This window comes from Aotus nancymaae, unplaced genomic scaffold (assembly GCF_030222135.1).
Source record: "Aotus nancymaae isolate 86718 unplaced genomic scaffold, 86718_ANA_hifiasm-v0.15.2.pri h1tg000108l, whole genome shotgun sequence".
Taxonomy (NCBI): domain Eukaryota; kingdom Metazoa; phylum Chordata; class Mammalia; order Primates; family Aotidae; genus Aotus; species Aotus nancymaae.
In genome coordinates this window covers 37,117,789-37,260,152 of record NW_026988523.1, presented here as the reverse complement: position 1 = coordinate 37,260,152, position 142,364 = coordinate 37,117,789, and the positions used below count along the sequence as shown (strand labels likewise).

The 142,364-nt window shown below is 49.8% G+C and overlaps 2 protein-coding genes and 1 pseudogene across 6 annotated transcripts; 1 reads left to right on the top strand and 2 right to left on the bottom strand.

Moving 5' to 3' along the window:
- Nucleotides 1-22,849: 22,849 nt before the first annotated feature.
- Nucleotides 22,850-26,645, bottom strand: LOC105715509 (uncharacterized; annotated as a pseudogene).
- On the bottom strand, nt 22,850-130,212 carry KIRREL1 (kirre like nephrin family adhesion molecule 1). 5 transcript variants are annotated; one of them, XM_012449759.3, is made up of 15 exons: nt 130,072-130,212; nt 45,661-45,810; nt 43,780-43,929; nt 38,141-38,298; nt 35,978-36,128; nt 34,885-34,990; nt 34,591-34,739; nt 34,291-34,418; nt 33,422-33,596; nt 33,232-33,332; nt 31,187-31,385; nt 29,640-29,747; nt 29,325-29,464; nt 28,683-28,760; nt 22,850-28,435 (listed from the first exon to the last, which is right to left on the bottom strand). In XM_012449759.3, the coding sequence occupies exons 2-15, from the start codon at nt 45,677-45,679 to the stop codon at nt 27,959-27,961; spliced, it is 2,139 nt and encodes a 712-aa protein (XP_012305182.1). In that variant the 5' UTR covers nt 45,680-45,810; nt 130,072-130,212; the 3' UTR covers nt 22,850-27,958. The 5 variants fall into 5 exon arrangements, with proteins under 5 accessions (XP_012305182.1, XP_064226455.1, XP_064226454.1 ...); XM_064370385.1 differs by lacking the exon at nt 130,072-130,212 and adding an exon at nt 129,846-129,929 and having other exon boundaries at nt 33,422-33,548; XM_064370384.1 differs by lacking the exon at nt 130,072-130,212 and adding an exon at nt 129,846-129,922.
- A 5,123-nt stretch (nt 130,213-135,335) lies between these two features.
- Nucleotides 135,336-135,530, top strand: LOC110567559 (translation machinery-associated protein 7-like). Its single transcript, XM_064370605.1, has one exon. It carries the CDS (start codon nt 135,336-135,338, stop codon nt 135,528-135,530), a length of 195 nt encoding a protein of 64 aa, XP_064226675.1.
- The last annotated feature ends 6,834 nt before the right edge of the window (nt 135,531-142,364 follow it).

Here is a 142,364-nt window from a genome sequence, read left to right as displayed (position 1 = left end):
TCCAGTCTGGACCGGGCGCGGTGGCTCATGCCTATAATCCCAGCACTTTGGGAGGCCGAGGCGGGTAGATGACGAGGTCAAGAGATCGAGACCATCCTGGTCAACATGGTGAAACCCGTCTCTATTAAAAACACAAAAATTAGCTGGGCATGGTGGCACGTGCCTGTAATCCCAGCTACTCGGGAGGCTGAGGCAGGAGAATTCCCTGAACCCAGGAGGCGGAGGTTGCGGTGAGCCGAGATCGCACCATTGCACTCCAGCCTGGGTAACAAGAGTGAAACTCCGTCTCAAAAAAAAAAAAAAAAAAAATTTATCCAGTCTGCCAGAGGAGAACCAAGAGGGCCTCTGACCCCCACTCCCTCATCTCCAGTAAATGCCACTGTTGTTATGGTCCCAAATGAATGGTGACTCTGCCTTTCTCTTCAGCTTGAAGGGACTGCCATAGCTCCTCTGAGGCCAGGTCCCTGCCGTCACCCAGACAAATATCCCAAGCAAGATTTCCTCACAGCTGTGCCACAGTGAGCCGCACGGGAGGCACCACACAGCGTGGAGGAGCAGGGCTCTACCAAGGAGGCAGAGGAAGAGGGGGACCCGAGACACCCTGCCCAGGGAGGTGGAGGTCACAGAGGATCAGAGTCAGGGGCACTGAAGGGTTTGAGCCCTGCTTCCCAAGCTTATGCCTTAGGGCTCTTGGACAGGTCCTGGCCCGGTCCATAAAAATGGCCCAGGGTCCATAAAAATGCCTTGTATATTCCAAAAAGCTCTTTGGGGTAGAATAAAGCAAAAGCTAGGCACATATACTGTTAAATCCTCTCTGCTTGAAGAAAGGCTTTATTTGGAGCCGGGCATGGTGGCTCATGCCTGTAATCCCAGTACTTTGGGAGTCCGAGGCGGGTGGATCGCTTGAGGTCAGAAGTTCAAGACTAGCTTGGTCAACATGGTGAAACCCAGTCTCTACTAAATATACAAAAATTAGCCAGGCGTGGTGTCGGGCGCCTGTAATCCCAGCTACTCGGGAGGCTAAGGCAGGAGAATCGCTTGAACCCAGGAGGAGGAGGTTGCAGTGAGCTGAGATCGCACCATTGCACTCCAGCTTGGATGACAAGAGCGAAACTCCATCTGAAAAAAAAATTACATTAACATGGATTTCGACCAGTTACTTCTACTTTTAACCTGGGATCCATGGATATGTTTTGAGGGGTCTTAGTACTTGGATGGGAGGGTGACTAGATTTTCACCAACCTCTGAGTGAACTGAGTATGTCTTTATTACAAGCCCCAGTAGCATTAGCAATACCTGTGTCTGTCACTAATAGAAATCAAATGTTTTCATTCCCTATCAGTTGTTGTGGTCTCTTGAAATATTGTTTATACTCATCACAACTTGGAAATTATAGTAATTATTAGATTCACCACTAGATCTGGTTACTGAATGCATTATTAAAGAAGGCAGTAGATTACTATGTCACAAATTTGTTTTCTGATGCTTTCAATAACTGTATTTCAGTAAAATTGGCTTCTTTTGTAATTAATCCTGTATATTTCAGCTTCTGCATTCGGGAACACCGTAAGGAGTCCACAGGCTTCATCAGACTGCCAGAGGGGTCCTGGGCACAGAAAGGGTCAGGACCCCCTGACTCAAAATGCTCCTCTGAGTCCTCAGGGGCCTCTGTGACCAACCAAGCTCCCGGCACCAAGCTCTTCTGTGTACAGTGGGACAATGGAGGGCTGAAGGATGAGCCACCTAATTTCTTGAGCTCCAATAAGTACCAAGAGTTGCTATTTTGTTTAATTCTCACAAAGATCCAAAAAGATCTCAAGGGGAAGAAACTGAAGCTCGCAAGGAAGTGAGCAGCAGCCACCCCAGCCCACTCCCTCCCACTCTGCAGTCAAGGGCCCCGCCTCACATTCACCACCACCTTCCCCCACTCCACCGCACCCCCAATAAAGCCCCATCTGCTAATGTTGAAAAATTGGACTGAGAGTTAAGTACAACCAGCTGTGTGACTGCGGGCAAGTCATTCAACGTCTCTGAGCCTCGAAGTCCTCATCACCACAATGAGGATAAACACATCCATTCCACAGGGTATGGGTCCAAGGAGAAAGCATGCGTAAAGAGCTCAGCTTGGTGCCTGGGACTCACAGGCTGCCTCCTAAAAAGTGGCTGTCATCACCATCACTATCCTAGAGCAGGGACTCGGTACATTGCACGTGTAGCTGCATTACAGTCCATTTGAGAAATGATAGGCAATCCTAAGGCCTCTCTCCCACCTCCAACAACTCTCATCAGAAATAGAATTTGTTTTCTTTTTCTCTGGGCATTCATGACTTCTTAGAAGCCAAATGGCCTTCCCCTCCCCCGCAGCAAGGAACACGCTGAAAAGATGAAAGCTTCAGCAGCAGGGCCAGGAAGAGGCGAAGATGGGTGGCCGGCTCCAGTGCAGGTATCGGCACCCTGAGCTCGGATGAGCAGAGCTTCTTCCCCTAAGCTCGCTAGGGGCCCAGGGGAAGATGGTGCCGCCGTGTCTCTGCGTGCTCGTGTGTAATTTATTTTCCTGCATGGTTGCAGGGAGGTGGCTGAGGTTTCAGAAGCTGTACCTGACAGATAATTACACGAAGACAAATTGTGCACTGCCGTACCCTTCTCCCAGTATGGCAACCTCCAGACTGCGCGTGCTGGGGATGGGGGCGGGGATAGGGAAGGCAGCGGGTGCTGAACCGCGGGAGGGCGGGGGCTGGGCCCAGCTGGCCGCAAGCTGGGGCCGACTAAGGAGCTGGGAAGAACTGGGGCGAGCTCTCACTGAAGCACAAACACTTCTCGGGATTGAGTAGTGGCTCCCTGAAAGGATGACAGACGCATGGGGCGCTGGTGCCTGGTTCAAAGTTGTTTGCTCTGTGGGAAGCCAGAACCAGAACCAGACCAATCAGGGCCGCGCTGCTCCGGCACAGGGCTCTCTGCAGCTCCCCCTGGGGGTGAAGCCGTGCAGAGCCTGGAGGGGCCCAAGCGCGCTGCTGGTTCGATCTAGGAGCTGACAGAATTCTACTTTCTCACCGGGTTTCTCTCATTCCCTAGATTCCTGCCCAGACTCTTTCCACTCCTACTCTCTTCTCCCTGTTCCTCCCCCTTTCAATTAAAGACTTCAGTGTTGTTGCCTGGCAAGATTTAAAAAAAATGTTCCCGGGTGAAGACCTGAAAGATGTTATATATATCCTCCAAACCTCCTACCTTAAAAAAAAAAAAAAAAAAAAAGAGGGCCAGGCGCGGTGGCTCACGCCTGTAATCCCAGCACTTTGGGAGCCCGAGGCGGGTGGATCACGAGGTCGTGAGATCGAGACCATCCTGGTCAACATGGTGAAACCCCGTCTCTACTAAAAATACAAAAAATTAGCTGGGCACGGTGGCGCGTGCCTGTAATCCCAGCTACTCAGGAGGCTGAGGCAGGAGAATTGCCTGAACCCAGGAGGCTGAGGTTGCGGTAAGCCGAGATCACGCCATTGCACTCTAGCCTGGATAACAAGAGAGAAACTCCGTCTCAAAAAAAAGAAAGAAAAATTCAAATGGTAGTAATTTTCACTGGTTTTTTTTTTTGTTTGTTTTTGTTTGTTTTTGAGACAGAGTCTCACTCTCACTCAGGCTGGAGTGCAGTGGTGATCTCGGCTCACTGCAACCTCTGCCTTCTGAGCTGAAGTGATTTTCCTGCCTCAGCCTCCACAGCAGCTAGGATTACAGGTGTGTGACACCACGCCTGGCTGATTTTTGTATTTTTAGTAGAGACGAGGTTTCACCATGTTGGCCAAGCTGGCCTCAAATTCCTGACCTCAGGCAATCTGCCAAGCTCGGTCTCCCAAAGTGCTGGGATTACAGGTGTGAGCCACCACACCAGGCCTTCACTGTAATTTTTAATTTATGATTATTTCATATTGACCAACATGGAAACTAATAAAAATAAAACAAGTCTATAAGCATATTAAGCTTTTTTTTTTTTTAAAAGATGGGGTTTCACCATTATGGCCAGGCTGGTCTTGAACTTCTGACCTCAGGTGATCCACCTACCTCGGCCTCCCAAAGTGCTAGGATTACAGGCATGAGCCACCGTGCCCAGCTTTTTTTTTTTTTTTTTTTTAAGAAAAACAGACTGTTTGAGCACAGGTATGCTAAGATTTTAGTATTAAATCTTCCCAAAGCTGAAGGACAGCCTCAGCTTCCTTATCAATGAAATGGAAAAAATACCATCTTCCTTGGAGGGAGGGCTTTCCTGGGTGCAAGGCATACTACTTCATTTATTCATTTATTCATGGAGCATCTGTTAAGCACCAATGGGATGCCTGGCACTGGGCATGACATACTTTCGTCTGTATCATCAAAGAGAAGAGCTGAATATGTAAGAGTCCTCCCGGAGGAGCCACCAAGGCAGGAGTGATTGATGTCCTCCACTGAGGGGGTCAGAGAGAGCTTCAGTGAGGAGGCTTTGTGATCAATACTTATCTCTTGGGCCATTTTCTTTAGCACTGAGCTTGACCTCTTCTAGTCCCTCAAAATAGATTGCTCCCTGCCAGACTCCATCTCTCACTACATCTATATAATGCATCTCAGTTTCTTGCTCATCCTCCCCTCGGCTTTCTCTGAAACCCCAGGCAAGATTAGCGGCCATCTCTGCTCCCACAACCCCACACACTGACCTTTAGCTTATAGTGAAATTACCTGGGTTGTATGTGGTCCCCTACAGGACCTCTGGACCTAAGGGCAGGAATGGCTTCCTCCTTCCCCAGCTACAGCCGTCCCCCTCCCCCTCCACCCCAGCACAGAGCAAGTTCACAACCACAGCTGAACTGAGGAGGCCTCTCCTTGGATCAGTCTCCTCTGGCTCTGTCCTTCCTGCTCTCCCTCCCCACTCTGTCCTCCTTCTCCATTTGGCTTTTGCTGACCCTCCTTTTTCCCTCTCTGCCATGCCTCCTCCCTGCTCCTTTGTTCTTGTTGGTAAGATCTGTAACTGAGGAAAGATTCCAGCCCCTTGTCGTCGGCCCGTTCATTCTCTTCCCTCACCTGGGTGGGCTCCCTTTGAAACACTTCTTCCCCTGTGGTCCTGTGCCTTCTCTTGGCTCCTCCCTCTCTCCCCAGAGCTAAGAGCTGAGCTTTCACAGGTGCTCCCAAGTCCCACCTGGCCTCAACAGCAACCCCATTCCTGCACAGGACCCCACCCACAAATTCCCATCCAGGCACAGCTGAGTCCACACGTATGCCTAGTCCCTAACACAGATGCACACACGTGCCCCCACACAAACATACATACCGGGGGACTGCCAGCCTTTCAGTGAGGAGCCACTTTTCACTCCTGAAAAGGGGTAAGGGACAGAGATACCTTGAGAGTAAACCCACAAGTTCTTTGGAGGACAACCCCTATACTATTGAAAATTCCAGCAAATCTCAGGGAACAGGGTCCTCAGATAACAACAGACTTGGAGGAGACTCAGCACAGAAAGACCAGGTCCCGCATAATACAGCTCTTCCCTCCATTCAAAGCCACATGTCCAGGAGGCTCCTGGTCCAGTGGTCCCTGGTCAAGTCCTGGCCTGGTCACTATTTGTCAGATGTCTTTCTCCCAATCAGCACAGAACCTTCTGGTTCTACCTGACACTCCCTCCCAGCTTCTTGCTCCCCTGAGAGCCTTTCGACTTCCTCCATATTGAGGATGTCACCTCTGGGGTGTCCTGAAGCTCTGAACATCAACACCCAGCCCTGTCCCCATACTCTTCTTGTGACTCCCCTGACATTCCAGCCCAGCCCCTCTTGCCCAGAGCTGTTCAACACATACCTACCCCAATCCATGCCTGCTCCTCTTCCTTTCCTACCCCCAGCCTACTCTGCCACTCTCTTCTATAGAGAACCTTCCTAAGTCCACAAAGACACAGAGGACACTCTCTTGTTGGGATATTCTCCTTGGCCTCTAGCCCTAACATAATCATAGATGAACACAGTTTGTAGACTTCTGAGTCCATGCAATGCAACCTCCTTATTTTACAGAAGAGAGAACTGAGACTCGAGAGGTGAGGTAAGTAACCAAGGGCCCACAGCGCAGTCATCTGTATGTAAATGGCATGCTGTCACTCACTCTGTTCAGTGCTCATACATCTCTATACAGGTATCTGCACAGACACATCTTCCATGGCCTGGTGTGGTGGTGATGATTGATGGTGAGGGTGAGGGTGGGAGTGAGAGCTGGGAATAATTCTGCATGGGATCCCTGGGAGACAGGCTGAGTCTTCTCAGTTCTTTTTAATTTTTACTTATTTGTTTTTTTGAGATAGAGTCTTGCTCTGTCACCCAGGCTGGAGTGCAGTGGAGGCTCATTGCAACCTCTACCTTCTGAGTTCAAGCGATCCTCCTGCCTCAGCCTCTGAAGTAACTGGGCTTACAGGCACCTGCCACAATGCCCAGCTAATTTTTGTACTTTTAGTAGAGATGGGGTTTCACCATGTTGGCCAGGCTGGTCTCGAACTCCTGACCTCAGGTGATCTGCCAACCTCGGCCTCCCAAAGTGCTGGGATTACAGGAGTGAGCCACTGCGCCCATTCCCCACCCCTGCCTTTTAAAAAAAAAAATTAATTTTTGTGTGCACTCCTCAGCTTCTTTCTATCTCACAGCTGGGAAGATAGTCAACTGGTCAACTAGATGAATCGGTCAGTCACTGCACACTCCAAAGAACTCTCCAGGAGATTCTGGCCTGGCTTGGCTGTGTTTGAATCTCTCTCTCTCTCTCTCTCTCTCTCTCTCTCTCTCTCTCTCTCTCTCTTTCTCAGCTTCAGGGAGGGAAACATTTCTGGTGAATGAGGAGGCGATTGGCGAGACTTCAGGAGAGAAGGTTGTTCATTCTAGGAATCTGTCTCAGAGAATCTTCATCACCCGGAAACGATGGGAGAGGTGATGGGGATGTCTTTCTGTAGACATAGGGCTAAAGGCCAGGGTCAGCTGAGAAACAGACAATGAGGAGACCAGAAGGAAAAAGAGAGAGGGCCTGGGACAGGCAGGGAGCCAGCTGAGTTTCCGCCAGGCTGAGTTCCGTGAAGGGAGAGATGCCTATTTAAGTCATCCCTGTATCCCTCCTGCCTCCTTCCTCAGCCCCAGGTCCTCAGCACTAAGGAGAGAGTGATGGGGAGAAAGGGATGGGGGCACCCAACGAATATGAAGCAGGAAGACAGGGGAAATGGCAGAAACAAAGGACAACCGTTAAGTAGCAAGCGGCGGGGGGGCAGAAAGGAAGAGGAGAGACGTGGAGGCGGCAGAAAGGAAGGGGCCACGGCTCGGGAGCTACAGAGGAGCAGAGGAGGGCAGGGGAGGGCTGGGCCCGCGGAGTCAGTGCTCCTCCCGCGCCGACCTCGGGCTCCGGGCGGCCGCCGGGGGGCGCCGGGTGCATCCTGCGCTGCTCGCGCCTGGGCCCCGCCACACTCCAGCAGAAGCCATTACAGAGAACAAACTACCTTCTTGTCTCCGAGATGGGTCCCCCGGGAGGAAGGCAAATTGCCTGCCTCGTGCATAATAAACCAGGCGTGGAGAGCAGCGCGGAGGAGGCCGCGGCCGCCACCGAGCGGGCAGAGCCCCCCGCCCGCCGCCGCCGCCGCGCCCCTGCCGAGCCCCTGCCGAGCGGGAGGCGCAGCAGCTACGGAGAATCCCGAAAAGCTTTGAACACTGAGCTGCTTCCCGGTACCCTCATTCCTGCACAAGTCTGTGACTGTGGGCTCATCCCAGGAGAACCACACCGAGCGCTCGGCGGCTTTGCCCGGGATGCCTTTCTTCATGAGAAAAAGCTCGCTGCCCCTCTCATCCTTCTCGGAGGTTTCAGTCTCCTCACTTTGAACTCGGCAGTCAGAAGTAATAGCTTCCTCTCCCTTGCTAAGGTAGCACTTTGTTCAGACTCCTAGTATTTAGCGATGACATCACGTTTAGCGTTATTTGCATGCAGGTAGCTCTCTGCTATTGGACAACACATTCTTTTTTTTTTGTTTTGAGACGGAGTTTCGCTCTTGTTACCCAGGCTGGAGTGCAATGGCGCGATCTCAGCTCACCGCAACCTCCGCCTCCTGGTGGGTTCAGGCAATTCTCCTGCCTCAGCCTCCCGAGTAGCTGGGATTACAGGCGTGCGCCACCATGCCCAGCTGATTTTCGTATTTTTAGTAGAGACGGGATTTCACCATGTTGACGAGGATGGTCTCAATCTCTTGACCTCGTGATCCACCCGCCTCGGCCTCCCAAAGTGCTGGGATTATAAGCGTGAGCCACCGTGCCCAGCCTTTGGACTACACATTCTTAAAGGACGGAAACCGTAATTTACTTCTCTCCATACCCCCAGAGACAGCACGGTGTCCTGTACCGAATGCATGAATGAATGAGTTTTAAAAGAAGAACCTAGAGGCTCGGAATCACCAACCCATCCTAGGTTGGTGTGTGACTTGGGTGCAAGGATGGGGCTAGCACCTAGGACAAGCCCGCAATCTAGACAGGAGCAGGAGAGGAGGAAATCTAGGAGGAGGTGAAGCCCATAGGTCTCCTCCACCTACCATTGTATCCTTCTTGCAATTCCTGTTCTCCTCTAAGATGCTATGTAAAATTAAAGGTCTTTGGGTGAAGCCTCCTCAGGGGATTTAGACATTCTTAGGAATTGTGTAGAAGGAGGACATTGAAGAGGGCAGAGGGGGGTATATATTGAGCCTAGTGCCTGTCTTCAAGGGGCTCCTAGTCTCATAAGGAAGCCAGACAAGTAGACAGTGACAACGTATTATGCTAAGTGCATAGAAAGGGAAAAGTAAGGGGCCGGTCGCAATGGCTCATGCCTGTAATCCCAGCACTTTGGGAGTCCGAGGCAGGCGGATCACCTGAAGTCAGGAGTTCTCGACCAGCCTGACCAACGTGGAGAAACCCTGTCTCTACTAAAACTACAAAATTAGCCAGGCGTGGTGGCGCATGACTGTAATCCCAGCTACTTGGGAGGCTGAGGCAGGAGAATTGCTTGAACCCAGCAGGCGGAGGTTGTGGTGAGCCAAAATCATGCTATTACACTCCAGCCTGGGCAACAAGAGGGAAACTCTCAAAAAAAAAAAAAAAAAAAAAGAGAGAGAGAGAAAGAAAAGCAAGAGACCACAGCTGATAAGCCAACAGTCACAAACTTGTGTGTGACTCGGGTGCAAGGATGGGGGTATTACCTAGGACAAGCCCACAATCCAGACAGCAGCAGGCGAGGAAGAAATCTAGGAGGAAGTGAAGCCCAATATAGTTTTGAAGGATGACCATAAGTCAGCAAGAGATAAATGGGGGTGGGCAAAAGTGATGGGGACCCTCTCAAGGAGAGGATCCATTCCAAAAAGCTGAGAAAGGCAAGAAATGGCATGGCCCACATCATGGAGAATTGTAAGTAGACTCAGGTGGCCTTCTAAAACCCTATGAAGGGATTCAACAAGAGGTGAGGCCGCAGAAAGGAGGACTGAGGTCAGTTTAAGGAGGCCTTCAACCAACTTGTTAATGAGCTTAATTTTATCCTGACCTTGACAGAGAGCCATGGAATGATTTCAGAGATGAGAGTATCATATCAGATTTGCATTTTAGAAGGATCATTTCAGAAGTAGCAGAGTCAAGTATGGATTAGATGGGGTCAGGCTGGAGACAGAAAGATCAGATAGCAGGTTCTGGTATTAATCCAGACTAGTTAAGAAAGCCTGAACCAAGGCAGGCATAAAAGAAATGGAGAGAGGCAGCCAGGCTGAAGTGTTAGTGAGGAGACAGAATTGGCAGGTACCAGCGGGTGACTGATTGCACATGAGGGGTGAGGAAAGAGATAAGCTTGGCTGCGAAGAGTTTAGACTAAGGACATGGGACTATAGTGGGCCTGTAATCCCAGCACTTTGGGAAGCTGAAGTGGGAGAATCATTTGAGCCCAGGAGTTTGACACCAGCCTGGGAAATATGGCAAGACCCTGTCTCTCCAAAAAAAAAAAAAAATTAGCCAGGCGTGGTGGTTCATGCCTGTAGTCCTGGCTACCTCGGGAGGCTGAGGTTGGAGGATCACATGAGGCTGCCATGAGCTATAATGGCCACTGCACTCCAGCTTACTTCAGTGACAGAACAAGAAACCCTGTCTCAAAAAAAAAAAAGGACCAGGATGAAAGGGCATACCATCCCAGGAAAGAAAAAGCAAGTGTGTTTTTGTAGGTAAGGCATGTTGTTCTGAGGTGCTGCAGGAATGTAAAAAAATTAAGCTTGGTTCTGAGCTCAGAAGGAAACTGTGCCAGAGATAGAGGTTTAAGAGTTATCAGCATGATTTTGGTGTTTTGAAGACAACAAAATAGACGAGATTAGCCTCAGAAGTGTGAATACAAGGAGAGAGAGCCCAGGAGAAAACACTGGAGAATATATTTAAGAGATAGACTGGCTGGGTGCGGTGGCTTATGCCTGTAATCCCAGCACTTTGGGAGGTGGATCACCTGAGGTCAGGTGATCCTTGTTTCACCTTGTTCAACATGGTGAAACCTTGTTTCTACTAAAAATACAAAAATTAGCCAGGCGTGGTGGCACATGCCTGTAATCCCAGCTACTCAGGAGGCTGAGGCAGAAGAATCTCTTGAACCTGGAAGGTGTAGGTTGCAGGAAGCCAAGACCGTGCCATTGCACTCCAGCCTAGGCAACAAGAGTGAAAATCCATCTCAAAAAAAAACAAAAAAAAAGAGAGAGAGAGAGAGACAGACAGACAGAAAAATAGGAGTCCACTTCTGCTAAGGATGGTGAGGAGAGGTGAGGGGAGAATCTGAGGTGACGTCGCAGAGCAAAAGAGGAGTTTCAAGGAGTGGTCATTAGTATGAAATGCTGAAGATAGGTTGAGGAAGTGTCAGGAGAAATTGTCAGGAAAGACTAAAATTGACCAAAAAACATTATTGAGTGTCCTGTCTAATTTACCCATCAGGGTTATCTCTGCCTTATGTTGATTATGAGCTATTCTACAACTCTGTAAGTTGTAGAAACTGATAATAATGCAGATGATTTTTGCACAAAGAAATGCAAATTAGTTGTGTCTAGTGACATGCAATTGATTAATGCCCTGTGGATAAACCAGTTTTATGACTATTTGTAAATTCATTTCAGAATTCCTGGTTGACCTATATAAGTGGGGTACTTTGAATTTTACTTTGAATCAGTTGAAATATGTTACTGGGACCCTCATTAATTAATGGATCAAATGCAGTTTTTGACATGTATTCATTTTATATCTGTCTGAAAGTTGTGATTTAAAATATGTTTAAAAAATTCTGGGTCGGGCATGGTGGCTCAAGCCTGTAATCCTAGCACTTTGGGAGGCTGCGGCTGGTGGATCACCTGAGGTCAGGAGTTCGAGACCAGACTGGCCAACATAGTGAAACCCCATCTCTACTAAAAATACCAAAATTAACTGGGCGTGGTGGCAGGCACTTGTAATGCCAGCTATTTGGCAGGCTGAGACAGGAGAATCACTTGAACCGGAGGTTGTAGTGAGCTGAGATCATGCACTGCACTTTTTTGCCTCAAAGAACGAAACTCCATCTCAAAAAAAAAAAAAAAATTCTGTAATAGAAAAAAATAACTGAAAAGTGACCATTGGATTTGACCACTGGAACAATATCTGTTTGAGAGGCTTGGCATGAGCAGAAGACAGATTGCACTGTGTTGAGAAGGAGGAGAGTGAAATGACCAAGTAAAGACAATGGCTTTCAAAAGCTTAGGTGTGGAGGGAAGGAGAAAGATTGGGCCTTAGCTGTAGAGCATTTTCTTCTTTCTTTTATACAGGAAATTTTTTTGTGTGTGAGACAAAGTTTCACTCTGTCACCCAGGCTGTAGTGCAGTGGCACCATTTCAGGTCATTGCAACCTCCTCCTCCTGGTTTCAAGTAATTCTCCTGCCTCAGCCTCCCAAGTAGCTGGGATTACAGGCATGACACTACACTGGGCTAATTTTTGTATTTTTAGTAGAGACAGGATTTCACCATGTTGGCCGGGCTGGTCCGGAACTCCTGACCTCAAGTGATCTGCCCACCTTGGCCTCCCAAAGTGCTTGGATTACAGGCATGAGCCACTGCACCCAACCAAGATATTTTTTTAAAATGAGCAAGGCTTCACGATGTAGACGACAGCTGGCACTACAATTCCTCTTTAAACTGTCAATAACTTAGTAAGCTGTGCTGGGTATAAAAACAATAACAGAGGCACATGAGGCCATAGGGAGGGGGCACTCTGAGGTGAAAAAGGTGGGGCACTTAATTTGGCATGGTGGGGCGCAGACCATCTGTGAGGAGATTACGACTGATTTGAGTATTTAAATAAGAATGAGCCGCCAGGCGCGGTGGCTCACGCCTATAATCCCAGCACTTTGGGAGGCTGAGGCAGGTGGATGATGAGGTAAAGAGATCGAGACCATCCTGGTCAACAAGGTGAAACCCCGTCTCTACTAAAAATACAAAAAATTAGCTGAGCATGGTGGTGCGTGCCTATAATCCCAGCTACTCAGGAGGCTGAGGCAGGAGAATTGGCTGAACCCAGGAGGCGGAGGTTGCAGTGAGCCGAGATAGCACCATTGCACTCCAGCCTGGGTAACAAGAGCGAAACTCCGTCTCAAAAAAAAAAAAAAAAAAAAAAAGAATGAGCCAAGCCAGGCGTGGTGGCATACACCTGTAGTCCCATCTACTCAGGAAGCTAACGTGGGAGGATCACCTGAGCCCAGGAGGCCGAGCCTGCAGTGAGCCATGATCGTGCCACAGCACTCCAGCCTGGGTAACAGACCAAAACTGTGTCTCAAAAAAAGAAAGAAAGAAAAAAGAATGAGCCAAAGTGTCTTTTTAAAAGACAATTATGGAGGCTCAAAAAGATTCAGAGATACTGCACAAAGTCAATACCAAACTGTACGGTCTGGGTCTGTGTGGTCGCCCAGATCTGAGGTCGAATTGTAATCCCCAGTGTTGGAGGTGTGACCTGGTGGGAGGTGATTGGATCATGTGGGCGGATTTCCCCCTGGGGGCTGTTCTCATGAGGGTGAGTTCTCACGAGATCTGGTGATTTAAAAGTGTGTGGCACTTTCCCCTCTCTTGCTTCCTCCTGCTGCAGCCATGTAAGACATGCCTGCTTCCCCTTTACCTTCTGCCACGATTGTAAGTTTCCTGAGGCCTCCTGAGAAGCAGAGCAGAAGCTAGTCTGCAGAACCATGAGCCAATTAAATCTCTTTTCTTTATAAATTACCCAGGCTCAGGTATTTCTTTATGGCAGTGTGAGAACAGACTTATGAGTGTTATGACAAAGGCAAGCTGTGGAAGGAAAGCCTTAGAGCCAAAAGATCTCGAGCCTTGCTCTTGCCACTGATTTGTGATGAACACTGTAGATACAGAAACCATGAGTTCTGAATAGAAAATTGGTGCAGCACATTTGGAATTGTACTTTCCTGAAAATTCAGATGGTTTAGTTGCCACCACTTTGACATCCCTAAAAGAGATCAGATTCATTGAATCCTACATGTTAGTGCATAGAAACTCAGAAATCACTGATCCAATTCCCTCTTAAAAATTCAATTCTAGGGCCAGGCGCAGTGGATCATACCTGTAATCCCAGAACTTTGGGAGGCCGAAGTGGGCGGATCGTGAGGCCAAGAGATTGAGACCATCCTGGCTAACACGGTGAAACCCCATCTCTACTAAAAATATAAAAAATTAGCTGGGCGTAGTGGCATGCGCCTGTAGTCCCAGCTACTCGGAGGCTGAGGCAGGAGAATCGCTTGAGCCAGGGAGGTGGAAGTTGCAGTGAGCTGAGATCGTGCCACTGCACTCCAGCCTGATGACAGAGCAAGACTCTGTCTCAAAAAAAAAAAAAAAAAATGCAATTCTAGCCAGGTGCAGTAGTTCACGCCTGTAATCTCAACAGTTTGGGAGGCCGAGGAGGGCAGATCAAAAGGTCAAGATATCGAGACTATCTTGGTTAACATGGTGAAACCCTGTCTCTACTAAAGATACAAAAATTAGCTGGGCATGGTGGCGCATGCCTGTAGTCTCAGCTACTTGGGAGGCTGAGGCAGGAGAATCACTTGAACCCAGGAGGCAGAGGTTGCAGTGAGCCAAGATGGCACCATTGCACTCCAGCCTCGGCAAAAGTGTGAGATTCTATCTCAAAAAAAAATGCAATTCTAGGCCGGGTGCAGTGGCTCACACCCATAATCCCAGCACTTTGGGAGGCTGAGGTGGGGGCAGATCATGAGGTCAGGAGATCGAGACCAGCCTGGCCAACATGGTAAAACCCTGTCTCGACTACCTGTCTCAACTAAAAATACAAAAATTAGCTGGGTATAGTGGCATGTGCCTGTAATCCCAGCTACTCTGGAGGCTCAGGCAGGAGAACTGCTTGAACCAGGAAGTCGGAGGTTGCAGTGAGCTGAGATTGCACCACTGAACTCCAGCCTGGTGACAGAGCAAGACTCTATCTCAAAAAACAAAAACAAACAAAAAAAAAAATGCAATTCTAGTCCTTTACTTTAAATTTCAGACCCCCAATTTTTTAAAGATAAAAAGACATGCAGGTGTTTCCCTGCCCTGAGAGCGCTTCAGTGTTATTGATGGACCCCAGATACCTGAATTAGACATGCTTAATCAGCCCATTGGCCTAAACATGAATCCTAGCTTTTGTTTTTTCTCTTTAATCTACCAAAATCCTAGTGGTTCTACACTTGCCTTTAAGGTCGTTTACCCCCCTGAAGATTTTAAATGCCAGAGAAACCTGTACCCAGAGGTGGGGGTCTGTGTCCTCCCATCAGAAAGAGACTGATTCTTGAGCAATGAGGTCCGTTTTTCCTTTCACACCCTGAAGAGGGACTGTCCTTTTAAAAGGAGGATCTGGGGTTTCAGGCTTTTTGTGTGTGTGGCATGTAGCCAACACGTAAGGGACAGGCTGCAAAAAAAAAATTGTTTTAATAAGTGAAGAAGCTGTTCATAGCCCTTTAGGTTATTAGGAGGAGAAAGCTGGAGCTTCAGGGGCCCTGAGGCCGGAAGCCTCTCAGGTTTATTTGCTGAGCTTTTCTTCTAGGTGGCTCCTGGGTACTGGGATGAAGGATAGGGGAATTCCCTGTAAGGTCTAACTTCAGAGGCCCATTATTCTGAAAACTGCATGTAATCACATATATGAAAATGCCTGGCTCACTTACTAAATATTAACTCCTTCTCTATTGCAAGCTCCCATCCTGAGCATCTCCATAAGAGAGTTTGGAATTTTATCCCATGATAGAATGTCACAGACAGCCAGGTCAGTGAAGCTAGAGTGTCAAGTGACAAAGTAAGAATGGAGAGAGGGTGGGCAGGGGACAGCTAAGGTAGGGCTTGTCGGGCATGAAAGAAGCATGGATTTTATTCTGAGTGGGATAGGAAGCCATAAGGGCTAAAGCAGAAGAGTGATGTGATGTGATTTACATTTTAAAAGGATTACTCTGTTGTCATACAAAAAGGCTGTATTTTATTGTTTTTAAAGTCTTCTATGGTTTGAATGCTAGTGTCCCCCCAAAGTTTCTTTGTTGAAGTCCTAACCCAAAAGGTGATGGTATTAGGAGACGCCTTTTGGGAGGTGATAAGGTCATGAGGTTGGAGCCCTCATGGGTAGGATTAGTGCTCTTATAAGAGGCCCTAATATAGCACTGCATGTCCCTTCTACCATGTGAGAACACAGCCAGAAGGCGCCATCTATGAACTAGGAAATGGGCCCTCAGCAGACACTGATGCAGCCATCAGTGTCTTGGACTTTGCAGCCTCCAGAACTGTGAGAAATAATTTGTATTGTTTATAAGACACCCAGCTTCTGGTATTTTGTTATAGCAGGATCAAACAGACTAAGACAAAATCTAATGATTTTTAGTATTGATAATGAAACTAGGAATAGGTAGGGGATTGCTACCAATGCCCCGCTGTAGAAGCAGAGACCACTTAGCCACTGCAGGAGTCAAGGAAAAGCTGAGGGACCCCTGGACTTGGGGATAGCAATGGAGGCCTTGTACAATGGTAGCTTTGGGATACATGCTCAGTACCCAACTGTGCCAGCTCCTCTTTCTGCTAGTGTGGTAGTGTCATTATTCTCATTTTATGGATAAGAAAGCGAAGACTCAGAAAGTTCCAGTAACTTGTCCAAAGTCAAATGGCTAATAAGTGGAGTTTAGACTAGAACTCATGTTTTAATTCAAAAACCAAAAAGAAAACAGATCTAGATTCTGAAAGCAGAAAGGATCTGGGTTATTGTGATGCTACCCATGTTGTTAAAGTTATAAGTAGCTGGGCGCGGTGGCTCACGCCTATAATCCCAGCACTTTGGGAGGCCGAGGTGGGCGGATCATGAGATCAAGAGATCGAGACCATCCTGGCTAACATGGTGAAACCCTGTCTCTACTAAAAATACAAAAATTAGCTGGGCGTGGTGGCGTGCACCTGTAGTCTCAGCTACTTGGGAGCCTGAGGCAGGAGAATTGCTTGAACCTGGGAGGCGGAGGTTGCAGTGAGCTGAGATCGCGCTATTGCACTCTAGCCTGGCGCCTGGTGAAAGAGCGAGACTCTGTCTCAAAAAAATTTTTTTTTAAATTATAGGTAGGCCCACTGCATAGAACACGTTAAGTTTCAGGACATCTCCAGAGAATGTAGGTTGTGTGTCTGGCATGGCCGTAGCTGAGCTGCTGGATCTGGGAACCCCTCTTATTTCATCTCCCTGGGATTTCTGCCTGAGAATCTGGTACCATTTCCAACTTCAGTGGAGGGGATGGGTATCAGGATCTTTGGGTGGTGAAGGGAACACCACTCTTTCCTGGGCAAAAGCCAGAATTCAGTGTCTATATTGACCGAAGAATAGGAGGCGAAGGAACATAGAGGATCTTAATGGGTTCAGATGGAGAACTCTCCCTCCGACTAGTACAGTGAAGTGGAAGATGCTGAATTTCTTAACCTGTGTTCAGAACTCACCCAGAAGAAAGGGTTAACACAACGGGAAGAATCCGAAAACGTATCCTAAGCGAAAGGTTTTGAAGAATCGGAAATATTTAACTGAGAAAAGGAACGTCTTAGAAGAGACATGACATCATGACAACTACATTTCAATATCAAACGAACGGCTTGGAGAAGGAAGGGGAGGTGGCAGACTCCCCAGACAGCACCGTCCTGAAGGCAGAGCTACAGCCATCGGGTTAAAATAATACAGAGGTCCGCTTAGCCTCAGTAGGAGGAAGACATGCCTTTCAATTAATCCCGCCAACATAATAGAGAGGCTTGCGTTTTAAAGGTGGTAATAATAAATCAACAGTGCTGTTCACCCATTTTTGACCTACAGAAACAGTTCAGATGGCTTGGGATTTACTATGTCCTCTCATCTCACAGTAATTTCCAAAGCCCTCTCAACGGCCTGCCGTCCTCACAGGCTCTGCTCCATCTCACCCTTCTCGGGATTTCTCACCGCCCTCCCCTGCTCATGCTGCTGCCTCAGCCACACTCGTTGCTGGCCCTTGACTCTCTAACTCATTTCTGCCTCAGGGTCTTTGCAGGTGCTGTTCCCTCAGACTGGTATATTCTTTCCCAGGATATAAGCCCAGCCTACCTGTCCTTTTTCCTGGACACTCTCTTTGACCATCCAACATAAATAGCACATCTCTCTTCCCAGTAACCCACTCTACCCAGCCCTGTGTCCCTCCTGACTCCTCTCTGACATCCATTTGTTTGTTCATTGTCTATCTCCCACCATTGCAGTGTAAGTTCTGAGAAAAGAAAATAACTTTCATTTGAGGAATGCAAGTCCTTTTAATTATCAGACCCAGAGAGAAATTAAGAGAGATCACAATCACGCCTCACTCCTCCCTCTGAACTATGAATTCATCTCTTTAAACTGCTTACTTTTGCCGTAAGTGGCTATAAATTAACCTAATAATGCCACACAGGATACTGTAACCCACACCCTATAGTTTAACAATGTATAGCCAATGTTATTTCTGTAAACCAGGAAGAATTCCTGACAACTTTGTAGCAGTCCACTCCCTGTCCCACCACCCCCTGCCTTTTATTTTTTATTTTTATTTTTTGCCTTTAAAAATCCACTTGCGCCGGGGCGCGGTGGCTCATGCCTATAATCTCAGCACTTTGGGAGGCCGAGGCGGGTGGATCACGAGGTCAAGAGATCGAGACCATCCTGGTTAACAAGGTGAAACCCCGTCTCTACTAAAAAACACAAAAAATTAGCTGGGCATGGTGGCACATGCCTGTAGTCCCAGCTACTCGGGAGGCTGAGGCAGGAGAATTGCTTGAACCCAGGAGGAGGAGGTTGTGGTGAGCCGAGATCTCACCATTGCCCTCCAGCCTGGGTAACGAGTGAAACTCCGTCTCAAAAAAAAAAAAAAAAAAATCCACTTGTAAGTGCTGCTAACTGGAGTGTGTATTCAGGACAACTTAGGTCTATGCTCCCGGGTTGCCATCCTCACACTTGGCCCAGATAAATTCTCCATGTGTATTAATTTTGCCTCAGCTTCTTCCTTTTAGGTGCAGAGTTCCATGAAAGCAGGGACATTGTTTTGTTTCCTGCTGTATCCTGCAGGTTTTGGTATAGTTTCAGACACATGGAAAATGTTCATTAAATATCTTTTGCATGAATGAAAGATTTTTATGGATGAGAAAACCGAGGCCCAGAGAAGGCAAATGATTTCCCCGAAGGCACAGAGTTGGTGGCTGCAGAAGCTTGGGGGAATCAGACATTCAGATCCCAAAGTTCAGACCCCATAAAGAGTCACCTGGCTTTCTGGTCCCCTGATGGTCTTGATGCCAAGCCCGTTTGTCTCTGAAGCTGAATTGGGGCTTCTCCTTTGGATCCGTAATAGGGCCAGATGACCCCAGAGGTGCCTTCAATTTTTGAGATTCTATTATCCACTGTGAAGCATTTATTTTAGTGAGGAGATCATAGAGGCTCTGAGAAAAGCAAGGTTTTGGTCAGCCCTCAGGTGGTCATGTGACTCTGGGAGCCAGACCCTTTGCTAGGAGTGCTGACAGGATACTGTTCGAATAGAAGTCCCAACCAGTGTCCCTTTTGGGGAGGTAGAACATTAATCTGATCCTCAAAATATGAAATATTTCCCAGTTTGCAAATGAATGCAGGATGTGTTTGCATAGCGACCACCAAGAGAGCAGTATTATGTGGAGAGGAGCAGAAAGACAAAGCTCCCTGGTTCCATTCTGGGAGCTGATGGCTCTGCTCTCCCCGGGAGGTTGCCTCTGTGTAGCTAATTACAATGAGTAAAGGAAATGGGAAAGTGAGTGCGAACGAAGTGATCTTTCTCCTCCCCCAGTTTCCTGCTTTACAAAGAGCTGGTTTTTTGGGTTTAGAACCCTGGGGGCTGCCAAGATGGGCTCTATCACGCCCAGCTGGATGGCACATTCTCCTAATATCAGGTCACTGCTAGAGCAGCGTTATGTTGTGTTTGTGACATCGAGGTGTGTGGCATAGGATGCTACAGAGTGGGACAGGGGTGGGGGTAAGATGCTTCAGAGTTAATAGACCAAAGTAATCAACTCACATTTGAATAGCATTTAGCAATTTACAAAAGGGTTTTGTCTATGTCATCTCATTGAGTGTTTACAACATTTTAAAGATAAAGAAATGGTAGCTCAAAAAGGTGTGCTGACCTGCCATGCATTGCAGTTACCAGAGGCTTTGCTGGGATTTTAAGCTAAATCTTCTCATTCCAAAGTCCTTGCTGTTTCCATAAGCTTGGGCAAATGTAGACATCTTTCCTGGTGCCTCTAAGGAAGAGGCAAAGGAGGGAAAGGGACAGATGCCCACTGCTCCCCTTTCTCTAGGCTAATAAAAGCTAACCTTTACTGGGTATTCACTTGCTAGGAACTCTGCTAAGCATTTTCTGTGGGATAGTATCTATTACTAGTCTGCTTCACAGAGGAGAAAAGAGAGGTGCAGAGAGGTAAAGTAACTTACCCAAGGAGCAAATGGTGAAGGCAGGATTTTAGCACCGTCTCTACTAATCAGGATAGGATATACTGTGTTGCAGTAACAAACAACCACAAAATTTCAGTATCTTAACAAAGATTCATTTCTCCCTCAAACTACATACTCACCATGGGTTGGCTAAAGGGCTCTGCTTTACGTAGTCACTCCGGGACACAGGCAGACAGGTTCCACTATTACAAAGCCATACCATTTGGAATAAATGGGCTCCTGTCACTTGGGCAGAGGAAGACAAGGCTGGAGGGTCTCACACTAGCAATTAAATGCTTTGGTCTGGAAGTGACATGCCACTTCTGTTTATAGTCAGCTTGGCCTTGTCTAACAGCCAGGGAACTCAGAAAGGGAGAATTTAATAAGAGTAAGTACTGGCCATGTCTGTTGGCTTGGTAGACTGATGTGAACGTCCGTGCTTTTAATCACCATGCTGTATTACTTCATCAAGCATGAACTCCTCTAGGTTAAATTCCTTTTATGCATTGTGTTTATGGGTTTGCTTCTCCTCCCTCTTTTCTTCCCTCCAAACCTGCATTCCTCCAGCACATGCTGAGAAACTGCGTGCACTCTGCTGGATGATGGATACTGAAATAAATGATACATGCTCTCTGCCTCTAAGTGACCTTCTTTGAGGAGGAAAGTGCTAATGTGTCATACACAAAACCCTGTTATCAAAGCAGAAGGCTATAAATGAGATGAGATCAGCGAGATAATAGATAACCCATGGGACTTCCCAGGAGGAAGAGAAGGTGAGTAATGAGTCAGGCAAGGCTTCCTGGAGGAGACAGCTTTTGGGGCTGGGCCCTGAAGATAAGTAAAACTTAGAAACGGGAAAGTGAAGGGACATGGGAACTCCAGGCAGAGAAAAGGGCTTGGACCAAAGCACAGAGGGAGGAAAGGGCAGGGGCATATCACACACAAGGCATAATTCCATTTAACTGTGTTGAGATGTAGAGTAAGTGGAAGGGAGGGTTGAACCATGTGGGGTCATCTCAAGGAGAAATTTGAACTCACATCTTGGTGTGGAAGGCAGACAGGAGCATGTTTATGTCTAGGCCAATAGCTCCTGTGGTGAAGCAAAAGCCTCCAAAGGAGAGGGTGGCATTTAAAACTTTGCAGAGCCAAATGATAAAGGGGTTGTGTCATTATTTCTTATCCTCAGGCTGGAAGTGACTTAGAGGGGCTGGGGCTCTCATTGCAGGAAGCGGCCTAATACACAGGGACAAGGTCCTGTGGCCTTTCTTGTGGCTGAGAGTAAGTGTAGGTCTTTGGAGCCTTATGTAGTGCCCTATACAGACTTGTCCCAAAGAACCTGCTGGCCCTGTGCTGGGCTCTGGGGATGCAGAGATGAAGAAATGTATCCCAGGTGGACACATAACACAGGAAGCGCCCCACCCAACACCACTTGGCCTAATAGTATTCACCTGTGCCTCCACATTTGCACAGCTTTGCTTCCTTTCCTGGCTTTTTTTTTTTTTTGAGACGGAGTTTCGCTCTTGTTACCCAGGCTGGAGTGCAATGGCTTGATCTCGGCTCACCACAACCTCCGCCTCCTGGGTTCAGGCAATTCTCCTGCCTCAGCCTCCTGAGTAGCTGGTGTTACAGGCACGCGCCACCATGCCCAGCTAATTTTTGTGTTTTTAGTAGGACAGGGGTTTCACCATGTTGGCCAGGGTGGTCTCGATCTCTTGACCTCTTGATCCACCCGCCTCGGCTTCCCAAAGTGTTGGGATTACAGGTGTGAGCCACCGCGCCCGGCTGCAGCCTCCAAATTTACCCTGCACCTTGGCCTCTCATTCCCATCCAGGTTGGATTCACCTGGGGCTACCTATAGGTTCTTAGTCCTGGCTACAGCTACATGCCTGCAAACCCCAGGCCCCATGGCACCTTGCGCCCTCCCTCAGCTGCAGCTCCAGTGCTGTGAGTGCTACCCCTCTGAAGTGGGTTGCAATATTTCTAAAGTATTTTTCAGCTCTTACATCCTATCTTCCTACATTGAGTGCCCCTTGTATACAAAAAAGGCTACTGTAAACTGTCTTGAGTTTGCTTGGTTGGTAACTGGATGAAGAAAACAATAAACCCTATTTCTCTAATGATTTATAGCTTAAAAAACATTATCTGGGCCAAGCGCAGTGGATCACTCCTGTAATCCCAGTGACTCCAGAGGCCGAGGTGGGTGGATGACTTGAGCCCAGGAGTTCCAGACCAGCGTGGGCAACACAGTGAGACCCTGTCTCTACAATAAAACAAAACTCCAAAACAAAACATTACCTGGAAGCAATTTCAGGTATCTGCAAACACTCCTGAGAAACGAGCAAAGTGAAACCCTTCGGAACTCAACTCAGGGAATTTAGGATTTCTCGGCAGGGTGGCCTCTGTGTGTGTGCTTTGCTGCAGCATCTGTTTTTCTCATTCTGCTTCACTACAGGTTCAAAAGGTTGGAGACCTGGTAACTCTGCTTTTTACCCAAACCATAGCATTTTAAATAAACAAAACCAGCCATTCTCACACACCTGCCTGTCCCAATTCCTTTGGGATCTGCGTCTCAGATTCGAAAGTCTCCCCGTTTCCCATTCCCATAATGGGATCCGGCACAGAACGTTTGGATGCTGTGTTCCAAACGCAGGAGCCTCCAGCTGTTTGTCCCTGAACTGCCGTAACTGGCCTCAGGGTTCTGCACAAGTGGCAAACTAGAGAACGCGCCCCACAGCCTGGAGGTGACACAAACATTGTTTCTGCAATCTCAATCCAAACCTGTTTTTTACCCCAAACCAGGACTATCACCCAAAGCCAGGCAGGCTTTTAAGTCACTACCTGTTAATGCATTAAATAACACAAAACATGAAACTTTTTAAAACATTTATATTTATATATATAAAAAAATTAAATATATATAATATATAGTGTGTTTGAGACTAAAAATATAGTACATAATATTTTAAAAAAAAGAAAAAAAAAGGCAGAATAGGAAAAGGTGTGAGGGACACACAGATACACATTGCTAAAAATCTACGATGGTTTGTCCTAACAAAAATAATATCTTTTTTCTCTTCTCTTAATTATCATCATGGATCCATTTATTTCTGGGGTGTGGGTGGAGAAAATTCAACTGGAGCTAGAAATGGAGGTTGTAATCCCAAGAATGGCTGGGCAGAAAATGTGACCACAGGGAGTCCTGGGCCTCTTCTGGTGAAACTGGACGCAGCACAATTTTCTGGGTCACTGTTGCTAACAAGATTGTGTGAACTTCTATCGGATTGGGAATTTGGCTGCTCCCTCCCCAGAGTTAGAGTATTCTCAGGGAGCAGCGTCTGAAGAGCTCCAGAAGCAAACAGAAGAGCCCAGGGCCCATCAGTACTCAACAAGGCCAGTGGTTGGGGCCAGCAAAAGACCAGGGTAGGGACAGCAGACTGGCAGGAGTGAGTGACAGTTCTATGCAAATGGGGTTATTATTATTATTGTTATTATTTTTAAGGGCAGGTTTGTACCAGAACTGCCCAGTATGGCCTGTGACTTCTGCGCAGCAATTATTTCTCCAGGGACAGGGCCTGGAGCTCCCTCACAGTGATGCAAGAAAATGGGATTCCCCGCTACCTCCCGCACCCACCCCCGACCTACCAAACCACACATCTCTCAGTCCTCTCCACCAGCCCAGAGGTAAGCGCCAGCACCACGCCGACAAAGGTGAGCCAACGCCTTTCACAAAGTCTGGCCTTGAGGAGAGGAGGTGAAACACCATAAAGGGGATAGGAGGAGGCCAAGAGAAGGAAATGGGAATGCTGAATTTATAGCGTCTTCACAAAAATATAAATTGCCTTTCAATTACATCCCTTGGTCTGTGCACTTTAGTGTTCATTATGGCCTCACCAGGGTCAGGAGCTCACTACTCCTTTTCAGTGATTCTCAACACGCACAGTGGCCTGTAGAGGAACCAAGCGGCAGCCTGGCTGGGGTCAGACAGCACTGACTTGGTGGGGAAGCCAGGATTTTGAGGCCAGGGTGCCTGGGGAGGAACTGGAGTTTAGCTGTGGGGACAGAACCTTCCACGCAGCAAGGAACAAGGCAGTTCGCTCCAAACGGGGTCTTGGCTTTAACGCGGTTTTCCTCAAACCCAAATGGCTGAACATTACTATCAACATGGGCCAAGTTTACTGAGAAACCGATTCCATTTTACGGAGCCTGGGACTGTGGCTCCTGATAGGTTAACGAGAGGGCACGAGGGCAAGAAACTCCGGCGCGACGTGCTCCATCTTGAAAGCAGATAAAGCTCCCCTCCGAGTTAAGGGGATAGTCGCCCTGCTGGGATAAGGAGAGAGCACGCTGCCTGAAGACAGGGTGCTCATACTAACGTTTCCATTCATTTAGGAGAGCACGGCACTGCTCCCATCCCTGGCCTCTTTCCTTTCTCACTTATTAGGCTTTTTGCTTCATGCAAACTCTGTGGCTGGACTTTGAAGGATCCAGAATTTAGGATATAGGGTGGGCCCTTTACGAGGGGAGCGACCATGGCTCAGCCAAAATCACAAGATCCTCTTTGAGATCCAGATGTATGCCAACGCCACTGTACCCCTTTTCCTCTCCTGGCTCCCCTTGCAAGCTACCCCTTCTCAGAGGGGGCAGCTGCGCTTACTCCCTGACCTCTGGCTCCAGGCACCTTGGACTGCAGGCTTCACCTGTTTGGTGAGAGGAATGAACTGACCCTGGCCCAGAGGAATGCTGCCAAGTATTGGGGTGGAGGAAGGCTGCTCCCATTTCCCCTACAGAAGCAGTGCCTGAAACCGAGGCACATAGCACAGGAAACTCACTATGGCCTGACCTGGCAAAAAGACACCTTTGCAAACCCATCAGAAGTGAGTGGGGAGCAGCACAGATGATTCAACGGCCAAAGGATAACCCCACATCAATTTTACTCTGAGGCTCAGGGTGTGTTTTATGTTGTTGTTTGGGATAAAGGGGTCCCTGGTGGAAACTAATTCACAACACTTCTGACGAGATAATGAAGTCCATGGTGAAAGCTTCTTCGAACAAGAGAGAACCCCCACCCCGACCAGCTCTCCAGCCCTCACCATGCTTGCTACTGCTCCCAGTTTCTTGCTAGCAATGGGCAGTCCCACCCTTACCCCTCCATCCAATGGGCATAGCAAAACCAGAATAGTTTTAGATGTGCACAACCCTCCCCCCTCATTTTGCAGACCAGAAAAACTGGGGGCAATGAACAGAGTTAGGCCAAGATCTAACCTTGGCAGCTTTGGGTCTGGGTCCTGGGTCTCCTTGCTCTTCCCACTAAAACAAGCCATCAGATGTGATCAGGATCACCAACTACTGAGGCATCACCATGTTGCAGGACTCCAGGATTCGACAGCAAAGCTCTGTGATCAAGGGTACCTTCCACTCCCCAGAAAAGCTATTCCACCGGGCCCGCCAGGCAGGTTCCAATTCAGATTTTGATCGATACCAGCATGTAAGTGACAGAGGGCAGAGACTACCTGATACTTCCCTGTGCCTTCCAGGGTGCTTGCCTGACACCCAAGAGGCTCCAGTTGATGTGTTAAGGAGCACAGAACAGTGAAGAAGCTCTGTCAGGCTTCTGAAAACTAGGCTTCCTTTCTCAACAATTCTCCCTGCATCTTTAGCTCAATTACCTAGTGACCGTAAGCCTGTCTCTCCATCATTTCAGTAGAATGAAAATAACACGTAAGCCAAAAATGGATATATAAGACAATCTAGCCAAACTCAAAACAAAAATGATTTTTTTTTTGGGAGTATTCATGTTTAAAACGCCACCATCTTTAGACTTTAAGTCTTTGGGTTACCCATAGCTTCTGGGTTTTGTGAAAATAATAGAAATTCGCATGAACTTGTCTGTATGGGAATCTGCATTTCTTGACAGACCTTCTCACTGAGCTCTCATAAAAGGACTCTATTGAAAGGTATCAGCTTCCCGGGGTGGAACACAGCTGGCAGCCTGTAAATGCCCAAGGTAGGGCCCACTTCACAGGAATTTTCTCTGCTGAAATAAAGGAGGATGCAGAGGCTTCCTGTGAGCTTAGAACTCGAGCGACTTGCTTCCTGGGTACTATCTGTTCCTTACTAGCAAGGGGCTGGCCTGGAATATCACGCCCCCCCCCCCAACCCATCCGTAAGGGTGGTAATGGCCTGTGGCTGATGAGCGTGTAACCCATTAAAGCAAACATGAGTTATGAATGGTGACCACGGAGAAAGGGCAAGGAACGCTTTGGGAATTGCACCAGAGGCCCTGCCTCCCACTGGGCAGGACATGCATTTGGGGAGGCGGGAAACAGCCGACTCCAGACACTGCTTCCTAGGAAGGTGAGGCTGGGGCAGGGGTACAGGTTCTCCTTGGAGCGCCTGTTCTCTTTGGTCAGAAGGTGGCAGCTGAGCAGTAGTCACGTGGAAGGTGTGTGTTGGATGTGCGTGCACATGGAGGAGAAATGGCCCATGGAATGCCTGGTGCCCTTCCGCGCCACCTTCTCCCGGTCAGCACAAGTTCTCCATCAGGGGCATTTCCAGGCCCCTTACCTCTCCAGGTCCCCTCACCCAGCTCTCCCCTATCACTGTAACACTTAACAGTGTGTCCGAGGCTCACAAGTATCCACTCCCTGCACAGCCGCCCACGTAGGGTCGGTCATCCAAAGCTTGACACTCAAGGCACTGAAAGTGGAAGAAGGAATCTGATTGGTCCAAGAAAAAAAAAAAAGACACAAAAAACCAAAACCTGTCTCTCACGCCCCCTGGAAGGTGGCCTCCAACCAACTGATGAGCCCTAGGGTAGGAGAGTAGAGCCCGAGGGCCAGGCCCCTCCCTAACCCTATCCTAGCCCACTGCGTGACAGGTCTGGCAACCTGAATGTATAAAATGGATTCAAAGTGCTTGGAGGCTGAGAGTAATGGAAGGTGTTAGGAACCCCATGGAGAAGAATAGGTACCACCTTTTCTTTCCACTGGGACTTGTGTTTAGGTGGGGGAATCCCTACAGCTTTTCTTTCCAAATGAGGTTTCCATTGTGTTTTGTTTCCTCCTACGGCACCCCCACCCCTACCTCACCACTCCCTAAACCAGCTCAAGAGTTAAAGCCGGGAAGTGGGGCAGATTGCGGGGGAAGAGGCTTGGGTGGCTCCCTCTAGTGTTGGTTCTGGAAACTGCTGTGTGACACACAGTGGTCTCTAGTCCATCAGGACATGGTCCTCATCATTCTTTCTCCACCGGGACCCTGACTTAGCTGGCTGGTCCAACATAGGAGAAGGAAAGCAGGCAGTGCTGCCGGGGATTCCTGGATCCCTCTGCATGCTGACAGACAGATGTCCACAGTGGGCAGCCAAGGTGACTGGCATTTTGATCCCAGCTGAATGAAGGCTGGATTTGAATGCAGTGCTACGGCTGTTCTGTAGACAAGAGCGAAAATAAATCCAAGCTCCCTTCTGCAGTACCCTGAGGAAGGAGAGATGCACCCAGGGCACGAATGCAGACAACAGAGGGACTGGCCAGCCTCTGCTGTCTCCACCCGTCTGTGCCACCGCCACCCCCTCCCATACTTCATGTCCCTAGGCCAAAGTCTGCCCACCCCTGGGTACCCCCATTTCCACTTACAGGAGATCAGAGGGGTGGGATAGAAAGGGAATGCTAAAAAGTGCCCCCTCTGCTCTCCCCAACCTTCACTTTCCCTGTCCCCATTCTGGGGTCAGGCAAGAGTGCAGGTCAGAAGAGACACATCCTCCCGAAGAAGAGGGAAGGGCAGGCCCAGGAGGCTGGGGCATGCACAGAGCACCATCCTCGGGACGGGGTGTTTCTGGGAGACCTGCTCCCCACCTGCCACGGTGGGAGGAGGAAGGCTGGTCCGAGAAGGGAGCAATGAGCAATGCCCCTGAATATCAGGGAACAGCTGTGAAAGCCTTCTCCTCTGCCCCGCAGAGATGCCCCAGTCAGGCTCTGGCCCCTACACGTGAGTCTGCATGCGCTGCTGGAATCGCTGGCCGTAGTCCGAGTGCTGGGAGGTGTAGGAGAATCGAGTGGCTGTGGCGTACTTGCCAATGGGATCATACGCCTCATATGGGGTCCGCTCCAGGCCAGAGGGTGGGGCCTGGGGGTAGCCCAGTCGGTAGGTGGGGTACCCAGCTGCCCCAGGGAAGGGATGGGAGTTGAACTTCTCATAGTTCTCGTAGGACAGCTGGCTGGTTGTGTCGGTGCCAGCAGGGGCCGCAGGGCCAGGGGGTGTGGGCTCAGGGCCGTAGTCAGAGGCAGGGGCCCGGCTGTAGGTGTTGAGCTGGGCATAGCCGCTGGAGTGGGAGAGACGGGATGAGGGGCGGCCGTCGAAGCGGGCAGGGCCAGGGGCACGGTAGTCAGCATAGAGCACTGCCCTGGAAGACGGGCGGTCTTCGTGGGCACGTACATTGTAGTAGCCATTGGTGGGGTCCTGGGGGTAATGAGAGAAGAGGATGGAGGCAGTGTGCCCTCTTGGGTGGTGATCAGGTTTCACCATGGCCTTCTGGGCCTCCTCCTCCGGCTCTCCCCATGTCCCCATCTAGTATTTCACCTCCTCTGCTCCTTCAAAAACCCTCCCAACCACTCCTCCCCAAGTCTGTCCTCTCCTTCCCCCTGCGGGCCCTTGGAGACCCACTGTCCCACCGGCCCCGGTGCCCTGGCCCTTCCCCTTTCCGCACCTTCATCTCATACTCCTCCCGGGTGTCGATGGTGTCACAGCGCAGGTCCTGCTTCAGATCCACATCATCCTTAAAAGACTGCGGAGCAGCAGGAGTGGGGCGTCAGCGGGCGGAAGTCCTGCTCTCGCTGCCTCTCACCAACCCCTCCCCACACGCAGAGGCCACCTGCTCACGGGAGGGGTCTGAGGGCAAAGGCAGATTTGAGTTCTAGGTTCTCTGAGCAGAGGCTCTGGGATGTGGCAGAAGAGTCCAGAGACCTGGGTTCGAGCACTAGTGTTGTTGCTAACATGTAATGTGACCTTGTAAATGTCACTGCCCCTCTTCAGGGCTGTTTCCTCATCTCAGCAATGAGGCGAATGGACCAGAGAGCCTCTGGGGGTTTCCAGCTTTCACAGTCTGCGGGGGAAAAGATGGGGCAAAGGAAGTCTTTGGAGAACCCCACCTGCCTATCCTCTGCTGGAGGAAACTAACCTGGGGGGTGTGTGTGAGAGAGTATGTGTGTGAATGTGAGAGAGTGTGTGTGGCAGGACCAGGGAAGGCCAACAGAGGAAGGAGAGAATGACGGTGGATATTAGAGCTGGGATGGAGCTGGTCCTCAGAGGGTGGAGAGGGCAGGAGGCCAGGGAGGAGCAGGACCCTCACCGAGTAGATGGCCTTCATGACCCGGGTTGCTGTGGAGACGCTGGCGGTGTCATCCTCCCGGTCAGAATGCATTGTGAGTGGCTCTCGGTTCACTGTCTCTACCTTGATATCCAGCTTCCTCAGGGTCACATCCTTGCGACCTGGGATGGGACAGGCGGCCTGGACCAAACGCTTCCTGCTGGCCTCTGCAGTGGCTGCTTCTGGCTCCCTCTGGGCTGGAGCTCAACAGCCAACCCCCCATCCATCCCGAGCACTGCCTGTGGTGGCCCCAGAAGGGCCGGGGGAGGCTGTGGGCTGCACGGGGCCCATACTCACTGCCTTTGCGGCGCCGGTAGAGGAAGAAAACCAAGGCGATGAAGAAGAAGATGAGCAGGATGCCTGCACCGATGGTGGCTCCAGCTATGATGCCCACAGGTAACACCTCTTTCGATGGGGAAGGAAAGGTGGAGGGGTGAGGCTGGAGTTATACTGGGAGCTAAGCTCAGTGCTGGCTGAAGGCTAGGCCACAGCTACAGAGGCAACCCTGGCTTGTGTACAGGGCTAAGTTTTGACTGAGCCTGGGGACAGCGTTAGGCTTAAGTCAAGGTTGGATTTGAGTGGTTGGATTTTCTGTGCTCTGGTTTCATCAGAGTGGAGATCATGGTCATGTCTCATCCCTGCAGCTGGGGCAGGAGTGTGCCCCTGGCCTTGGTTGTCTGTCTATCCCTGTCCTTCAGCCCACATGCCTGAGGCTTGGCTCCTTGCTCTCGTTTGAGATCAGCTGTCTCCAAACTCTCCAGTCTGCCACCCGTGTTCCGACATCTTCCACCACCTTCCCATCCACAATACCACTGTGACTGCCCATTTGCACCTATCTACCCAGGGCTCCAAGAGTTTTTCCTGGTTTCCTCTGCTTCCCAGAGCCGAGGAGGAACTCAGGAATCCTGCCTCCAGCCTTCTCTCTCTTCCTAGCAGCCCTGGTTGAATCCAGATCCTGCTTAGATCCCTCCCCTCTGAGATCCTTCCCACATTACTGTGTCTACTCCATTCTTCTCCACCCCAACCCCCTGCTGGCATCCTCAGTTAAGACTGAACTGATGGGATGCTGTCATTTTCCATGGGTTCCCCGTCTCCTATGTCAAATGGTTAGTTCTCAAAAAATAAAACAAAAAATGCTCTATTTTCCTCCTTGGACTTGGGAGCTTCCAAAAGTCAAAGGAATACCTCTTTCATCATTCGAGAAATGCCTTAAAGGAGAGAACACTTCTCTGCTAGCAGAGTAACAATTCTTGAAGAGGTAGGGGGGCCCACACTTACTGAACACCTATTATAAGCCTGGTATTTTGTAAATATTCTCTCATTTAATCCTCACAACAAGCCAGTGAGATAGGCAGTGTTATTCCCGTTTGCAGTTCATTTGATTCTTCTCCATTTGAATTCATTTGCTACCACTCTGTAAGTCCTTCCACTACACTGAAAGTTTCTTGAGATCAGGGACTGTGTCTTATTCACAGCACTTCCTGCAGCCCCGAGGGCAGAGCCTAGCACATAGCAAATGCTCAGTAAACTTTAATAAAGTGAGGGAATTTCCCCAGTTGAGCATGGAGGCCAGGTTCTGGTGGGGAGGCCCAAAAGAGTTCTTTTCCTCTGGAGTTAAGATCCCTCTGGAAACTGATGCACAGATCCTTACAATAGGCAGGAACCAGAGGGGAGCAGCCCCAAACCCCTTCACTCCTGACCTCCCAGTCTGGACATCCCCTTGTGTGTTCCCTCTCTCAGAGCAGAGCTCAAGGGGAGCAGCTGAGCCCTGCCCCTGGAGAAAAGAGGGAGCAGAATCCTCAGGCTGCCCTGCACCCCAGCTGGCAGGCAGCACTGCCAGTCACCTCGCTCTTCCAGCTGGATGATGGCTGTGCCCGGCCCGAAGCTGTTCCAGGCAGTACAGTTGTAGTGGGTCTGAAAGTCAGCCTCCATGACATTGTTGATGGTGAGCGTGGATAGCACCCCACTGCCTGAGTTGGTCCTCTCCACTGTATAGCGTTCCAGGGTCCCCACCTCCAAGAAGTTCTCCTTCCATGCCCATGCCTGTGGTGGAGAGGGCAGGAAGGAGTTAAGAAAGGGGCAGGTGGCAGAAGCCCATGCCCATGTGCCCGCTGATCCACCCTCAAGGCACCCTCACCCCTATGTACCATGTGTGCCCCCAAGTCCAGCCTAACACCTCCCTGTAACAAACCTAAGACACCTACTGCCTCGCACCCTCCACACTGACTCTCCACTCAAGGGGAAGAGGTGGCTCTCAAACATGGCTGACATCAGATTTACCTAGGGAGATTCTTTCAAGTATAAATTCTTGGAACTTAGTCCTAAATAGGAATCTCCAGGGAGGAGAATCTCTATTTTCATAATGATCGCATGTGACGTGGATGCAGCTGATCCAATGAACCAACACTGGGAACCCTAGATGTGGAAAAAGTTCTGCAATGGTGCTGAAGAACGCTGGGCTCCTCTCCCCATCAAGCCCCTGTGTGGCCTCCCTGGCCCCTCTAGGCCTCATTTTCTTCATGTATACATTGACGGAACCAGGTTAGGGCTACACAGTGCTCAAGGTTTCTTCCATCTCTGATAGTCTGTGATTCTTTTTTTTTTTTTTTTGCGACAGAGTTTCGCTTTTGTTGCCCAGGCCGAGTGCAATGGCACAATCTCAGCTCACCACAACCTCCGCCTCCCAGGTTCAAGCTATTCTCTGGCTCAGCCTCCCGAGTAGCTGGTGTTACAGGCATGTACCATCATGCCCAGCTAATTTTGTATTTTTAGTAGAGACGAGGTTTCTCCATGTTGGTCAGGCTGGTCTCCCGACCTCAAGTTATCCGCCCTCCTCAGCCTCCCAAAGTGCTGGGATTTCAGGCGTGAGCCACCGCGCCCGGCCTGTGATTCTAATTAAGTGTAACTCAATCTTTAGGCGTACCTTGAACCAACACACACGACCTGCCTGGCTGGCTCTGGAGACTGATCCACAGACTCATAACAGGCAGAACCTACAATGGAGTACCCCCTCCCAGTCCGGACCCCTCCATCCCTGACCCCTCAGCCGGGCCATTCCCCTGTGTGGCCCCTTCCTCAGAGTGGAGCCTAAGGGAGGGGGAGCAGCTGAGAACTGGCTCCTTTCCAGGGATCAATCCTCCTAGATCTGCAAAGAAAGACCCCCGGGAGCCCAGCCGCCTGCTGCCCGGGCGGCTGTGGTAATGAAGTGTCCCTGGGCAGCCCTGGAGTTAGCCAAATGGTCATTAAATGTGATGAGGGGTTTGACAGTTAATGGTCACGGAAGGAATTAATGGCTCATGGTGTGGGGGAGAGGAGAAAGGAGGGAGGAGAGTGGCAAGGCAAAGGGGCTGGTGGGAGGAAGGCAGGAGGGGGAGAAGAGTGGGCCAGGCAGGCGGGAGAACTGATGGGGAGGAAGGAAGAGGGAGAAGCCGGGGGAGGAGGAGACAGAGAAGCGGGGGGTGGGGAGCAAGGAAAAGAGCAGGGACAGGGCCTGCTGTCATAGGACAGGGCAGATGAGGGAGAAGAGGGGGAGTGTTAGCCCAGGGGAGAGAGAGGGAACTAACATGAACCGAGAGCTGGCCTGGGCGTCTCACACCTGTTGCTGCCATGACTTCTCCCAGCAACCCCATTAGGTAGGAGTTATTGCCCCTGTTTAATAGATGAGAAAACTGAATTTCAAAACACTAAGTAATTTGCTCAGGGACACATAACAAGTAAGGGAGGAGGTGGGGTTTGAGCTGGTAAAGGGACAGAGGGACAGAAGGCAGAAGATTCAAGGATGGAAACGGGACAGGGAAATTGAAGGAGCGAAACCAGCAGAGGCCAAAAGGGGCTGGGCCTGGGCAAAGAAGCAGGACTTGGGCTGTCCGCAGGCGGGCCCGGCACTTACTATGCGGTCTGGGGGTGGTGTGCTGCCAATGAAACACTCCACCTTGCCACCGTCACCCCTCACGGCGTACTGCACCGCCTCACTGGAGATGATGGGGGGCCCTGCGGGCAAGAAGCCACGAGTCAGAGCCAGTTAGAAACTGCAGTGCCGGCCCACCCAGGCCCGGCTGTCTCTCCGGCCACTCACTCACCGTTCACATACAGCGGCACCTCCCGCTCGGCCACTCCGATTCGAGGCACAATGGCCCGGCAGGTGTAGGTGCCAGCGTCTGCTTGAGTCACCGACTTCAGCAGCAGCTGGTTGCTGTTACTCAGGACCTGGGCAGAGAGAGCAGCCTCGGGTGGGGAGCCAGGAGGCCTGGGCCCCTAGGTCCGTGAGGGCCCCACATCGGAGGCATTGGAAAGAAAGCAGGAAGGGCCACAAGTGAATTCCCAGAAGGGAAATGGGGTTCCCGAGTCCATTTGGTCCATGCCCTGACTCTACACAGGTTGGCACGTAAATACACCTACACTTCCGCAAGAGTGCACAGGGATGGGGTGGAAGCCAGAGAGGGCAGGTGAAGGCTGCAGTCATTTTAGGAGGATTAGCCTCTTCTGATGATCTGTTCTAGTATTTTCCTTGCCAAGTGAGGTAGGACGTTTTACTCTGAGATTCCTCTTCCTGCAATTCTGGCCCACATGATCTAACGGGGGTCTCTGCAGAGCGGCAGGCCACTCAAGCCTTCTCTAGTGAATCGCCTCAGCTTCCCCACAGCCCTGTGCAGCATTATGTACCAGACCTTCGCCACTGCAGCAGGCCCGCCCCAGGCCCTCCTTCCTCCCATCCCACCCTGCTTCCCATGCACAGCTGGGTCTGTCCCCCAGTGCTTCTGAACTGGCCACTGTCCTGTGAGAAGAGGTGGGGATAACTGTAAACACTGCGCTTCTCCAAATCCCAAGGCCCTAGAAATAGCCCAGGTTTAATCTGAAAGATAATGCTGCAGCCCCCTGACTCCTCTGCCCCCATCTGTGGCCACACCCCTTCCCCCCAGCATTCAGAATAGGCAGTTAAGAGTCTTACCATGTTTGAGTCCTTTTTGGTCCAGGTGAGAGTGAGCGGGGGATTCCCAACCCAGACACAGGTGAGGGTCACGTCAGAGCCGATGTCTGTGGTTGTGGGTTTGGGGTCAACTACAATCCGGGGGGCAACTGTGAGGGAGAAAGAAGCCACTTGTTAGAGTCTCAAGCTCATGGGGTTAACGCCAAGCAATCTTCTTCCTCCTGTCCCCATACCTCCCTGGAGGAGGCATCCCCGACTCTGCCCCAGGCCCTTCGGTGGCCCCTGCTCTCTGTCCCCACCCCTACCCTCCCAGCTACTCACAGTGGACATTTACTAAAGTGCTGACATTGGTGCTCCCCACTTTGTTGTGAACCTCACAAGACACAGGCTCCGTGAAAAAGGAATAATCCACATTTGTCTCATAGCGACTCTCATGGGCGTCTTCAATCAAGAAACCTCCTTTGGCCCACCTGGGGGGGAGGAGGCGACACAGAGGTGGGATCACAGCTCAGACCCTCCCAACTACACCCACAACACTGGCCTCCCCAGTACAGTCTCCAACCCGACCTCTTCCGTATCACTCCCCAGAGTGCTCCCAGCCCCTCACGCCCTCACCTGTAGCCCAAAATCTCAGGGTTGGCCGTGGCCTGGCAGGTAAAGACGACACGCTCACCCTCCTGCACCGTCTGTGGCTCGATGGACAGGGTCACTGTTGGAGGGTCTGCAAAGTAGAGGACAGGGAGTCAGGGTCTTTTCTGTCCCTTGAGTTTCTTTTTCCCTCCCTAACACATACACTCAGACCTGACCACTCTGGGGGGCATCTGGGAATTTGAGGTTGCAGTGAACCCGCTCCAATCAACGCTCTTTCTCATCTTTTCCACATGGAGCCTCTAGGGGGCACGCTAGGGTGACCACCAAGTAAGGAACCAAAGGGACAAATAAGGCAATGGACTAATGACCCACTGTGGCCACTAGGCGTCAGTGTGGGCTTGCTTGGCTCACTAAAAGGGATTGGGTGTGGGCATCTCCAATTGCTGCCCACACCTCCATGGCTCCCTGGGCAGAGATAATTTATGACACACCTACCAGGTAAGAATACTCCATGCTAGATGCTCTTCTGCTATATCTCATTTAATGCTCACAACCCCAGGAGGCAGGTCCACGTCCACAATCCCTTATCTGAAACCCTTGGGACTAGACGCATTTCAGAATTCAGAACGTTTCAAATGTAGAAAAGCCATGCTGTGCATAGGCCGTTTACTGTGTAAGATCCCCAGCAGCGTCTGAGTCACATCCCATAGCCACACATATGAATACATCTGCAGTGAAACTTAAGACTGAATTAAAGACTGTGAAGAGCCTTGGTTCAGGCTTTGCCACCAAATCACTTTCAGTTTGAATAAGGGACCGTAGGCCAGTATTTTACCTTTTGCAATATACAGTACACAGAATTGGAAACCGAGGCCCAGAGCGCGTAAATCATTGACTAATAACAGGCTGGTTTAGACCTGGGGACTGCCTGACTCCACAGCCAATGCTCTCTACCAGCCTTTAGTCCCCACGGTTTAATCCAGGGAATGAAAGAGGTGAAGAAGGCGAGCGTTTGTCCTGGAGACCACAGGGGGACTCTTAGTTTGTGCTTCTCAAAAGGCTGCCTACATTCTCCTCCAGTCCCCCTGCTCCAGACTGCTCTCCCCAGGCCACTCACGGTGCACGTCCAGCTCGATGGAAGTCTCCTTGCCATTGGGGATGGCCTCGTTCATGCTTCGGCAGGTGAAGACACGCCCAATGTCTAGGTCTGTGGGGTTAATGAGCAGCTGGCTCACAGTGGTCTCCCTCTTTCCATCCTTCAGCAACTCCTGGGACATGACAAGGGTGGGAGACATGGTCATGCTAAAAGCCCCCTCCTCTGCTCTTAAGGCGACCTGACTCAGAGATGGGCTTGGGCTGGAGGGGTACTTTAGCTTAAAGCTCACCCCCCTTCACTCCCACAACTTCTTTTCTGTGTGTGTGTGTGTGTGTGTGTGTGTGTTTAAGCAACAGACTATTAATTCTTTTTAATTAAAAATTATATATTTTTAGGGTCTTGCTATGCTGCCCAGGCTGGCCTCCAACATCTAGACTCAAGAGATCCTCTTGCCTAAGCCTTCTCAGTAGCTGCGACTACCGGAGTGTGCCACTATGTCCAGATCATAGACTATCTTTTAGAGCGAAGTTTACCGAAAAATTGAGCAGAAAGTACAGGGAGTTTCCATATATCTCCTCCCCGATCTTAGAGTTTTCCCTATTACTAACACCTTGTGTTAGAGTGGTAAGTCTGTTACAACTGATGGACCAAAACTAACATACTGTTACTAAAGTCGACAGTTTACATTAGAGTTCACTCTTGTGGGTCCAGGGCAAATCCCTTCTCTTCTGGAAAGCCTTCCTCAGCCAGCCCAGCCCCAAGGACTCTCTCCCAGATTGAATTTATGCCCTTACAGTAACTGTGTCCTGCTCACAGCTCTAGGCACATCTGGCCTTGCTCGTAGGCAGCATGTGTGAGTGTTTCAGGGTTAGGTTTCTTCTGCTAAACTGTACACTCCATGAGGGCAGGGAAGGGACTCACAGGCTTGAGGTCTCACACTTGCTCGGTGACAGCCAAAGGTCCTTAAATATGGTCACAGGAACCCTTGAGCTGTTTCCCATATTGCAAATGGCCTGAGGGAAGCCATATTATTAATCCGAGTAAGGTGTGGCTAACACTTCGCTGTGGCTGGAGCACCACACATGCTGCTTTGCTGGACAGGGACGGTTCAGGGCCAGTGCAGTAACTCTGGCTGCCTCGTGCTGCTCTGAAGCTCCACTGTCTTTAATGAATATGAAAAATGGGGTGGATGACAAATGGACGTTAACAAACCAACTGGTTTTGTTGCCAAAATATAGAACATGTAGGCCTGATGAAGAAAAAGAACAGTTTTTGGTTGTGAAAAGGTTAAGTGCCACTGAGGCCAAATGATCATTTGTCAAATGAGAAACTAAGGCCAGAAAAAAGTGAAGTGAATTGTCCAAGGCCACACAGTGTGCTCAGGGCAGAACTGAAGCCAGAATCCAGGTATCCCTGGGGTTGCATGCTGAGGAGCATGGGAACATCTCTCTCCCCACACTGAGAAGGGCTCCTGCAGCACCAGCAAAGGGCTGAATCCACATATGTTACCCACGGCTGGCAGGGTAACCCCAGCCAGGAAATCTGGATTGGAATTTCAGCGGTGCTGTCCACTCTGCTGTGTCATCCTGGGCAAGTCACCTGATATCTTCATGGCTTCCTCATCTATAAAATATATACAGGATCCCTGCTTTTCCAGCCTCTTTGTTGGGATGATTGGAATAATCTGACAACCAGATGCTGAAGGAGAGGCAGAAGTAATCAGTGGAGAGAAGGCACAGTCAGACCCAGGTACAAACCCCAGCTCTGCTGCTTGCCAGCTGTGTGACCTTGGACAAGTCACTCAACCTCTCTGAGCACCAGTTTCCTCCTTCGTAAGTTGGCAATAATGCCTCCTTTATGGGACTCCTACGAAGATTAAGAGAGACTATCCATAAAGTGCTTAGCATGCACAGTGTCTGGCACACAGTAGGTGGTTAATCCATGGCAACTTATTATTTCTATTAGTCTCTGCTCAGCTACTGAATGGCACAGTAAACCTGGGAATTCATTTCTCTTCTCTGGGTTTCAATTTTCCCAACTATAGAATGAGAGGGTTGAAGCAGATGACCTCTAGGACCCCTCTCATGTCTGTGTGCCCCTGAGTCTGTGGTCAGACCGCTGCAGGAAAGGAGAGGTGAGCTGGGCTAGGCCCAGGAAGAGCTGGGGGAGCTGGCCGGAGCTCACCGTGCTGGCCACAGCGCCCTCCTGCTGCGTCCCGTCCCGGAACCAGATGATGGTGGCAGCAGGCTTCGCATTGAAGGCCCGGCATGTGAGGTTGTGGGGGGTGCCTGCCTGCAGTAGAATCACAGGGCCTCCGTCAATCCGGGTGTCCTCTGGGGGGACTGTGGGAGAAAGCAGAGCAAAGTCAGCGCAGGGTGTGGCTAACACTTCCCTGACGACCAAAACTCCTGGCTCTGGAAGCATCCTTCCACCTGCAGGTGCGCCTCGAGGTAGGTGGCAACACCCTGCCCCTAACCTACAACCACTGTCTCCACCGCTCTTGCAGTGGCTTCACCTAGGTTCTCAGCTCACACATCTTTCCCAGTCCTTGTCTGTTTTTCTTTTTTTTTTTTGAGACGGAGTTTCGCTCTTGTTACCCAGGCTGGAGTGCAATGGCACGACCTCGGCTCACCGCAACCTCCGCCTCCTGGGTTCAGGCAATTCTCCTGCCTCAGCCTCCTGAGTAGCTGGGATTACAGGCACGGGCCACCGTGCCCAGCTAATTTTTTGTATTTTTAGTAGAGACGGGGTTTCACCATGTTGACCAGGATGGTCTCGATCTCTTGACCTCGTGATCCACCCGCCTCAGCCTCCCAAAGTGCTGGGATTACAGTCGTGAGCCACCGCGCCCGGCCCTTGTCTGTTTTTCTTTCCTGGCCTTAGTAGTTTCTGGTACTACATGCCCTTACTATTTTTGTTTGCTTTTGAGATGGAGTCTTGCTCTGTTGCCCTGCTGCAGTGCAGTGGCACAATCTCAGCTCACCACAACCTCCGTCTCTGGATTCAAGCGATTCCCCTGCCTCAGCCTCCCAAGTAGCTGGGATTACAGGTGCCCACCACCTCTCCCGGCTAATTTTTGTATTTTTAGGAGAGAGTAGGGGTTTCACCATGTTGTCCAGGCTGGTCTCAAACTCCTGACCTCTCAGGTGATCCTCCTGCCTCAGCCTCCCAAAGTGCTGGTATTACAGGCATGAGCTGCATACCCCTACTCTTGCTCAGAGCTACAGATGGAAGCCGCAAACTTAGGAAAGGGCTGGGCTACCTCAGGCTCTGAGTACAGCTCACGTCCTTGGGAGTCTGGCTCGGAAAGGTGACTACCTCCACAGGGCTTCTCGCATCCTCCCTCCTGTCTGCTCCTCTGCCCTGGAGCAGCCAGATGGGCCAGCCTATTACAGTCAGCTCCATGTCACACTGCTAGCAGGCTTTCTTCCCTATAGCACAGCTAAGAATATGCCACTCCCCTGCTCAAACACCTTCAATGGCTGCAACTGTCTAGGGCATCAGTTCCAAGCATTTCAGCCTCCTGTTCAGGGTCCTCAAGCCAAGACCTGCAATGCCCTGCTTTCCATATGGCATGCCCTTCTCCCACAGCTTCTGTTGAAGTGTTTCCCATCCTGTTCAAATCCCAGCTGATGCACAAGGCTTTCCGTGCCGCAGCCCACCCGCACCATGGAGGCCCTCACCAGTCACTCAGAGCTCTTAGCGCCATCTGCCTTGGATTTGGTTTACTTCTAAAGTGATCTAACCCTGCCCCAACCAAAACTGTTTTCCCTGGAAAAACAGCAGCCCTGTCTCACTAATATTCATATGGTCACCAGTGCCTAGAATGTGACCAAAGTCGGCTCTTGCTAAATGTTTACAGAATTGAATTGACTGATGTCTGATGCTAGCAAATAAGGGAGACTCTCCCTGCCCTATCTCCATAGGCTTCTAAGGTGAACCAGACTGTAAGCTCCCTGAGGGTAGCGGCTGCTTCTGTTATACTATCAACCCTTCGATGTCTAGCCCAGGCGTGTGAACAAAGGGGAAGGCATCAGCTTCCTCTGCCCTGGTAATGCCCCCTTCCCCTTTGTTCACACAAAGACTACCTATCTGTCACCTCTGCCAGCAGTCCACCTTTCTCTAGAATTTTCCAAACTCTTTGCCCATCCCCGATGAGCTCATCCCTGCCCTTCAGCTCCGGGGCAAATGACAATAAAGCTGTTAAGGTGCCTGCTGAGCCAGCTGCTAGAGGGCATGAGTCCATGTGTGCATGTGTGTATGAGCAAGTTTTTAGGATTTGTATACAATATGCTCACGTGCCTTCCTACACTCATGTGCCCCTGAGTTTGTGATCAAACAAGGCCTCAGTTTCCTTGGACACCTACTCCCCAGAGTTGTTATTGTGGAGGCAAAGCAAAACACAGAAGGTGCTGCCAACTGTAAATGGTGGTGGGATCAACAATAGTCATTTCTACCATGCACTGAACGTTCATCTTGTGCCAGCCAAAGCGCCTCCTGTATATGACTTCATTTCATCCCTACCACAAAGTATATTGATTCATCCTTTCGTGGTAAATATCATTAACCCTAATTTATTGAAGAGGATAAGCTGATGTGCTCAGAGACAGGACAGTCAGTTAGAGGGCAGAGCTGGAACGTGGACCAGGCTTGCCTGACCCGGAAGCCATGCTCATCATCGGGGTTTTGGAGGTCTGTGTATCTATGTTGTGTCTGCATCTGTGGGGGAATGGGAGGCATCCCTTCAAAGTCCTACCTTAAGGAAGAATGACAGAGGCCATTCTGTGAAGGCTGGTCTGGGGAGCTGGGGGGACACTAAGGAGGATGGCTGGGGTGGAGGGGAGTCTATGAGGCTGACGGCAACGCAGGGAGGCTGGTACCAGGCACCAGGCACGGCCCGCTCCTCATTTCTGCCCTGGCTAGTCTCTGGGTCCCCCAGTTGCTGTAAGCAAAGGCTGTAGGTAAGCAGGGATGCAGGAAGGGATGCAGGAAGTGTCATGTCTTCTTGTTGCCTCCGTGTGCTGCAGGTGGTAGAGTATTTCAGAATTTAAGAGAAAAGACAAGGAGAGGAGAGAGTGAGGGGAGAAGAGCAGCTGGACTAACCTTTCAGCCTAAAGTTCCTCCTGGGGCTCTCCCTGTTCTCTCCTCCATCCAAATCACCCAGGCAGGCCAGCGAAGACCATACCTTCAATACCCAGCATGCCCTTGAAACAAGTCGGTGGGCTCCCCTGCTATGCAGCTCTCCCTCACTGGCCTGCTAGGTTTTAAACAAGGCCCTCTTCCATCTGGGGTTCCCACTGATATGCTCCTTTTCCAGGTTCCTCCTTGATTGAACCAAGCCACTGGGTGCCATTGTAAGACATTGCTACAGTAACACTTAGTGGCTTAGCTGGCCTTTCTTCATCTCTCTGTCTCTGTGATAAGGTAGGAGAGAGAAGAGCATTGAGGCCCACTCGTTAGGATGGGAGTTTTCCAGGGCAGCAGTAGCACCTTCCAGGGTCTAAGATAGAGAGCGTTAGGGAGGAAAAAAGAAGAAAAAAGGTTTCCTAAGAGTCTCATGGCTCCTCGGAATGCTTGGTCGAGCATGGGGCTGACACGCTTTGGTGAGGGAAGGAAGATGGTGTCTTGGCATTCATGCTCACCCTCTAATTTTTGCTGTCTGACCTCATTCCTGCTCCTTGCTAATTCTTCCCATTTTAGTCCTAGAGAGGAAAAGCAAATCATCCAACAGCCTTGCGTCCTGGTCCCTCAGGGCCTTTACATCCAATGAAATCGGCTGTTGGGTCCCTCCAGTCCTCACTGATTCTGACACCTCACATTCACTCAGACCTTCACAGTTTACAAGTCCCCGTGCAGCAAAGCAGCAGTTGCTAAGAAAAGTCTGGTGTCATTATGCCACGTTACTAATGAGAAAACTCATGCCCAGAGGTTGTCACCTCTTTAGGATCACGATGCCAAAATGGCCAAGGTCTCCTGACCACTGGCAGTCTAGGACTCTCTCTTCCCACTACACTCTGAGGACTTGTCATGTTCTCACCTCCCTCCCTGCAAAAACAAACAGAAACAAAACAGAACAGGCTGGGTGTGGGGGCTCACACCTGTGATCCCAGAACTTTGGGAGGCCAAGGTCGGTGGATCACCTGAGGTCAGGAGTTCAAGACCAGCCTGGTCAACATGGTGAAACCCCGTCTCTACTAAAAATACCAAAAGTACCCAGGCATGGTGGCGGGCACCTGTAATCCCAGCCACTCAGGAGGCTGAGGCATAAGAATCACTTGAACCAGGGAGGTGTAGATTGCAGTGAGCCCAGATTGCGCCACTGCACTCCAGCCTGGGTGACAGAGACTCTGCGTCTCAAAAAAACCAACCTATCAACCAAACAAAGAACAGAAAACCTTCCTTGTGCCCAATTGCCCTCATCTCAGCTCCTCTCTCCTTTCTCCCTTCCATCTTTTTTTTTTTTTTTTGAGTTGGAGTTTCGCTCTTGTTACCCAGGCTGGAGTGCAATGGCGCGATCTCGGCTCACCGCAACCTCTGCCTCCTGGGTTCAGGCAATTCTCCTGCCTCAGCCTCCCGAGTAGCTGGGACTACAGGCGTGCGCCACCATGCCCAGCTAATTTTTTGTATTTTTAGTAGAGACGGGGTTTCACCATGTTGACCAGGATGGTCTCGATCTCTTGACCTCGTGATCCACCCACCTCAGCCTCCCAAAGTGCTGGGATTACAGGCGTGAGCCACCACACCCGGCCCTTCTCCCATCCATCTTGGGGACTCCCATAAACTCAGTGATTTCAAGTTAGAGGGAAGGAAAAGAAGGGGGGGCAAAACATATCAAATGGAGGCCAAAAAAAGGGACAGTGTCAATGAAACTAGGGAAGAAAGAATCACAGATGGACAGAGTCCCAGCCAAAGATATAAAGCGCAACAGAGTCAGAGGCCCATTGAGACAACGATGCTGGACAGAACAGGAAGACTGGTGGCTTCAGAAGCACCGCAAGAGTGAGGCCTGGAGAGAGGCGGGGGGCCAGGTGGGCAGGGGGGCAAGGGGTGTGCTGAAGCTGGCCTTGTTCCAGTTCTGTGGCACTGCTGCAGGAGAGAGTCCCCTCATTATGCAAATGGCCTCTGGGGTTACCATAGAGGGACATCTGCTTGGTCCCCCAGTGGGTGGCTGCCTGGGCACAGGACTTCCAAGAGCCAGCAGCCATCCAGACACAGCAAGATCCCAGCCTCCCACCGCCAGCCCAGTTCTCAGCCTCCAGGCCCATTCCTTCCAGTTCTATTCCTCTGTTCCAGGAGGAGGCCCCCAGGTGAATCTGAGAGGAGGGGTGAGTGCTGAGGGAGGAAAGGAGGCAGCTGAGGGGAAGAAGGGCTGTGCAAGGCTGGGGCGAGGCGGAGGAGGGGCACAGGGGCCCTCTGACGCAGCTGAGAGGAAAGTAGAAGGGAGACAGAGGTCCCCTCACCAACAAGCCTGCCAGTCAGGACAGCTGGGAAGGAGGCTCGGGACTCCATCACCCCACACTTCCCTGCTCCTGTGGGGACAGGCTTGTTTCTAAAAGGCAGAAGGCCCTGTCCTTGAGTGGCCGAGGCACTGGCTGGAGCAGAGAGGACGCCAGGCCTCACACAGCCCACGTCCCGCAGCACCCCACGTCTCCCGCCTGCCTGGTTTACTTTCTTCTACCTGGACTTGAGCATTAGGGCAGGGATGAGGCCAGCCACAGAGAGGGAGAAGCTGGGAAATTAAAGCGGGAACTGGAAAGTGGGAGAGACTGCCAAGATACAGAGAGACGGGGCCTGGGAGTGCTGAAGGGCGTTGGGGTCCTTACTGAGCACGGTGAGTTTGGCCCTCCGGGAGCGCAGGGCGGCCTCTGTTGCCTGGCATTCATAAGAGGCGTCGTCAGAGAGCTCAGCATCCGTGATCTCCAGGTTGTACTGTCCCGCGTCTGCGGCGCCCACGACCCGGTACCGTGGCCAGGCTGCAGAAACAGGAAGAGTGAGGCCCAACCTCGGAACAAGGACGCATCTTCAGCCATCCCACGCCAGTACGCCTTCCTCTGCCCTCTCCTGGGACACCACTGGCAGGTGAGCAGGTGAGGCCCCAGACACAGACACCTGATGCCACGACGCCCCACGGCGAGGCTGGGAGCCACACAGACGGAGGAACAGACAGGAGGACAGCTGAAGCTGGGAGGTGAGCAGATGAAATCTCCGAGGCTGTTTGCAGACAAATGCCTCTCATAATAATAGGAGAGAAAGAGGAGAGAAAGAGGCACGCAGCAGGGAGCAAAGGGAATGGGGAGAGAGGGAGAGCCAGCGTGTGGGTGCCAGGAAATACAGGGCATCACGGCACAGACGTGAGCTCACTGGAGCACTTCTGCAGGACTCAGAAGGCAGAGGGAAGCCTGAGACAGGCCCAGGGAAGAAGGATGAGGCAGGGGCCTGCCAGCTCCCTGGAGGAGCCCCTAAACCAGAGAGTCCTGGTTTCCCGCAGAAGCAGTGGCTGGGGCAGTAGGCTCTGCCCTCCTTCCTCCAGGCTCCCCCACCTCCTTCTGCTTCCCAGCCCTCCCGACACGTTCCCACATCCACTTCTTCCCGTGATCTCCCTCTATCCAGAGGCTATTGATTCTTCTCACTCCATATCTATTGATCTCACTCTCTCTCCCAGTTTCTTTCTCTTTCTGTCATCAATAGATGCACCAGACTCATCTCTTTCCCTTATATGGATGGCTCTACACAGACACATTTTCCCCACCTGTACTAACACATGGAACTCACAGCACATTATCTCAGCTCCCTCAACAAAAATAAGAATAAAAACATACAGCCCACCCCCACACCCATATTTACATCATTACAGCGCTTTACAGCTAAAATGTGTTTTCACAAATATCTTCTCCCATTTGGTTCAAAACTCACAAATGCACTTCTAAGGCAGAGAGGCTGCAGCGACTAGGGCTGTTTCACACATTGGTAAACCAAGGCCCAGAGAGGTGAAGTGGTTTTCTCAAGGTCGCCCAGCCGGAGCCTGCAGGCGGTGGAGGCAGGACTAGAACCCAGGTGTCCACTCTGCTGGGCAGCCTTTCCAAAGGTCTCTTTACTTGCTTTAGAATACAGGAGGTTGGTTTTCTGTGTGTGTTTGACTGACTCATTATGTTTGCTTCAGCACCGGCTACATAGCCAGTGCTTAATAAAGGCTTGTTGAATGAATAAATAAATGAGTGCTCAGGCTGATATTAAAATGAGTTTTTGGCCTCTGAGCAGACATCGCCTGGGCAGCGGGGAGGAGAGGGGCTGGCACCAAGCCAGGCCGGCATGAGACACTTGCGGGACTCAGAAGTTGCCTGTGCCCTCTCCTACCCTTGCTGCAGACTCGGGAGTCTCCCGGCACCGCCTGCTAGACGGCTGTCTGCCTGCAGCGCCCCTCACGGGGTCTGTGTCTGCCTGAAGCTCTCTGAAGCTCTCCTGGTTTCCTGGGCCTCTCCGGCTTCGGACTGCCTTCCTCAAGCCAGTCCACGGTGGGAGGAAAGGCAGCGCTGCGGGGTGGGAAAGCCGCAGAGATGGGGCTCGGGAGCAGAGACAGAGGGGTGGCCGGAGCACACAGGAGGGTGGTGAGGGAGCTAAGGGACGGTGAGTCCAGGAGTCTATGCTGGAAGTGGGGAATGTGGGAGAAGATGGGGCAGTTTTGCATTGGGTAGACAGGCACTCACCTTTGAGGCCCTGGCCCATGCCCAGGGCCAGCCCGTCCTTGGTCCATTGCACAATTCCGGAGTAGTTGAGCAGCACGCAGGGGAGCACGGCCCGCTGTCCAGCCACCACTGTCTGGTCGGCCGGCTCCTGGCTGAAGCGGGTCTGGGTCCCTGCAAAGCCAAAGCTGGCACTGGGTAAGATGAGTAAGGAGACGGGCTTCTCTAAGGGGTCCCCGTCACCACACAGAAGGAGGGAGGGAGCCTCCGGGTGGGGATGGGAACTCTCCAGTCCCTGCCCTCCTTCTGTCTCAACCCTTCGTTCCAAGACAAGACTCCACGTCTTCGCCCTTTATTCCTTCTTCCCTCCAAGGCCCATGGGAATGGGTTTCAGGAGCTGAAGTGCTCAGCAATCACAGAAAATGGGGCACTGTTATATAAAGCCCTTAGAAATGGGTCTAGTCCTCCTCCGTTTACAGAGGAGGACCCTGAGGTCCAAGGAGGAGAGTAACTTACTCAAGGGCAAGTTAATGGCAGAGCCAGGATTAGAACCTGAGCCCCTGCATCCAGGTTCTGGTGGTTCCTCTACTACCCCCTGCCCCACCCCACCCCCACATTAATGACTCCTGCTTAGACATGTGTTATGTGAGCTGATGCGAGCCAGTGTGAACCAACACACATGTGCAGCTATGCCGGGTACAATTCCTCCATGAATACCTCATGGTAGATTCTATGGCGCCGGCATGTACACGTGTGTATAGAAGCTTCCCGGGTGGGAAGTATATCCAGAACAAAGTAGCTCTGAACCCACTTCTTGGCACATGTGCCCTTCTCGGTGTTCATCCTTTGCTCCCAAGTGCAGGGGGGCAGGAGTGTGTACACATGAACACACCTGCACACACCCACCCTCCCTCACCGTGGGAGCTGAGAGGCCACGTGACTTTGTTCCACTCTCCCTCCGGCTGTGGGAGCTACACATGGCTGCCCGGCTGGCAGCTCGGCCGGGAGCATTTGATTAGAGAACTGCAGAGTAATTGCCTTTAATTGTGGAGCCTAAATGGAGCAGGGAATTGCATTGCGGGTTTTTCTCCCCCAGCACTCCCACCCACCACCTCCAACCAGCACTGGTCGGCCCCAGTGGTGGGCAGGCCTAGGCTCCTTGCAGAGCTATGTGAGCTATGGGGCTGTGGGGAAAGGAGGAGGGGGGCAAGGGAGTGGCTGGAGGACGGCAAAGGAGAGTTCTGGGGCTTCCTTGCCATGCTCCCAACTTGTCACGCCAGCTAACTGAAATCAGCTCTCCCCAAAAGTCACGGCCGCCTCCTTCTTCTTTCCCTCCCCAGCCCATGAATCTGCAGAGGCTACAATCCCCAAATCTGACCTCTTCCTAACACAGCTTTCTAAAATTCCTCTGACCCATCATCACTCCTGTGTGTAAGCAGACCTAACTCACCCCTCCCCACTCCGGGATCTCCCTCTAAGCCCCCACAGAAGTGGGATCTTAGTCTTGTCTCCTCCCTTCCTTTTCCTTCACCAGCCCCATTTCTCCTTTTCTTCCCAAACCTGCTCTACATTTCCCTCTTCCAGGAAACCCTCCTAGCCCAATTCCTTGTCCCCTTGGGCAAATATAACCGGTCACATCACTCAGCCCTGCTGTCATCACTATGTACAGGGATTCCTCTCTCAAATTATCAGGGGTTATGGCCATGATTTTGTTTGTCACATGGCAGAGGGCAGCAGGTAGGTGAGGGCGTTTGCCCTATGTGTTCCAGGAGAATGGGAACCTCTCCTCTAAGGCAGAGGGCCAAGCTCTCTCCTCCATCTGAATCTCCCTGAACATCCGACATCCATCCACATTGGTTGTCGCACACAAAGAGGACTGAAGAAGAGGTGGCCGGGGGCCCAGCGTGGACTGATAACCAGAATGGGATCTAGCATGAGGCAGCCTCTTTACTCTTGATTCAGTGTGCAAATTTAACTCTTTGGCTCTGCAGGGGCCAGGAAGTTAGAAACAGGGTCCCTCTCCCATACTCCATGAGTGGCTCCCCAACTCTGCTGATGTGACCTCTCATTCGTGTTTTCTAGAGGATGATCCCTTTTGAGAGATTAGGGTGGCAGGTGCTGAGATCCTGGGGGAGGGGTGGGTCAGGTGAGCAGCCAACATTATTAATTCAAGCATTGCCCTCATTATTATTCAAATTTATTCATATCCTTGCGCATTTCTCTAGTGCAGCTACATGCCGCAAACTCTCCACACTCACATTTCTCCTTCCCATGGCCCCCGGAGCCCAAGTCAAGGGCTTAAGAGTGGGGTTGCTGGTGAGCCCTGGCTCAGAGGTGGAATTTATATGCATAACTTTCTTGCATGAAGCCTGGACACCCTGGTCTCTTGCTGAAGTCTCTCAAGGACAGTGAGCAGCTGGCCCTTGTCCACTTGGAATGGAGAGGCAGCTGACCCTGTGGCAAGATGGAGATGGGCAGCACTTGAAGTAAGAATCAGGAGATGCGGTTCTTGCAGAGAGGTGAGGAGTGGTGTGACCTTGGGCCTGTCAGTTTCTCAGCTGGGCCCCCACTTGTTCATCTATACAATGACAAGCCTGGACTAAGGACTGCTAGATCCTTCTGCGCTCAAATACTAAGAGCATAGGTTTAGGAGACAGACTATTGTTTATATATTGCCTATGTGGCTTCCTCACCCAGTGACCTTGGCCAAGTTACCTGCTAGGCTTCATTTTCCTCCCTGGTAAACTAGGGAATGTTAATGTCTATTTCTGGATGGCTGTCACCGTCAAATGAGATGAGGTGTATGCTCTGCTTGGTTCAGTCTCTTGCCTGTACACAGTAAATGGCAGCTATGATCATTATTTCTCCTGAGCAGTTAGACAATCAGAGGGACAACGGGAAACCTGAGCAGGAACATGACAAAGAAGGTGGTGTCTGACTTCCTGGGAGTTTTGAAGTTTCCTCTTGATTTAGGCCTGGTTGAAGCAATTCAGTCCAGACACAGGGGGATGGAAGGAAAAACCCTGCAGAGAGTCAGGAATTTAATTCGATGGAAAGGCAGACTAGATCCGGAGCCTACAAAAGCCACAGGCAATGTTTTCTGGTCCCAACACAGACCCTGCAGTCAACACAGAATCCCAAATAGAGTTCAGATGCCCCTGGGTTATGGCGACCTGGCTTATGACTATGGGGACGCCCCAAGTCTGCCCTCACCAAGTCCTGTTCTCTCTGATCTGTATACACTAAGCCTTTGTCACCTCTTCATGCCCTCGCACAGGCCTTTCCCTGGGGAGGACACTGCTTCCCCTGTTTCCTCAGGATTCAGTCACCTCCTCCGGGAAGTCTCCCATGACTTTTGTGTATTCCCTCAAGGTCTTCCTACTCACATCTCACTTCTGCTGTAGTAGGGTCCACACTGCACTGGCCACCCTGTCCCTGCTGGGCCCCAGGGGCAACTCCAGGAGTCTGGACCATGTCACTCATCACCAAGCCCATCACCTGGTGTAGGGCCTGCTGCCCGACACACCACAGGTATTACGAATATGTCTGTTGACTGAGGGAGTGAGAGTGAGTAAATCCCAGTCCACAGTCCTGCCTGTGAAATCTCCATTCAGAAAAGGAGCCATCGCATGCCCCTGCCCTGAGGGGAGGCTCACAGACTTCCACAAAGGCAGAGACAGGCTGGGCGGGTAAAGGGGACAGCACCCTCCTCCCAGCGAGAGAAGGAGCAATGCTGGGGCAGAACTCGGAGTCTGTCCTGGGAAGCTCCCTGAAAACAGAGAACTTGGAGCCGAGGAGGGAAGGGCAAGGGAAACAGGCTCTGGTTGGTTCTGACACATGGTGGTGGCGAGAGGGATGTGGGAGAGCAGAGGAGAAAGCCTAGGAAGGGAGCAGTGAGGCGCAGGGCACGGTGGCGAACGCCTGTAATCCCAGCACTTTGGGAGGCGGAGGCAGGTGGATCATGAGGTCAGGAGTTCAAGACCAGCCTGGCCAAGATGATGAAACGCTGTCTCTACTAAAAATACAAAAATCAGCCGAGCGTGGTGGTGGGTGCCTGTAATCCCAACTACTCGGGAGGCTGAGGTAGAGAATTGCTTGAATCTGGGAGTCGGAGGTTGCAGTGAACCGAGATCGCACCACTGTACTCCAGCCTGGGTGACAGAGCGAGATTCTGTCTCAAAAAAGAAAAGAAAAAAGAAAGTGAGCAGTGAGGTGCAGGCCTGGGACAGGGCACGGCTGCTCAGTCAGCAGGAAAGGGAGAGGGGACCCAGTAGCATTACAGTGTAAAAGGGGGTGAGGTATTGGTTTGACCTTGAGTGTCAAGAAGTCACCAAGAACCCAGTACAAGTGGCCTAGGCACACATCTGTGTGCACATTCTACGTCTCACGCCCTGATTGCATGGCCTTCCACCATCCGTGCCGCAGAGCAGGGCCTGCCCTGGACTGGGGGTGACATTTCAATCCTGTTCCTACCCCTGCGTCCACTTCCAGGAAATAAAACCAGTGCCAAACAGAAACACAAAAAAACTGCTCTATGTGGTGGGGTGGGGAGGTGACCTCGGGGGGCCAGGTGGGAGGGGAACCAGGAAGGTCCTGACCACAGACATAAAGTGAAAACAAGACCAGCCTTCCACTGCCGGGTCCAATCCTGGCAGCTCCAGTCTGGGGCCAGCCAGTGAGAGTCTGTGCGTATGTTTCAGGTGTATTCCCACCTGCTTTGATCTCGCTCCCTCCCTGTCTTCAGACACCATCACAGCTGTGGTGAGCTCTTAAGCAGTCATTGTGAAGACAGGCAGAGAAAAACCCAAGCAGCACACCCGTGTGCCAGGGCACGCACACTCACATGTACTCACACGCACCCACACGGTACCCAGGAGAAGGCTGACAGAGGCGCAGATGACGCCGAGAAGTAAGACAAAGACAGACACCCACACAGAGGCAGAGGGAGAGCGAGGAGGGAACGGAGACTAGAGTGAGAAGGGAAGAGGCGAGCTCTGTGGGAAAGAGCCCAGGGTGGAAAGGATGCAGGTCAGACCGCCAGGGATCCAGAGAGAAAAGCACCAGGAGGAGCCAGTGAGACGAAGACACCCACGGAGTAATAGAGACCCAAGGCAAAGCAGGGAGGAAGGAGGCAGAGAGATGCAGTAAAGGAGAAAGACAGAGGTGGAAGGGGAGTGGGGGCCCTGGTGGCATCCCATCTCCTGCCGTAGTGTTGGACACTCCGTTTTTCTCACCGGGAAAGAGATTATGAGGAGGCCCAGCCAGGGTTTGCAGGGAGGTGAATAGCCTAGTTAGGAGGAGGAGATCAGAGCCTTGATGGGTGAGGGGAGCACAGAGGGACTCTGGGGAGAAGTCAAGAGAGCAATAGGGGACTGGGCGTGGCAGCTCTGTGCCTCTTCCCCAGGTGAGGAGGGGTAAGAGGCGACAGAACCCCAATCGCCCACTAGCTTTCCCTCTGTCTCTCTCTCAGACATCCTTCCTTTCAGGTCAGCCCACAACCTTCACCACCTGCACCCCATAACGCAAAGCTCCTCTAGCCTCAGACTGGGAATCACCCCCTCCCTATTCTCCTGCTGCATCGTTGGGGCCTCTGATTATAACACTTTATCACAGCCTGCCTTGGATCAAAAATTACCTGTGTGTCTGTTTCTGTCTCCCTCACTCTCCCGGGAGCCCCTGCCTAACAGAGAGGCTTTGATTTACCTTCCTTGTCTCTTCAACCCCAGCAATGTTCCTTAATAATAAACACTCCCAATTATAAGATGCCAACTATGTGCCAGGCACCGAGGCGGATGCCCTGTAGACATTGTTTCTGTATCATAATCCACTATTATTATCTCCATTTTACAGAAAAGGGAAATAAGGCTCAGGATGCTTCAGGTACAGCTGTTACGTGGCAGAGATGGGACTTGAACTCAGGTGTTTTCTGCTACAGGGAAATCCAGGAAGTCTCTCCTTAATAGACTAGATTCATGACCTCTACTTAGAAGATAACTATCAGTGACCTGAGTTCTGGCCATCTCCCATTCCTGCTTCCCGCCCTTCAGCTTAGACTCCCATCTTAATTCTGTTTACCCCCTGGGAGGCTGCACTCCTCAGGATGGGCTATGGCCACAAGGACTTGCCCCACCTGCTGCCACAACACAGAAGGTTTGGTGTAGAGGTCCCTACATGAAGGGAAGAGTGGTACCCAAGGCTTGAACGCCTGTCAACAGCATCCAGAGAGGTTTCAGTGATTCATGAAGCACCAGCCTTCAGGCCACCAGTGGCCACAAGCAGAAGCAGCCCCTGCTTTTAAAGGGCCAGTCGCTGTTCTGTGCAGCGGACTGATCGCCTGCCACTTCTATACACAACAACCCAATGAGGTAGGCACAATGACTATCCTTCATAAGAAAACCTAAGGCTCAGGGACATTAAGAAACTTCTGTCTAGTCAAACAGCTGGTAGGTATCGGACAGAGAGCACAGCGAGGAGCCAGACCACTGGCTCCCTTGCAATGCCATCTCAGCAGCCTGGCCACTGCTGTCTTTTCATGGAACCTCCCAGCTCAGGCCACGTTGCAAACCCGCAGGGGCCTCTCTACCTCCCCTTAATACTGTCCCCTCACCTGGAGCATTCTCTCCCTCTTAACACTGATCTTCCTGGGGTGACTATCCTTGTTCTCCAGCTCCCTGCTCCATCCTCATCATAGCACTGGGGTCCAGAGCCAGGCCAGTCTCTTGTGGACGCACTTCCTGCCCTTGCAAAGGCCTGGGAGGACAACGAGGTCGAATCCCATTTTTGATGAAGAACTAGGAAGTGACCTCTAAATCTATCCTAGAGAGGCTGGAAATGCCTAGATTCATGCACACACACACACACACACACACACACACACACACACATCATATACTTCTTGTAGGGACGCATGCACCGTAACACACAAGCACATGCATTTACCAGCAAGCACATGGGCACACACATCCTTCCCACATTCAAGTACTTGTCCCTGCACCCACGGATGCCCGTCTGCTCCTGTATCTCTGCACACGTGCCCTGATGGTCATGTTCCCAGAGCCCAGGCTGCCAGGCCAGCCCGGAACCAGAGAGGGAATGGGGCCAAGCACATGAGATGCCAGGGAGCCAGGCGGCAGAGGAGGGGGGTGGTGGAGGACAGGCCCTGTCTCCCCGGATTTATCAAACGAGCAGTAATGAACCCCCTGGGCCAGAGCAGTCCCCACGCTCTCCACTCCAGATCGTGCTGCTGGTTCAAAGGGAAGTCTTTGATTTGCACCGACAGCTTTCAGATGGAACTAAATCTCTCCACACTCCACTCTCCCTCCCTCTCTGCTCTCACATCTTGGCTCCCCCCGCCCCTGCAGAATTCTGTTCACTCCCCACCCCAGTCATTCCCTTCTTCTCTATGAAAAATATAACAGCCAGAGAGGTCCCCTTACATTGGGTTCTCTCCGAGAAAAGAGGATTTCAATTCTCTAGGCTGGGCCTTCGAAGGGGGAAGGAGAGAAGAAAGGGAGAGATTGGCACTTCTGATAGAGGAGAGAAGGCAAGGAGGAAGGAGGAAGGGAGGGGAGTGCTGGGCTGGGGCTGGGCAGGGTGAGGACAGACAGAAAGAAACCTGGCCAGGGCCACGGAGGCAGGCAGAGGCTCCCCGGAGGAAAGCTCTGCGCCTGCCCAGCTACTATGGTTGAGGGGTCAGTCCGACCCAGAATCCTAAAATGTCAAATTTTGATATGACTGACTTTAGAGACTCTTAACTCCCTCCTTTGACAGGTGAGGCATCAGGGGTCAGAAAACTCCGTGACCTTGCTCTCAGTGGATAATCTCAGAGGACTGACTATGCGTAGACGTCAGGTGATGGGGCATCAGACAAAGAGTGGGAAATGACAAATGGCATTCCCCAAAGACAAGTTTCCAAACATTTAAGCACTATTATCACCTCCTGTCTCTGCCCACCAAAGCGCTCTGGCTTCATTTCACAGTTTGCAGTGAAAAAGACACTCAACAGTAGGAGCCTCAGATGCCCAGACTGAATCCACCTTTACTGCCTTCCCACTTCTGTCCTTTCTCATCCCAGGAAGCCGAAGCCATGGGTAGAAGAATCAATCTCTCCTCCCTCACTCCAAGCGGCTTGGCCACCGCCACCCTGATGTCCATCTCTAAGGCTGGGGGTATGGTAGGGACAGCCGTAGGGGAATCTTTCCAGGGACCAGATGGGATTTTACAAGTGGCCAGCGTCTGGCCTGGTTTCCTTGCATCTGAGCAGACCGCAGAGGCCAGCTGCAGCGGGTGGCTGGCGCTCACAGTGGCAAGGCAAGAAGGTTTACTGTTCTGAGCCTGTGGATTAGTCACCCAAAGAGGCAGGAACAGAACCCAGAAAAATGCAAGGGAGATCAGCCCAGCACAGTCCTGCCAGGAAGAAGCAGAAGAACTCCAAGCCAGAAGTGAGGAGGTGTGGGCTTGTCTGGTCCTGGTTCTGCCACCAACTTGCTGTATGACTTGGAGTGGTCATTTCCCTTATCTGGGTCTCAGACTCCTTAGCCTGTAAACGGAAGGAGAAGATTCACTTGGCCCCCATGGGCCTTCCCATCTCTAGTGTGCTCAGATTGCACCCCTGCCTCCTGCTCTCCTAGGGCCTCAGTCAAACCTGAGGACATTTAAGCACTCAGCACCAGACTGCTGGGAGGAGGAAGTGTACCAGGGCCCACCCTGGCATTGCCTCCCTGGAGCGTTTCTTCCTTCATCCTGCAGGGATGTGGAGGGAGGTCTGAGGGTCTGTGTTACTAAGACAGAAGCTGAGGACTCAGACGAAGTATCCAGCATAGGAGAAGAGAGGCCATCCTTTCTGTTCCCATTACGAACTCCCATCAGAGTTTCCCACATCCCTGCCAACAGGCTCATGGTGGTGCATGGAGGATAAAGGTCAGGCAGGCGGGGGTCCCTGAAGCGACCTGCCAGCCCAGACTCACTCACAGGACTCTGAGCTCTACATGGAAAAGGCTGGCAATGGTGGCTGGAAACATTCCCACCTGCCCCACTTCAACCTCCAGCTCCGGGCACCTGGGCCAGGCCTAGTAGGCCAGCTCTGTGTGAATGTGCCCTGGCAGGGGCCCCTGAGTATATTTTATGGGAAGGACAATGGTACGGGGAGCCTAAATGTGCTGGCTACAGCAGGTGCTACCGACTGGCGGGAGCAGAAAGGGGGTGGCAGGGCCGGTGGATGGTTCTGCTGAAAACCTGAATTTCAATCTGGCTTTAGTGGGGGAGACAGAAGGCAGGTGGCAGGCAGGGACTTAGTTCAGATAGGAAGCTAAGAGGAAGGAGGGCAAAAGACAAAGAGGGAAGGAGGCGGCCGAGCAGAAACTAGGCCAGGGCCAGAGAAGGCTGCAGGAGATGGACGAAGGCACCAGGAGCTGGGGTGGGAAAGCAGGAAGGGAGGGGCAGCCTCTGTCCTCCCCATCCAGGCCCTGCACCTGCCTCCCCGACCTACAGGAGCACAGGGAGGCAGGGCCCAAGGCTTGACTTTCCAGCAATCCCCAGGGTCCGCACGGTGGGAGGGAAGGGAAGCGAGACGCAGGACACTGAAGGGATGCCTCGATGTGCGAAGGCAGACTGGGAAGAGAAAAAGATGGGAAGAAAGAGTCGCAGGCAGAAACAGAGAGCAAAGGAGATCAAAGAGAAAGCTGGTTGTGGGAAAAGTGAGCAAGGGGCTGGTAAAGATTGTTTTAAGGTCGGGTAAGGAAGAGAGGTGCCCAGAGGACACCACGGTATGAAGGAAACAGGGGACAGGACAGAGACAGGCAAGGGGAAGACAAGGGAACAGAATTAGAATGATGACGAGAGGTGGGTGGGAAGGGTCTTGACGGTCACCCCTCCAACATTCTTTATTTTGAAGGAGCTGAGGGTCCGTGAGGGAAGGCGGTGCATGGGATGGGGAAGGCGGTGCATGGGATGGGCATGTCTCCAAATTCCCGGTGGCTCTGGCGCTAGACTCACAATGACAGAGGGCCCCTCTCTAGAAGCAGGTACACCCCAAAGCCTGCTCTTCCTGCACTGATGGTGGGGCAAGAAGAGACTCTTCCTGGAAACCCTCCTTCACTGAAAGAAGAAACAAAAACGAGGTGGGAGAGAGGAATTACGGAAGAGAACGTTGGGAAATGTATAAAAAATGAGAAGTGAGAATCAAGAAAAAAAAACGTAAGGAGACCATCTGGGAGAGGAAAATAAGAACGGAGATAAGGACAGAGGAGCGAGAGAGAAGAAACTGGAGAAGGCTGAGGGGAGGGGGCGGGCGGCAGGGGCAGGGAGGCCCCACAGGCAGAAATTCGGGCCGCAATTCCCACCCTCGGGCCTCATCTGAAGGTCTTGAGCTACTAGATCAAAGAAAAGGAGTGAAGTCCTTGGGAAATGGAAGGACGTTTTGAAAGGATTAGCCAAGGAGGGAGAGGAGAGAATGAGGTGGGCTATAGCTGAGGTAACACACAAGGCGACAGAGGGCAGGGTCTTTGTGTCTCCCCACAAACACAGCTCACAGCTCACCTCCCTCCCACGGGCGTCCTCAAGGGACTCTGGAACCTTGCCCTCTTAGAAGGGAGGTCAATCAGTTTCATCTCCTGCCATCCTGCCTTTTCCTGGGCAGGCACAAAATTTTTCCTGGGGTCTAACCCCATTCCCTTCTTTTACATAAAAGCCATCCCCTCTGGGCACGACACCTCCCCACAGGCTCCAGAATGAAGGCAAGTGGAAGTTCTGCTCTGAAAACCTCCACTGCTTGCTTCAACATTCTTAGTCACCACTGACTGTTACAAACAGAGCTTCGAAGCCCAGTCTGAGAGGAGCCACGATGGTACCTGCGTCCCTGCAACAGGCTGGAAGCCCAGGAAGAAGTGCAGGCTGGTCCCAGACTCTCTCTCGAGGTCTCCTGGCACTTTTAGGAACGGTCTCCGGAATAAACAGCCTCGACTCGGAAACCCACAAAGGTCTGGGCAACAGTCAAGGGCATTCTCTCCTTGACCCCAAAACCAAGAGAACCAGAAGTAAATTCAGGTCTTCTGATACCCGGCAAGCGCTCTAAAGGACAGCTCTGTTTCTAATTTTAACAAGTTTTATACATTTCTATGCCCTCTCACCTCCCACTCCACCTCCTGCTCCTCTTTCCCACCTCAAAATTAAAAAAAAAAAAAAAAAAAAAGGCCAGCAGGTTTAGGTGATAGACATTATTCTCCTTCCAGAGGCTGGAACACATCATCATAGATAACTCTGCAGATTTTTCTAGAATTTCCAGATAGACTATCTGAGTCTATGAGCGAGGTGAGCAGCTAACACGGGACAGTGCAGGGCTCTGATGACTGCTCTAGACATCAATTCTCCCTGGATCCACACTAGTGCCTCTAAGAAAGGCTGGCTTGGCAGACACTAGACATGCCCATAACACTGGTGTCCCCAGACCCCATCACTGCGCCCTCCATACAAGCCCTAGGATAAACATGAACACCTGTAGATCCCAAGGAATAGATACCGTTATTCACGTAAGAACTTTCTAATAGCACATAGCAGTGGCTTCCCGTCACTAGAGGTATTCAAGATAAGGCTGGATGGCCTCCTGGCAGAAACGCTCCGGAGGGCTCTAGGCAATATTTAGAATTCCTTTAAATTCTGGTGGTTTAGGATTCTATTTACACACCATATATTTTCTTCTGACTTTGGACTTACACCCAGGTAATTAATTTGTAACAGGTAAATTAGGGTGGACTCGAAGTTTAGAGGAAGGAATTCTTTAAACAGGACCATCTGAAGGGGAAAGAACAGGTCAAAAAACAGTTTAGGAAGGAAGTCAAAGGTATCCGTAAAACCTCTTCCCCACGGCAGTTAGCCATAAGATGTCAGAGAAACGGTAATGAGACTTGAACGTAATCACGTGGATTCAGACCTGGAGTTTAGTCTGCAGCTATGCCGTTTTTTTATTCTGGCTCCGTTTCCAGATGACTAGATGGCAAACTTCTTGAGGCAATAAATGCAATCTTAGTCATGCATCATTCACACACACCACAGGCGCTCAATAAATGCTTATTATTTGGTTATTAATAAATTGCTATTTTTTGGTTATTGTTTGGTTACCGAGTTAAGGATGAATGTATAAAACACCATCCTCCAGAGAAAATAAACTCTTCAATATACACTTTTTCATGTAATAAATACTTATTGAATGCCTACCACATTCAATACAGAACACGTTCACATCACCATATGCAGCCTCATCCCAGGACAGGACCCACTGTCCTGGACCCTGGAATACAAAGGTGAACATGACAGACCTAGTCCTGCCATCGTCCAGCTTAAGGTCCAGTAGACACACCCAAGCACCAAGTCCATACAGTGTGAAGGCAGCCATGATGGGGCAACATGGAGGAAGCTATCCGAGGTGCAGGAAGAAATCCTGTAGGAAGTGATTTCTATGACAAGCTCTGAGGGATGGGTAGGAGTTTTCCTGGTAAGCAGCGAGAGAAGGGAGAAGAAAATGTCCTGGGAAGGCAGAGGGCATAGACAGCAGTGTGAAGTTGGGAAAGCAAAGCCTTTTAGGATCCTAGAAACAGTCAGCCTGGCTGCTGTATTGAGCACAGCTCTCCTGGAAGCCAGGCAGTGTGCTTGATGGGATGGGCAAGCTGGAAAATGGGAAGTTTCCAGCTCTCACATTCTATGAGGGGAGACAAATGAGTTAACAACAAATTAAGTGCTGAAAAACCCTCCCAGTGTCATGCAGTAGTAGCCAATGCTGGTAAGATGAAATCAGGGCCAGCTCGGTGGGGACAATGACGTGGAAACTCGTGTGATCAGAATACTCCCGAGGGCATGGACATGGGGTCTTATTCCACTCAGGAGCTTACAGCCTTAATAGATGATTGTTGAGTGAATACCTTAATTGATGTTTGTTGAATGAACAAAAACACTGAATTTTTTTTCATATCTGACTTCCCTTGGGCCACGACTCATACTGTTAGCCTTTCATAGTTCTGGTCCCCTACTATAGCCTCGTAAGTTGGACACGGGTGGCCTTGCTTGGCACAAAGTAGGTATTCAATAAATACACATTTATCGGCAAGAATGGCATCAAGCCTTGAAGACAAGAAATATTTCAACAGCCAGAGAACTGGGGGAAGAGTATTTCAAACAAAGGGAACAGCATGAGCCAAGACACAGAAACGTAAAAGTCCAGTGAGCAGTTGGAAGTGGCTGGGTTTCAGGCACAAATAAATTGGAACCATGATCAGACATCTTTCAAAATCTAACACCTTCTCTTTCTGAACATTTCTCAGTCTCTGCCCTCCAGAAACTTCTGGACTATTGAGAGGATGGACATAGACAAAGAAAGAGGTCCAGATTCAGGAGGACCAAAGTGGAAGCTGTGGCACATCTAAGCCGCACAGGGCCGTCCGTGTGTGTCAGCCTGATAAGGGTTGGGGACGGGCTCCAGATGAATCAGAAAGGATGAGACTGCGATGGTGATGGGAGTGTGTTTTCTATCTCCGTACAAGGGGGGACACGTGTGTCCTTGTTTGCATTCACCTGTCTAGGTAAGTGTGCACGTGTTAGCACACGTCAACATACTAGTGTTGGTATATAGCCACCAAAAGGGAGAATGAGGCACTTTCTGAACATAAGCAGGACATGCTAGGGATTTCCAATTAATCTCCATTAAAAAGATTTCCTGCAAAGACACTCCTAGAATCCCCAGGTTGGGGTCATCTGGATCAATTCTGCATAAAGTAAAAGCAGTTCCAACCGGCTGCTGAATCGATCCATCTAACTCGGTTCACTCTACACGTGCAAGGGGCACAGAGTGTTAATTTGCTGCAGGGAGCTGAGGAAGCCTGGAGTGGAGGCTCCATAATTAAGAGCTGTAGGAGCAGGTCTCAATATGGCAGCATTCAATAGGCAGAGGCTTGCATAGAGGAGGGAGCACTCAGAGGCAGAATCAGGGTTGATGAGGCTGGGGCTCTTGTTCTTCTCTGCTGTGCCTGACTCAGTTTCCTTGTCAGGCGGAAAATGCCCCAAGAGCAGAGGAGGCCAGGAAAAAAAAACCACTTATCTTACCACTCTCAGAAATTTACAGGATATTGGTGGGGGACATGGTGTTGGTGACCAATTGCAAGTCTGTGGTGTGAGCACATGGAAAGACTTTCTCTTTAGGGCATGCACACTGATGACTGTTCCTGAGACCCCAAAGCATATGAACACCAGGGCAGCTCTGTGGCCTCATTTCCATGAAGGAGGCAAGTATTTAGCAGAAAGAGAGAGTAACCTACTTGTCCACATGCCAGCCACTCCACCATCTCCCAGCAGACCTATATCCATCCACAGCCTGCTATGCAACCTTCAAATCCCCTTCCTCCAGGCAGTCTTCCCAGACTACTCAAGCCTCTTTTGCTTGGCCTCCAGGTTGAGTTGACATCTTTTGTTTATCTCTACCTCGGTTTGCCTAGATGAATTCTAACTGAGGTCCCCCATCTATCCAGAAGGTGGGGACAGAAAAAAACTGGGATTTGAGTTAGGTGAAATGAGACTGGAGTTAGGAAAGTGGCCTTTAGGATTAGGGTGGGGAATACACAGAGTGGGGCTGTGGGATTGACTAGTGCTCAGTATGAGCATTGGGGTAGGCAGGGGTGGGGGGCGGTCAGGATTGAAGCAGAGATTATTGTTAAGGATAGAGCTAAGGTTTGGCTTATTATGTTCTCATTATTCAGTAAGCATTTATTGATCACTTACGCTGTACCTGGCTCTGAGGGGACTTGAGATGCTGTGCCTCTTCAAGGGCTCATGTTCCAGTTAGGATTCGGGGTTACAGTGATTGCCGGGATTAGGTTTGGGTTGGAATTAGTGTTGAGGTGGAGGTTGGGTTCGGGGTTACTGTTTGGGGTTAGGGTTGAAGGAATACGTTTAGGGTTAGGAATACGTTTAGATCATATGTAAACACACAGGTTGGTGTGAGGTTTCTGTGTAAATTCCTTCCTCCAAGTCTCTGCTCCTTGATTCTCTTCTCCCACTGCTTACCCATGCTTGTCTGTGCTGTCTAAGGCTTCCTGGACTTACTGGAATCCGTTTAACAATAGCGACCATCTGCCACCCCTCCTAGTGATCGGCCCCCTCCCCTTTCCTTTCTGCTCCTCCTGCGTCTTTCCCAGCAGGGAGTCTGCATCCTGCATTCCTGGGCGGGGCGCTGATGACTTCTGTCCTCTCTCACAGCTCACATTCTGGGGGTCTCTGACCTTTGCCCCTCCTTCCCAATCTCCCTGTCTGTAGCCACCAGGATGAGCCATTTGTACCCATTCCCACCCTCCTTCCTTCCACCACTGCCCCACACAGCTTAAGGCTCTCACACTTCTGTCTTCATGTGTGGGACCCTTCTGTCTTCAGCTGAGTTCTTATCACTCTCTTTCTCTCCTCCTTTGATCCCTTTCCCATGTCCTGCAGAAGTCTCCTGATCTCTCATTTCAATCTGCCCTTCCCCCTCCACTGCGCCTTCCTCCTCCGTTAACCCCCTTCTGAGGAGACTCCCAAGCCATCCCTCCAACTGCCTCTACTTGCCTCTTGGGCTGGAGAAATTTCTTTTCATCTCCCCTCATCAGTCATATGGGGCAGATCCCTAGAATTCCTGCTCTTCCTGGCATCCCAGCCAGGAGCAAGTTATTTTGTAGGAAGAGTCGTTTCCATGCAATACTAGGTATTGAGGAATGCTGGAGTGGGGGCTTGAAGCAGGGAAGTGTTTCTTCTGCTCTCATCTTGTTCCAGGGTGAAGTAACATGACTCCAGGGCTGTCTCCTTGCCCAGAGTTTAGGAGGTGGCTGGATGAAATACCCACATTTCAGGAGTGGTTTGGGAAGGAAGTTTCAGAACTACCTGAGTAGAGGTTAAACTGCTCCTGTCCCCACTTTCCATTTCAGAGAATTCTGCCCATAAACCCACTGAGGGCTGGGCTTCCGGAGGTGTGCCCTGCTCTGTCCTCTGCCCCTTTCTTGTTCTTGGAGCCCTCCTGTTCTCCCCTGAGAACCTAATCCGCCACTCATCCATCCATCCATCCATCCATCCGAGGACTGTGAGCTTGATTGATTCTGATATCAGGAAGCAAAGGCTGCTCGTTGGAATGCATGGCACCCTGTCCTTCTTGCTGGGAGATAATCGAGGGGGAATATTGCCTCGTCCAGGAAACGAGGTGCTAAATTTGTTGTGAGATAGGTGTCACAGGCAATCAAAAGGCGGCTTTCTGCATCCAGCCCTGAACAACTAAATGAGAAATCATTAGGTTACTGCAGACACCAGGGACAGCAGAGGTGGAGGGATGAGGGATCACCTCCCCATTCCTTGGGGGTGGGCAACACAGGGAGATCTGAAAGGGAAAGGAAGAATCAGAGATGGAGTGAAAGAGCGTGAGGGAAGAGGCAGGCTGCTTTCTGAGGGTTTCTCCTACACTTGGAGGTGGGGTATCCTCTTTGCCACAGCTGAATCCAGCTCCTCTCTAGGCAGTCTTGTGTGAAGCTTTAGCGGGTAACTCCATCAGTCATGTGCTTCTGGCTCCTCCTCTGGCATCTAGGGCGGCTCTGAGGCTGAGATATTCCGACACAGGACAGCGAGACAAGTGAGCAGAGTTAGGCGCCCCCAGATCCGCAGAATTTGGGGTGAGTAGAAAAGCTGAGACAGGCTCATGGGGGAGGCTGATGAGGGTTTGGGTAGGGATGGGAAAGGAGAGCCGACCCCCCACCCCTGCCTACCCCAATGCTCATACTGAGCACTAGTCAATCTCACACCCCCGCTCTGCATGTTCCCCGCCCTAATCTTAAAGGCCACTTTTCTAATCCCAATCTCATTTCACCTAACTCAAATCCCAGGTTTTTTTCTGCCCCCGTCTTCTGGATAGATGGCGGTCCTCAGAATGAAGGTAGAGACAGACAAAAGATGTCAACTCAACCTGGAGGCCAAGCCAAAGTGGACACGGTGGCCCCTGAATCCTCAGGCCAGCTGTGGACGCTTACCCTTGCCTCTAACCCAGACGCCCAGAGCGTTCTCTCCTATAGTCCTATTCTCGTCCCAGGGACTGGGTGCTAGCAACTGGGAGTGAACATGGGTTTGAGGGCTGGGCCACGGGTGTGAGGCTCCAGACAAAGGCTTTAGACAGCAATAAGAATGAGTTAGACGTGATGAGGCCAGTTCCTGCAGAAAGAAATCTGACAGGGAGTAAGTGAAAGGACTCCAGTTTGAAAGGCAGAACCGACACATCTTCCCACCCACAGCCCTGACCCTGGGGTCCCTTGCTCAGACCCAGGGCGCAGGAGCGCGCTATGGCATGCCCGTAGAAACACGCAGTGAGGAGGGTGCTGTGAAGGGCGTGGAGCTGCTCTGAAGACCCTTCCAATCTGCCCCACAGCTCAGGAGCAGGGACAGCTCCCTCTGGGTCCCGCCCCTCCCTCTCTGCCTCTCCAAAGAGCAAGGCCCTCCACGTCTCTCAGGACCCGTTGGCCGCGGCGTCTGGGAGAGGAGCTGAGTATTATGTTCTGTTCTTGCCGCAGCCAAATCTGATTATCAGGACGGGTGATGGATGAGCTGGGTTTGGACCCCCAGCTCAGGAATGGGATGATGGAGTTGGCCTGTCACTCTCTCCAGGGGATGAAGCATCAGGTCCCAGATGTCGCCTGCAATGTGCATACCTAAGAGATGTCTCCCTAACCAAGATCCCTGAGGGACTGAAAATCCCTCTCTGGCTTCCAACTATTTCTTGATATAAAGACCTTTGAGCCTCATAGTACCTGCACTAGCTCCCGGAGACCTGCAGAAAGCAGGGTCAGGAACTCAGGTGTCAGAATCCCCTGCCCTGGGTGAGACCCATTGCCGCTGGCTGGCTGCCAACATCCGTGGGGTCACTTTGAGGGAGGGGGTGGAAAAGCTTGCCTCAGCTCTTGGCTAGGGGCCTCCAGGCATTTCTCAGTGACAGCCATGGGCCTTGGAAGCCTGGGGCAGGGCAGGGAGGGAGGAGGGAGAGAGACAGCACAGAATAATAATGAAGGATTTTTAATAACTCGTCAGCTATGGTGTCAGCTGAGCAGCAGCGGCAGCGCAACCCGTTGGGAAAACTTGGTGAGGAATTGTCTTCCTAGGAAGTGAAAGGCGTCAGAGGGGCTGAGGGCAGGGAGGAAGTGCCTTCTTCGTCTCAGGCGCCACAAAGCTTTGCGTCAGCATCCAGCTGGTGGTGCTGGACAAAGTGCAAACAGAATTACAGAACCCGAGGCCTGGCCCTCTGGGAGCTTCCACTCTGGGCCAGACCTGCAGGTCACAGACTTGGCCAAAGACAAGCAATCTGTGAGGACGTTACTGAGCACAGCCAAGCTGCCCCTCCAGAAAACCACAAGCGCCCAACTCACCCTGTGAAATCAATCAACTGGAAGGCAATTACATGCTTATCAAAGGGCTGCTTCTCTTTACCTAATAATTCACCAAGGAATTGTTTGAAGTAGGAGTGTTATCCAAGAAGGTTAGAGAAAGCCCCTGGTGACCACCTTTTCCATAGCCTCGTTTTCAGATGAGGACACTTGAGGTCCGAAGACACTGCAGACAGTTGGTGGCAAAAGCAGGACTGCTGGAAACTAGAAATCCAGGTCTCTTGGAAATTAATACGATTTTACCTCCAAAAACAGAATTTCCATATGCTTTTCAGGGGACCACCTGATGCAGAGAGTGGAGCACCTGGGTACTCTGGCATTTCAAGGGCAACTGACTTTTGAGTGGGAGAAATGGGGAAACCTGGGGTGACCCCATAAAACTATTACATATCTTCTCTTTCCCTCAGATCATCCTAGGAGGCCTCCCTGGAAGCAGTGGCTATGGATATGAACTAATGGAGACATAGCTCCCAAGCCTTTAGGTGATGGTGGGAAAGGGCTCAGTGGCATGAATAGAGAGGAATATTCCAGGTCTGTGAAAAGCCCTGGAGAGAAATTAAAAGACAGGAGTACTTATCTTGCACACAAGTGAAGGCACAGGTGAGGGGACTGAGAATAGTCCAGATCTTAGGAAGTCAAGGTCCCTAAAGGGTTAGTGGCTTTGAGCAGACCACCAAAGACAAGGCAGGGCTTCCTTTCTGGGATAACAGAAAGAGCTGGCTGGTATTTACCGGAAGCTCTGGTATCCTGCAGAGGCCATTCCACATGTCCCCACACCCCAAATAAAGCCGAGTGGAGGTGTCAACCCTCAGCTCCCTTCACTTTAGGCCACAGTGCTAGGGGCATGGGACTCATGCCTCTATCCCATCCACTGCCGAGAGCCCCCAAAGGCAGTAGCATCTCTGCTTCCCAGGTCCTGGCACACGACAGGCACCTAATTAGGGCTTGATGACTGAATGAAGGAAGGAATGCTGGAGTATTTCTAGAAGACGAAAAAGCAATAAATGAAGGTTTGGAAGAAGGAGATGGGCGTGGCAAAGATGCCAGGATATGGCACCTCTGTATCTTGGCAGAAGGCCAAGACTGAATGATTCCTTCCCTGTTTTAGAAGGAGAAACTAAGGCACCAAGGAGTAGGCACATGTTCCACATGAGAAGTTCAGAAATGAAACCCAGAAGTCAGTCCCACAGCCCCAAGCCCAAGCTGCCATCACCCCCGCCCAGCCAGCTGCTCTGGAAGATGTAAAGTGCTATCTAAACGTGATGCATTATTAACACTTTAGAAATCATATTTCACAGTCGCCCGGCTGGAGCTGGAAAATGAATTCTTCCTCCTGCTCGCCAGCAAGGGAATTATTGTTAGAGCCAAATGTGACAGCAGTGACATGTGACCAGGGACAAGGGAGGGGTGGCTGAGGGTGAAGGCCAGAGGCACACAGCTGGGGCAGGTGCTGGCTGCTCCTCTTCTTCCTAGAGCCCTGACCAGGCAAGACAGCCAGCCTGACCCCTGCCTCTCCCGGTCACGACCATCAGCCTTCAGGGGCTCTTTGGCTGGCTCCCTCACCCCTAGACCCCTGCTGATCACTCCCCAGGTGCAGAACCTTGTCCTGCCCTGTGAGGAGGAATTGCAGGCGGTGGTGGACTCTCCAGCCTGATGGGAAAGGCAAGTCCTTGGGAGAGGGACACAAGGGCAGATGAGCTCTCATCGCCACTGCAGGGGCTTCTCGGGAGAGGAGGGTACAAAGCAGGACGGGGAAGGAGCGCCCTGGAAGGGGGCGAGGGCCTCCAGGCAGGCCCAGAGGTGTGAAAGAGAATGGTGTTGACAAACAGGGACTGGTTTTGCCCATTTGGGCTGAAAGGAAAGGAGTGAGCAGGATGGGAGTGGGGGGGGAGCATATCCCTGGCAGGGCAGAAAGGAGGAAGCAGGCAGTGAGCTGCATCCTGTCCTCACTGCAGAAGCACCAGCCAGAGGGAGGGGGATGGGGCTGAGGGAGAGTCCTCCCAGCAAACACCAGTGCCTGCTCATGGGTAAGAAACCAGAAGGCCTCAGGTGGTAGATGCGGAAGAGGTAAAGCTGCCAAAGTCACTGCCATCCCCATGTGGGACCCCAACCCCAGGCCTTCCTAGAGGGTGCCGGGCTCCTATCCATATGTTCTACTGGCAGTGCAGGCACCTTGTAATTAGGCATGGGGACCAGATGAACCCATTTTCAATTAAAACCTTAGCTACAGGGTGCAGAGATATCAAGGCGGGTAGGTTTGATTCTTTTCTAAGCCAGTCTTCAATATTTGCAGTGCCTGGAAGGAGATGAAGGGAGGGCGCCCAGGCAGCCCTGGCAACGTATAAATTCTGCTCATAATTACATGACTTTCAACACCACGAGATGCCAATAAAGCATTTGCAAGGTACACAAATTAATGGCGTGTTGGCATTCCCGAGATGACCCTTGGACGGCCAGGGCACAAGAAGGGGGGCTGCGGTTCTTGCCCATGAGGTTGGGGAAACTGAGGCTACTGACACACAAATCTCCTGTTTCTCAATAAAGATACCCCACATTCAGGTCCCCCAGACCTGCCAACTTATCTTTCTTAAATCCTCAGCCCAATGAGGGTAGCAAAAGTAAAGGACTTAACCTGTGTTTCTTCCAGAAGGAAGTGGAGGGGGCCAGAGGTACCAAAGAGAGTGGAACTGGCAAGGTGCAAACAGCTGCTGGTGATGACAGCGAAGATCAGGCTCTAGGGGCTCCAGATGGCCGCCTCCCCTTCCTTGGTTTGACCTCTTTCTGTGCTCCCATCTTCTTCAGGTGGGCCAAGAATAGGCTAGGCAATCCCAGTCTTCTTTGTTCTCATTCATTCAGCAGGGAAGGCAGGCAGCAGAGTCGCAAGGGCAGGCACTTAGTGTCAATCAGGGGCCAGTGTAGCCTCACTGAGTCCCAGTTTCCTCCATGGAAAAACAGTGATTCATGGTGGATAGCCCAAAAAAGGGGGAAGCGAGAAAGCCCAAAGAAATGAGTCTGAAGATGCTTGGTCTCGTGCTCAATAAAAGTGCACCCCCAGTCACCTCCCACCTCCACCCCCAGTGTAGGTAGTAAACGTGTCAAGATCAGGAACTTGCATCTTCCCCGTCCTTCTATTGTTTCAATATCCCCCAGCACAGGTCTCTCTGCAGGAGTAGGTACTCGATAAAATAAATATTTGTTGAATTGAACAGCATTGAGGAAGATAGAATATGAGGAATGCTAATGACAATTTGGTAAGGGCAGGTTTTAGTAGAGAGAGCAGCAGAAAGCATATCAGCTGGAAATTGGAATTGAATCTGAACTCCAGCCCTGCCACTTACTGCCAGGGGGACCATGGGTGGGCCACCCAGCTGTAGGCCCTGTTTCCCCATCTGTAAAGTGAATGGCTACACAGAAGACATGGAAGATGCCTTCCAACTCTCAAGGTGCTGTGAGTTCTTTGAGGACAGGGAAGGGGCTTGGAGAACCATTCTGAGAAAATGTCCTGACGAGTTCTTGGCACAGGCGTAGGCTGGCCATTAGCACATTACTCAAAGCTCAGCATGCTGTTGGGATAATAAAAAATTAAATAATAGTAACAAGGATGCTTCCATAAATATCCACAGGCAACTTGTTGGCAAGAAATCTTGTTTATATAACTTCTATGAATGAGATCCCGTCACGGTTAAGCAGCCTCCCCTCTTTGGTCCTGCCCTCACCCACCCTCAGTCTCAACCCATCCCCACCACTTTCTTGATTCCTTCTGGTCTGTGATTCCAGCAAAAACTAGAAGAACTCTGAAATCTAAACTATTGATTCCATTCAATTCCATTCTATTCTAACTAGCAAACAAGTATTAGGGACCTACTATGTGCCAGAGTTTATGCTGAGCCCCACAAGATAAGGGGATTAATAAGGCACAGTCTTGTCCAGGAGAAATTTATATTAAATCATATTTAGCTTCAGCTAAATAGGAGGCTCAGGTCAATCGTCAGCTTTAGTGTTTAGGAGAAAAATGATCAATTTCAACAATGGGAAAGGAGGAGAGGGTGAATCTGAGAAGGGCCTGTGTAAGGGGCAAAATTCAACCTCAAACCAGGAAATATGGGAGTAAAGGGACTCTGGGCACAAAGAACAGAAAGGACATGGGCAGAGAAGTCTGTGGTGTGTCTGGGGAAGAGTCTGGTGTGGCTGAGTCACTGGGTATTTGCGGAAGGGCAGGGTTGTAAGGATTAAAAGTGATAATCCCCTTAAATACACTTGCAAGCTACTTGTGCATAGCAACCTTAAGATGCTGCATTTTTATTGTTTATGAAAGATAAGAAAGGACAGCTAGACTCTGACCAGACTGTGCCAGGTCTCGAATGTCATTCATTCATTTATCCACTCAATATGTAATGCACCTTTACCCTACTGTGTGTCAGGTGCTGTGCTGGGAGACGGAGGCAGGAAGTAGAATCCCACACGCCTCCTGCTCTCAAGGAACGTACAGGTGGGTACAGACTTACGCACATCAACACAACATGCAGTGGACGTGTTGGTAGAGCCAAATGTGACAGCAGTGACACGTGACCAGGGACAGGAGGGGGTGGCTGAGGGTGAAGGCCACAGGCACACACCTGGGGCAGGTGCTGGGTGCTCCTCTTCTTCCTAGAGCCCCAACCAGGCAAGACAGCCAGCCTGTCTAGGTGTGATATGGTTTGGAAGTCGATGCCCTCCAAATCTCATGTGGAAATGTGACTGGCAATGCTGGAGGCGGGCCTCCTGGGAGGCGTTTGGGTAATGCAGGTGGATCTCTCATGAATGACTTGGTGCCCTCCCCAGGATAATGAGTGAGTTCTCTCTCTGTTAGTTCACACATGAACCGGTTGTTTAAAGGAGGCTGGCACCTCCTCCTCTCTCTCTTGCTGCCTCTCTCGCCATGTGACACACCAGCTCCTCCTTCTGCCTTCTGCCATGCGTAAAAGCTTCCTGAGGCCTCACCAGAAACTGAGCGGATATTGGTGCCACACTTGTACAGCCTGCAGAACTGTGAGCCAAATAAATCTCTTTTCTTTATAAATTATCCAGTCTCCAGTATTCCCTTATAGCAACACAAAATGGACTAATACAAGGTGCAATGATAAAAGTAAGGAAGCCTGGTGGTCAGGTAGGCTTCGTAGAGGAGATATCACTTAGACTTAAGATTTGAAATATGATGGGTGTTCACTAAGCCGATATGGGGGATGTTGGGTGGGTTAGCTGGGAGTGGGGAAGTTCCTCCAGGCAGAAGATAAATGTTCTCAAGGGCTCAGGGGCATGGATGTTTGTGGACTGCTGCATATGCAGCAAGTGGTTCTGATTAGCTAGAGTTCAAGAGAAGAGAGGGAAGAGAGATGGGGCAAGGGAGGTAGATTGGGACCAGATCGTGTAGAGTATTATTTGCTGGCTCATGAGTTTGGATTTTATCACAGTAGTTGGAGGGAGGGTAGGTACAGCAGGGAGCTGCCGTACAGCTCCTGGAGAAAAATTATAAGGACATAAAACGAAGACAGTGGATAAAGAGAAATGGAATAGGTATGAAATAAATGAAGGGGTACAATCAACAGGATTTAATGGTTAGGAGAATGCAGAAGCTGAGAGAGAGGGGGGTCATTTTCAGTTCGGGTAACCAGAGAGCCGGTGAAGGCATTTACACCACACCCTTCTCCCTTCCTGGAGAAGAGGGGTGTGGTGACGGGGAGGCAGAAGTCAATGGCAAGTGGCCTCGTGGCCATCCAAGGTCATTCCAAGGAGTATGAACGTCATCCTATAGATGATGGGGACTCACTGAAGAGAAGATTTTAGAAAAATGACCCTCGCATTTTTCCCAGGAAAAGAGTAAGCAAGAGAGAGTAAGTTGGAAGAAGGAGCAGAGTGGACGGGAGAAGACAGCAGATACCCATTCACTATGTCTCCACAAAAAGGAGGAAACAAGAAGTTAAATAGAGTGATCGCTACTCCAGTGTTGCTGTTGATGCGGCTACATGCTGGTTACTGGTTGTGTTGACCAAATGAGATATATATACATAGCAAGTATTTTAAAATATTAGCCACTGTTATTATTTCAATAATGCCACTTCTGTCATCTATAAGTATTCGTTGTATGACCATGAACCACTAATAATAATGACTTAAGTCCAGAGAGACGAGCTCTATCATCTGTCATTACAGATGATAGAGCTGGAAGTAGGAGCTGGAGTCAGGGTTCTTGTATCTCCCCTTGCTCCAGGAAAGACCACAGGAAGGAAAGGAAGATGTTCCAGGGAACAGCATAAGCACAGGCACAGAGGCAAGGAGACAGGGGAAGGCACCAAGTCTGGACTGAGTGTGAGAAAACCTTGCAACTACACCAGGCTGCCCATCTGCTTCTCAGCCTCCACACACCACGCCCACCACCAGAACAGTTGATTCACTGGAGCCAGCACTGAAGTATGAGGGGGGACCTCCGTTCTGAGCAACAGGGGACAGATGTCTCTTCTCCCCAGTAAGGTGCATGCTGAAGCAGGAGAAAGGGAAGGTAGACGTGAAGAAGAACTTCCTGCTCTGAAGTTTTCAAGAACCCAGAAAAAGTAGGATTTTGGTAAAGTGTAGATAGCGAGACCAGTGAAGGCTCAAACAGACTAATCTTAGAGCAAATATCTGACTGCATTCTTCAGAATGATGAAATTTTAGACCTGGAAGAAATCCACATGAGATGATTTTATCCAATTTTCTTATTTCACAGATGAAATGCCTGAGGCCCAGCGAGATGACATGAATCCCCTGAGGTCACACAGCTGGTCAGTAGTAAAGCCAGAAGCATAACTCTGTGGTCCCTCTGGACTTCTAATCAGGGGCCGTCTCCACTCCCCACTTTCCTCCCCAGTTTCCATTCACGGTAAAGGTCCCTGGAACACTGAACACACTGTGCTGCGGTGCTCAGGGGTCCCTTAAACGAGTGGCTTCTGGCTTTAATGGGCAGGATCCAATTCCCCCCATCCCACCGTTCTGCAAGGGGTCAAGGAAATTTCCAATGTTCAGTGTTCCAGGGATGTTTACCGTGAATGGGAACTGAGGAGGAAAGGTGGGAGTGAAGATAGCACCTGATTAGAAGTCCAAAGAGACCGGAGTTATGCTTCTGGTTCTACTGTTGACCAGCTGTGTGACCTCAGGGGATTCATTTCACCTCTCTGGGCCTCAGATATTTCATCTGTGAAATAAGAGGATTGGATTAAATCAAGGAGTCAAGGAAATTTCCCTGATCCCTTGCAGAACTCTGGGATGGGGAGAATTGCATTGAGTCTGTGTTCTCCGAAGTGCAGTAGTCCCTGGAACCCAGAAATTCCTGACCAAATGTTGTAATTCTCAACCACATCTCACACGTATATGCACACACACACCCCTCTCTCCTCCAGTCTCCACTTCCAGACACTGATTTTTTACTTTAAACCTAAAAAACTGCCAAGTCCTTGGTCCCCATCCAGGGATTTCCAGGAATTCCTCACCATCGCTTGAAGACCAGCTCAGTCCACAAAACTTGTGGACTCTGCCTCTGATGACCCTCCCAAATTCAGAGGGGCCATGGCTGCCGTGATATGGGTATTTTCAGCTGCATTTCTCCAGTCCTTCTGCCTACCAACGCTGCTACCTCCCTACCCTCATTTAAACCTGGAGCTCATCCCAGACTTTCTTCTCTTACCTCATAGCAGGTTCTGCCGAATATCCCTCCTGAGTAAGTCTCAGTTCCATGCCTTCCTCTCCACGCTACCACTTTGCTTGAGGTCTTGGTGCTCACTCCCCTGGAGTACTGCAATAACCTTCTAACTGGTTCCCGCCACCAGCCTGGCCCCCTTAAATCCATTCCCAGCACAGTTGTAAGAATAATCTTTCTGAAACACAAATCGAATGATAACATTGCCCTGTGAAAAACCCTTCAAAGGCTCTCCATTGACTTCAGATGAAGTTCAAGTTCAGTTAGACCCTGCTCAATCTAGCCGCTATTTACCTGTTCAGCATCCTCTTTTGCTCGCTCCACAGGCACTTTACCTTCTAGGAATCCCCGACTATCAGAGGTGTCTGCACACGTCAAACCATCCTCTCGGTGCTCCACCTCAGGACGCTCCCACATTCCCGTCACTTGGCTCACTCCTCTCCATCCTTCAAGACACAGATCCAGCTTACGGCCCCAGAACCTTCCTTAAACCCTCACTCTGAGCCAAGGACCTCGCCTGAATTCCCATAGTACTTGTGCATCCTCCTCTAACTCTGTGAAGTCCTGAATTATAAACTCCTTGAAGACAGGCACTATGTTTTTAACTCATTTTTATACTGATCAAGTATGAACGGCTCTTAGTAGATGCTCAACTTACATCTGCGGAATTGAACTGAATCTGAAAGTTAATTACCTCCTTTTCTACTTCCCACACCACCTCCTTCTACAAATATTGTTTGTTCTGTCTCCATAGCTGCAAATCCAAGTTTTTCTTTTTTTTTTTTTGAAACAGAGTTTCACTGTTGTCACCCAGGCTGGAGTGCAATGGCGCGATCTCGGCTCACCGCAACATCCGCCTCCTGGGTTCAAGCAATTCTCCTGCCTCAGCCTCCCGAGTAGCTGGGATTACAGGCGCGCACCACCATGCCCAGCTAATTTTTGTATTTTTAGTAGAGACGGGGTTTCACCATGTTGACCAGGATGGTCTCGATCTCTTGACCTCGTGATCCACCCGCCTCGGCCTCCCAAAGTGCTGGGATTATAGGCGTGAGCCACCGCACCGGGCCCCAAGTTTTTCTTCTATAGTGCAACCCAAATGCCCCCTTCTTCCAGAAAACCTTTCCTGATAAATCCCACCTGATCGCTTCTCTGGACTCTCTGAGCTCAGTTTGCATTACCTCCCTTAGCATCTCCACCTTACCTTTCACCTCTCTCTCGTAAGTGAGCTCAACTCCTACCAAATTGGACTGCTCGTTATTTTTCTAACACCTTAAACACTTTACACTCTCTAGTCAATGTCATCCTATTTCCTGGAGGGCAAGGACTTGACTTCACTCCTGCAGCAGCACCCAGACGTGTATTTACTGTAACAGGTGCTCAACTTCAGTTGTTAATGGCCTGCCTTGAACCGCGGACTTGTATGTTTTATGCTATTTTTGTACGTGTGCAAAAGCATGTGTTCCCTTTTCCTTCGTAGGTGTTTCACTTCGCCTCCCCGTGTCCCAATTTGGATGACATCTCCACAGTCTCTTCCAACTTTGATGCTCTGTAATTCTGTAGCTGTGAGTTCACTGCGGGCAAGGACTAGATCTATTTCTTCCCCCACAGCTTCAGCACACTGCCGGCTCAAAACAATTGTGCTGAAAAAAAGCCTTTCCTAGTCTTGTTTCTCTCCTCCTTTCCTTCTTAAGGGAAGCCGTGAGTACAGCAGCTAGGCACGGCCACTCTGTAACCAGCTCTGCTACTCAACAACCTGCTTTAGCTCTCTGTGCCTCAGTTTCCTCATTTGTAAAATGGAGCTAACATAAATAATTCTTCATAGGTAGTAAGCCTGACGTTAAGTTTTAATGATCACTATTATTCTTGCCCTATCCTTCTTCCTTCCCTCCTTCTTATTTACAGCATTTAGACATCTAACTCTCCTAATTTTGGGGAGCAATAGATCTCACCAACATCAGAGGAACTCAAGGACTGTTGGCCTAGGAAATCTGAGGAATCGCATAATTTTAGACCACTCTTGAAGTCCAGAGATCTCTCTTTTTTTGAGGCAGAGTCTCGCTCTGTTGCCAGGTTGGAGTGCAGCAGTGCGATCTCAGCTCACTGAAACCTCCAACACCCTGGTTCAAGCAGTTCTCTGGCCTCAACCTCCCAAGTAGCTGGAATTACAGGCATGCACCACCATAACACCATGCCCAGCTAATTTTTGTATTTTTAGTAGAGACAGGGTTTCACCATGTTGGCCAGGCTGATCTCGAACTCCTGACCTTGTGATCCGCCTGCCTTGGCCTCCCAAAGTTTTGGGATAACAGGCGTGAGCCACCGCGTCCGGCCCTAGAGATCTTTTTAAAGTAAGAGAATGTGATGTAAGATTCAAAGACAAGGGTTGGAACCAAAGCGAAAGAGCGGGGAAGAAAGCCCCAGGCAGAGGCCAGGAAAGTGTCTGGCTTCATCAGAGTAGATTCTTTTGCAGAAAGCAGACTGGGGAAAGCCCCAAGAAATCGGGGGAAGGGGCATGAGTTAGGAAATGTTTCAGCTGAGACCCAAATCCTGGCCCCAAAGTACTTTTGTGAAAGGGTCAGAGAAGGGAGAAGGTAAATTATCCTCAGCATTTCACAGCTCTGGGAGGGTGTGTTCACTGGACCAGGGACTCGTGAACCCGGTTCTGGCCCCCAGCTCCATCTTTATAATAATGATGTGACCTTAGGCAAGGCTCACTGCTCTGAGCCTCGGTTAAGCCAACTATAAAACAGGAACACCAGAATGATCCTGGCAGGCTGCTGGGAGGATTAGAAGTTTTCTGTACATGATAAAGCATCGCCCATCTATCAGACATCATTTTTATGAAGGCTGTATCTACATGGCCTAGCCATCCAGAAAATGTACCTGATAACTGAGGTTCAAGTGCCTTTTTAAGCCTCATTTATTCAGGCCAAATAGGCTCTCGGTTATCAGAAGATGGAATATCCTCAGCCAACAACGATGGCTTCTCGACCCAGCCTGACCTTCCCCTGAACCCCCATTCCCACCCCAGTCAGACGGGGGGCTTTGTCAGCACTTTCCACAGGGCACAACCATTGTTTGTATGTGCTGCTCTCTTCCATTAGCCTGAAAGGGCTGAATCTTCATCATGATGACCCTGGTGCCCAGGCCAGTGCCAGGCATGCAGCAGGCATTCAGCACTGACTTCCCGAATGAGCAAATAAATGGATGCACGAAATTCTTATTTAGGCTGTCTACGATCCTCCTCTTTGTCGCTTGTAACCACTGGTCCTAGTCCTTCTCTCTGGAGTCACATAAAATAAATCTAATTCTCTTCCATATGACAGTCCTTTAAGCATGTGAGGAAAGTTATGACATGTCCCTGGAGTATCTTCTTCTCATGACCAAACACCCCTCGTTTCTCAAACTGCTGTTTCCACAGACATCTGCATACAAAGGGGCTGCATTTTCTCCTCTCTTAAAGCCCCTCTGTTGACCCTATGACCAGCCACTCCCTCCACGCTCTGCTCTCCTTTATAGCAAAAGTACTGAAGTGTAGTGGTGCACACAATCCTTCTCCTCCCATTCACTCATGAACTCACACCAGAACTTTTAGTGCTGAGTTACCAATGACCTACAAGTTGCTAAATCCAGCATCGGCCCTCATCTTCGTCCTCATCTTGCTTAACGGATCAGCAGCACTTGTTACAGATGATCTCTCCCTCCTCAAAGACCTTCCCCCCGGGTCCTGCAGGACCGCACAGTCTTTTGGTTCTCCTCCCACTCCCCTGCCTGCTCCACAGCCTCCTTTGATAGTTCCTCCTCCCTGTCCTGTTGAAGGGTCCTGCCTGGCCCTCTCCTCCCTCTCAGTTCGCTCTCTTGGTGACTTCAACCTGTTGCACAGCTTCAAACATCATCTCTACCTCCATGTTCTATCCCAGCTCAGACCTTTCCCTCCAGCTGCAGTGGCATCACTCAAACTGCTCACCAGACACCCCCCACTCGGGTGTGTCATTGGCCTCTCATACTTAATGTGTCCAAAACTGAGCTCCTGATCTTCCATCCCAAACCTGGTCTTCTCAGTCAAAGCCAGCTTCATTCCTCCAGGTCCACAAGACAAAGCCTCAATATCATCCTTGACTCATCTTTCCCTCTCACCCTCCATCCAATCCATAAGGAAGTCCTGCTGGTTCTAACTTCCAAATAATCCCAGAAACGGACCACTCTTTGTGGCCTCTAGGTGTGCCAGTGGTGCCCAAGTCATCATCTCGTGCCTGGATGACTGCAGTAGCTGCCTAGCGGGTCTCTCTGCTCCTGCCCTTTCCTCACACAATCTCCTCTTGACATAGTAGCCAAAGCAATTCTGTTAAAACATGAATTATACCATGTCACTCCTGTGCTCAAAATCCACCAGTGACTTCCGATTTCACTCCAAGTAAAAGCCCCGGTCCCAGGGTTCCTTCAAGGCTCCAGTCCTATAATGAATTTTTCTGGGCTTGGTCCAGATTCCTAGGACAGAGGTTCTAAACCCGTGGAACGTCCCAGGTGATAAGAATGTCTTTGTTATTCATTGCACACTTGGGTTTATGCTAATGAGGTGACTGGATTGGGGCTGAGGATGCTAGAAAGATCAACGATGTGACTAGAAGTTTAGGGCACTGAGCCACATGACACCAGAGAGAGGAGAGGGAGGTTGGAGACTGAATTCAATCATATGGCCAAATGATTTGATAATAAAACTACAGTGAAAACTCTGGACACCTAGAGTCATGGAACTTCCTGGTTGGTGCACACACTGATGCGCAGAGAGGGTGAAACGTCTTGATTCCACAGGGAGAGGGCACAGAAGCGCCATGCCTGGGACCCTCTCACAGCTCGTCCCGTGGGTCTCTTCATTTGGTTCGTCCAGATTCATATCCTGCATAATAAAACTATAACAGTACAGCACTTTCCTGAGTTCTGAGAGTCGTTCTGTCAAATTATTGAACACAAAGGGGTTGTGGGAACCACTGAATTTGTAGCCAGTTGGTCGGAAGTCCAGGTGGCCTGGGGACTCCCAAATTTGAAGCTGACATCTGAAACATGGCGATCTTGTTGGGGACTGTGCTCTTACCTAACCTGTAGAGTCTGGGAGTTACCTTTAGAATCATATGGCAGTATTGTAGCCCCTCATGATCTGTGCACATGTGCAGGCACGCCCCTCACTTCCATCACCAGTTCCCCTGCTCACTTCCCTCCATCCACGCTGGCTCATCCTCACACACACCAGGTGCATTTGCCTCTTGGGACCTCTGCATCTGCTCTTCCCTCTGCCTGGAAGGCTTCTTCCCCTTAACGTGCCTACTCCCTGAACTCCTTCACATCTTTTCTTATTATCACCTTCTGAGCGAGTTCTTTCCTAACTGCACTACTTAAAATTGGACCACTGCCCACCAGACTCCGGATTCTCCTTCCCTTGCCTTATTATTTTCCATTTTATCAAGATCCAACTAACCGATATTGCACCTATTAATTAATTTGCTTATTGTCTCCGTCTCTGACAGAAGCCATATAAGGTCCACAACAGTAGAAATTTTCTTTTCTCATTTTGTTAGGGTTAGGGTTAGGGCTTTGGGAGGCCAAGCCAGGCAGATCACTTGAGACCAGGAGTTCAAGACCAGCCTGGGCAACATTAAGCCCCACCTCTACTAAAGTTGCAAAAATTAGCTGGGTATGATGGCACACACCAGCAATCCCAGCTACTCAGGAGGCTGAGGCATGAGAATCACTTGAACCCAAGAGGCAGAGGTTGCAGTGAGCTGATTTTGTGCCACTGCACTCCAGTCTGGGTGACAGAACCAGACTGTCTCAAAACAAACAAAAAATGCCTAATGCTTTAAAAATAGTGAATAAATAAATGAATCTGTTATGATTTCTGGAAGCTTCAACACTGTCCTCCATTAGAGAATTCCAGTTTGTCCACTTCTCATTCAAGTGAGTGTCCAGGGAGGAGGGAAGCAGTTTCTGGGCATGGGCCTCTCAGTCAGTACACATGACTGTCCCCTTCCAGATGTCGGACTTTGTATTAAGCCTGACCTGGCTTTGGAGGTGGACAGGAGAAGGTAAGCCTTCTTCTGCCAGTCCTGGCATGCGCCTGGCATCTAGTTCACATCTAAATGAATGAGTGAATGTCCAAAACACCGAGCTCGTTCTTTTATGTGGATTGCCTCACTGAATCCTCAACATCCGCCATTAACATATCTTATTATTCGGCTAGGTGCGGTGGCTCACGCTTGTAATCCCAGCACTTTGGGAGGCTGAGGCGGGCAGATCACGAGGTCAAGAGATCGAGACCATCCTGGCCAACATGGTGAAACCCTGCCTCTACTAAAAACATGAAAATTAGCTGGGTATGGTGGTGCGCACCTGTAGTCCTAGCTACTCGGGAGGCTGAGGCAGGAGAATTGCTTGAACCTGGGAGGCGGAGGTTGCAGTGAGCCGAGATCGCGCCACTGCACTCCAGCCTGGTGACTGGTGACAGAACAAGATTCTGTCTCAAAAAAAAGGGCCAGGCGAGGTGGCTCACGACTGTAATCCCAGCACTTTGGGAGGCCGAGGCGGGTGGACCACGAGGTCAAGAGATCGAGACCATCCCGGTCAACATAGTGAAACCCCGTCTCTACTAAAAATACAAAAAATTAGCTGGGCATGGTGGCGCGTGCCTGTAATCCCAGCTACTCAGGAGGCTGAGGCAGGAGAATTGCCTGAACCCAGGAGGCGGAGGTTGCGGTGAGCCGAGATCGCGCCATTGCACTCCAGGCTGGGTAACAAGAGCGAAACTCCGTCTCAAAAAAAAAAAAAAAAAAAAAGAAGATAATCTTATTATTAAACCTATTTTACAGATGGAAATGTGGAGGCTAAGAGTAACTAAATAATTTGCCTAATGTCACAAAGCTAGTAATTTGCAGGGTGAAGCTGGAAAAACAGGGTTCAACATGGGGTCTTTTCGGCATTAATGTCCTAGTATCAGCCTAGGGTTTTACAATGGGCGTGACCCTCATCTCACTGTGGCATTGCCTCAATGGTAATGTCAGCAGAGATAAGTGAAGTAACCCCTCTGAGCCTCAGTTTCTTCATCCATAAATCATGACTGTAAAGATTAGATGAACTAAAGAATGTGAATTGTTTAGCCACAGTAAACGCCATGTGAACAGTAGCCATTAGTAATAATTTTGATAATAAAATGACATAAAATTGCATTAGTCTTTTTGTTCTCCACACCATGATTCTCAGCTTACCTTAATTTAAGGGGAATAGTTAGTACCTGTCTTCCCCTGGCAGGAAGTACATGATATCCTCATGGAAACCACCACCTTCCAACCCGGCATGGGTGATCAGGAGCCGCCACTGCCTCTTGGCACTGCTGAGACCATGGCTGGTCTTGGTGGGAGCACATGGAGAGAGCAGGGAGGGGGCCTCACCACGACGCTGCTGTTCACAGCTCCCTGCCATGGATGGCACAGCCCACCACCGCCACACCCTCACCCCCAGTGCCTCTCCAGGAAGGCACATTTTTCTCCTGTTTTCCCCTTTCCCCCTAAGCAGGGACCCAAGAAAGCAGAGGCCTTCTCCATAGCCCCCAGAACTCATGGTAATGGGGTACCCAGTCTAGGGGATGGCAATGGGGAGTTGCGGCCACTGGGTGGAGAGGAAAGGCGTTTATTTCGAGAGTCCTGTCTGACTTCCCAAAGCTGTTCCTCAAGCTCCCCTGAACGATCAGTGTTCCCAGACACAGAGGCCTTTATCCCTGAAAGGGAGCAGCGAGGCAGAAAGACAAAGGCCATATCTGATCCCGCCTGGGGTGGAGGCCACAGGTTGGGGGAAGGGAGGCGTGCAGCTTCGAGGGCTGAGCACATCTGAGCAGGAATGGAGGAGGGGTGGCCTGGAGTCAGCATTCTTACTCTACTCTTTCCATAACGGGGGAATGAGGTGCCGGCCGGGACAACAGTATCCCATGCTTATGTCACCATTTTCAGTTTTCAGGAGCTTTCCATCCACTCTCTTTTCCCATCCGTAGCCTCTCACAGTGTGGCGCTCACTGTCCATTCTGCACGCGGTTTCTCCGACTCTCCATCACTGCTCCCTTGCAGCAGGTGTTGGAGCGCCCCCACCCTCATGATGAAGGACAATCCTAACTTACGAGGCATAGATGGTAACACCAGGAGGGTGCCGCAGGTGGTCTAGAGCACAGACCAGAGCAGAGTCAGTCTTTGCATCCATTTCCTCATCTACAAAACTGGGGAATCGTCGTACCTACCTCAGGTTGTGGTGAAGATTTTAATGAGGCATTATGCATATGTAAGGTACATAGACCAGTGCCTGACACTCAGTAAACCCTGGCTAGTGTTATGGCAGCGTGGAACTCTGCTTCCATAATCTCACCTCATCTCATAGTAGCTCTGCAAGGGAGGGACTGGTATCCCATATTACACACGTGGAAACTGAGGCTCAGGTAACAGAGAATGAGGTAATAGCGTAGCCAAAGAAGCAAATACTTCTGGGCTCACGTTAAAGATTCCTTCCAAATATTTTAGCTGTCTCCCAATGAAAACCGAAGCAATAGGAGGCCCTGAGCATCTAGGCTGGGCCCGCTTACCTGCACGTTCACCTGGAAACCTTATTTAGTTACCAGGTGTGAGAAACACACACACACACACACACACACACACACACTCGTGGTGTGGAGAAGGCCCATATCACGCAGCCACTCACAGCCCTGGGCCTGCCTCACTCTGGTGCTGAAGGAGCTCCCTTCCTCTCCTGTCCCTCCCTCCAAGCCTCCTCTGACATCATGAGCTTTGAAAGTGCTCGGGGCAATGTAACAATGTTCTCTGAGCAAGTTCTCTGAGCTCTGGAAGTGCTCGGGCAATGCAGCAAGTTCTCTAAGTTCCTGTGAAGGCCCTTGAACTTCTCAGGTCCACTTTGTTCCTCTCACCTCCTTCCTCAGAAAGAATCTCTGAACCAGACCAACTACCTAACCCTCCTCGCCATTGCTAGCTCACCAAATCCATGCCCTTCCACTCCACCCAAGCCAGCCTGCTGCCTGCAATGATGACAGTTAAAGTTCTAGCATCAGCCTAGGGTTTCACAGGGTGCAAAGCACCCCCATTCCACCACCCCACAAACCAGAGGGAGACTTATTCACCATTATGCACATAGTAGGTAAGGGAGCTGAGATTTGAACCTGGTTCTGGGAAAGGACTGAGATAGGAATCTGAAGAGAGAGGTGGGAAAGCCCAGGGGAGGGTGGAGAGAAGTCACCCCCTCTGGGTTAGGTTCTAAGACAAGGAGAAGTGAGGCTCAGAGCGCAGGGGTCCCTCAGGTTTCCAGTCATTCCCATTAGCTGCTCTGCTGGTTTTCCTTTCCCCTCAGACACTCAAGCTTCAGCACCTTCAGAGGGACTGTTAGGAGCCTGGATCCCTTCCTCTCCCTTAATCCTTATTTCGAATTGATGGTCAATTCCAACTCCAGAATACTTTTTTGAATTAAATGCTTCCTCTCCTGAATTGTCTCTCCCTTGCTTCCCATGTGTATTCTTTCCCTCCTGGATAATTTCAAGACCAGGACCACCTTATGAAGTTGCCTGTGAGTGGCACACAGGAGTTGTGAGATGTATGCACACCTATGTGGATGAATGAGTGGCCTTGTCCACAGCATCTTTTATTAGCTGACCCTCCCTAAGGCCTCTACAGGACCTGTTCTTCCCTCTAGCACAACTCTTCCCACAGTTTTTGTGTTCTCTGTTTATCTGTCTACCCCAGGGATCCTATTCAATTCATCTTTGTATTCCAAATGCTCAGTGGAGTGCCAGGCACATAATAGCTGCTCAATAAATGTTTGTTGCATGACAGCTTGTAGTCTCTTCTGGATACACATCTACCTGCTCTCCCTCCTCTGTTCCATTTCTACTTCCACACACACCCTGCCCCCTCACCCAGAGTTATCCTAAAACACAAAACGATTCACATCACTTACTGCTTAAAAACTTCCATTATATCCTTGTTGTTGATAATAAAATTCAAAATCCTCAGCTGGACACCCAAAGCCCTTCATAATCAGGTCCCCTACTTCCTTTCCATGTTATCTTCAGCATCCCCGCCAAATACCACCTTAGCACATCTCCAGCCCTGAACAGATCAGCCTTTTCCTTACTAGGGTTGATATTAAGGAAATGCCTGTTCCCATTTTCTGAAATGTTTCCCCCCTCCATTTTCACCTAGAAAACTGTTCTCTGGCTGGGCACTGTGGCTCACACCTATAATCCCAGCTCTTAGGGAGGCAGAGGTGGGAGGATAGCTTGAGCCCAGGAGTTCGAGACCTGCCTGGGCAATATAGCGAGACCCCGTTCTCCACAAAAAAGAAAAAAAAGAAAGAAAACTGTTCTCTGTGTTATAAAATCAAGTTCAAAAACCACCTCCACTGTGAAGCCCTTCTAACTTGCCTAGGCGAAGTGAGTAACTCCTTTTATATTCTCCTAGATGATGGAGAGGAAGGATCCATATAGAATGTTGACTATCTAATTCTCCCTCACACCTGTCTTGGAAGATAGGTGTTATCTTTCCATCAAACCTTTGCTGGAGTAGGTATAAAAGCAATAAAAGCTGGGGTCAGAACTTCAACCCTGGTCTGTCTGACTCTAAAGTCCCAGCTTTTTCTTCTCCATGTCTCCGACCTCTCTTATAGGACTTGCTTGCTGTGCTTTACGGCATTTCTCAGTCTACGTGTCTGTTTCCCCTGTTAGATGTTGGTCAGAGACTGGTTCTCACTTATATCTACAACCTGGAGGTCAAGCCCAGGAATGGTCTTATGCAAGGGCCTCAATCACTGTGGTTAATTAAACAAACAAGTGAGTGAATGCATGGGTGAATGAGTGAATGAATGAATGAATGAATGAACAAACTGAGGATTATGTTATCCCCCTAGACGTGAGCAATAACGAAAGAAAGCAGCAATTTGTCCAGAGGAAAAATACTCAAGGGAGGCCCAGTCTCACGCTCTCTGCTGGAGAACCCCTTGTGATCAACTGCCTCCTCTCTTTGGAGCTCTGCTTTATAAGCAGATCAACAGCCCACAAGGAGATGGCATGGTTGCCAAAAAACAAAAAGCCAAACACACCAAAACAAACCAAAAAACATAACAACAACGCCCAGAGGTGACAAGAACAGTTCCCTACAAAGAACAAGACAGACATGCTCTCTGCCTTCTGGGACCTCCCCCTGAGACCGATACGGCAACACAGGTAGAAACATCTAGGCCATTTGGAAAGAAGGCCTAGAAACAGACAATCAATACATGACCAGACTGTATTTACATCGCAGGCCCGACAGGAGACATGAAGGATGGGGAGGAAAAGGAAAGAGCTGTGCTCAGGCACAGAGGTCGTCCCTGCAGGACAGAGGGTTCAGGAACAATCGGCGTGCCTCGGGAAAAGCTGGCTTGAGGAATAGGTGAGGGGTGTGGGGTGGGACGCATCCCGGCCCTCTGGTCGCCCCAGCTTGCCCAGCTCTCACATCCCACCCAGCCCTTGCTGCTTTCGTGTCCTCCAGCCTGAGACTCGAGCCAATACCACTGGCCAACTGGTGGGAACGAGGGGCCGTAAAGGAAGCAAACGACACATGCCGTGCATCCAGCAATTTTACTGTTGGCAATTTGATACAGAAAAATAAAATGAGGACAGAGCTGCAGGGCCAGTAAAGGGAAGTATATTTCCAAGTGATTTTCCCTTTCACTGCTGAGCAGTCAGGGCGCCTCTTCGCAGACAATTCTATGGCAAGCAAGACACAGGCATTGTCAGCAAAGTCCGGGCATTTATGATGCAAAATCAGGCAGGCTGGGCCTGGGAAGGGGTGGTGCTGAAATGGCAGAGCCTTTAGTGTTGGAAGGGACAACGGCGGTCACCTTGTCCAACCTTCCTCTCAATCGGAAGTCTCCGGTCCAGCGTGCCCAGCATGCGGTCAGCCTGGCTCTTCCTGAACCCTCCCGGGCTGCAGGGCTCACTGCCTCATGAAGCAGCCCTTTCTATCTGCTGACAGCTACAGCTATTAAAAAGGTGTTCTTTATTGTCTGTGGAACTCTGCCTTTCTGTAATGTTCATATCCATTGATCCTAGTTTAGCCCTCTGGAGCCAAACAATATTTATCGAAGACCTACTACGTACCACTATTCTAGATTCTGAAGTTATAGCTATGAATGAAACAAAGTCCCTAGTGGGCAAGTCTACTGTTTCTCTGACATGACACAGAATTTTTCCCCAGACCCTTTGGAACTCTATTTGTGTTCAGTCTTCAGTTTGTGAGATCTCTCAGGGCTAAGAATAATCTCTCCTACTACACACGAGGCAGCATTCCTTAAAAGAGGAAGAGACAGCTGTAAAAGGACTGGAAGACATCAGTTTTTTCATGCCGGTCTGTTTCATCTTTAACATCACAGCACTCATTCATAGTCCATATGTTCTTGTTTACTTGCTATTGTCCTCTGCCCACTCCCCCCACCACTGACTGACCCCCTCCAGCTACGAGGGCACAGTCTCATTACAGCGACCCCTACTGGGCCCTCAGGGACCAGCGCAGTGCAGGGCACAGAGCAGAAGCATCAGTAAACATTTGCTGAATTGAGAACTAGACGGATGAATGCACAGGACTCAGCTCACACATGGGGAGAACGGATGGAGTCACCACAAGGACCTCTATTTCTCCAGCAGGAAGAAATAGCTGACCTCCCTCCCTCATCAGCCAGGCAGATGGGTGGCAGGCCTGAGACGAGATTCTCAGGAAGGTTTGTGGGCACAAAGCCAGATCCTAACTTAGCGAGAGCCACTAAGCCGCTGGCAGGCTGGTCCTGCCCCGTGTCTAGCTGACATTGGGCCTGGGATTGATTCCTGGGGAGGAAGTAGGTATGAGTCGCAGGAAGTCCAACCGTCAGGCACCCCGGGCTCAGCCCAGTGCCCTGCAGGCCAGAATCTGCAATGGGCCGTGAGGAAAGATCTGGGGAGACGAGGAGACAGGCCCTCACCCTGAAGACCATATTCCCAGGACACTCAAGACAACAGGACAACAGCTACCCGGGAACCCCAAAGTGTGTCTGCAAGAGCCCGGGTGCAGTGTGTAGGAGCCACTGGAGTCCTGTGAGCCTAATCAGAGGACACTTCCTGGAGGAGGGAGCTACAAACAGGGTTTGGAAGGAATTGATAGCTAATAGTAATTAAAATAATGGTCATTTATTGAACATGTATATAAACCAAGCACTCTGCTGTTTTATAGACATTGATTCACTTAACGCTCACGACATCCTGAGAAGTAGGTGTGATTGACCCTCTTCTTCTTTTTTTTTTTTTTTTGAGATGGAGTCTTACTCTGTTGCCCAGGCTGGAGTGCAGTGGTGCGATCTCGGCTCACTGCAACCTCTGCCTCCCATGTTCAAGCCATTCTCCTGCCTCAGCCTCCTGAGCAGCTGGGACTACAGGCACGTGCCACCAGACCCAGCTAACTTTTGTATTTTCAGTAGAGACGGGGTTTCACCATATTTGCCAGGCTGGTCTCGAACTCCTGACCTCGTGATCCCACTGCCTCGGCCTCCCAAAGTTCTGGAATTACAGGTGTGAGCCACTGCACCTGGCCGGTTGACCCTTTCAACAAGCCTAGAGGGATGAAGCAACTAGGCCAAGGTCCAATGCTAGTTGTGGCAACAGTGGGACTTGAACCCAGGTGTCCAGGACTCCAAATCTGGACTCACAGCTGCATGACACCCATGGGCCCATAGCAGCCTCTGGGATTTCTTTACCATAGGAGAACCAGAGGAGACATGGGAGGTCTTGAAGGGCCCCGCTGAGACTGTCCCGCCCAGGCTCCATCAAAGTCCAAGACTCTCTCTGCAGACCTGCTCACCAAGGCTCCTCCGGCAGATTAAAGCCCACATCTCAGCCGTCAGCCATCCTCGCTTCTGTCTGATGGCCCTCATCAGTCTGCTCTTCCAGTCTTTCTTCTCCAGACAGCCTTCTGTCCACCCCAAACTGCCCTCTCTTCCCCCACTTCAAGCCAGAAAATATGAAAGCCGTAAGCATCAGGAGGACTCAGGTATAATCCAGCCCAAGCCCTTCGGATAGACTGGAGGACATCAGCCCCAGTGAGCTGATCAAGCCTGCACCAAGCATTGCGGTCCACAGGATGTTTATCTGCTCCATCAAGCTGCCTCTCTTTCCCAGGTTGTGACTGCTTCAAGAGAACTTACACCACCCTCCTCCATGAACCTTGCTGCTCTCCTCGCAGGTCCTGCCAAAACCTGGAAAGGTCCAGGAGCAGTCTTGGATTGCTCTCATTCTCCATGTCCTTTCCCCGTTTGTAAATACAGGTTACACAGTGGACTGCCTCTATTACCGAAGCATCAAGCATGTCCCCTTATGATCCAGTCTGCCAAAAAAGCTGCACATTCTCCATCTTAACCACCTAAACTAGCTAAACTATCTACCATGGCCAACGCCACCAGCTGATCTGTCCACTTGGTGCTGCAAGTTCATTGCAGTATTTATCTGAATAAGTTACAACCAGAAAATAAGTGTGGAACAGTAAATAAATAAATGAATAGATAAATGGAAATTCTGTACTCTGATTCTGTGCTCCAGGGGGCGCTATTTGCATCATAGTCTGTATGCATTGCGACGTCAAAGGCCCAAGGTCCCTTCTGTATCAAAACACAAACAAACCACAACACTTTTAGTTATCCTCAGTATCCCTGGGTTTTGACTGTCGGTTTAGGAAAGTATCTGTCCACACTATGGTTCTCTGTATTTGTTGAGAATTGAAGGCTGATGGTAAACTCTGCGTTTATCCACCCCTGGAAATACCAGATCCCCTTGGCTTTGTGTGGTTCTGTAGGGCTCTGTAGGTTTCTGAGACTTTGGGGAGGTAAAATGCCTTTCTAAGGGGCAGAGGCATATTCCTCCCAAATTATTGACACTACTGCTACAAAAGTTCCGACCCCAGCTTTTATTGCTTTTATACCTACTCCAGCAAAGGTTTGATGGAAAGATAACACCTATCTTCCAAGACAGGTGTGAGGGAGAATTAGATAGAAAGGACATGGACGGTGGCTAAAATCACCCAAGCCTCCAATTACTGTTATTAGCCACGTGGTCTCCATGTAGCAGGGGCATGGCCTGTCTCCATCGGAGTGGTTCTCTGAAGTCCCGGCAGATCGTGGACTGCTAGGGGTCAGACAGTCCTGGGTTTGAATCCCAGCTCCACCTTCCCTTCTCTGAGCCTTAACATCTCATCTAGAACAGAGGGTTAGTAATTCTTATTTAACAGGCTCCATAAGAATTAAATTAAATGGGTCAACAGTAAATAGAATATCTAGCAGTGTCTCATGCAGAGTAGGCACTCATAATATTTTAATTGTCTCCCCCTTGATTTCTCTCCTTTCTCTGTATCTACGCTTCTACTGTTCAGGGCAGGGTCTTGTCATTATCCTGATACCCTGGACCCTCTGCTGATGGAGGAAAGATGGCAGAGACAGGGGAAAAGCTCTCTGCAGTCGTTGCTGTCGGGCTCCTGAGTACAGTTGCAACTGTACATCAGCATACAGCATCTGGACCTCACTTCTCTACTACACTCACTGCCCAGGGCCCTAGTCCCAAGGGGGCTGTTCTAAACAGGTTTCCTTCCAAAAGATAAAAGAAACTGACGGATGGTAAGTAATTGATCTCTTAAAAGAGGCAGAGAGGGAGCCTGAACAGCTACCTAGCCACGGGGCAAGGGGAATGGCTCCTACCAGTTCCTGCTTCAATTCCCAGATTCCAAGACAAAATACATACCCAAAGAGGTGGAGGAAAAGGAGGTAAGCAAAACAGAACAACGGCAAAAATAAATACACAAACACACACACACATGAACACACACACACAACCATTTCAGTATAGATGTTTGTTAGACAGAAAACATAGTGAGAATTTAAATGTTTGTTTTTCTAGCTTGCCTCGATTTCTTTAATGAAAACATAATACACCTTTATATCTGGTAGCATGAGAAATAAATGTGTGATTTTTCAGTAATAACTAGATGGCCCCACATTATCCAAAAGTATGGCTACCTAGCTGCCAAAGTTGTAGATCATCAGAGTCTCCTGTCCCTTAACCCTTATTGCCTAAGTAACTGTGTGAAGATGGAATTAGCAAGAAATAATACTCCCTTATGTTTGATGAGCAGCTTACAATTCACAAATCACTTTTATATTCATACTTTTTCAGCCACACAAGAACTCAGTCCTGGGAAGCTGAATGTGAGTTTCCTGAGTTTCCTAAGGTCTCACAGCTGGCGAGAGATTATGAACTTGAACCCACATCTGACTCCTAATACATACTCTCTTTCTTTAGGTCACAATACAAAGTAAAAGGTCCAGGTAACTGGATAACAGAGACTAGGAAACAATGCCCTTCAATTTTGGTCATGCTCAGAATCCTACTGAAGCTTGGGTTCCAGAGATATAAAGAATGCCAAGTACTTGGATATAAAATATAATGAAAATTGGGAAAGCGGAATCTATGGGAAACGGAGGCATCTAAAATCAAAGAGGAGAAGGATGAAGAAAAACTTCATTTTCTTTTTTTTTCCGACGGAGTCTCGCTTTGTCTCCCAGACTGGAGTGCAGTGGCACGGTCTTAGCTCACTGCAACCTCCGCCTCCTAGGTTCAAGTAATTCTCCTGCCTCAGCCTCCCTAGTAGCTGGGATTCCAGGCATATGCCACCATACCTGGCTAATTTTTGAGTTTTTAGTAGAGATGGGGTTTCACCATGTTAGCCAGGCTGATCAGATCGTACCACTGCACTCCAGCCTGGGTGACAGAGCAGGACTCCATCTTAAAAAAAAAAATAGAAAATAGAAAAGTGGGATCCCCCATCTCAGGCTGGGGATGATGTTTAAGGAGCCCGGGGACAAGCAGTGAAAGGTGGGAGGTCGGGGGGTGGTTCTTACGCCTGCGGACACACGGATATGGACTTAAAGGAAGCGATATCGACAGCTCATCTCTTCTCTGACCTGCAGGGAGGCCTCTGAACGGACTTCCTTTCCCACACTTCCACCCTCTGCATCCTGTTCCCAAGAAAAATACGTTTTTAAATTCTGCCTTCAATTACCTTCTCACTCTTACTAATCCCAGAGACAAGTCCCCTCACAGTCCATTTGCATAGAAGCCAACTTCATATATGCATTCAAGCACCTATTATGTTCCCAGGAATGAGACGCTAGGGGAATGTCAGCCTCGCCCTCAGGGAGTCCACGCACAGCCAATCTCTCATTACCCCAACCTCCTCTCCCGGCTCCCAAGCCCGAACTTCCTGCTTCGGCCAGACAGGCCCAGCTCCTCCTCATCCTCTCCAGCATCTTCCAGGCTGGTGCAAGTGATGAGAATCCCCGCCCCTGACTTCTCAACCCTGCCATACAGTCATACATCAAGTTCTTAATACTTAATTTTCCCCTATCTTGTTCTCATTTACATGTTTTTTTTTTCTTTTTCTCACTTGCAGGTTCTGGCTCTGTCGCCCAGGCTGGAGTGCAGTTGTGCGATCATAGCTGTAGCCTCAGTCACGTAGGCTCAAGTGATCCCTCCACCTTAGCCTCCCAAGTAGCCGGGGCTAAGGGTGTGCACCACCACACCTGGCTAATTTTTTTTCTGTTTTGTAGAGATGGTTTCGCACCATGGTGCCCAGGCTAGTCTCCAATTTGTGGGTTCAAGCACTTCTCCTGCCTCCCAAAGTTCTGGGATTATAGGTGTGAGCCACTGCACTGGCTTCATTTGTCCATGTTTAGAAGACTTTTCAATCTTTTATAATCTATCCCTCTGAGCAACTGGGATCCCTCAAAAGACAAGGACTAAAACTCTTTTCCCTCCAGTTCTTCCCACTCTCCCCACAGTGGGCAATCAGCCTCCGGAATTTGCTACCAGGGCACAGAATGCTTCCAAAAGTCGCCCGGCCATTGGGACTCAACACTTGTGTACCTACTGCATCCCTGTGAACTCCTCAGCATTACACACACTATTCTCCGATGAGGAGGGTGGTGAGTGACGGAGAGGGATTGGGATTGGGCTCTTCTGACTCCCTTCCATCCCAATCGGCCCCTGAGCCTAGAGGGCACCTGAGAAGTACCACTGGGCAGTCCCAGACAGTTTCAGCCACAAGAATGGAACCCTAACTCTCCAAGCCTCATGGTAGTGCGTGTTTGTGCCTGCACGTGTGTGTGTGTGTGTGTGTGTGTGTGTGTGTGTGTGGAGGGAAGGGGAGGGGAGAAAGAAAGGCATAGGAAGACAGAGGAGGGCTAGAAGCACAGGCCGCCTTCCTACTTATTATTTGATATTAGGGAAGACATCCTACCATTTGTTTTCCATTACAGCCTTCAATTCCCTTCTCGTTCAGGGGACCTGAAGCACAGAGCTGGCTTGTTGATTGGTTTGAGTTTAATTCATTTGTGTAATATCCCTGTTCCGAACGATGTCTAATTAACACTTTTGTTGGGGGGAATAAAACCTCCCATAATCATTAATGAACAGGGGAGCGGGGGGGAATCTTTCCCAGGCAGCAGCCTTGATGCTACTGGGCTGTTTGTTGGCTCCATCTTAGAGACTTCTTAATGAGACATGTCTTAACAATGGGATTATCAACCACTTTAGACCAGGACAAGCAGATGGAACTGAGATTGGATGACAGGATGCTCAATGCAACATGAGTCAGCACTCATGCCTAGTCGTGGGGAGCTCGACTCTGGGTTCCAAATCCAGAAAGGGAGTGCATGGCTGGACAGCCTCTACCATGTAGGGCAGGTACTCCAGCTACTGGATGAAATTCCAGGTATGAGACTTCTTTCTGGTTTTCTCACCTGCTCCAGGTCTTGCAGGGAGAAATAATATCTTAGATTTATTTGTAATTTCACAGTTTGTAAAATGACTTTATAAATGTTAGTCCACAGCTCCTGAGGACAGAGAATACCAACCCCACTTAACAAACAAAGCAAACGAAGCTCAGAGAAATTGAGGGACGCACTCAAGGTCACAAAACTAAGACATGCCATGGCCTGGAGTAGAAACCACATCTTCTGACTCCAGAACCTTGGGCTATTACCCTACCTAGAGGGCTCATAGCCCTTTAAGTTACAATAAATGACCTTTATCTTCATGGTCATCTGCTCAAACCTTTATCAAACACATAATTGCATCTCGCTCAGTGTGGATGTAGTAAAAAGAGATACGTGTGGTCCAGCCCACAACTCCAGGGTCCTGACTCCAGAACCCTGGGAAGCAGATTTGGTTTATAGGTCACTGAGCACACGCCACTGCTCTCCAGGTAAGTCCCACAGAGCTAAAACCCTGGTGAGGACACAAAGGCATTGGGATGGTTTCGACTTTTGAACTTCTAGTGGTTGAGAAACCATCTAAAATACATGCAAGTCTGAATGGCATGTGTATGTTAGGGTGAGAAAGAAAGCATCCAGAACTTTCATAAGATTCTCAAAAGAGCCTACGGTCCCAAAGTCACAAGATTCGGCAGCCTGGAATCCATCTCTGACCATATCTTCTAGTGTCAAACATGGAATACAACAAGCTGGGGTACTAATGGGAAGACATGGGCTCTAGTCCCACCACTTTCATGTGGGTAACTTTAGGTAACCATTTAATCTCTCTGGGCTTCAATTTCCATACCTGAGAAATAAAAATCAAAAACCCTGCCCTGCTTTATACACAGGGATTTTGTATGGACTAAAATACTTAAAGTTAAGAGAAATGGTAGCTTGAAGAGAGCGATGGGAGAGAGAGTTATTTTCACTATTCATTCTTTTGTAGTTTTTATATTTTGTACTATGTTCATTACCTACTAAAAATACAAAATTAAAAATTTAACAAAAATACATTAAGCCATTGGTTATCGAGTGCTTCACTTATACAACCTCACTGAATTCTCTGAACTGCCCTGCAAGGTACAGATAATTTTCCCAATTGGATGAGAGGCAACTGAGGCTCAGCAAGCTCAGAGAAATTGTGCAATGTCACAATTGTGACTGAACATTGGCAGGCTGAGGATTAAAGTTCGTATCTCTCTGATTTCGGAGTTGCTGTTTGCTTCTCTCTCTCTCTCCTATATTACATGTGCTCATTCCATCTCATAAAAGCTCAGTGTTAAGAGATAAACTTGATGTACGTCGGAGGAGAATAAATTTCACTATACTGCTGCAGGAGGGCTACAAGTTTCTCCGTCATTATCTAAATATGACTCCCATAACTGTTCACCTTCTAACCAACCCAATTGTGCACTGGCAGCCTGAAGAATAGTGTTTAAAAATTATACATATTGGGAGGCCGAGGCGGGTGGATCACGAGGTCAAGAGATCGAGACCATCCCGGTCAACATGGTGAAACCCCGTCTCTACTAAAAATACAAAAAATTAGCTGGGCATGGTGGCACATGCCTGTAATCCCAGTACTCAGGAGGCTGAGGCAGGAGAATTGCCTGAACCCAGGAGGCGGAGGTTGCGGTGAGCCGAGATTGCGCCATTGCACTCCAGCCTGGGTAACAAGAGCGAAACTCCGTCTCAAAAAAAAAAAAAAAAAAAAAAAATACATATTTTATGTGCATTATATGTATGTGCATATATGCACATACATTCACGTGCGCACACACACAGGTTTTTGTTACAGCAACAGGCAGAGAGAATTAGGGCAGCTATTGAAAATGCACTCTGTGGTCTGGCACTGTGGAGATCTGCCCCGGCACCTTGGCAAGAGTTGTTCCTTCTGTCCCACCCAGGAAATGTGCCTACCCTTGCCTTGCGCAGTCTTGTAAATACTTTGCTGTTGATTCACGATGGGTTATTGTTTTCATTCTGCTGTACATGCCCTGTACAGGTTTATCCATGTCAGTGCCTCTGGCTTAGACTGCAGGCCCCAGAGGGCAGGGGCTGGACCACACATATCTCTTTATACTACATCCACACTGAGCCAGAAGCAATTATGTGTTTAATAAAGGTTTGAGCAGATGACCACAAAGATAAAGGTCATTTATTCTAACTTAAAGGGCTATGAGCCCTCTAGGTAGGGTAATTTTCACCAGACAGTGTTGTGCAGTGGAATATACATTAATATCTGAAGAAAGGTCAAGTTCTGCATCCTGACTGTATCTGGTTCTACCTAGAATTAGAGCAAGAGAATTAGCCTCTCAGTTATTAGCTTGTGCACCTATAAAATGGACATCATAATACCTACTTCACAAGACTGTAGTGAAAATTAAATAAAAAGACTGTGAATCCCTAGTAAACTGAAAAGTACCGTGTAATTTTCAGTTACATGAGTTAAAAAAACTAGAAAAAATAAATGACAAAATAACAACTGAGCAAACCCTTAAGATGTGGAAGCATCCCAGGGCTTATCAGCAGGAAAATGTCTCCTGGGCTTTCCATCCTCAGTGGAAACTATAGCCCCTGTGCCTCGCATAAGGCCTGGTACAGCATCGCAAATGGAACGAATACTCCAGAGATCCTTGCAAAAGCTAGTTGCTACAATTAAAAGCAGAATTTGCATCCAGCTTTGGGAACAACGAAAGAGGAAAGAAGCAGCCCAAATTCTCCCTAAATTTCATTTAAGTTGCATTAACCCTTCTCTAGCCATTCCAGATGGGACACATCACACAGCTGAACACTCCCAACATTAGGGAGGGCTTGTTCAAGTGACGGACCAACTAGTGCAAATTACCATGCAACGGTATGCCCTGAGGACCCAGGTGTCCATCAGGCCCTGAGCAGGCAGACAAGGCTAATAAAGTCACAGTTTCTACAGACCACTGCAGCTGCTTTTGCAGCAGGTGAAGGTCAAGGTTAGTTGTGAAGAGAGAGAGGACATTCAGGCAGAGATAGTGGCATGTTCCAAGCCTGGGGACAGGAATGAGCAGGCCCTACCTCAGGGACATGGTAGGGTGGGAGAGTGAGGGAGGAGTTGCGTAGGAGGGGCGGTGATAAGAAACAACACTATTAAAACCTGCAGGGAAGTGTAATGGGGAAATAGGTGTGTGGGTCTTTTTTGAAGAGGTCTCTAGATTATCATTCCTTCCCTGGGGCTGCCCTTGCACTATCCCTAAGACTGAAATCCTATTAATTCTTCCTGAAGGTCAATCCTTCTCCAGGCACCCTAATAAGAAGTTATTTGTCCTTGCTGGGAGCTTCCTAGCTATGCTACTCACAAGGTACTTTAACATCTACTGCTTTACTTTGAGACAACACAAACTTGTAGGACCTACTATGCACCCAGTGCTTTCAGCTGATCTAATTTTCCCCACACACCTGTGTCTTTCTGAGAAATCCTTGGTGAAACACACATTTGGTCCTGGCTCTTGGCATGCACTCCTAAAGTCCTTGGAATCTCCCAAGCAGTAAGTGTCTTTTTCTATGCTAATGAACTGACTGGTGGCTGGCAGCCCCTGGGTAGCCTCAGGATGGGAGGCGTTCACCAGACAAATCAAGGCAGGATTAGAGGGTTGGGACCTTCAGCTCCATAACCCAGCCTCTAGGGAGAGAAGAGGGGCTGAAGGCTAAGTTGATCACCAATGAGCAATGGTTTAATCAATCATGCCTATGTAATGAAGCCTTCATAAGCCCCAAAAGGACAGGATTCTGAGATCTTCCAGGTAGCTGAATACCCGGAGGTTCCTGGAGGGTAGCACGCCCGCAGAAGGCATGGAAGCTCCACGATCCTTCCCGTGTGCCTTGCTCTGTGCATCTCTTTCTCTATATCATTTCATCTGGGCGTGGTGGCTCATGCCTGTAATCCCAGCTCTTTGGGAGGCTGAGGCGGGCAGATCACCTGAGGTCAGGAGTTCGAGACCAGCCTGGCCAATATGGTGAAACCCCATCCTAAATAAATAAATAAAATAAAATAAATAAATAAGAGAAAAAATATCTATATCCTTTCTACTATCCTTTGATAATAAACTAGTAAATGTGTTTCCTACCTCCGTGAGCCACTAGAGAAAAGTAATAAAACCCCAGGATGAGGTCTTGGGAACATCCATTTATAGCCAGTCAGTCAGAAGCACAGGTAAAACCGCGGGGGGCTTGCGACTGACATTGGAAGTGGGTGACGGTCTTGCGGGACTGAGCTCTCCACCTGGGGGATCTGAGGCTGCCTCCAGGTAGATAGTGTCAGGGTCGAATTGAAGGACACCCAGCCCATGTCCGCTAGAGGACTGACTGCTTGCCTGAAGTGCAGGGAAAACCTCACACATTTGGTCACAGGAATCTTCCGTGTTTACTATTGTGGGGCGTGGGGGGTGCAGAGCAGAGGAAAAAGGGCTTGCTTTTTTTCCTTCCGCTCTGGAGCATGGAGATTTGGAGCATGGTCTCCAGGACCAACTGTCTGACTCAATCCCAGCTGCTCTGTCGCATCTGAGCTGTGAGACTGGACAAGTTACTTCTCTGTGATTCTGACTCCTGTTCTGTAAAATGGGGATGATAAAATTCCTGCCTTATAGGATCATTGTGAAGATCAAATGAAGTAGTATCACTTACAAGGATATCTGGCACTTGGTTAGTTAATATCACAACTGGTGCTTGGACATTTGCCCAAGACCTAGTAAGTGATAGAGCTGGGACGGTAACCAAGCATGACTCCCTTCCAAACCCATGCTGTTTCCACTTTTCCACATAGTGTCCCATTCCCTTGTATATCTCTAAGTACGCTGTCCCCATCTCCTGCATGTTCCCATGAGGTTAACAGTGAGGTGTTCTCCACCAGGCCTAGAGGATGCTCAGTCAGTGAGCCCAGATAAGCAGGTCTACAGTGAAGATACACTAGACCTAGCTTCTCCACTTACCCGGCAGGACAGGAACAGGGAAGAAGCTGGGTCGACCAGAGGCGAGAGTTTCACCTTCCCCTGGTTTGCTTTCTGTGCCTCTGAGATTCAGAGGCAAAGCATCAGTACCAGACGGAAATATGGGGCAGAGAAAAAGGCCCCATGGAGGTGCTGGGGAGGAGAAATCCCAGCCTGCAGCTCCTTCTCTGCTTCTCACTCAGCCTTTGGCCTTCTTATGACTTAGCCAAGAGGAAGGCAGTGCCAGAGTGCCAAGTCAAATAGGTGTGCCCCCTCCCGCCACCCCACCAGGGCTGGCAGGGAGAGAGGCCCGCAGGAACCAGGGCAGGGGCCCCATCTGGTGCCCGGCCAGCTCAGCACTCCTACTTACCGCTGCCCCAGTTCCTCCCCATCCACCCCCCTCCCCTAGTCCTTCTGCTTGGGGAGGGCATTTCTTCAGACCTTCTGACCTCCTCCTGCCTGGGGAGGATGAAGGCATAATTAGCAGCCTCCTCTCCTGGGGAGCGGGAGAGAAAGCGGCTCATTAAACCAGCCATGCTGCCTCTTCCGCAGCTCCCTCCCCGGGTTCTGCCTCTCCTGCTTGCCCTCTCCTCTCCATCGCCTTTGCTCCCATTCCCTCTCCCATCTTCTCACCCTCTGGCCTCTGCTTCTCCTCTTCGGTGCTGCTCTCAGCTGCATCTCCTCCCGCCTGGCCTGGTCTTGCTGTTTGTCCCCTCTCTTCTCTCTCTGGCTGTGTTTCCTTCTGGCCTTTCCTTCCTCCTTCCTCTCTAGACCACTTTTCGGCAGTCCCCCACCCCCACCTCTCTCCTTTGTTTCCTTTCTCAGATCCTGTCTCTGGCCGGCCTCCTCCCTGGGGCACCCTTAGCCTTTGTCCCTCCTCAGTCCAGTTCCTCGCTCCTTCGCTTCACCTCTGGCCTCTGCTCTGTTTATTCCAGCTCTCCTTTCTCTGTTGTGTCCCCGAGTTTTCTCTGTCCTCTTTTCTTACTCCGTTCCTCTTCATTCCTTTGCCTACCAGGGCCTGTGGTTCTCCCACTCTGTGTCTTCGCTACCCAGAAAGAAATCTGGGCATGCATTCTTTCCCTTTCCTGGTGGGAAGAGAGAATAGGGGACCATGGGGAGGACACATCTGACTTTTCTCATCCCAAGTGCTCCCCTGCATTCAATCCGCGTGTTAGTCCAGAAGGTGAGACCCGGTGACAGGTCAGTTTGCAGAGTCAGAAGAAAAGCGAAGAGGCTTTCTCCACCCAGAGGAGGCAGCTACAAAGGGACAGGCTTTGTGTAGGAGTGTCTATGGGTCCCTTGGTGACAGGGTGTCTGCTGGCCACACACCTGGGCTGCCCACAGCCGTGGCTGAGGAAATTGGAAGGGAGGATCCCTTTTTTTGGTCTGGTTTCCTCAGTTTAGGGCAAGAAGTCCCGACTTCTGAGGAGTTACTTAATTTGGTTTTGTCACACCCTAACCCATTCTTCTAAAAATGCCGCTGGGCTGAGCTGCCTTCAATTCTGAGGTCAGGGTGGATCCTGGGGAGCTGGATTGGGGAAGGGACAGAGGGAAAACACCAGGATCCCCTTTGCCAGGTCTGTTTCAAGTTCTCCTCTATAAGCCATTATGTTTTCAGGTATGAGCTTCTACAGCTGGGTCCAAGGGCCTTCCCACCCTCATCCTCCCGGTCTACCACTTCCTACACTACCTGTTCACAATACCTGTTCAAAACCCTGTGTCTCGGCCAGGGATGGTGGCTCACGCCTACAATCCCAGCCACTTTGGGAGGCTGAGGCGGATGGATCACGTGAGGTCAGGAGTTCGAGACCAGCCTGGTCAACATGGTGAAAACCCGTCTGTACCAAAGATACAAAAATTAGCCAGGTGTGGTGGCCCACACCTATAGTCCCAGCTACTAGGGAGGCAGAAAAATCGCTGGAAGCCAGGAGGCGGAGGTTGCGGTGAGCAGAGATCGCATCACTGCACTACAGCCTGGGCAGCAGACCAAGACTCCGTCTTAAAAAAAAAGAAAAAAAAGAAAAAAAAAAAAAAAGAAAGAAACAAACAAAAACCCTGTGTCTCTTCCATCCCCTTCCGCTACCGCACAGTCCTATCTTCATTTCTTCATTTTACCGAGATATCTGACAACATGACACCTTTTGCAGCACAATAATTTAATGTTTCTTTCCCACTTTCCAAACGGTTCCTGAAATTGCACTTCTTTCAGGAAGCTGCCCTGGATTGACTCCACCTTAAAGCTGGAAGAGATTGAAGAAATAATTTAATCCCATCTCAATTTAGAGTTAGGACACTGAATGTCAGAGCAGTGAAATGATTTGCCCAGTGCACCTAGAATATTAATGGCAAGCCTGGGAGAAGACGCGCAAATCTCCCGATCCCTCTTCTTGTGCTCTTTCCCTGGTACCAGGCTGTCTTTTAAACAGAGAATGGAGAATTGATGGTCCCATCTGACAGAGGGACTCCTGTAATTACGCCTCTTACTCGCTACTTCAAAATACTTTCTCTTGTAGTCTGTCTGTGTACTATATTTGAGACTGGTATTATTGTTCTTAAGTGAAAATTTACTTAACTGGAAGGCAAGTAACCATATTGTATTCGTCTCTGTTTCCTCAGCACTGAACAGTGCCTGGCACTCAATAAATGCTTGCTGAATTGAAACTAACTGAAATGAAAACATGCTATTGACTGTCTAAAACTACAGAGCCCTCAGCATCAATAAGAGGGTGAGGGAGGTTTTTCGTAGAAAAGAATGATAAAGCATGGCCCATTCCACGGCAGGGGGCGGGCCAGCTCTCTACCTGCCATTCTCCACCACTCCCAAAGGAAAAGGGGACCTGGAATGATGCCTAGGAACACAACCGGTACTTTCTGCCCTTTCCAAGGCCCAAAGTAAAAGACATAACCTTCCAAGCCATGGCCTTCGCATTCATTTGGCCTGCTTCATGGCTGCAGGCGAAACCTGTGCAGAGGGGAGAACAGTGGCCACACAGGGCTCCAAAAAGAACTTCAGAAGACACCCATGGACCCTAACATCATCCGGGGGCGCCCACTGGTTGCTCCTGGACCTAATCCCAGGTCTCTCTTCATTTGCACGAACACTGAGTATCCGCAGGTAAGAGAGTGCGGGAGGAAGGGGCTGGAAATGGGCTAGGGCCTGGCACTTTAGCAGAAGGCCTGCAGATGCAGATGTGGAGAGGAGCTGGCAGAGCGGTACTTGCCTGAACACTTGGACCCTCTCTCTCCCGCCCTTCCGATTAAGTTATTATGCAATCTGTTCTGGAGGCTGTTTGGGGAGTTTAAATCTCAGGGCCTGGATTTCGGCGGCTGGCAGAGGATCTGGGGCAATTCCTAACTGTTAACCACAGTGGGAAGCACATCAATAGTAAGGGTCCTGGGTGTACCCAGTGGTGCCCCTTTAGCACTAGATGTAAATTCAATAGGGAAAGTGAAGTCAAAGAATACGGATGGTTTTTAGCTGTGGCGGAAAGAACAGTGGAGTGGGAGTCAGGAATCAGGGCTTCTAGACCAGCCTCTGTCAGAATCCGCTGGGTGGCGCTGGGTAGTTCGCATCCCTTCTCTGATCTTCGGTTCCATAATTCATAGAACAGAGCACCTCTAAGGTCCTTTCCAGAACTGGCATCCCAGACCATAGTAGGCGTCTCGCACAAGTTAAACGCCCCAGTAGAAATAATTCTGAGACTCTCTTTCTCAGGATATTTTTAATGCTCCTATCCTTTACATCCCACTGGTCTCATTTGGATGATAACGGCCCTTTCAGCATCCTCCTTGCTTCATGCCTCCCCCACTTTTATGTGCCCAGAAATCAGAATGCAGCCTCTCAAACTTCATTATGTTGACCCACTTCTCCAGAACCCACAATAGCTGCCTACTAAGAATCCAGGTGCATAAGGCTTTAATAACTACCCACCAAGCCCCACCCCAACCACACCCACCCACACACCTGGAGTGGATTGCTTTCTCCCCTTGCAGTCCATGCCATGTCTCCTCCTGCTGAGCCCTGCTCCAGATTTACCTCTTTAAGGAAGCCTGGCCAAACCAGCACCATCCATAACCGCACCCAGTATTATTTCCTGTCCCTTCAGTACTTAACACCTCAGGTTGCATTACATTTCTCTGCAGCTGCTTACGTTTATCCTGTTAAGTACAGGCACAATTTTCTTCTGAAATCTTACAAGTGAACAGAAGGGACCAAGAAAAACCCCTTTTGTAAAACCCACCACAGCTGCCACACCCACAGAGCCTCTAGGGCCCATTCAGTCTTCCCCAGGAAAGGGAGGGAGGCTGAAAATATAACTTTATATATATCCTGTAAACTGTTATAGAAAGTAAATAGTACTCAGTCAAAAGTCATGTGTATGCACATTTCTTCTTAACCTCAATTACAGATGTACACGGAGTTATAACTAAAAAGAGCCTCTGCTTTTCCCTAGCCCAACTTCCACGTTAGGGATTATGATTACCAAAACCCAGAGAGGTTAATCAACCTGTTCAAAGCCACACAGCTCATTAGTAGCAGAATCAAGAATGAAACTAAGATGAGGGTGATGCCTCGAACAGGGCTCCTTCCATAACACCATGATACTTTCACCAGTTGACTGAATTAGCCAAAGCAAGGAGTCATCTTGGCATCATGCAGCCAGCTGAGTTCTGCTTTTTTGGTGGAGCATCTGCAGCATAGCACAGTGAAAGAATCTCTCCTGGCCACCAGAAAAGAATCCTGATAATCAAAGAGGGACAAATAGGTCTGAAGAACTAAAAGGATTTCATAATTTCATCAAGAAAAGTCTTAACAGCCCTAGGATACAGCATTTTTGACTGTGAATTTTTGAGGTTTTGGTGGAGATACTTCCTTAATGCCAGCCCACACTGGCCAGTGTTAGGTCGCTGCTGAGGGTGGGACCATCAGCTCTAAGTGCTCTGTGCAAATCCAAGGAGCTTAGCAACTGGAGAAGAAAGAATTACACAGGATGTGGGCCACTGCTTCCTCCTCCTGGGACCCAATAAATCCCACTGCCCTTTAAGGTGGTCCCATCATCAATTACGATGAAAATGTTTATGTCTCAGTTATCCACACCATTGAGGAAGAGCATTGGAGTGGATGATACAAAAGTCATTTCTTTTTGGCTTTGGAAAGCATGATAATGAATTTTTAGCAGCACCTAATTATGTTGTACTGAAGATAATATTTAAAAACTGTTTGCATTCTCTGAACATATATTAAGTGATAGTACGAGGAGCTGAGCTGGAAGAGAAACTAGACTTTGAATTAAACATTAATTATAGGGATCTACCAAGTGGATAATCCACACTCAGATAACTGGGATATTCACTCAACAGCTTTTTTTGGTGGGGGCGTGGATTTACTGTGTGGCAGTCACTCTGCTGTATGCTGGGGAAAAGAGGTAAGAGATGGAAGTTACAGATATGAACAGGTCACAGTCCCTAGCCACAAGTAGCATTATAGTCTAGTGCAGGAGCTAAACAACCCACTGGATTAAAACAGAATAGATGATCTTTTTGAACTTCAAAGCAATTTCCTTTGGAAGCCCCAAAGAAAGGACAGTTCATTCTTAGGGGGGAGTTGAGAAGACTACCTTAAGAGAGTGGCATGGAGGTGCATCTTGAAGGCAATTCCAGATGTCAGAGAGTAGAGGGTGGGAAGTGGGGTTGTTGTGACTGATGGAGCGGTATGGAGATGATAAAATGTATGGGCTGTCCAGGGAGCACCATCTTCCCGGAGGTGATGACTGGGATATCCTGACCAGTTGCTCTGGGAGGGGAGCTCAGAAAGGGAGAGACCTGACTGGTTTCACCCTCAGAGCAAAAGGAAATGCTTCCCAAGACCCCTTCCGATGTGCTCTCTGCACAGCCATCATTTATTTCAGCAAGACAGTCAATTCTTTCTCAGGTTCTCCTAAACCAAGCTCCTTTCCACTAGCTATTCAGAAGAGCTAAAAAAATTCACCCTGGGAAAGATGCTTATCCCAGGCCACAGCAGTCTATTTTTGACTTCAAAGTTACTCAATTCAGGGTTAATTTCTCTGGGATTCCCAGACTCGGGACTTTTTTTATCAGGGTTGGGGGAGGGTGTTATGTTGGGGGCCTTTCTCATAGCCATCAGCCCCTCCAAAACCTTCTAATTTGCTGCAGCTTTAAAATTGCAAGGAAAAAAAGATGGAGAGAAGGCAGCTCTCAGCCTCTCCTGCCTTTCTCTTGCTCTGCGGTTAAGCTCAGCAATGATCCTACAAGCCTGGAATTTGAGGAATTTCCTGCCCCGTGCTCCCTGGAAGAGCTGAGAGAGACCTAGCAATTAGGCCTGGAGTTTCCACTCCTGCCTCCCTCCACCCAAGTTAAATGCCCTGAGTGAAAGCCTCAGTCTAAGGGGGCCAGCGTGGAGCTCAGCCTGGGATGTGTCTGTGGCCTTAACATTCAGCCCAAATGCAACCCCCATAGAGTCACCCCAACAGCCATGCCCTCCCACCTCCCCCTCTCAATCACCCAAAGCGTGTCTGCCAAAACGCTCCAAATCTGTTCCTCTGCCCGAGTGTAGTAATAATACTAGTACAGGACGTAACAGTTAATTCCTTCCAGAATCCATCTTGTCCTTCTGAAATTGTCTGAGACTAATTCGATGCCTTTTTTTCCACCTTCCCTTCCTCTAACATCACGAGAGTCGAGCTATGCCTCAGCTCTTTATTCCTTCCCCTCCAGTCTGCTCCTCTCTCTCACCCCTTCTCCCTTTTCTCCCCTTTGTTCACTTGTTCATCATGACAATACACCGGCTTATTCGATGTGTGCCCTCGTTCCCTGTCTTCTGTAGGCTGAGGGTCTTAGATCTGCTCCTTGAGCGCATGTCTGTCTTGGGAACTTCTAGAAGGCAGAGTGGAGGCTCTGGGCCTCTATTTACTTGGTTCAAGTCCGGGACACGGGAACAGAAATAGGGAAGGTGTTCCCAAGTCATCCGAATGAGCCTTATGTAACTCCTTTGCTGCAGCAAACACAACAGCAGAAGCAAATTTCTCCTCCTAATTATGTTTTGTTCAGACTAATGATAAAATTGGTTCATCTTCTCTCGTGGCACATCAATCGATGGCTGGATACCAGGTGCTGGGTCAAAAAGCAGCCTGGGATTTAAACACTTGCCACAGATAGTTTTCACACTGGCCCATTGACCCTCTGTCAGATGATCCCCGGGGAAGGAGGCCTAAGGAGTGATGGGTCCTGCCCCTCTTTACCCTTCCCTTCTTTTTCCAGGGTTCCCCATTGTCTGGATGTCCAGCTTTATGTTTGCTTCCTCATTCTAGCAGTTTCATTCTTGACACCCTTTCAATAATGGCCCATGCTACCTTTTGCTTTCACCCTTCCTCCAATCAAGGGACATATCTGAGTCTTTTCTGCTTAAAGTCCTAGAGGAGCTGACCAGTTGGAACCTCGCTTCTCTACACACCACACTGCATTCCCAGGTTGGCACCATCTCACCCTCTGATGCCTCCTGGCTCCAGGACCATGCTGCCAGCTGCCTCCTACCTGCCCACGGGTCTCTCCCGGGGCTTCACCATCTTTACCATCACCAGCTCTCTACATCACGGCCCTCCCCCTGCATCCTGACTCTGCCTACTCTCCGCTTGGTTCTCTGTCTGGCAAGTACTAGGCTGGGACCCGTGGTGCAGCACACTGGGCCTGAGGCTTCAGGCCTAGGCCTTCTTTGCAGTCATCCTAACTCCTGACAATTCTGACCCAGGGGGAAATTTAAATGGCAGTTTCCTGCTTCCCCATGCTTTCCACCCCCAAATTCTTCCTCTCAGCATATTCCACTGGCCTCAAAAGGACAAGACTCTCCGGTTAAAAAGGAAATCAAAGCTATTCCACTACTTCAATGGGAGTGTTCACTATCTCCAGATTTCCTTCAGCTCTCAAGATATTTGCCTTTTGAGGTTGAGAGTTGCCGGTTGCCAGTTCCCGCCTCCTCCCCCTTCACATTCCCTTCAAACAAAGCTTTTCTGTCAGGTTTTTGACCCTGATGAAGATTTTTAAGATTTTTAACTGGAATCTTTTTTTTATTATTATTTTCCCCTCTTCCTCTCTAATTCTGAAGGATCTTTTGTCTTCTAGGCAAAAGAACTGAAAGATTGAAAGGGAGGGCTGCCTTCTTTTTTTTCTTGTAAGTAATTAGGAAAGAAGTTTTTTTTAGAAAAACAAAAACAAAACAGAAAAATAGAAAAAAAAGCTATTTTCTTTCTCAGAAATTTATTTTTTATTGTTTTTGGTTTTTTGAGATGGAGTCTCACTCTGTTGCCCAGGTTGGAGTGCAGTGGTGAGATCTCAGCTCACTGCAACCTCCTCCTCCTGGGTTCAAGGAATTCTCCTGCCTCAGGTTCCCAAGGCACACACCATCATGCCCAGCTAATTTGTGTATTTTTAGTAGAGACAGGGTTTCACCATATTGACCAGGCTGGTCTCAAACTCCTGACCTCAGGTGATCCACCCCGCCTCGGCCTCCCAAAGTGCTGAGATTACAGGCATGAGCCACCATGAGGGCAAAAATTTCTTTTAATAGAAAGAAAGAGAAAGGCCTTGAAAATGTAAAAGGAAAAGAAGGACCTTAAAAAGGAGAGAGAGGTAAAGAGGATAGGAGAGAAAACGAAGAAGGGCTGGAAAGACCTTGAAGGAACAACAGAGAAGACTGAGAGGAAGAGGGTCCTTGAGAAACACAGGAGGAAGCAGGAAAGGAGGAAAATGAGGAGCACTTGAGTGGGGGGGCGGGAGCGGGGGATGCCCATTTCCTGGGCTGCTTGCACTGAGCAGCGTCTCCACTGGAACCCATCCTCGGCAGCAAAGGGAGCTCGCAGGGACCTGACAGTGCCTGACATATAGTAAATGCTCAGTGAAGGCGGGGTTGAGCAAAACAGAGATGTCATGGCGATTTTTTTCTTTTTCTTTTTACCCTTGGACCAAATGAAAGGCTGGTTGGAAATGAGCAAATAAGAAAGAGACAAAGAACGCAAGGCCAGCCTCACCTGAGCTAGGGCAGATTGTGCAAGCAAGGCTGAGAGATAGATAGAAGCCACACTCCGTCAACCCCTTCTAGTCTTACCCTATTGTCTTTCCCGGGCTTAGTTATCTCCCTGTCTGACTAGGCAAAACTGATCCAGCGAAATGCTGTCAGCTCTCAATTACTCACACATAGGTTCCTCACTTTGGAGATTATCCATGGAAAAATCTTAATCCCAGGCAAGCTGATTCCCTTTGCCACCCAGAATGTTTCGGTTGTCAGTCTGGTGTGAGCAGGGAATTAGAAACTCATTTAAATAGCAGACCAAGTCAACTCTAACAAGCAAGGCAAATCTGATTATTTATCATCATTATTATCACCATGATGCATCCCAAAGTTAAAAAAAAATATATCAGTGGCTGGGTGTTACTCACATCAAGGCTCTTCCTTCTATTGGGTCAACTGGGAGTTAACTATATTTACTGCCTTTAATTGGCGGCCTTTGATCTGGCTAGCTTTCTGCAGTCTCTGGTCTGTATTTACAACATCTCTAAAATAAAGATTAGAAACAATTTGTATTATTTATTTACTTAAAATAGTGGTTGACATTTTCTTTGCTTTCTTAATATTTGTCAGGCACTATGCTGTATGTTTTCTAGATCTTAACTCAATTAGTTTACTTGTTCCGTAGAAAATCTGAAGCAGCATACATAGGTGCAGTCAATGATACTAAAAATAAGACAAGAAAATGGACAATGGGATGGGAATGGTAGTGATTAGGGAAGCAGGGAAAGAGACTAAAAACACGAGAAATAAATTGAGGTTGGGGTAAAACTAATATACTAAACATATGCCATGAGAGCCTAAGTGTCTCAGGCCAGGCACGGTGGCTCACGCCTGTAATCCCAGCACTTTGGGAGGCCAAGGCGGGCGGATCATGAGGTACAGAGACTGAGACCATCCTGGTCAACATGGTGAAACCCCGTCTCTACTAAAAATACAAAAACTAGCTGGGCGCGGTGGCGCACCTGTAGTCCCATTTAGAGGCTGAAGCAGGAGAATCGCTTGAACTGGGAGGTGGAGGTTGCAGTGATCCCAGATCACACCACTGTACTCCAGCCTGGTGACAAAGTGAGACTCTATCTCAGAAAAAAAAAAAGATCCTAAGCGCTTCATCAGATGAAATGCAAGGTTTAGCCCTGAGCTTCCAAGCAGCCATTGCAAAGAGGAAAAATTTGAAATTCATGACACAATTTACAGTATCCATAAAATAGAAATGAACCAGAGGCTTAGGTAAAATAGCTGTGAAACTTTCTCCCATGGATCCTCATAAAAGGACACTGCGATGTGTTGAACCATGTCCTGGAGAACATTCCTACCATAAATGCAATAAGGAGTCTCCCCGGGCTATTCTTAAAGCATTCCTCAGTGCAGGCTGGTGGCACAGCACCAAACGCTCAGTTCAGTAAAAGCAATTCTTCAAGGGGCCAAAACCTTTCCGTCTTGGTTCGCAACTCTCCAGTGGTCCGGCTTAGTCAGAGGATAAAATTGAGAGTAAATGCGGGAACAGACTGGAGGTGGGTGCTAACAGCGGGCAGAAGTGCGGGATTGCCGCAGGTGCGAACCAGGACTCTTCCTACTTAGCTATTTTGGCCCCCAGCTCAGAACCGAATCGGAGATGAGAGGAAGAAAAGGACATCACAGCCCTCTCTGATATTCACAGTTTCTTAGGAGACATTGAAGGTATGGCAGGACTCAAAAGATGATTTCCCTAAGGAGATGAGGTGAGGGGCCAGCCAGCTGTTGCGATGTCTGGGGTAGGAGTCAGATGACTTGATGAAACTCATTTCAAAAAGAAAAAAGGACTTTGGCATAAAACAAATTTCTTCAGAGTACACCTAACCCTCCCAAATATCAGCTTAGCTTTTGGCCATCCTGAGGCTTGGGAAGATTAAGCCTGCTGGAAAAATCCTAAGAAGCATTCAAAGAGGAATTAGTGGTAGCATTAAACACAGTTAAGTAGCCCCAGTAAAGCACTGGAAGGAGGAGAACGCACCTCCCCTTCTGAGGAAGACCCCAAGAATCCCAGCAACTCAGAGACCTGGAGGGCCGGAAGGAAGAAGTCCACAACTTAGTTATCCATCTAGTAACTCAGCGTCAAGAAGTTCTCCCATTTATCTGACCAAAGCCTCCTTTCCGCCCCCCCCCATAAAGACTATATTTTCCTTAATAGTGAAGGAGAGAAAATTCGCCCAGCATTGGTCTGAGGAGCTGGGACCGGAGTAAGCAGGTCAGTCCCTCGCTAAAGGAAAGATCACAGGGAGGGTCGGGTGCTCCCTGGCTGCTGCTCTGAAATCCTTGTGAGTGAGGGGAAGGAGTAAAGGGTGGGAGAAGGCGAGAGGGGGAAGGAGGCTAGAATCTCAGGCTGCGTCCCGGACAATGGGCAGGAGTGTGGAACCTGCAGCCGGTTACTTAATTATCTCTGAATGGTTTTTGTTCCTGGCTTTAAACATTTACCCCTATTGGGTTTTCACGGCTTCACAAGCTCTCTATCTCCTTTTCTTTGCTGTTGCCGTGGCAACAACTCCAGGCTTACAACTGCTCTCTGATTTTAAATAAAAGTTGAGGTTTCTCTCTCTCTCTCCTCCCTCCCCCTCCTCCCTCCTTTTTCTCTCTTACTCTAGATGAGGTCTCTCTCTCATCTCCCCTTCCCTTCACCTTCCTCATTGCCCTCCACTTCCCCCACCCAGCTCTGTTTTTTTATCATCACCTCATTCTCTCATTTCCTCCTTCCACCTGCCTTCTTACTAAGCCCTCTGCGGTATCTTTGGGCTTCCAAGCTGGTCCTAATCCCCTGGTTGCCATGACAGCAAGAATAGGCCCCTTAGGAGGGATGGGGGCAGAGGTTGAAAAACAAGGGCATCTCTGGGGAAGATGGGGGGATCTGCTGACAGCCCCAGGAGCAGTGTCACCTAAAATCCTCCAGGGACCACCACCTTCCTCCAGCAATTAATGGACAGTAAGCTCCTTAAGTCACCACCCCCACCTCCAGCCCAGAAAGGACTTTTTGATCTGCGCAGTGGGGAATGGTAGGGGGAGGCAGGGAGGTCTATGGAGACAGCCTAGGTGAAGTGGCCATTCTCCAGTCTCGGGAGGGAGGTGTGCGTGCTGGTTGAGGAGCAAGGGCAGAGGCTAACGTGGAACTCGCCGTTCTGGTCAGTGCTATAGGACAGCCAGTCACTTCCCCTCTGAGTCTCTGAGTCTGGGTTTTCGTTTTTAACATTCAAGGGTTGGAATAAATCTGTAACTTTCAAACTGTACTCCACGGTGCCCTAAGTCCTCTCAGAGCTACTGTGGGGGATGGGGTATGAAAGGTGAGAAGAAGTGGGGAGCCAGCCGTAGCCACCTCAAACACTTCCGTCTGGCATCGCGAGGAGTCTGCTTTTATCTGCCTGGGGTGATGATGTGGTAGGTCGTCCAGCAGTCCTCATCACAAACATGAGATGCTTCTAGGGGAAGTCGGGGCCTCCGTCCACTAGCTTAGTGGACTGCCCAGGTGACTCTCTTTGCCACCTGCCTCCTTCCTTAGCCCCAACCCTGGACAGACAGGTCAGTCGCAACTTATGTGGAAATTAGTTATGTCTGAAATGGGCTAGAGGACACAATACTTTGTCCTCAACAACACACACCTCTCTCTCTTGATGTTATGGGGTGGGGGATAGAGGGAGAAGTGGACAACAGTGTGGCATGTTAGGAAAAGCTGCGGGAGGGGAGTCAGAAGACTTGACTTCCAGTTCTAGCTTTTCCTCTGGTTAGCTCGGTGGTTCTCACTTGGGGCAATTTTACTTCCCAGGTGACGTCTGGAAGTGTCTGAAGACATTTTAAATTGTCACACCTGGAGACTGGGGTGCTACTGGTTCCCAGTGGGTGGAGGCCGGAATGCAGCTAAACCTCCTCCAATGCACACAGGACAGCCCCTACAGCAAAGGGTCAGCTGTGTCCAGCTGAAGCAAGTCATTTCCCCATTCTGGGCCTCAGTTTCTTTGTTCATAGATTAGTATCTTACAATAATCATCATTCATCTCACATTTCCTGAGTGCCCATGCACCAGGGGGATAACGGAGGCTGAGACAAAGGCCCTGGCCCCCATAGACTTTACATTAACTTATATTCACAACTCCCAGTGAGGGGCAAAGCACCAGAAGGAGGAGAACGCACCTCCCCTTCTGAGGAAGACCCCAAGAATCCCAGCCTTATGAATCCCGGGACTTATGAATTCCATGTTGTAAAGTGTTAGGGAAACAGACTTGCACAGGGTCACACAGAAAGTGGGAAAGGAAGATGGAACGTGAACTCAGGTCTCTGATAACAAATCTAGGACTCTTTTTATTACACCACTCCAAAAAGAGGTTAGGATTTAACAGTAAGAGCTGACATATACCACTGGCTCACAGAGTCCTGGGTACCAAGCCACACATTCTATGCACATTATTCAATGCAGTCTTTATCATCACTCCATGAAGCAGATGCCACCATTCTCCTACAAACAGGTGAAGTGGGCTGGGCGCGGTGGCTCACGCCCGTAATCCCAGCACTTTGGGAGGCTGAGGCAGGTAGATCTTGAGGTCAGGAGTTCGAGACCAGCCTGGCCAACATGGTGAAACCCTGTCTCTACTAAAAATACAAAAATTAGGTGGGCATGGTGGCACACGCTTGTAATCTCAGCTACTCAAGAGGCTGAGGCAGGGAATTGCTTGAACCCAGGAGGCGGGCAGAGGTTGCAGTGAGCCGAAATCGTGCCACTGCACTCCAGCCTGAGCAACAGAGCAAGACTCTGTCTCAAAAAAAAGAAAAAAAAGGTGAAGTGACATGCACAAGGTTACACTGGCAGAAGGTGATAGGTCCTTGAATCTGAGCAGTCTGAACTCCATATCTTGCTCTGTTTTTTTGAGATGGAGTCTCGCTCTCAGGCTGGAGTGCAGTGGTGCGATCTCCAAGTTCCTGGCTCAAGTGATTTTCCTGCCTCAGCCTCCTGAGTTGCTGGGGTTACAGGCACAAGTCCCCATGCCTAGCTAATTTTTGTATTTTTAGTAGAGACGGGGTTTCACCTTGTTGGCCAGGATGGTCTCAATCTCCTGACCTCGCTATCCGCCTGCCTCAGCCTCCCAAAGTGCTGGGATTACAGGTGTGAGCCACCTCACCCGGCCAGATCTTGCTCTTTTTTCCAGAAGCTGTAAAGCACTTTTGAGGCCCCAGACATCATTCACAGAGCTCTTCATTTTACTACTGAATAAACCGAGGCCCAAAAAAAGCAAGTCTTGCCCAAGAGAAAGTAGTCCAAGAAGACGAGTTGAGATTAAAATCCAGGTCTCCTGACTCCCATTCTAAGGTCAACTCTAATCCACCCTCAAGCTCTCCATTTTTCAACCTTACTGGGAAAGGGAAGCAGGGGGTGGGAGATACACTATAAAACTATAAAAAACAGACCGAAGTCCAAAGGCCCAGGAATCAAAGTTTGAGGGAAAAGGGGGGTGGGGGGGAGGGGGCAAAACAGCTGGTGGTCATGAGAATGAGGAGAGCTGCCTCCAGATGGAGAAAGAAACAGAGCTCAACACTGAGCGGGAAGAGCTGGTGGAGGGAACTCAGAAAGAAGATGCTGAGCACAGAGGGACCCAGTCCAGGGAAAGGAGGCTTCTGCGTGTGGCTATTAGCGATGTTCTGGTGGCCACTGCCTGGTCTCCTGCTTCTCCTCCAGGCTCCTTCCACCCTGCTGCCCTCGGGGCCTCCCACTGATCGCCTCTCCACAGCTGGCAAGATTTCCTGGTTCCCTCCTTCACCTTAAAACCCACCCTGGCCCAGGGAAGGAAAGAGCTTGGAATCCCTCATCCCATCTCCCAGCCACCTGTGTCCAGGAGCTTCACCCACTGCCAACCAGCCCTACCCCTGAGAAAGGGGAAAAGAAGACCCCCTACATCCCCAGGCCTCAGTGAAATGTGTCCACCCCCTCCTACAAGGGCAGCCTTGAGAGACTCCTGAAGTGCCCAATAGAGACGGTACGGGCGGGGGGAACCAGTGCCAGGCTCCTCCCAGCTCCCCGTTCCTTCTGGAGGCTCTTCAAGGCTGGGCACAGCTCTTCAGACCATTTTACAGATGACGAAGAGGTCTTGGGGCTTCTCTGAGGGTCCAACCCTCAGGCAGGGGACCGAGGCATGATTATGAAACAGGCTGTGGTTTGTCCTCTGTTCGTTTTGCTTTTAACAAAACAGAATCCAGAGCCTTGGGGAACTTGCAATCCGGTTGGAAAACCGAAAGGTCAGTGCTTGAAAACTGAGAGTAAAGTGGGATAAAAAGAGAGGGTTAGTCAGGATGGGCTCTCTGGAGGACGTAACCCTTCTGAGGTCAGACACAGGAGGTCATGAGGCCTGAGCTGAGAAGAGTGAGCAGCTTGCATAGGAAGGCTGGAGGTCTTTGCAGAAGTCTGAGATTCCAGCCCGTTCTGCATAGAGGGCCCTGGTTTTCATTTTTTCCCTTCCCCCACAGCTCAGCTCTGGTCAGCCTCTGAGATGATTAAAACCAAAAGAATTTTAAATGTCTGGAATTCACTTTTCACCACTGATGCCATTGGCTTATTTTTTTTCTCTCTCTCTCTCTCCCCTTCGCTTCTTATAATTTCTCCTCTTGGGAAAGCTATCTGTTTGTTTTACTCCTTTCTTCTGGCCCAGTTTGCTCTGAAATGATTCCCAGTACACACCAGTTAACTTTGTTTTCATTTTGGAGAGGAGGAGAAAGGGGGTTGAGAGTCTCAGGCAAAGGGGAGGGAGGAGGGAAGGGTGGAGGGCCCTTGATCTTGCTGGCAAAAGTTCCCAGAAAAAGAGAAGAAATAGCTTTCAGGGAAAGAAATCTGCCGAATGTTTATGTTCCCACAAAATTCTGCAAAACCTTTTCATAGACCAAAGCTAAAGTCCAGGGCAAAGCCAGAGCATGTTTCTTCAGGGAGAAACTCTTATCAACATGCACACACAAGCAGCCACACCCTTGGTCCAGGTTCCCACCTTCCAGGGCAGGCTGGGACATTCTCAGGACAGAGAGAGAGAGAGAGAGAGAGAGAGAGAAAGAGAAAGAGAGAGAGAGAGAGAGAGAGAGAGAGTGTGTGTGTGTGTGTGTGTGTGTGTGTGTGTGTGTTGGTGACTCTTGCTCTCCTTACCCCAAGTTCAGACCAGATCTGAAGATGCACGAAATGCAGGCTGGGACATTCTCAGAACAGAGTGTGTGTGTGTGTGTGTGTGTGTGTGTGTGTGTTGGTGACTCTTGCTCTCCTTACCCCAAGTTCAGACCAGATCTGAAGATTCACGAAATGCAGGCTGGGACATTCTCAGAACTGTGTGTGTGTGTGTGTGTGTTGGTGACTCCTGCTGTCCTTACCCCAAGTTCAGACCAGATCTGAAGATGCATGAAATGTTTGCTTCCACCCTAGTTCCTGAGCAAACGCTGCTCCTGGGATACCTGTGCTCTGGCCCTCTGAAATCAGTACCTCTGGCCTTGGCTCACAAACCAAATCAGAGAGATCCAGAACCTCACTTGGGAAGAGCCAGTCCTTTTCATGAACTCCCACTGAATAGCAAAGAGTTGGAAACTGTGCAGCCAGAAAGAATCTTGGAGATTAACCACAATTTATAAGCAAACAGGCCCAGGTCACTGAGTAAGGTCGCTCCAGTAGAGGCACAACTGGGGCTAAAATCCACATCCAGACCTAAGACACAACCCAGTGCTCTTTCCATACTGCCTCCTGAATATAGATGTTCCTATTGTAATGCCCAGGAAACCAGAAGCTGAGTCAGAAGTTGCAAGCCATGTGACACTCGATATGTTTAACCCATCGGCACACAGGCTTGAGGTGGGCAATCCGAAGTCTGGAAGGCCGCAGAGGCAAGATCAGCTTTGCTTGGAGCTTGGTGCCAATGAGCTTTGAGCCAGAGGCAGCCCCAGCTTGGACTGACAATTATTTGTGGAAAGAAGAATTGTACCGGCACAGGCTGTCATGACTTTTCTCAATAGCACACCCCAGAAGCAGCACAAGGTAGAAATTTTGTGCCCTCCCTCCTTTTTCGAGGAAGTAGAACAAAAGGACCCCCCTCTCTCACCATTTTTTTTTTTTTTTTGAGACGGAGTCTCACTCTGTGGCCAGGCTGGAGTGCAGTGGCGCGATCTCCGCTCACTGCAACCTCTGACTCCCTGATTCAAGCGATTCTCCTGCCTCAGCCTCCTAAGTATCTGGGCTTACAGGCACAAACCACCATGCCCAGCTAATTTTTGTATTTTTAGTAGAGACAGGGTTTAACTGTGTTAGCCAGAATGGTCTTGATCTCCTGACCTCGTGATCCGCCCACCTTGGCCTCCCAAAGTGCTGGGATTAAATTAGGTGTGAGCCACCATGCCTGGCCCTCATCAACTTTTTAAGAAACTAATTTGCTTTATGTGCTGTCTCCTAAGCCAAGTGCTTTAAGGTATGGCGGTAATAATGGTAGCAGTAATAACAGCCACCATTTGTTAAGCACCCATCATGGGTCAAAGACTCTGTTTTGCATATACTGTCACCAATCTTTTCAAGATTCCCATTTACCAATGAAGAAATTAAAACTCAGAGTTTATATTCTAGGGTCTAACTGCTAGTTAATGGCAAAGAAGTAGGATTCAATTCATTTAATTCTAAAATCCAAGCACACTGGACTAGGATCATGAATGAAAATTCAATGCGCCCAGGGAAAGGACTTTTCCACGTCCCTCATCCCCTTCTAGGGGACCTGAAGAAGCTTGGGCCACAAAGAACTGCTGAGGAACAGGAATGAGGGACAGACATGAGGCACACTAGAGATTAGGGTCCCCCGGTCCAACTCTGTGTCTAACTCACAGACAAAGGTTTCTGTCTCTTGGGCCTCTCCATTCATCATCTGGACAGGTGTCCTTTCTGTTTATTTCTGGGGTGAAAGCCCAAGGAAAGCCTCGAGGCGACAGCAGAGCTGACCGTCCACTGGGTCAGAGGGGAAGGCCCAGCAGGAATGGTGTCCCCTCCCTCCCTTTTTCCATTACGTCCTGTCCTGTGCTTGACCTCACGGAGACAGGGCCACTGGGTGGAAAGAACATGACCTTTACCACTAACCAGACAGACCTGGAATGAATTTGTTGTGACTTGGACAAATGATTGGCTCTCCGGTTTTCTTCATCTCTAAAACGGGCGTGATGAGCACACTGTGAAATGCTTGGCGTGGCTCCCATATGGTACTGAGTAAAGATGAGGCCTTCCCCTCTTCATCTGATCATCCTACTGAGTGATCATTCCCTGGTCATTTCCATGGGCTCAAACCTCAGGATAAGTGTCCTGCTCGCCCAAAACAGAAAAGTTCCCAGGCCAGTCTCCGGGTCCTGTTTTGATGGCAGCTCTGCCCTTCCTTTCCTCATCACAGCCATTCTTGATTGAACTTCACTGGGGACCACCTCCTGCCCTTCACTAAGCTTTCCGGACACCAGCCTATACAAACCTCCCGCTGTACCCCTGGGGCAGGCCAAGGGAGCTCAGGGGATAAAGGCTGTGCCAGCAGCCAGCATTGCAGACCAGGTGAGGCCTCCCAGGGGGCACAGCCCCCTGCCCTCTGGCAGAGTCCCCTGGGCGGCCCAGGGGTCCTGGCTCCCATGCTGCCTCACCACCCCAAGTGTCCCTTTCTTCTCGCTGCCCCCCCTTCCTCCAGCATGTCTCTTCCCACTCTCCCCTTCTCTCCCTCTTCCTCCCCACCCCCCTAGCTGCCGGCTTGGAGCAGGAGGTTATGAAAATGAGCTGCTTGCCCAGGAGACTGTAATTATCTGCTAAGTGTGAAAGCCAGAATGATTAATTAAGAGATAATAAAAAGAAAAGGAGGGCGAGAGGGGGGCCTCCCGGCTTTGCTTTGATGATAGAACCTGAGGTGAGCCAAGCAATTAGGGGAATCTTTATCGAGAGTTAGCTATAATCCACAAATTATCAAGCTCCAAATGCTTCAGGAGCAGGGCGCACTTCACTCCTGCCGAGTGACAGACCAACAGACAGGGAAGGACAGCAGGAGCAGGGAGCATCCGTCCGGGCTGAGGAGAAGCCAGGGCACAGGGACTGCCAGTGGACAGCCAGCCTCGGGCGAGCTGCACTTCCAGGACTCCGCCCAGGCTGTCCTAGCCTCCTACCCTTGAAGGGTGCACTACCCTGGAGCAAACCCGGGCTGCCCCACAGGCAGGCTCCAAGCTGGAGCCTGGTTTAACTCCCGGACAGGCTGCCCACGCTACACTCTCCCCGCAGACACATGGGCTCCTCCTTCTTCAGAGGACTTACATTCACCCCAGTCCTCTTCTGCCTGTGCATGTGTGAAAGCTGCAGGGACCACACTTGAAAAGGCTATACCGCAGGTCTCAGCCTCCAGACCCTCCGGCCCACATAGCCGTTGCTGGGCGACCTCCTTCTGGCCCCCCAACCCTTTCTATGAGACCTCCTACAAGAATCGTCTTCACCTCTCTCATGGGCTCCAGCCGGTGTCCTCCTTCCACCTGGTTCCACGCTCCCTCTTGCCTCCTCCCCCCACCCCTTCTGAGGAACCTTCCCTCGCTGATGACCCAGCTGCAGTGTCTCTTTCTATCCCCTCCTGTGCAGATGCACAACAGGGTCCAAAAGTTTCCCTTATTTAAATGATCTTTATAGGTGTTTATACACTGGGGTAGATGGGAACCCATGTCCCCCCATTATAATTAGCCAGCTGGTAACAGAAACCAAGTCTCCAGCCTCAAGTTCAAGTTTACAGCTGAGTTTACACTTACATGGTCCAGTATCCCAGGAAAATGCCCACACTCTTTCATCAGATTAGGAGATCCCCAAAGGCAGGCACCCCATCACACAAACCCCATCCCCTCCTATCTCTGCATACACTGCTATCTCTTGGGATCCATTCTGGCAAGGCGAGGCTAAGGACATCTCTGAGTGATTCCAAGAGGAAAATATTCCTGCTCCTAAGCTAAAACTGGCCCTGGCTGCGGGGCAAGCCCACCTCCACCATCACCCCCATGCCCACTTTCCTACATGCTGGCTTCAGCAGCAGATGCCAGCACTGCTCTCAGCCTGGCTCCTATTGAGAGAGAAGGAGGGGCCCTCAGGCCATCAGCTAGAAGTGACAGGAAGGCCACCAGAGCCCTCTAGCCCCCACTGCTCTGAGCAGATGAGAAGGGGAAACTAGACAGGTAAGGGCATGGTGACTCAGCCAGGTTCTCGTGAACACTGTTCTCCTGGCCCTGGCTGGGGGTACTGTGGGAGGGCAGCCTTGGTGGTTTGCTGGAAAGCAAATCTGACCCCTAACAAGATAAACTTCTTGGGCTCACATGGGGCCCAGGAGGCAGTCTTGCCTATGACCTCTCTGGGCTTCCTTCTCTATTACAAGAGCTTTGCCTTGAAGTACGAGAAAATAAACCTATTGGGGAAAATGTTATTTATCCAGACATAGGGAAGACTGGAGACATATTCGTTACAATACCTAATTAGACAATTTCCATGCAGAAGTAAAGGTTCAGGTTGGACACAAAGAAGAACTTCCTGCTTGCCAGGGAGTATTTGAAATGAAAGTGAGTGAGCAGAGAGTACTAACGAAATTCCTTTCTCTTCAGAAAAAGGACAAACACTGATGTCTCTGAGTTGGTTTAAATTAGTCCAACCTAAAGAGAGACAGTTTGAGATTCCACTTTGAGGTTCCTAAGGAACTTCCTGACCTCAGGTTCTGCGTTCCAAGAAGCCCAATACATTGATCCCACCCCCATCCCTACTTTGCCTGTGTTCTCGTTCACACTTGCGGATGGCTGAATGTGTGTTGATGTTCAGGAGGACAGGAGAAGGTGAAGGAAAATTAATGGGAGTTCCTGTTTGCCCCAGTAGACAGGATTCCCTGCATGTAGGACCAGGCTTCTCCCACAGAACCAAGGGAATCCTGAAGGCAGGCAGTTTCTCCTCTGGCCTGTGAATCCCCTTCTACAGCCTGGGGTTCTGCACACAGAGAAAGGAGGGAAAGTGAGTTTGCTCACCACGTGGGCTGAACGATCACGAGGTCTATGTGAGTGTGAGGTGCTGACCTGCCCAGAGACAGTTCCCCATGGCTCCCCCAAATCATGTACCCAGTTAAGTCGATGACCTTCCTTCCTTCCTAAATAACACAACTTGCTCATGACCCAGTTTTTAAGCCAAAGCCAACAGGGTCAAGGCTCCAGTCAGAAGCTCTGTCAAAATGCTTTCCCTGGCATCTCCCATTGAGATGAATTATGAAGACTTTTTTCATTTAAAAAAAAAGTGGAAATGACTGGCTTCGGCACGGATGAGTTTCCACCAGCACACCAGCAGGTTGCTTTTCAACTCCGCAGCTGGCAGCCTGAATGAAGACTTGGCAAGGTGGGGTGGGGAGGCAGGGAGCTTGTGAGGTGGCAGGGAGGAGCTTGGATAGGTCAATCGTGGGGCTGAGGATGGGCGTGCTGGCAAGCTCCGTGCCCTCTCTTGTCCCACAACCTGCTTCCTGAAAATGAACATATCAATGTTCCTGAATCAATGATCCGTCAGGGCTGTTATACAACTAAGCTGGCTGAAAAGTGAATGCAGTTAAATGAATTCTATTTTCTCTTGATTCTCATTAGAACGTTGAAGATCTTTTTCCCCAAGGAAAGCATCCTCTAACACCTCCAGGTGGGGTCCTAGGACAGGAAGCATCAGCATCACCCAAGAGCTTGGTGCAAATACAGAAAGAACTTCCATCTGATCCCAGCCCTTGTGAGTCAGAATCAGCATTTTAACAAGATCCCCAGATGTTTTGTAAGCAGGTTAAAGTTTGAGAATCATTGCTCTAACATACTGGGTTGAAATCTGGAAAGAAAGGGTTTATTTATTTATTTATTTATTTATTTATTTATTTATTTATTTATTTTTGAGACAGAATCTTGCTCTGTGGCCCAGGCTGGAGTGCAGTCGTGTGATCTCCGCTCACTGCAACCTCTGCTCCTGGGTTTAAGTGATCCTCCCACCTCAGCCTCCAGAGTAGCTGGGACTATAGGCACACATCACCATGTCCAGCAAATTTTTGTATTTTTAGTTGAGAAGGGGTTTCACCATGTTGGCCAGGCTGGTCTCAAACACCTGATGTAAAGGGATCCGCCCGCCTCACCCTCCCAAAGTGCTGGGATTACAGGCCTGAGCCACCACGCCTGGCTGAAAGACAGGGTTTAAAATGATAGTTGAGCTTACTGTACACTGTCCACTGTCCTGAGAGTGCTTTTCCAGGACTTACAAAGGGTAAAGTGGGGGCTATCACTCTGTTTTACAGATAAGGAAACTGAGACTCACAAAGGGAAAAAGGCCATTCAATTTCCAGACCCAAGACACAGACCTAATTCTAAACCAGAGTGCTTTCCATCCACTGTGCTGCCTCCCAAAGCTCCCACTGCACTGAACCCCAGAGAACACAGCTCAGGGGTTACCTACCTCACTGGTCACCCTCCTTGGCCCCGTTAACAGACTGACCTGTATTTGGCCTCTTTGTTCATGTCTCATTTCTATTGTCTGTTTTCTCCAGATCTGCCTTGGACTGAACTGTAAAAAGCAAGGACTGTGCAATATTAATAACAACTATAATTTATTGAGTACCTGTTGTATTCCAGATACTGTTCCTTAATATTGATTCTCTCATTCAATCCTCACAACAACCCGAGGAGATAGATGTAATCATTTACATTTTATAGATGAGAAAACTGAGGCTCCAGGTAAGTGACTTTGTCATGATCACACAGGAGAAGCCCCTCTGGCAAAGAGGCTGACTCTGCCACAGGCCCCCTGGTGAAGAGGTCCCAGGGCACTCTAGGTACTTCCCAATTCCAGGAACCAGGCTGTGTTGAAAGAGGCCAGTCTTAAAACACGACCCTGGCATGAAACCGAAGGCAATGTGCACCAACTAAATCCCTTAGGCACAGGCTTTACAGGTTCGCCTCTCGATTTTCTGCATAAACGGAGAGCGGCAGCGGTGCAGATAATCCAGAAGTCATTTCAACTTGGCTTTGCAATGCATTAGATTTTTTTTTCTGCAAAGTCAGAGAGTTTCCTTTCTAATTATATTTGGCTCAAACTGACATTGAAATGAGTTTGCATTCTGACTTCACCCACTGCCTGGTGAAGGGAGACTTCCCAGATGTGTGCTGTGTGATAGGCACGGCAGTCTGGGATCCAACATCATCCAGAATGTTGCTGCCCCGGGGGTGAATGCTGGAGGGTTCTGGTGCTGGCAGCACAGCCAGAGTGTGTGTGTGGGAGGGTCGTGCAATGAGGGGAGTGTGGGACCTCTGGGAGTCCCCGATCCCATCCCACAGTGAGGTCAAGCTGGTAGATTTCCTGGGAGAGAGGGGAGTGGCAGGGAGGACTAAAACAAAGAGGAGCAAGTCAATTGCCCAGGGTTTTGGATTAAAACCCAGGAGTCCCACTGTCTAGATGAAATGTCCTTCTGGATGACTCGGGAGTCAAGATGAAAACTTCAACTTCTCTCAGAGGCTCCATTCTGCCAGCCTGCCTAGCCCTGTGTTTCTGCTCCTTTGAAATGCTTTCACTCTCTACCGTGTTCTCTTCCTCTGCCCTGCCTGCCCACCTCTGCTCCTTTCCTTTTAATAACCATCCAGTTAAGCGAATGGAATGGGAAGAAGCAGTTAAAAGCACCTCATGGCCTGACAATGCTGGGTAATGGAGCGAGCAGGGCCCCAAGCTGTTCCTGGGAGAATTCAGGAAGGAGGAGGAAAAATAATAATAATAATAATATTAAAAACTCAGCTAAGCTGATTACAAGGACAAAGTTAATTTAGAAACAGCCCTATTGGGTGGGAGTGGGGGGTGGAGAGCACAGAACTGGACACAAGAGGTTGGGAGATTCGATTTGGGGGAAGTGTGCTTTATATAAACTGCCTTTGTTCCTGGAAATCATAATCCTTGGGAGGGACCAGGGCTCACTCCTTTGGATTCCTCAGCTCCTTCCATCCGGAGCAGGGGGTACAATCGGGGATTGTCCAGAGCCTGGCTATCTCGCCGCTCTGCATTCCAGAGGCTCCGCAGCCCCCCAGCCTCACATCTGTGGCCCCCTCCCCCGCCCGGCTCCCTGTTCCACTCCCCCTCACTGGACAGTTAGGCTTCAGCATGTTTCACATACCTCTCTCTCAACTTTTATCTTATAAAATTGTCAATATGTGTTTATACATCCATCTCCCACACCATACTGAGAGTGCTTCAAGAACAGGGACTAAATCCCAGCCACCTTTCCATCCCCAGGCCTAAGTCCAGCACAGCCATTTAAAAAAACAACACTTGTGGCCGGGCGCGGTGGCTCACGCCTGTAATCCCAGCACTTTGGGAGGCCGAGGTGGGTGGATCACGAGGTCAAGAGATCGAGACCATCCTGGTCAACATGGTGAAACCCCGCCTCTACTAAAAATACAAAAAATTAGCTGGGCACGGTGGCGCGTGCCTGTAATCCCAGTTACTCAGGAGGCTGAGGCAGGAGAATTGCCTGAACTCAGGAGGCGGAGGTTGCGGTGAGCCGAGATTGCGCCATTGCACTCCAGCCTGGGTAACAAGAGCGAAACTCCATCTCAAAAAAAAAAACAACACTTGTAAGTTGAACACATCCTCTTACTCCCTGGTGCAACCCTCTTCCAAGGATTCCATGTGAAAAACCAAAGCTCGCTTCCTGGCAGAAGGTTTAAGAATCTTTAGGATAGGCTCCTAAATGCACATGTATCTAAAGCCACACCGACCAATGGAAATGACCCAGAACTGACCCTGAAGGGAACTAAACTGCGATGGGCCCTCTGATGGAAGCAGAGGGCTCCCCTTGACTCTAGGCAGTGTAGACATGGTCCAAGCCTAGTGGGGACAAGTAACAGAGAGCTGGTCTCAGAGTCAGGCTGTGGAGCCATTGAACTCTGCCTCCAGGCATCTTTATCTTATACTGAAGGATTCTCAGAGAAAAAGATTTCCTCATTCTCCCAAAGTCTCTGGAGCTCAAGCCACAGATCTGAGACTTCCCAAGGCAGAACTGCTATTTCTCTAAGATTTTCTGTTCACTTCTGCCTGGCCAAAGCTTGGTTATCTGGGTTTTTTTTTTTTTTTTTTTTCATGTTTTTAATTGGAGGGGTTACAAATTTCTATAGCATCTCCAGTAGATGTGGTGTTTAAGAGGAGGGGAGGCTTTGGTGAGAAATGAGATGGGGATTATATCTGTTTTAAACATATCCTTTGCCTGCTTAAAATAAAACAGAAATCCTAGGCTGGGTGTGGTGGCTCATGCCTGTAATCCAAGCACTTTGGAGGCCAAGGTGGGCGGATCACCTGAGGTTGGGAGTTCAAGACCAGCCTAACCAACATGGTGAAACCCCGTCTTTAAAAATAAATAAATAAATAACAGAAATCCTGGCCGAGCGCAGTGGCTCACCCCTGTAATCCCAGCACTTTGGGAGGCTGAAGCGGGTGGATCACAAGGTCAGGAGTTCGAGACCAGACTGGCCAATATGGGGAAACCCCATCTCTACTAAAAATACAAAAATCAGCTGGGTGTGGTGGTGGGCGCCTGTAGTTCCAGCTACTAGGGAGGCTGAGGCAGGAGAATCGCTTGAACCCAGGAAGCAGAGGTTGCAGTGCGCTGAGATCACACCTCTGCACTCCAGCCTGGGCGACAGAGTGAGACTCCGTCTCAAAAATAAATAAATAAAAAAAATAAAAAGCAAAAATCCATGGCTCCCTAGTTCTTACGGGGCTGTCTTTGTAAGAAGCCTTTGGCCTGGCTCTAGCAGGCCTCCTCCAGTCTGTCCCCAATCTACTGTTCTGGATCATCTCATCTATTTCTCCCCAATCAACCCAAATCCTCAGTCCAACTGGCCTCAGTGTCCCCACACATCCCAGCAGCAACATCTTGGTTTAGGAAGTCCAACGGGTCTGGTAATGCTCTCCCTCCTCCTGCCACATCCATATCCTGTCCACCCTTGGGCCCACCTCCTCCATGGAGCCCTTCCTGGTCACTTCAGCCCACCAGGAAACTCCCTTCTCTGGACTCCCCAGCTCTGACCTGCACACTGCTGTCTCAGCACCAATGACTCCATGCCTTGCACCACCAGCAGTCTTCTTGTATGTATATCTTAGTTTCTTAGAAGGGAAGGACCATATGCTGTGTGCTGCCATATTTTTTAGTCCATATAATGCCTACCAGTATGTTTTGCATATAGTAATGTACAGTTGATGATTAAAAAATACTAATTCTCCCCATCTGGTGAAAGAGGAAACTGAGGCCTACTGAGATTAACTAATTTGCACCCAAATCACAAAGTGAGATCCTCAAGGGCAGGGAAATAGTACATTATTCACTTTGCAACACTGGAGCCTTGCACACAGTAAGCACACAATTCTCTTTCACTGAAGGAAGGAACCAAAGTCCTTCCCCTTCCCACACATCTTCCAGTGAGGATATCTGCCTCAGACTGCCTCAGAAGGGGCAGAGAGAAAAGGCATCCAATGCCTAGTAGATTCCGAAGCCGGCCTAGGATGGGACAGCCTCCTGGGATAATTCTGCTGGGCACCGAGTACACCTGCAGACACTTGGGTTCCTGTTATCCATTCCCTGCCTCAAAACCCAAGCCCCACAGCATTCTGGGTGAGTCTCCCATCACCTTCCAGAGTCAGACTGCAAAAGGAATGAAGCAGCAGCATTCTCTCCTGGGAAACTAATGGAATTTGCTAGAGAGTTCTGGAGATTTCTACCCCTGGATTTAAGACCCTTAATCCCGAGGAGGTTGGCTGGCTGCAAGGCTCATTTATTTAAATACGATCCCTATTTTGTTAAATGGGCTCAAGGAGGGCAGAGAGGGATGAGGACTGCAGTCCCTGGAGACAACAAGAGGTTAATAAAAGTGGCTGAATAAATTAAACATGGAGGGAAGGACAAGCTGGGAGCTTGGAGTCAGCTGACAGAGGGAGAGCAAGAGGGACAGAAGGAAGGAAGGAAAACGTCATCTTCAGTGGTGTCTCCTGGATGCTCCAAGAACTTAATCAGGTTTGCATTGTCACAATCGGGGTGGGAAGGTATAAGAGCTGGAGCTACAGCATGGAGAGGAACCAGTGTTACAGAATGAGGAACCCCAAGCTTCTTTCTCAACTTTCATAACTCACAGTGCATGCATCTATCAGAGACGATGCAGAGCATGCAGGGCAAGGCAAAAAGCAGTGCCTTTACAGACTCAGAGGGCTGCTATGGCTAGAAGAAAACTGACTCACAAGAATGGAGCACTGTTGCACACTAGTGCTCCGGTGACTGAAAGGACTGGCGTAAAGGTGAGACAGCTGTCCTGATGTGTATGGGGAGAAGAAGTGGCTGCACGGATAGCTGCACATGAAGGCATGTGTGAATATATATGCATATGCATACAGTGAGATTGCATTTACACGCTTGCATGCAGCAGAAATGCGGAATACGTAGATGTGCAGTCTTCCTTCTGGGAATTATCCTCAGCCCCCACCCCAACTTTCCTGTTTGGGTTCTAGTCCTGGCTCTGTCACTTACTAGCTGGATCATCTTGGACCATCTGCTTAACTTCTTTGGATCCCCGTTTGCCCATCTGTAAAATGGGGATAACACCTAACTTCAACAATTACTGTCAGTATTACATTAGTTACTAATATATGCAAAATATAAAACAGCCCATCACAGAAGTGAATGGCTTTCTCCCTCGCACTGAGAGAGCCCATTATTTTTCCTAATTCCTGAAACTGCTTCTTCCTGCTCCCTGGTTTCACATTTGAGGATCAAGGACATGACAGCCTCTTTCTCCTCTGCCGCTGACTACCCACCCCTACACCCCCATCCTTTTCCAGGTCAAAGCACCCTGCAGGACACTGCCAAGTACACCGGCCCAGAGGCCCTGGGAAGGAACCAGACAGGAACTGGTAGGTCGGGAAGGGGAACAGCTTTCTCACCTCTGGACGAATGAAGAGAAACTTCTCTAGCCTCAGATGGAAACATCTCCCAGAAATTGTGGAGATTAAGGAATTTCTCCCCATCCCCTCCCTCCAGAACAACTGCCACCCCTTTGCAATTTATTTAACTTCTTTAGGTCTCTGTTTTCTCATCTATTAAATGGAGAAATAACTATCCTGCCTACATGGTAGGATGATTGTATCTCTCTCTCTCTTTTTTTTTTGAGACGGAATTTTGCTCTTGTTACCCAGGCTGGAGCGCAATGGCGCAATCTTGGCTCACCGCAACCTCCGCCTCCCAGGACCAAGCCATTCTCCTGCCTCAGCCTCGGAGGAGCTGGGATTACAGGCATGCACCACGACACCCAGCTATTTCTTTGTATTATTAGTACAGTTAGGGTTTCACCATGTTGGCCAGGCTGGTCTCGAACTGTGGACCTCAGGTGATCCACCTGCCTCAGTCTCCCAAAGTGCTGGGATTACAGGCGCAAGCCACAGCAGCTAGCCAGCTTGAGGCTTTCCATACCTCCTTCTGACAAGAGGCGGTATTTACTGCTCCCAGCCCAACTGATTAAAACATGTATCCTGACATCTAACTTTTGCTTCACAAATGATCATCAAAGCAAGGCAGGGAGATAGATATGGCCTTGGCATTTCTGGGCTGAGAACTGGGGAAGAGGGCTGAGCTGAGTGAGGCACCAGGAAAGGAAAAAAGGCCCAGTGTCTCCTCCAGTCCTTCCACAGCAGCCTTGGTGTGGCTCTTCTGGGCAGGTTGAAGGACACTCAAGGGGCTTCCTAGTGAGACAAAAGAGGGTTTGAATCTGGAATCTAACGCCCCAGGTGTGCCCTTAAGCAAGTTACTTAAAACTCTCAACTGTGGTTTCTTTATCTATAAAATGGGAGTAACATTAGCCTGAAAAGCACACAGTAGGAATTCAATAAAAGGTTATTTTGATGCTTTGGTATGGAGTTGACCTCCTACAATGACTTTTCACCCTAGGTCAGACAGTTCCCCAGGGCACAGGCTGAGAAGGAAGGTTGAAAACTTCCCCAGGCAGGTTGGAACGAGCCAGCTAAGACCCTAGGCTCCAATTCTATCAGCCTACCTAGGGACCAGACAAATTTGGAAGCTGACACTTGGGGAGACCCTGGTCCCAGGATTCCTCCCCCAGACCCCCTCTCGGTGCTTCTCTTGCCTCTGTGTGGCTCCGGGCCTCTTCAGGAGTCAGCCTTGCATGGAACAAGAGTAATTCCCAAAATTGTAGTTTAATATTAGATTAAATTTGTGTTTAATATTAGAAATAAACTTTTTGGCCGGGTGCGGTGGCTCATGCCTGTAATCCTAGCACTTTGGGAGGCCGAGGTGGGTGGATCACCTGAGGTCAAGAGTTCAAGACCAGCCTGGCCATCATGATGAAACTCCATCTTTAAAAAATAAAAATAAAAAAAAGAAATAAACCTTTTTATTTGCCAAGTCCTTGAAAAAAGTCCTTTGCTAGATTTATCATATCAAAGAAAAACAATTCAACACCAGCAAATGTAGGACAGAATCTCAGAAAAAAGGATTGTTTTTAAAATTTGAGTGAGTTTACCTTTATGTAATACTCCCTTTTCTTCCTAGTTCTCATTCTGCTATGGACCAGGGAAATTCCGGTGCCAGACCAGCATCAGTATCTGCTGGCGTGTAGGATCTGGCAAAGGAGAAGGGTTACAGGCTTTGGGATCAGCTGGGTATCCCAAAGAGATACTTAATGTATCTACAGCTCAGTTTCTTGGCCAGCTACAGTAGCTCACACCTATAATCCCAGCACTTTGGGAGGCCGAGGTGGAAGGAGCACTTGAGTTCTGGAGTTTGAGACTAGCCTGTGCAACATAGCAAGACCCATCTCTCCAAAAGAATAAAAAAATCAGCCAGCTGTGTGTGGTCCCAGCTACTTAGGAGGTTGAGGTAGGAGGATGGCTTGAGCCCAGAAGGAGGTTGCAGTGAGCCACAATCACACCAGTGCACTCTAGCCTGGGCAGCAGAGCAAGACCCCATCTAAAAAAAAATAAATCAATCTCAGTTTCTCATCCATGAAATGGGGATAATTACAGAGCCAATCTCAGGGGGTTGTAGCATGGATTAAATTAGATAATGCATATGAAGTAATTAACACAGGGCTCAATAAATGATCCATATTATTTTCAGACTCTGAAATGCTGCCACCTCGGGGCTAGTGTCCCTCCTTGTTTCACACAAGAGCTCTGGTTCCTTCTCATTCGAATGCCAACCTCTACTGTTGTTCTCTCTCCTCAAATCCCTTCCCCAGATCTTTTCTGAGGTCTCCAAGGAGGGGGTCAATTTCTCCTTCTGGGTCTGCCACAACCCAGTTCTTTCCAGGAGAGATACAAAGAAGAGGGTTATTGAAGCCCAGGACCAAGAACACACACACACACACACACACACACACACACACACACACACACACACACACACCATAAAGATAAGAAAAAGCACAGACAACTCGAATGCCTATCTATGTCTCACCTCAAAGTCAAGATAGCAACTGAGCACTTCTCGCTGTGCCGGATGCTGTTCCATGCACTTTACGTGGATTAACATATTCAGGTGCCACCACAACCCGAGGAGGTATGACTTCTATTCTCACTTCTGGAAGAGCATGCCAAGGCACAGAGAAGGCACATGACTCGTTCAAGCTTATGACTACCAATTGGTGGAGGTGAGGGCTGGATGCGAGTCTGTGATTTAATCGCCGTTGAATGCTGCCTCTTTCCAGCACTGCAGCACTCTCATCGATTCAATCAATTGATAAGGTGTTTAAGGAGCACTTACTACATGCTTAGCACTGTGCCAGAAACTATAGTATACAAGAAATTAAGACTTAGTCCCTGCAAAGATGTAAAGAGGTCCTAGAGGAGTAAGGGTGGGGAAGAGGTGGGGCTTACTCCCATCTCACTGGAGCACCAAAGGCAGAGCCAGAACAACCAACCACTCAGATGTGGGAAGGAGCAGAGGCGAGAAGGCCTGGACGCCTCCTCCGGGTGCTCTGGGGCCCAGGGCTGAGGCACTGAGTCCTAGTTTCACACCCTCCCGTTGGGTCTAAGTGAGTAGAAGTCAGAAAGTGGAGTCCAGTCAAGGTCAAGGAGAGGAACCCAGTGTCCTGGTTTCTGCCATGTCTCCCCTACCTCTTCCCCAATCTCAGTGCCCTGCTCTGGGCAGAAGTGGGACATCTGAAGTGTGTGTGTGTGTCTGTGTGTAGCCCCCGGAGGGGAGTGCCCAGCCACTCTCCAGACCCAATGTTCCACTGTTCTCTGCCAGGATTCAGCTGCACTCAGGGAGTTGAATCCTGGGAATTTAGGAGGCCCTCGGGCCTCTTCCCTTTACCCTTTACTCCCCTCAAAAGCTGTGACAGGAATGCCGGGGGGAGCTCTGGGGACTGGCTGGGCTTATTTTTCTCCTGCCCCCACATCCATCCCCCCTCTGGAGGCAGCTCCCGCCCCGAGCCGGCCTGTCATCCCACATTGCTCTGATTAGCTATAATCTTTCTTTTTCAATTTCTCCTCCCCGAGACTAGGGAGCGAGAAAATCTCCCAGAAAATGAATAAATATTTCAATTTTCGGCGCAATCAGTCTGTGGAGCCGGCACATGATGGAAACGGGGGGAAGGATAATGGTTTTCATTTAGATAAGATACAGAAAATTATTTAGTGAAAAATGAAGATTGATGAAGCCCATTGAAATTCTTTAAAATGCAATTTTTATTTCTCAGCCTAGGCTGAATCTCCCCTTCCCCTCGCCTCTCTGCCCCCCTCCGTTCTATGGCCTCTTCCTGACACCTACTTCCCCCATCCCCATTTCCCAGCCACCATCCCTCCTCCCTGATGTAGCACCCCTCTCCGTTTCCTCTCTCACTGCCCCAGTCCCTGACCTAGAACTCCTGAGGATGGAGGCTAAGGAAAGGGGGTCCTGCCAAGCCCTCCACCCCCATGGGTGTCCCAGTCTCCCCAGACCCCCACTCGTTCCCTCCTCACCTCCTCCCCAGTCCCTTGCCAAGCTTCCCCCAACACTCACGAGTGATTTCTCTCCCCTGCTGTCTAGTCTCTCCCTTTCTTTTCCTTGGTATCTTCTCCCCCCTACCCCAGATACTTTCACCAGGTCCTGCTTACCCCTGTGGGAGCAGGGAGGTGGGAGCTTAGCATTCCCTAGCCCCTCACTCCTTTCCAGAGGAAAGGCACACAGCACACACTTCTTTCTGTCCCCGATTCAATCCACATGTCTCTCCTGTTTGCTAACTGCTGCTTTTGTTCCTTAACGCTCATTTGTATCCATGTTGCTGACATGCAAGGACTGCAAGAAAGGGGCAGATGTAAGCCTGCCCCCAACAGAAACCAATACTGACTCAGGGGCCCCCTCTACCACCACCACCATGGCCCACCCCCCTTCCTCCCCGACACCAGCAGCTTGGCTGAACAAAGTCAGAACTTAAGTCATCTTCCCAACTTTCTGCCAAGTGGCTGGCCTGGCCTGCCAACCCCAGGGCCAGGCCTCCTCCTTTCCCCCAGCACCACCTCCCACTCTTGGCTCACACCACAGATGTGTGCCCTTCCCATATGTGTGTTGGGGGGGCTGGCATGGGTGCCCTATGGGGAGAGATGAATCAAGACCTGCCCCCACCAACTCAGCCAAGCTTTGCCTTTGGAGCTCCTTTGGCAAGGAGAGGAAAGGTCCAGCATAACACGGCACCTACAAACGCAGGAAGGGAACTGAAAGCAGGGCAATAGTGCCTGAGGCTGTTCTACCCAGATCCATTCCCAGACACCCCCTAAAAGAGACCACCTCCACCATCTGCAGTCTGCACATCTCCATAGGTGTCTGCCCTTATGAATGTCTGTTCAAGTTTCTTTGTTTGCTAGAGGGTTGGTTTCTGTGCGAGCGTGTGTCCTGTCCTTGTAAACGCCTGCATACATGTACCGTGTGTAGTTGTAACGTTTGGGTGGATGAATGTGTGCGCGGATCTGGGGGAGGAATCTGTCTTCCTCAGATGTCTCAGTGTCTTTGTGTATATGTGTCTGTCTCAGTGTGGGGGATGTTTGCGGGAATGTCTCTGTCTCAGTAGGTGAGTAGTCTGTCTCAGTGTCTGTGAATGTTTTACGGTGTTTGTGTGTCAATTTCTGTGTGTCAGCTCCATTTTTGGGGAGGGAAGGAGTTCAGCAGGATTCAGTCTTCCTTAGAATCAGACCCGGGAGGCAAGAACCAACTCCCACAGACCCCAGTCCCTGCTGCATTCTGGACCCTTGGTTCCCTCAGCCCTCTTCCCTCTCCCAACCCCAGCCCTGCCCAGGATACACGGACATCCTCACCTCTCTCAACCACCTCCCTCACCTCCCAGTCTCTCCCCTGCCAGTTCCAAATAACCCCAGACATCAACACTTTTCCTGAGCCCAAATAGAGTGTCAGCCCCCTCCCCCCACCGCCCCCGCCCCCGCCCCGGTGAGTTCCCCTCTCCGAATCAAGCGGGCCTGAAGCTGTATTTGGAACTCCACTCTCCACTCAGAGCCTCAGCGGGCAGGGGTTCCAAATCCCTTCCTCTAGAGGGAGGGGCCCCGAGACACCCCTCCCTTCCTCTAGAGGGGGCAGCCCCAGGCAGTCTGGAGCCGTGCTTCAGACTCAGTCCCCCGAGGGGGTGGGCTGGAGTAGAGGGATCCCTTTAGCAACATCTTCGAGAGGTGGGACCCAGCTTTCCGCTCACCCCCTCGCCCGAAATCCGAAATCCCACCCTCTTCCCAGCCTTGCCCTTAGCCAGGACTCAGGCGTCCGGAACCCCGGCCTCAGAGGACGAGGGTCGGTAGGGCTGCCAGAAGCTCAGGAGAAAGCGTTCGGTTCCCCGTTTTACTCGGACCTCCAGCCCTCGCGGCCCCAATGCTCGGTTCTCCCGCGCAGCCAGAGGAAACAACTTGGGCAAATCAACGGAAAACTCATTCTCCCCAGGCCCCCGTTACTCCGCGCCCCCGCCCCCGGGGCTCTGCGCCCAGACCGAGCCCCCGCCTCGTGGCGTCCGGACCCAGAGGCTGGCCGCGGGCCGCCGGGCACCCCAGCACTCCCCCAGCGGGGGCGCAGTGCCCCGGCCCCGGCGGGGAGCCGAGCGTCCGGGGGCGGGCTGGGGGCCCTTACCTTGGGAGAAAGTATCGGAGAGAGTGAGGATCCAGACGAGAAGGCTCAGCATGCTGTCCGCCCGCCGTGCGCCCGCCCGCGGCTGGGGCCCGGAGTTGGCGAGCGAGCCAGAGGAGCGGGCTGGGGAGGAGGGGAGCCCGGGAGCCCGCCCCCCGCCCGCCCGCGCCCGCCCCTGCACACACACGCGCGCGCGCGCGCGCACACACACTCACGCGCACAAACTCACTTCCCTGCCCTCTGATTCTCTTTATCTCTCTTTCCTCCCAGTCCTTTTTCTCGTCCCGGTCGCCCTCCCCATTTAATTATTTCTCCTTTCAAGCTTTAACTCTCTGGGTCTCTTTCGGTTTTTGCCCCCGCTTTCTCTCCCCTTCTCTTCCTTCCCTCTCTCCCCCTGCCTCCCTGCCTGCCTGCCTGCCTCCCTCCCTCCGCCTGACGTCTACTCTCCCTCCGACGGCGCCTCCCTCCACGGGCCCTCCCCCTGCCCCCCCCGACAACGCGCGCGCACACACGCACACCCCTCGCTGGAACTGAGATGGAACGAGAGCAAAGACAGAAAGGAATTGAGGGCAAAGGCAAAGGGGGTGAACAACGTGACCGTCGTGGGCTCTGGAGCAGGCACGACAGGACCCCTGCCCACCCCATCCCCTCCCATTTACAGACGCAGTCTTGGTGGCGGGCTATGGAACTAAGCAGTGGAGGGGGAACACGGCTGAGGGACATCAGTCTCTAGCTCAGAGGATGGGGAGTGTGTGTGTGTGTGTGTGTGTGTGTGTGTGTGCTTCCGTGTGTGTGTCTAAAAGTGGGGTGAGGGGGCAGGGAGTTAAATAAACATAAAGACCTTTCTTTTTAAATCCCACACCCAAAGTCTAACCCGTAAATTCCCCAAATTAAGATTTCTCAGTTGACTAATGAAACCTTGGAGAGGGGAGGGGCATACCTGCCTCTCTCCCTACCCACAAAACCCAGAGCTAGAGAATCGGAGCTGCCCCTTGGACCTGCCTTGAGACCCTGCCCTGGCTTCACTCAGACAAAGTCGAGCACAGCTAGGCGTTGGAGGACTTAGCAGCCTGGAAGAGGCACACTTGACTCCTTCCTTTGTTCATCTTAGCCTTCCACCCATCCCGTTGCAGAAGCTAGCCAACTGGATGACTTTGAAGGGCCAAGGCCTGGCCTCACTTCCCTGAATGCAAGCCGGAGGGGAGGACAGCCACCAGAGGATCTCCAAGCACGCTGGAGTTTGAGATCTTTTGGGGTAGGGACGGAGGAACTAGGAAGGAAGAGCATTCAGGAAGGATCTCCACTTTCTTAAGGGCCCAGTTTGGCAACCAGCTCCTCTTCTCACCGCTAACCAGATGCTTCTGCTCACAGGGTTGCTGAGGATGCCTGGGGATCTGGACCCTAGGGAATGAACAGAGGAGTTGCAGGAATTGCACAAGTTTACAGTAACGTGCTGGTCTAAAGAGGTCTCCACCTCCCTCCTCCCAGATACCAGAACTCCTGGGTCTCTAACACCCCGCGAAGATTTCTATTTCTGCCCCTGAAAGTAGGTGTATGGCTCTCTGGTGCCCTCTGCTGATGTGTAGCGGCCACAGCTCCGCTTTCCTCCACAGATCCTAACACCAGCCTGCGGTCCACACACAACTAGAGGACAGAGAAAGGCAGGAAAACACCCAAGCTCACATGCAGAAGCCCCATATGCACAGACCCAGAGAATTCCTCATGTGTCCCAAAGCACAGGCAAACACACGGTTTAAGAATAGAGCGATACCTTGCCCAGAGAAATAGGACTGCAATCTCATACATACACAGACACCAACTCACAGACAAACAGGGCTTTTCAGTTGTTCATTCATTAATCATACATGCCACAGATAGTTCTTCAGCTCCAGGCTGCTATTTTCCAGTCACCATTCTAGGCTTTGGGGAGACAATAATGCAAAAAAAATGGACAAAGTCCTTCCCTTTAATGTTCTGGAGGAAAGTGAGAGGCAGTAGAAAAAATATAAAATACACTAGGTTATGGTAAATGCTATGGGAAACAAATAAAGCAGGATACGGATTAGGAAGAGGGAGAAGGAATTACTGTTCTTGCAGGTAGTCAGAGAAAGCTGCTTTGCTAAAGCCACATTTGGGCACAGACCTGAAGGAATTGAGGGTTCAGCTACTCAGGCATCTGAGGGAAGAATGCAGCAGGCAGATGGTAACAGCAAATGCAAAGGTCCTGAGGCAAGGTGCTCTGGATGTGTCAGCAAGATAGGCTTTTCTCCTTTCCACTCCATATGATGGGGCATGGAGAGGAGGTCCAGGGTGACCCTGACTTAGGAAAGTATTGTGTGTGTGTGTGTGTGTGTGTGTGTGTGTTTGTGTCTGTGTGTGGGGGGGTGTTTGTTTGTTTTTGAGATGGAGTCTCATTCTGTCACCCAGGCTGGAGTGCAGTAGCACAATCTTGGCTCACTGCAACCTCCATCTCCTGGGTTCAAGTGATTCTCGTGCCTCAGCCTCCCGAGTAGCTGGCATTACAGGCATGCGCCACCACGTCCAGCTAATATTTGTATTATTAGTAGAGACGGGTTTTTGCCATGTTGGCCAGACTGGTCTTGAACTCTTAACCTCAAGTGGTCTGCCTGCTGTGGCCTCCCAAAGTTATGGGATTACAGGCATAAGCCACCACACTTGGCCTAGGAAAGTATCAATTTTTAAAAAGCCTTTAATCAAAGGAAGAGAATATTCTCAGCTCAGTGCTTCCTGCCTAATCTCCACGTCTGGTATCAGGCTTGATAGCTATTTTTTTTTTATGAGAAGAGACTGGGTTATTAAAGCTTTTGGAGTTTTGTGGGCCTTCCATTTTACCTGGAAACCCTAGAAACAGAAAGCCAAGTCTCTCTAGTTCACTAGTGGCCAAAACAACAATCTGGTCTGTCTCCTCTGGTCCTTTAGCTCTCTTCTTTCCTCCCCCTTTCCTTTAATTTCAAATCCTCACCAGTTCAATCCACTGGAAACTCACATCTTTAGAATCTCTTCCATATAAGCCATCCAGCATCCCAGATCCCAGAGCTTAAGACCCCATAGACCTCATCCCCAGCTAGTGGTCCTCAGCACCAGCTGTGCATAGCATCTCCTGAGGGCCTTATATTTTATTTTATTTTTGAGATGGAGTTTTGATCTGTTCCCAGGCTAGAGTGCAGTGGCGTGATCTCAGCTTACTGTAACCTCTGTCTTCGGGGTTCAAGCCATTCTCCTGCCTCAGCCTCCCAAGTAGGTGGGATTACAGGCACGTGCCACCACACTTGGCTAGTTTTTGTATTTTTAGTACAGACAATGCTTCACCATGTTGGCCAGGCTGGTCTCAAACTCCTGACCTCAGGCGATCCATCCGCCTCGGCCTTCCAAACTGCTGGGATTACAGGTGTGAGCCACCGTGCCTGGCCCTGAGGGCTTTTTACAAAACACCAGTACCATGCCCTCATCCCTAAAGATGAATTGTTCTGGGGTGAAGTCCAAGCATCAGTATTTTCAGACATAGCCCCAGGTGACTCTAGTAGACAGTCAGGGTGGAGAACTGCTCAGCTAAGCAAATCCCTGCTTTCCAGACATTGTCTTTGGCAAGCCTGCACACCACCAAGAGTCCTGCCCGCTTCTCTCTTCTAGCATTTCTTCTGCTTATTGCCAATCTTGAATCACCCTCTCCTCCTGGGGGCAACCCCAATTAAGCTGCCCCAGCTTTGCTCCATCCTCATCTCTCTAGCGCTAATGCTTACAATTTGGTCTAGTCGAATTAACTGAGTCTCTTGGAATCTAATAACATAACTCATCAAACTGCAGACATCCTGGGGCTGAGTCCTTAGTATCAGTCAGATGATCCAAAGATAAAGCTTCTGTCTTTTCCATCAGACTCGACATACTTTCCTAGGACAGGATACCTGCCTCCCCTATCAAACTTGGGGATTCTTGGTGGGGGGCAAGGAATATGCATGTCTCCCCAGTCTGGAGCTCCCTGAGGGCAGAGCAAAGGCTGGGTAAGCCCCTCCCTGACAGAGAGGTACCTGGCAGAGTAGTTGATAGCAAAGCACATGGGCCCTGAAACTAGACAGGGATTTAAACCTAGGTTCTGCCCCTTCCTTTCTGTGTGACCTTAGACATTTTATGTGGTTAACATCTGTAGTTTTTGTGTTTTTCATATGAAAACCGGGATAATAGCAGTACTTACATTATGGGGTAGTTGTGAGGATTGAGTTCATATCCATACAGCTCTTGGAATAATACTAGGCATACAGTGTATGCTCAGTAAATGCTAGCTGTGATTATTTTTCAGTGTTGGAGCTCCCCCAAACAGAGGTCTTTTGAATCCTCCTCCTGTGGATTTGTCTTCATCCTCATGCACAGAGCCCCGCCCCGACAGAAGCAGGCAGGCGCGGAGGCGGAGGAAGTAATCCCTGAGGATGCTACTTCACCTAGAAAAAAGGAGAGAAACAGCCAAAGGTTATATATGGAGTTAAGAGAAATATTAATAATTTTTTGAGCACAAAAGCAAAAAGATCAAGAGGTCAGGGAGTGAGCAGGAAGGCAATTTATGACCATCAGCAGGAGAAGCCACCTTGAGAGACAGAAATGAATTCTTTGTCTCAATGAGGGCTAAGAACAGCAGAATGATTCTATAAATTGTCCTTTTTCCCCCTAGAGAGGTGGAGGATTGTGTCCCTGCTGCTTACTAGAGACAGAGGAGAGAAAGGCCAAGATCCTTATTCTCAGCTTGGAAAATAATCCTGATCCTAAAAGGAACCTTGAGTCCCCACGGGTAAGGGTGCACCAGAGGTCACCTTGTCTCTTCTTCTGCTGCAGACTATAGCCCAGAGCAGTGAGAGTGAGAGATGTACCCCTTCTTCAAAATTCCTCCCAGCAAAGGGGGCTCTTCATCCCTTCTCCACTCTTGTATCTTATATCCCAAGTAACTGCGTAAGTCCTTCCAGATAGTCAGCCTTGAGGGTTCCTGCTGTTATACCAGTTTATTTCTCTTGTGCTCTTTTTCCTTAAGATGCCGAGCTTTTGAGAGGTACACGAGAAAGGGCAGAGGCAAAGCACTGCCTCATGGCAGTGGAAAAAGTCTAATCTGCACTGAGAGGGAAGAGAGTGGGGCAAGAGGAAAGACAGCATCAGTCAAAGTATCCCAGAGCTCCTGTTAGTGGCCAAGGGGCCCTGAGCCTGGGTCCAGTTATGCTGGCCTCTCTGTAGAGAGTATCTGGTCCTATTAAAAACAAAAGTGAAGAAGAATTCTGGGCCTGGACTGGCGTTTCCTCATCTCAGTTTTGCCGTCTATGCTTGATGTCTTGCCAAACAAAAGGCATCTCAGCAGCTGACATGCTAGTTGTCCGCCCTCTCCGACATCTGTGCAGGGCAAAGAAGATACTCCAAGGAGGCCCAGGTCCCTGATGCATTAAGACATGAGGATGCACGTTTCTGGTGGCAGGGTCTGGGAAAGGGGCGGCAGGTGCCATGTCTGGCTGTGAAAGTGGCAGGAAGAAGCCCCTGAAACAGCCCAAGAAGCAGGCCAAGGAGATGGACGAGGAAGATCAGGCTTTCGAGCAGAAACGAAAAGAAGAGCAGAAGAAACTCGAGGAGCTAAAAGCAAAGGCTGAGCAGAAGCGGCCCCTGGCCACAGGTGGAACTAAGAAACCTGGCAAAAAGTAAGCTGTTCTTGTCCCTGAGGAGACGGTGACCCTTTATTTCATCCATATTTAAACATCTGTATTCCTTGCCATAGCATCTTTTGCCACCTATAGCTGGAATTAAGTGTTGTCTCGGAGCTGTTGCACATTTAAGAATAAACTTTTAGGCCAGGCGCAGTGGCTCACGCCTGTAATCCCAGCACTTTGGGAGCCCGAGGCGGGTGGATCACGAGGTCAAGAGATCGAGACCATTCTGGTCAACATGGTGAAACCCCGACTCTACTAAAAATACAAAAATTAGCTGGGCATGGTGGCACGTGCCTGTAATCGCAGCTACTCAGGAGGCTGAGGCAGGAGAATTGCCTGAACCCAGGAGGTGGAGGTTGCGGTGAGCCGAGATCGCGCCATTGCACTCCAGCCTGGGTAACAAGAGAGAAACTCCGTCTCAAAAAAAAAAAAAAAAAAAAAGAATAAACTTTTGTAAAAAACAAAACAAAACAAAACAAAACCAACCTTACTTCACTAAGTCATTCCTACCGTAACTGTGAATTTAGAGTAAAACCTGCTCAGAATTTGCCAGAGTCTGCTCTTTGGTCCTTGTTCTACTCTAAACTTTGCATCACCTGAAATTAAACTAACTCATTTGAAAGGAAAAAAAAAGATATAACGATGCCAATAAGATGCGCAACAGAAATGAGGCACCCTGGGCAGCAGCGGGGTTCATGGTCATTTCAGGCCTCCTACAGAAGGGGAGACGGGAGACCCAGGAGGTCAAGCTCCATGGATGGGGCATGAGTGTCAGAGGACACTTAAGGAAGCAGTGCTGCTGTTGAAGGAGAAAGACTAGCGGCTAGCCACCATAAAGGACTGTCTACTGAGAAGTATCCAGAATATCTGGGGAGAAATGCTTTGGATGGGTTGAAGCTGCTTAGAGGCAGGGGCTTCGAAAGAATGACCTTGGCAAAGACAGGCTCGCAGTGTGTGTATCTACCATGAGTCAGCATTGCCTGCGAATGACTGGGATCCATTCCACACCACCATTTTCAGCCCTTTGCTTTCCATTACTTCATATTCCAGCTCCAGTGTGGTGAGGGAAGTGTGTGTGTGTAGGGGAGGGCAATTTATGCTAAATGAACCAGTTATCTCTTAGTAGGTTTAATGAATCTCTCATTGCCTGAGTCACGGGGATTGGAAGATCCCTGCTTCCAGTGAGTAGCCTGGTTGAGGAGACCTGCTTAGAAAAAGGGAGAAGAGGCTGGGCACGGTGGCTCACGTCTGTAATCCCAGCACTTTGGGAGGCCGAGGCGGGTGGATCACGAGGTCAAGAGATCGAGACCATCCTGGTCAACATGGTGAAACCCTGTCTCTACTAAAAATACAAAAAATTAGCTGGGCATGGTGGCGCGTGCCTGTAATCCCAGCTACTCAGGAGGCTGAGGCAGGAGAATTGCCTGAACCCAGGAGGCGGAGGTTGCGGTGAGCCAAGATCGCGCCATTGCGTTCCAGCCTGGGTAACAAGAGCGAAACTCCGTCTCAAAAAAAAAAGAAAAGAAAGAAAAAGGGAGAAGAGCGTCAGCGTTCAGTGACTCTGGGCAGAGGTCTTGAGATGGGGAGTGGGTATGTGTGTGACGGGGGAGGGCAGTGGGAAATAGATGTTTTGGAAAAAATGGAGAAAGTAATAATGGATTAGTAATTCAAACGGGGAGCTGCAAAGCTGGAGACAGCATGAAGTGCATTACCCTTAGAGGTGGTGAAATGGTCTGTCAGAGGGACTAGAACTCAGGCCTCTCAGGCCAAGATTCACCTGAGTGTCTTACTAACTCTATCTTCCCCACCCCTGCACCCCAGTCTTTTTTTTTTTTTTTTTCCAAAGACAGGGTTTCACCATGTTGGTCAGGCTGGTCTTGAACTCCCGACCTCTGGTGATCCGCCCGCCTTGGCCTCCAAAGTGCTTAGATTACAGGCGTGAACCACCACGCCCGGCTCTTGCACCCCAGTTTTATTCCAAATGCTTTTATCAGCAAAGACTCTCCTTATACTTAAACGACTCTGACCGTTATGTGGCTCTAGACTTCTGTAGGGGTCTGGAAATCAGAGAATCAAGTGAACAGGAAGCGAGGGATAGGAGGAGAAGGGAGAAGTCTCTCAGCTTCCTTTGGCCCTTGATTTCAGTTTACTTGGATTCTACCCCCAAGCCCAGAGTCTCTTGATCTTTAACCTTCCCCAGTGTTTCCTTGAAGACCTATAACCACCCATTCATTAGATCCATTTCATATCAGAACTGGTTTACAGGGTTATGGTTTATGTTTTCATCCAAGCTAGAGATAAGATTGAATTTGCAGCTAGGATTATGGCCTGAAGTTGTATTAAGGACACTGAATGTCATAGTAGTTGAAGAGTGAAGTTAAATAAGGTTCATAGGAGTGGAAATATAAGGGCTAAGCTTACTTAACCCTGACTCTAAGAGAGGCCATTAACTTAAAGCACAACTCTTAACAATGTCACTCCAACTCTTGTAACTCCCGAACCGAGGCTTGCGAAGGGTTTTGGCTGAGATTAATTAATTAGTCCATTCACCCATTCATTCATCTATTCATCCCACAAACATGTATTAAAAGCTCACTGTATGCCAGGCACTGGGCAAAGCACTTGGGATATAAAGAAGAATAATGCACACCCCCTTGTTGTCCAAGAGCTCATCGTCCAGCGGGAAAGACAGACAGATAATTACAACAGAGTTGGGAAGTGCAGAGAGAAAAATGCCTGTGTTTTTTGAGTGCAAAACGGGAGTCAGTCAGCTTGCAGGCATCAAGGAAAGTGTCCTAGAAATGGAGATTCAGGATCTTCAGAGTCTGAGTGTGGCGTTAGATAGCTTCCCTCTCTGGGCTCAGTTTCCTGCTAACTCTGATGCCCCACGGTACTGTAATACTCTTTGTCTCTAATGCTGAACTACGAGATGTTCCCTGGGGGTGCCTTTTAAGGGGTTCCCTCAGGGCCCATCGGGTATTCTGTAAATTCTCTGTGTTTGAGAACTACTTCTGGGAACTCTAGGCCCATTTCCCCTCAACAAACCAGAGCTAAGATTCTTCCCCAGGCCCAGGGATAGGGACAATGTTCTGACTCCCACTCCTTTCACCTGATTTGGTGTCTTCCTACCTGTGACCGCCAAGCTCCAGGACAGTGGAAGTCCTGTCTACTGCCACTGGCTTTCCGGCTTCTGTGCCAGGGAACAGGCCTCGTGGTACCTGCCAGGCAGGGTCTGGCTGCTGGCTCAGGTGGCGGTTCCTAAATGGACAGATGGAGAATGTTGGTTTACTATCTCCCCAGTGCTTCCATTCTAGCCTCCAAGACACAGCCAGCAAACAGGTCCTGGTACCAAGTCCTCCCTTCCGGGCACTGGCAGTTCCCCTCTCCTACTCGCCTTTAGCCCTGGGCCTCAATGCTTCCCCATCTGTAGGTCCTGCTCATGCAAAGCCTGAGTCTAGGCTTGGGGAACAGATCCAGAGAAAAGCAAATTCAGAGGAATATGTTGTCCTCCAAGCAAAAAACAAAGCAGAACAACAGACCCTGGCTACTCCTTCAGCAGTCCTCTTTCGAGAATGGCATCAACCTCCATCCTCCCGTTGAGACCAGACATCCATGAGAACGTACTCTCTCCATCCCCATTCACATTCTGTCAGTCTCCAAATCCCGTGGATTGGTTTTTTCCCCAGGCAGTGGCCTATTTTCTCCCACTGTCACTACCCTGCTCCATGTATGGTCTCTCCTGCCTCAACACCAGCAAGTCCTCTCTAAGCCCAGGCCCAGTAATTTTTCTCAAGCTCAAATCTCACCACATTATTCCCCTGCTTCAAGCTCACTGGGGCTTCCATTTCCCTTAGGCTCTGATACGGCACCTTCCCGCTGGTTCCCAGAGCCTGCCTGGGGTACGTTTACCCTCCCTCCACTCCCCTGTTGTCCTTTGTACTCCAACTCCACCAGGCTTCTCTAAGTTCTGGGGACTGGCCATATTTCTGTCATTGTTTAGGGTCTCAGCACATGTGGTCCCTTGCCTGAAATAATCTTTTCTACTTGGGGCTCTACCCCAACCTCGCCCCCTAAGCTAAGTCCTACTCATCCCTCAGACCTCACACTAAACACCACTTCTCCATAGAAGCCTTTCTAATTCCTCCAGACAAGTTAGATCACCTTGTTATTGCCTTCAAACACCCTCTATTTCCACCGGTAACATTCAACACGCTTCTAATTAAGTAATCAGTTTCTGTTTCCCATGCCAGGTCATAAGCCCCGTGCAGGTGGACTGGTGATGTTGACTGTCGTTACCAGCGTGCCTGGCAAAAAGGGAGATGTTTCTGATTCTGAGTTCCACAACGGATTTCCTGGAGTGGAGAGGAGGCTGAGCGCCATTTTACAGAGTACAAAGCCAAGGGGCTAGCAGTTGAACTGCAGGAGGCTATTCCCAGCTAAGCAGGCATTTGATAAGTCCAGGAAATCATCCTTTCAAGGAGCTGGGAGAAGACGAGCAGAAGTGGCATAAAAGTTTATCTTCTGTTGTTCAGGATGAGTGTGTGGGGGGAGACACTTATTACCGCGAATGTACCAAGAAAAAAAATCCCAGAGAACAGTGAACAAAGCTATAAATACAGCCGAGCGTCGAGTGACATCACCTGAGCACAGTGCGGCGATTTATGGCCAAGTCACACAGCCCTAAAGTGTATTTATAACGGTGTAACTCACCAGTACTTCTCCTTGCCTGCCCTCCCTCCCTCATTTCCCTGTTCAGTGGTGGCCACATTCCTTGTTCTTCTGATGAAACAGGGTGGCTGGGCCAGGCACCTGGCGTGGGGGTATTTGGCTGCTCTGAAAAGTGGAGCTGTCTCTCCAAAATGTGTATTCAAAATGTGCAATGGTTCTTTGCTTCTTGGAGAATTCTGAACATTTAAGCTTCACATTCAAGGCACGTAAACCCTCTGGCTTTAACTTACCTTCTAGCTTCATGGACAACTTTGTTACTTTCCAGCTTTATTCATGTATGTCACATGGACGCTAATCTCCAACCTATTAGTGGTTCTCTGAAGGCTTCAGGTTTTTTTTTTATTTTTTGAGACAGAGTCTTGCTCAGTCGCCAGGCTGGAGTGCAGTGGTGCAATCTCAGCTCACTGCAACCTCCGCCTCCTGGGTTCAAGCGATTCTTCTGCCTCAGCCTCCCGAGTAGCTGGTACCACAGCTGCGTGCCACCACGCCCGGCTAATTTTTGTATTTTTAGTAGAGACGGGGTTTCACCATGTTGGCCAGGATGGTCTCGATCTCTTGACCTTGTGATCCGCCCACCTGGGCCTCCCAAAGTACTGGGGTTACAGGCGTGAGCCACCGCGCCCGGCAGTCTTCAGGTTTTTACACCCTTAATTCTTTGTTCATACTTTCCCCTTCACATGATATATTTTTCTACCATAATCTCTGGTCAAAACTCCCCATTCAGGGCCCAACTCAGACACATTTTCCCTGAGCTGCCTGATGGGAAGACATGCCTTTTAGTTCTCGCTCTCTTTCTTTCTTTCTTTTTTTGAGACAGAGTCTCCCCTCTGTCACCTACGCAGGAGTACAGTGGTGCGATCTCGACTCACTGCAACCTCCGCCTCCTGGTTCAAGCGATTCTCCCACCTCAGCCTCCTGAGTAGCTGCAACTACCTGCGCCCCCCACCACGCCTGGCTAATTATTTGTATTTTTAGTAGAGATGGGACTTCACCATGTTAGCCAGGATAGTCTCGATTTCCTGACCTTGTGATCCGCCCGCCTCAGCCTCCCAAAGTGCTAGGATTACAGGCGTGAGCTGCTGCGCCCGGCAGTTCTCTCTTTCCAAAGTCACTGACTCTCCACTTCTGGAGGTCACCTGCTTACTATTATCATCGTGTCTTTACATAGCTTGTTTCCTTGCCACACTTTGAAAGCCTTCCCCACACATCTTACTTCCTCCCTGGCCTGTCATAGGGCGGAAGCTCAGAGCACATTTTTTTCAACCAAATATCTGTCCCTCCTGCCAACCCAGTCCTCCTTGAGCATCTACAACATGCCTGGTACTATGACGGACACACTATGGGCATTAGTTTCAATCTTCATAATGACAAGGTGGGCATTATCATTCCCAGTTCTGTGTAGGGGAATTGTGGCAGAGAGGTTAAGTAGCTTGCCCAAAGGCACACCTTATGTGAATGTGACCACAGGATGCTCACCTGGTGTGTCAAACTCCACCGTGTTTCTCCATTCCCGGAGACCTTGGGCTGTGTGTTCCATAGCCTCAGTTCTATCCAATATCCCAGGGTTTGCACATTGCACACAGCCAGCTGACAGCCTGCCTCTTCACAAAGAGTTCCAATGTGGCTGGGCGCGGTGGCTCACGCCTGTAATCCCAGCACTTTGGGAGGCCGAGGCGGGTGGATCACGAGGTCAAGAGATCAAGACCATCCTGGTCAACATGGTGAAACCCTGTCTCTACTAAAAATACAAAAAATTAGCAGGGCATGGTGGCGCATGCCTGTAATCCCAGCTACTCAGGAGGCTGAGGCAGGAGAATTGCCTGAACCCAGGAGGCGGAGGTTGCGGTGAGCCGAGATCGCGCCATTGCACTCCAGCCTGGGTAACAAGAGCGAAACTCCGTCTCCAAAAAAAAAAAAAAAAAAAAAAAAAAAAAAAAAGTTCCAATGTGGCTCGCTCAGGCGCTAGTGGAGTTTTTTGAAGAAACTTTTCAGAGAATGGCTGCTATGAAAAAAGGAGCCCAGACCCTGTCTATGTTCTGGGGGCCTTCTCCTCCCTTGCTTCATTTACATGGGCAAAAGAAAGCTCGGAGCCAGCGCAGGG

Bases quoted from the DNA above. Each gene is read 5' to 3' on its own strand.
- KIRREL1 (XM_064370384.1), bottom strand. From the start codon at position 129,897: ATGCTGAGCCTTCTCGTCTGGATCCTCACTCTCTCCGATACTTTCTCC. The intron at 34,740-34,884 runs GTGAGGGCGTGA...CCTCCCCCCCAG, and splicing joins CCTGAGATTTTGGGCTACAG to GTGGGCCAAAGGAGGTTTCT. The intron at 28,436-28,682 runs GTGCGGAAAGGG...CATTACCCCCAG, and splicing joins GGGAGGAGTATGAGATGAAG to GACCCCACCAATGGCTACTA.
- LOC110567559 (XM_064370605.1), top strand. From the start codon at position 135,336: ATGTCTGGCTGTGAAAGTGGCAGGAAGAAGCCCCTGAAACAGCCCAAG.